The 142,238-nt window shown below is 48.9% G+C and overlaps 2 protein-coding genes and 1 long non-coding RNA gene across 6 annotated transcripts; 1 reads left to right on the forward strand and 2 right to left on the reverse strand.

The window, feature by feature from the left end:
* Positions 1-3,549: 3,549 nt before the first annotated feature.
* On the forward strand, positions 3,550-28,796 carry TSPAN3 (tetraspanin 3). The gene is made up of 7 exons (XM_019718525.2): positions 3,550-3,790; positions 16,575-16,766; positions 17,021-17,095; positions 18,600-18,701; positions 19,398-19,550; positions 20,566-20,649; positions 27,935-28,796. Exons 1-7 carry the CDS (start codon positions 3,728-3,730, stop codon positions 28,025-28,027), a joined length of 762 nt encoding a protein of 253 aa, XP_019574084.2. The 5' UTR covers positions 3,550-3,727; the 3' UTR covers positions 28,028-28,796.
* A 7,765-nt stretch (positions 28,797-36,561) lies between these two features.
* On the reverse strand, positions 36,562-84,189 carry PSTPIP1 (proline-serine-threonine phosphatase interacting protein 1). 2 transcript variants are annotated; one of them, XM_019718524.2, is made up of 16 exons: positions 81,245-81,502; positions 81,014-81,082; positions 59,701-59,801; positions 59,262-59,336; positions 50,314-50,348; positions 49,982-50,088; positions 47,795-47,857; positions 47,081-47,179; positions 46,093-46,138; positions 44,951-45,030; positions 44,256-44,354; positions 43,077-43,173; positions 42,474-42,564; positions 38,219-38,274; positions 37,908-38,032; positions 36,562-36,862 (listed from the first exon to the last, which is right to left on the reverse strand). In XM_019718524.2, the coding sequence occupies exons 2-16, from the start codon at positions 81,047-81,049 to the stop codon at positions 36,731-36,733; spliced, it is 1,242 nt and encodes a 413-aa protein (XP_019574083.1). In that variant the 5' UTR covers positions 81,050-81,082; positions 81,245-81,502; the 3' UTR covers positions 36,562-36,730. The 2 variants fall into 2 exon arrangements, with proteins under 2 accessions (XP_019574083.1, XP_074184427.1); XM_074328326.1 differs by lacking the exons at positions 81,014-81,082; positions 81,245-81,502 and adding an exon at positions 83,684-84,189.
* Positions 84,190-92,465: 8,276 nt separating this feature from the next.
* Positions 92,466-111,472, reverse strand: LOC109438576 (uncharacterized). 3 transcript variants are annotated; one of them, XR_012494886.1, is made up of 5 exons: positions 111,329-111,472; positions 101,581-101,662; positions 98,031-98,137; positions 97,395-97,476; positions 92,466-95,488 (listed from the first exon to the last, which is right to left on the reverse strand). It is a non-coding gene; the product is annotated as an uncharacterized LOC109438576 (long non-coding RNA). The 3 variants fall into 3 exon arrangements; XR_012494887.1 differs by lacking the exon at positions 111,329-111,472 and adding an exon at positions 107,735-109,084; XR_012494888.1 differs by lacking the exons at positions 92,466-95,488; positions 97,395-97,476 and adding an exon at positions 97,638-97,961.
* Between the last annotated feature and the right edge of the window lie 30,766 nt (positions 111,473-142,238).

Genomic DNA, 142,238 nt, shown 5'->3' on the forward strand with positions numbered 1-142,238 from the left:
TTGGTTGGCTGGCAGGCAGAAAAGCAGATGGCAGGTTGCGGATCATGTGGCTCCTGCTTTCTGTGTCTCCAACCCAGCCGCCAGTGAGAATATAGTGGTATGACTCCCCCATCTATGGCTCTGTGGTTGTTCCTTTTTGGCCTCACCATGTCCTGCATTCTTATGTGGGGAGTGGGAGCTGAGAACCTGCATGACACATGGCGCAGCGAGCAGGGTACGGCACCAGCCAGAATGTCCAGAGGGGTAATGGAGCAGTTTATACGTGTGAAAGCTCAGCTTCGAGAGGCCCATGAGCAGTGGCGCTGGGAACGGGAGGTGAGGTTTGCCTGGGAGACTCGAGCCTCCAGATGGCACACCACCCTCTTGGCCATAGAAGGCGTCACCTTCCTTTTGGTAAACTGCTGCTGCTATAGGCTCCGAGGATTGTGGACATCTTGCACTAAGGCCACCACCCACTCAGACAACTGGAGCGGCTAGCAACATTCCGGCCAGGTAGGAATGGAGTCTGACTGTGGGCAGGAGGACAGATGGCCCCCACCAGTGTGTGGTGCCACTGTTCTCAGGAGTTGGACCCCCGAGGAGGGAGCACATGGATGGCTCTCTGGCCAGTGTGGAGAGGGCCCTGCAGGCTCTGGCTGAGCGGTTGCCGGAGATAGGCGAAGGCTATAGCCAGCCGCATGGGCTGGATGTTCCTCACGGCCTTTAGTCTCAACATGGAAAATGCGCCTAATGAAATAGCCCAGGTGCTGGACCGGGTGTCCCGGTTGGAAGCGCTGGAAGCTGGGGTCCACCTGTTAGAAGAGGGGCCCCACAGTGGACACTCTGAGGAGAGGCGGAGGAAGCCAGTGGAGACAATGTAGCTCCCAACCCCCAAGCCCGGCCAATCTTGAAGCAAAGGGTAAAATGTGAGCAACCTTTGGGCCCCGGGGGGCGTTGCTGCAGACAACCCAGCTGTGACTGAGTTCACGACCTATACCCCATACATTCCCACTGAGTTGCAGGAGCTGGGGAGGCAGTATAGACAGCGCCCTGGAGAGCCCGTCTCGGCTTGGCTATTACGTTTATGGGATGAGGGAGCACGCAACATTCTCTGCTCCCCAGGCGAGATGGAAAAGCTAGCCTTCGTGACAGTGCATCCGTCCCTGTGACAAAGGTTACAGAACTGCCATAGGTTGGCCCAAGACCAGGGCAACCAAACTCTAATGGAATGGCTCACTGCTGCAGTACGCACAGTATGGGGAGAGGCTGGCGAGCTGCCAGACACTGTGAGTCAGTGGCAGTCATATACAGAACTTACGCAAATAATCCGTGAAATGGGTATGAGACATGCTATTTTCAACCCTTATATGTAGGGGGCCAGATGACGAGATTTTTACAGCCAGCATGAGAGAGCTGGTTTTGGATACTGCCCCTGCAAGTGCTTTTGGATCCTTGGTTGCCATTCTTACACCCTATGTGGGGCGGCAGATCCATGAAGTTACCATTGCCATGGCCACCCTAGGGGATGTTGAAAGCTGGTGGCAAAGGAAGTTAAGACAGGAGGTCCGCACAGTTGAGACCTGGAAGCCCAAGCCAAAAGTAAAGGGGCGAGGTCGCGGGCCTCAGAGAGTAACACGCGCACAGATGTGGCGTGATCTAGTGGCAGCAGGGGTGGATAGGAAGAAAATAGACCGACAACCCAATGCACTCCTGCTGGAACTTTGGAAACAGTTGCGTCCGGAACAGCAATTCCAGAGAAGCCTAAAAGAGAAGTCTGGGAAAGCGCGACCCGTGTCCCTCCAGGACTTCATGTGGATGCTTGAGGCTGACTCCTTTCAGCGCAATTAGGGGTGGGGCCAAGGTTCCTGGTCAGAGGGGATGATCGGGGATCAGAGGCCCCACATGGAACTGTCCATACGTTGGTCCCCTTCTAATGTGCAGAAGGTTTTGGCTCTAGTTGACACTGGCGCAGACTGCAGTCTTGCTTATGGGAACCCAGAACTGTTCCCCGGACCAGCAATCTGCATTGATGGCTATGAGAGAAAGACTGGTATACCCTAAGAAGCCCAGGAAGTCTGGATCTGTCCAGAAGGACTGGTGGTGCCCTGAGAAACGCTGGCTGTGCCCAGAGAGGCTGGCTGTGTCCAGGATATTGCATTCACCTCCAGGCTCCTTGCACAGGGCCCCTCGTGGAAGACGCTTGTCCGCATAGATTGTGAGGTGAGACCCTGTACGGGTGGAGTGTGGGGACAGAGCCAGGAGTGCAGTTTCCAGGTTCTCGACTTCACGTGGAAAGGTGCTCACTCGAGTAGTAAATGGTCATCAACTGTGAGTGGATGGCCATCAGCTGTGGCTAGTTGGCCGTCAGCTATAACCAGTGAGCCATTGGCCACTAATATAACTGCCGTGGCTACGCCAGCAGCAAATTGGGGCTAGTAAGAAGATGGTGGCTGGCAAGCGTGGATTGCAGTTAGCATGGCGGATTGCAGCTAACAAGTGAGGTTGGTTGGCAGAGAGAAGTGGACGGCAGGTTGTGGATATTTTGGTTCCTGCTTCCTGTGTCTCCAACCTAGCCCCCAGTGAGAATATAGTGGTATGACTCCCCTATCCATGGCTCCATTGGTGTTCCTTTTTGGCCTCACCATATCCTGCATTCTTAAATGGGGAGTGGGAGCTGAGACCCCACATGCCACCTTGCATGACACTGACCTGCCTGCACTGTTTCTGTCATCTGAACCAGCCCGTATAAAGGAGGTCCTGGAATTGTATTTCAACCAATAGGACTGAGACTGTCCCCATTCAATTGGAGCAGTGTAGCTGTTTCCTTATTAGCATCTTCACTTACCCATCAGAGCAGCTCCATTCTGACCAAAGGACAATGCTTTTTGGACCAATCAAGCTGCGAGGATTTGGAGTCCTCATTTGCATGAGAATAGACCAATCAGAGATCAGGAACCGGACTTCTCTCTATATAAGGTCCCACTGGTTAGGAGAGTGTACTTTCCCTTTCCACTGAAGATCAAAGATTGAGGCTAAACCACCAAAGTCCTCTTTCCAGAGCAGGGGAGAGCTAAGCGGATTGAAGCATCCTGGAGCAGAGCAGACCTGTCTAGTCAGAGAGCGGCCTTGCCCCATGACTATTAGCCCCAGGACCACCTCACAGCTGTGCTGTTCTCAGCTGTGCTGTATCAAGATTGAGCTTTTTGCACTGAATAAAGTTTCTTTCTTCACCGTCCTCCATACTGGGGATTTCTATTGCCCTTGAATTGGCACCAGTGACCATCAGTTGACGGGGCAATGGGTTAGGTAGAAAGACAACATTCTTGGGGCTCTGAATCATGTATAAGGCTGGCATAGTAATCGTGGTTCAATAGGAGGGGAATGGGTTTCCTCCTCTGGAATTTCCTTAATGTGTTATCTCCATCCAACGGTGGACAGAGGCCAAGAAAAGTTTGAACCTTTCGTTTCTTTAAGAGGCGTGGCCTCGCTGAGGGACTGATTGGCTGAAGCTGCCTGTCCAGGGGCGGGACTCGGTTGCTAGGGAGCGGCGTGGCGGTCTTCGGGGGACTGCAGCGGCTGCGCAGAGGAGCGAGGTGCCTGCTGGGGCCAGGGCTGCGCAGCGACGCCGGGGGCTGGGGGAGCGGCACGCAGAGCTTGCAGTTCCCGGCCGGGAGGCGTCGTCGCCATTGCGGCCTCGCTGGGTAGCCTCGTCTGCTCTCGGAGCAGGGCCCCAGCGACCGCCGGCACCATGGGCCAGTGCGGCATCACCTCCTCCAAGACCGTGCTGGTGTTTCTTAACCTCATCTTCTGGGTGAGCGGGCGCCGGCGGGCGGGGAAGGGCGGGAGGGGCGGGCGGCGCAGCCCGGGGAGGCCTCGCCGAAGGTGCCCGCGGGGCCTGGCGGGGGCCGCGGCGGCCAACCGGGGTCGGGGCGACGGAGTCCTGCGGAAGGAGGGTAGGGAGGTCCCTCCCAGGCCGGGACGGGGGCTGGGGCGTGGAGGGTGGTGAGGGGAAGTCCTCGGGGGTTTCAGGCGGCCTCAGCGCTCCGGCTGCCGCTCCAGCCGGCTCGTTCCGAGCCGGGGGCTCCGCGCGGGAGGCTGGGCCGAGTCCCCTGTCTCCTCCCCCAGGAGCAGCCTCCTAGACCGGGAGCTCTCACTGCAGATTTGCTCGGGACATCAGGCTCGAAACAGGATATTCCCCAAAGGGTCAGGCTCCGCTTTCTTTGTCGGGGCCCGGAGCCCCCGCAGCTCCAGGCCAGTCCTGAGGCTTGTGAGCTGTTCGGGGACGCCGCCGGCTCCGGCTAGGACTTTGACTGAGAGCTCTTTGTGTATGGAGCACTGGTCGGCTGGTTACCAGCCCAGAAAACTGAAAGGTTTCAACTTGATAAGCCAAATAATCCTTCGACCAAGAAAATCAAACTGTTTGGTCACGGGGGTAGGGAGCCTGCATTTATAAACTTTGGTTAAATATGATTCGGATGTCACAAGATTTTAAAACCGATGAGTTCACTTTCAGTAAAAGATGGCTCATGAATTTTTTGGACACGCCCCCAAAGAAGGGGGTGTTTATAACCACTTCATCTTAGTTCAGATTCTCATCTCACTAGGGACTTTTGGAGTAAACTGTGTTGCTCCTACCGTGTTTCTCCGAAAATAAGACCGGGTCTTATATTAATTTTTGCTCCAAAAGACGCATTAGAGCTTATATCATCCTTAAAAATCACGCTAGATCTTATTTTCCAGCTAGGTCTTATTTTCGGGGAAGCATGGTATGAGTCTATCCTCTAGTCCAGCTGGACTTTGCACCCAGATAAATCCTTATTAAGCTTTGTTTTATTAAAAAACACCCCCCCCCAAGAAAAGAAAAACAAAACTTACTTTACTTTCAGCAGTAAAGTAGGGTTCAGCTTCCTTCTCCTGATACTGCAGCTGAAGTCCTCAGTCACCTTTCCTTCCTCATGACTGGCTATGTTCTTAAGCACTGGCTGCCCTGGATAGCCTTCTCTTTCCACAGTCAGTACACTCTTTGAACATTCCCATTTCCCATACTTTTGTATGTCTCCATTCAACTTCTTCCCCCACACATACCTAATTTGGAAAGAATCCTTTTCTTCTTACAACTCGCGTCTCCCCCTCTCCCCCCCAAAAAAGGGTGACACTTTTTATATCTCCACTGCTGTAGCATAAAAGGGTAATTACATATAATAAGGCACCTGTACACACATGCCTAGAGTCTTTTAGGGTATTTATGGAAAGAGTCCTGACTGGTAATACCTATTCAAAATCTCCCACGGGACATTGGGGTTTCCATGATTTTTTCTTTTCCAATTAGAGTAGTACTTCTCATACTTTATTTTGAGTTAAAAGCCTTTTTAAAAGGTAAAAGATTTTCCAGGGATCCCCAAATGAGAAACACAGAGACCTGGTTTTGTACCCTTTATAGTGATTTTTATGGGCATAACTACTTGATTTTGAAGAATAATCAGGTGAATTCTAGGCTATTGAAGCTCAGGGGCTCGTATTGTTAATGTAATAAAATATTGGAAATACAGGAACCGTTTTCTTTAAATTTTAAAAATAATTAAATTTTCATTTACTTTAAAATATCAGTTAATGTTAAGTGATTGTGAATCTTTAGAAATTGTGTAAGTATATGTACCATTGGTACTTTCTTCAGTGAAAAGGTTATGTTGAACACGTGTGCTTTTCATAGTGGGTTATTGCCAGACCTAGAGTCAAACTGTAGTAAAAACATATTTTATCTGGGTTAGTAGGATGGTAAAGCTTTTATGAGCTGTGATACGGAAGTTAAGCAAATATGCAGGGAAAAAAAACTGTGACATAGAGCAGATCAGTGCAATATAACTAATGAGGAAACAGTATTGTTAGATGTGTCTCCCACCAAACGATTAGTTTAGGGACAAAGTACTGGAATCTGATGAGGATGGGTAACTAACATTCGAGTCCTTAGCACACCTAGGCACTGTGCTGACCACTTGACATGGAATGTCCTCACATCAACTCCATCTGGCAGGGAATGTTGTTCTGCTGATTTTGTAGCTGAAGACATTGAAGTTTGCTGAGTTGAAAGGACAACACCCAAGGTGTGGCAGACCCTGTGTGCAAACTCCAGTTGTCCTCTACTTTAGAGCCTGTGGTGTTAGAGCAAAGTGTGATATCAAAAGATTTGGAAAGGGAAAGGAGCTCATTAGGCTATGTTGGAGTCACTTCCTGTAAAACATAATGATATTAGCCTTGTTTAGAACCTGTACCAGCATTTAAACTGCACTATTTAACTTGTCAGTTTAAAACATAAGGCTTTATGAGGAAGTACATAAATCAGATGTTAACTGGTTCTCCCTGGGAATTTGTAATACGTTCTACAGTTCTGTGTATTCTTACATGGGGGCCCCTCCCTCCTTTCAGTGCCACAGTATGACACGTTCCTTGCATAAAGCATAGTAAAAGTTTAAGTTCCCTTGGGCAATTTGTTAAGTCTATGGCAGTGCACTGGCTCTTCACTATCAGATGGTAATGGCTGCTCGTGGATAAGTGTTAGTTATAAAGCTTAATTGCTTTGGCAAGATCTTGTAACTACATCTTTGAATGTCATGAGATCCTGGTTCAGTTAGCAGTTTGTTCAGTGAGCTGTGATATGGAAATAGACATGTATATGACATACTTAAGTTGGTCACTAAATGATCTGTCAACCAAAATTGTTAACGTTGACTTGGCCTGGATCATTGTGGACAGTGCAGTACGAAAGTAACTGGAAAGACTCACTGAAAGGGGGACAGTTGTTTCTAGAACCTGAAGGTGGTCTTAATGAAAATGGAGTTTCTCCCCATATTCCAGAATATTAAGGCTCGTGGCTTGAAAGATAAACTTGGATGTCTTTTTTTGTTTTTTTTTTTTAGATTTTTTTTTTATTGGGGAAGGGGAACAGGACTTTATTGGGGAACAGTGAGTACTTCGAGGATTTTTTTCCAAGTCAAGTTGTTGTCCTTTCAGTCTTAGTTGTGGAGGGCACAGCTCAGCTCCAGGTCCAGTTACCATTGTTAGTTGCAGGGAACGCAGCCCACCATCCCTTGCGGGACTCAAACCGGCAACCTTGTGGTTGACAGCCCACTGGCCCATGTGGGAATCGAACCGGCAACCTTGAGGTTGGGAGCCTACTGGCCCATGTGGGAATCGAACTGGCAGCCTTCGGAGTTAGGAGCATGGAGCTCCAACCGCTTGAGCCATCGGGCCGGCCCAGATATCTCTGTTTTTATGGAGTGGCATAGCTTTAAACATAAGTGTATTACTGCTAGACCCGTCATAATTTATGGAAGATGGCTAGGAGTGTTTGAGGTACATGACTAAATTTGAAGGCTGTTGGGACAGTCACTAGCCTCTTCTATAAACTGCACCTTTGTACCAACGTTAGACAGGACTCTTTATTTGGGTGAGCCATTTATGACCCAGAAAGCTCCATCTAAAACAAGGTTAAATCAGTACTTTTAAATTTTCAGGTTTTTATTCTGGTAAGTTATTTGAGTACTTAATCAAGTTCCATGTTACACAAATTACCTGTTTTTCCCTATGAGAAAAACCAGTTGGCTGGTATTTATTTTGCTCATAAGTGTCTAGGCATTATAGGGACTGTAAGAGAAAGCTTTGTCCATGCTTGTAGAGTTTATACTCTGGCACATCTATGTAAGGCTGTTGTTTTTCATCTGTATGAGAGGTGATAGTAACACTAACGTAGGAACTACCACAAGCAGGTCAGACACCTTTAAATGCCTGTAGAAACAGCTGCACAATGTGACACCTCACTAGTCATCATTCACTCATGTGAAATACCCTATGTGTACAAATAGTATTTGGAAGCCATATTAAGATTTATCTCATTTTAAAAAAGCTTTTCACATCACACTTCCCTCTGAATACATATAATTAAGGAGAATTGCTTTGTTAAATATGATACAAATATTTGAGCTCCTAGTTTGTGCTTGTGTTATTGATAAAATGGTGAAACAGACATTGAAGATTTTGGATTTATGGAACTTTCTGGTGGAGCGAGACAATAAAAAATAAGCCAGACGTGTTGTGCAGAGGATTAAAACAGGATGCTGTGATAGAGTGATTGGGTGGCTGCCAAAGAGATGAAATTTAATCTGGACTTTAAGAAGGGGCTGGTTTCAGGGTGATTTGGAGGACGGGTTGGGCATTCAAGACAGGGAACAACCTAGCGTTCCTAAGGCAAGAATATACTTGGTATGTTCACATTACCAAAATATGGTTTAAGTGTACCGTCATGCTTTTTTTTTTTTTTTTTTTTTTTAAAAAGAATTTTTAATGAAATGTTTCACAAATCTCCTTAGATATATTTCATGTTTCCAGCACGTCCGACACATTTGAATTGGAACTATGATACTTTAAACCAGAACCTTCATCTGACATCCTGGGATTTGTTTCTCTACCTCCTGTATTTCTGTCATCATGAATGACTGCTGACAAAGACCAAGTTATTGAAACACATCTTCAGCTAACAGATTTCTTTTCGTCGTTGTATTTCAGTTCACTAGAAGAAAAGCTAACTGTCACTAAGCAAGTCATGGTACACAGTAGAAGACCTGTTTCTCAACTTGTCCTTGACAGTTAAGAAAATGAATGTTTCCAGTCTTAACTACATTCTCAGTTACTTGTCCACTGACCAGGCGCCTGTGGTTCTGGATATTTGTTAACTGGAAGAACTCATAGCATTGGGAACATGGAATCAGCCAGCTGCCCATATGCAGAAAAGCTCTCTAGTTGCAATTTAAGGAATACGTTGTTTATTAGCTTTAGGATATTTATCATGCTTTGAAATATTTCAGTGACTTTTATTCCATAAGATCCAATTCAGGTTAGGATTTTTGCAGAAAATTTATTGCAGAAAATTTATACTTGCTTGAAATCTATGTAACTTTACTAACCATTGTCACCCCAATAAACTTAAAAAAAATTATATTTTCACCAAACAAGTATACCCTAAGAATCATTCAGTCAATTACTGCTTGTTGAGTATGCTTTACCTCTTTCTGAGAGATACAAAGAGCAAAAAAGGCAGTCCTGCTGTCTTACAGCTCATGTGGAGAGGGGCGGACAGGCAAAATCATTTCATACTTCATCAAATTTGATCTCTAGGTGCACCTTCCACCCCCCACCCCCCGAGATCATACTCATGGACAGTCTCAAAGTTTCCTTTAAAAATATTTTCTCCTCTTCCCCACCCCACCTACCCTTAATAGTTGGTAGAGTCAGTAGATCAGAAAAATGATTTGTGTTTATATATTTGTTTTTGATTTACTAAATGGGGTCTATAATAAATGATGACAGATTGTATTTTTGTTGCTTTTACTGATTGAACACTAAACCCATGCATGGACACACTCTAATATTATGAAGCTTAAGTACCCCAGGTTCTTGTAGTAATAACTGACTGTTTTTACAGTTAGAGTAGGGTATAGGGACAGAGGGTCTTAAAAAAACCAACAAAAGCCCCCAAAGCTGGATGTATGAATTCCATCCTTCTCAGATGACCCCTGGAGCCCTGCAATCTGAAAATAGACAATTCCCATGCTGCTACCATCATTTGGCTGTGGCAGTTGGTTGGTCCCCAACTTCATTGGCACCTGAACTTTTGGGTCTTTCACTTGGTAGGTATAAACTGGACTAAATAGAACAACTTCGTTAATCTGGATGAACAATGACTATAAAAAAACCAAATACAGAAAAAGTGAAAATAGGGCAGAATTAAAGAACATGACCTATGGGATATCATCGGAATAACAGTGGTGTAAAAGGATTAATATATTTCTTTAAGAATAATGGCAATAATGACAGTGTCATTGATAATGATGGCAGAAGTAGCTGTTGTCAAAACTTGATGCCCAAGTAGATTTTTTTTTTAACTTGTCTCCATGAAAGGTGATATTTCTGGGGGAAAAATGGAATAATGTATACTGAAAGAATCAGAATTGTGTTAGATAATAAGAAAACATCTAAAGTGTGTCAACGCCAGATAGACACAAGAAAAGTGATGAGGTTGGCAGAGGTACCTAAAATATTTGGGATTGAGGAGATGCCCATTTTATGTTGGTGTTTAAAGACAGACCTGGGAATTCATTTATGAGAGAACAACAAAATCTCAATTTCAGATACAATTTTAAATATTTGCTTTGCTGATTATGCAGGTAATATATTTGCTTGTCAAAGAAGACACTAAAAAGTTAACCAAAAACTTAACATCACTATAATTCCAATATCCAGAGATAAACAGTTTTGACGTGGTGTGTTTTTAAAATGTATGTGATGTGTGTGTGTTTTTCTTCTAACACACCACAAACATTATCAAATTTTTCTTTAACAAAATATTTAAGAGCTATAATGTAACATACCTTGGATGCCAGGGTTTTTTCTTTTGTTTTTATTATAATTTTGTTATAAATAATTTTGATGAACATACCTTCAATACAAATCTTTGTTTGCATCTGACTTATTTTCTTAAGGATAGGCTCCCAGAAGTGCAGTTAGTAGATACAAAAGCCTCGTCTGTGTTACAGATTGCTTTCCAAAGATTAAGCTGTGTTCATCTGGATTCTGTCCTGAGGGCCCTTCCTTCTGTGCTCACACCTCTGAGTGCTGCTTGGCTGTATCACTGACCAGTTTGGTAGATACTAGAAAATGATGTAATGATTTTAATAGCTTCAGAAATTCTTGGTAAGAGTAGCTTTAATTTCTGAAAGAGAATTTGAAATCTTTGGATTGTAGTCTTTTTTTCCCTTTGCAAGTTGATAAGAAAGTAAATGAAATATTCAGGCATTGGCATTGGACTTTGTAAAGGAGTAATTGTGTTTAATGATATGATGTATTATATCAGAGTAAGAGTTGAAACAGAGCATGTTTGGACGAGAATATTAGGGTAAGAAGAATGCTAAAAGAAGAATGCTAAAAGATGTGAGGTGATTTTTAGACACTTGTAATGGCACGAGAGTGGAGTTTAGGGGAGCTTTCAGAATGCACTCTACAGAATTACCAATGGATTCCTTGCAGGAGAGAAGTGAGGTACTTAAAAAAACTAATGTGGCTGTACAGGAAACTGAATTAAATGTTAAAAGATAGCATGTAAGATGGATTTCCATTGGTATTTTCCCCTTTCTGCTTCCTTTTTGAAATCTGCTTTCTTACAAAGTCTAGAGTACAGTGGTTTTTGCCCAGTCTTTTCTTGACTATTTTTTGTCCCACATTCCAATCACTTCTACTTCACCAGTTATTCTTTGAGGTAAAAATTACGCCAAAGGAGCAGTCTACAAAGAACTTGGCAGACACTGCTTTTGGTCTCGTCTTCGTGCTGTCCTGATTCTTGCCAGTTATAGACATGAATCCATGACTGCTATATACTACTATATACCAAGAAAAAGTGGTAAATACTTTATCTTCACCCAAACATTCTGTGGGATGCTTCTACCTTCACATTTCTAAAATTCCATATAGATACACTGTCACAACAGCTATTTTATTTCCTAGCTCATACCAAATCTGGTTTTAATGCCACACCCTAGTGGCAAGTTTCACTGTGGTTAATGTTCCCCCTTTCACGTCATATTCCTTCTTCCTTAGAAAATTAAATAATTTAGTAGTTTTGTGAATTTTAGCATTTCATCAGCTGTTTCTTTCACAGGATTTGAAAAGTACAAAAAAAATTAGCACCAAAACACTAGTTTGTAAACTATAGAAAAAGCAATCTTATGTAACAATGCAATTTGTTATTTTAAAAGTGACTTCACCTTTCTGTGTATGTCGTAGTAGGGTAAGGATAAGATGAAGCATCAGACTTGTGAAATTTTATAACAGGATAGCTTATTTTTCAGAGGAACAGCCTTCTGGTGTGGTGTGGTGTGGAAAAGCACTGTCCCTCCTGTTTTCAAATTTTGTGACTTAATTTAGAGCATGAGTGTATTAAAAGATAAGGAAGAATGCGTTTTAAGAAACGATTCTTTCTCTCGTTTCAGCTCTCAGCCTTTCCCCTAAGTTTCCCTTCACTTTGTAAAAAGGCTGACTATTTTTAGTATACTGTCCTGGCATACATTCTCCTTACAAGCAAGCTCACGTTTTTTTCAGCGGTGACTAAAGCAGTTCAGCTGCTCCTGAGTTCTACATTTCATCTCCTCTCCTGTTGCACCTTTCCCCACACTGCAGCTGCTTTGTTGGCAAAGCCCAGATCCTTTGATAGATCCCAGTCCCATCGTGACCTTCCAAAGAAGGATGGAACCTGGCTCACCGTGCAGCCTTTCTAATTAGCCACAACTCCTGTGCTAGGACCTGTGAAAGCAGAGTCCGCATGCGTTCCAGTCCGAATCACTTAGAACCTCCCCTCCCTGGGCCGCAGAGCCCTGTTCTCAGACTGATGGTTGGATGTCGGTAAAGCAGTTGTGTATTGCTGTTTTTAGGTCTTCTGTTGTTAGCACACCTCTGCGTTTTTCAAAGAAACTGATGTCATTTGCATAAGTTTATTATATAACTGAAGATATAAGCACTACATATAGAGGTCATTAAAAGAAGAGCATTTTGAAGTTGTCTTCAATTTAGAAAATACAGCCTCTATTTTCTAGTAATTTGGTTTATAAAGTCTCATATCAACAGTCACTGCAGTTTATGCTTTGCTGTGTGCACCTAATAAGTTGCTTCCCACTGTCTGTTGTCAGACGAGAGCTCTGTTTTGGTCTCAGCTCTGCTGTGTGAAGTGGATTTTGACTGTTTTGCAGCCTGGGAAGAGAAACTGCTCTGGAATCTATTAGAAAAAATCAGCAGCTTTACAAATGGCATCTCCTACTAGCCTCCCATTACCTGGTTACCTGCTGGTGTGTGTTTCTGCCTTCTCACAGTCTCAGCTTCACATGAGAGCTTCAGTCTGGCTGGCGGGTGGCGGCCCTGGGAACACTTCACTCGACCCATTCCCAGTCTCAGTGGGCTCTGTAGGTTGAAAATTCATTGTTTTATATTTAAAACACAAGTAGTTCTTCAGTGTCCTATGTCAGATTAATTGTTGAGTGCATATACCTTCCAGTTTTATCTTGTTTTCACTCAGATTTGTGTATGCTAAAATTTTTAGACGCTCAAAAATGGAATTCATTTTAATTCAAGCCTTTTAAGAAATATTTTATTTTAAAATAAGAAAAGCCAAGATTCCAAAGGATAGACAGAAGACTAGTGAAGACAAACTGAACAAATATGATTGATTCATATTTAGGATTTCTTCTATTTCAGTTTGAGGACTGAAAGTGTTTAGCAAAATGTGTGTGTGTCTGTATGTGTGTATATATCACTGGCACATAGTCAATAAAAAGTAGTATTTGGTAACAGTGTTAATTAGTCCACACACTTCTGTAATTAATGTCCTCAAACTATTAAGCTGTTTTTCCTCTGCCCTCTCCTGTGGCTGCCTTCATCCATGATAACATGCCCCAAAGTTCAGTGACCTTGGAGACCCTTGCAGGGTGTGGCTGCTGTGAGTACAGCATTGTAAACTAGTGTCTTCCAGACGTGCTGCCCATCAGGAACTCAGTAAGCTGGGTTAAGTTGCCACATCAGGTTTGACTAGTGAACCAAAACTATAAACTGTGGACTGAAACAAAGCAAATACGAATCAAAGGTTATGGTGGAGCTGGGAGGGTGTTTCAGTGGAAGGGGGTGTGAGGGAGTGTGCTCAGTACGTTGGTCCCTGCTGTGTGCTGAGCGGTCTGACAGGTAGGCACCCTGTATGCCCTGTAGGCGTGCTGGTACAGGGATAGTTATGATTGCAGCAATTAATAAATGCTCTTTTGGAGCTTTGGAGGGGGTGATTGCTGAGTGCACAAGGGCACCTAATTTGTCCCGAAATGGTCAAGAGTGTTTTCCAAAAGGAAGAGGTGATAATTAACCTGCATCTTAATGGATGACAGGGAGTTTCCAGGCAGAGGAAGAGAGCACATTTCAAGGAGTAGCATAGGTAAAGAAGTGAGAGGATGTGGGTCATTTGGAAGTCACAATTTTCTGTTGTTCAGGGTGTATGAGGGGTAATGGAGTCGGAGGCTGAAAAGCCAGAAGCAACAGCTTAGTTTATCCTGGTTTGATTTATTTATTCATTTGAGAATTTTTATAAGAATTCATTTGAGCTGAACTGAAGACATGCACTAGGGAGCAAGATCTCAAATGCTCCCTAGTTCATCCTGATTTTAAACAAGCTAATGGCTTGATCTGGTTTGTATTTTTAACAAAAATAACTGATTAGGTAAAGAACCTATCAAGGGACGGGCGGTCAGCAAGTGAGGATAAGGGTGAGGCCCAAATTAAGACAAGCACTGCAGTGGGAGTAAAGAAAAGTTCAGATAGTCGAGCAATCTTTTGGAAGTACTAAAGGTGACGGAGTTGGTGTTTGATGGGATGTAGAGGTAGGGCAAGGAAAGATTATAGAGTAACTCAGATATTTGACTAGAAAAATTCCATGCCTGGTGCCTGTTGCTATGATAGGAATGTAAGGAAAGATTAGATGGGGTGGGCAGGAAGGCAGACAGGGTTTGGGGTACGTTGAGGGTAAGGGGTCTTGTGGGACTTCCAGCTGAAATCAAACTTGGCCTTGGTAGTGAGCTGGGGAAGTCAGGGGTAGGGGAGCCTGAGGTTAGCCTACAAATGGAAAACGAACAGGGCCGACTGATCGAAGCCTGGGAGAGAATGACAGTGAGCAGTGAGAGAAATAGAAGAAAACCAGAGGAGGAGGCGGCTTAAACATAATGTACTTTTAAAAATTGCCTCCATTATTCTTTTTTAAAAATCCATGTTTAAAAAAAAAAAAAGTGACTTTCTCAACTTTACGTAAATGTAGTCTTTCTTCCAGCTCTGATGACTCTAGTAGCTGTAAGAGATTTACTGATAATGGCCAAGCCTACTGGGGCACATAGACTTAAGAAATAAACGGAAGTTTCAGGTTGAAAGGGGTTAATAGTATTTCCAATGTCGTGGAGGCTGTTTTTTAGTTTGAAGATTAATTGTTTATGTGTTAAGTTTTAAAGGTTGGTGAGAGACTTTTCCTGTGAAAGTCTCAAGGTGCTTTACAAATGATAACTCATTAAACCTAATGTTTAGCACGTGGCCTCACACTGTCTTTGCTCGCTCACATATGAGTGGCTTGGGCTGTCAGCATTGAGCTGGTACACAGTGACAGCAAAACTGACAGTGCCAGAGGAGATTACCATGTTTCCCCAAAAATAAGACAACTGGAAAACAAGCCCTAGCATGATTTTTCAGGATGATATCCAACCCCTGAACATAAGCCTTAATGCGTCTTTTGGAGCAAAACTTAGTATAAGACCCGCTCTTTTTTTCCGGGAAACACGGTGTATGTACAACTGCAGTGGAGACTGGAGTCTGGGGCCACAGCTGAAATAAGGCATGGCATTCTGCATTCGTTTTCCCTGGATTGCTCTGTAACCTGGTCAGTCAGAGTGTAGCCTAAGAACCAGTAGCACCAGCATCACCTGGGAACTTTTACCTGAGAACTTGTTGGAAATACAGAGTCTCAGCCCCAGCCCTAGACCTATGAAATCATAGTAAGATCTTCAGGCGATTCCTGTTCATATTAGTTTGAGAGGCTCCATTCTAAAGACTAATTGTTAGGCATGAAGGAACAAGGAGGAACAAGTCTATTAGAATTTATTTGTTGTGTTTGAGCTATGGAAGGTCACGCTAGAAAAGACCATAACCTCCCCGAACAAAGGGGTATGGAGTTTTACAGGAGGGGGTAAATGAGGCTGTTCCCCTTTCAATGACAAAGGGTTTCAGGGCTTGACCGAGCCCTGCAGCTCCACACCCTGGCCCCAGGTCGCAGTTCAGATGCCCCCCAGGCCCCTAGGAGATAAAGCAAGATGGGATCAAGACAAGATGGCTTTTAAGATAAGGTTTCTGCTCCTGGCCTACATGTGGCTTGACACTAAGTAGACTTAAGGGTTTGCAGAGTTCTGTATAAGTGAGCCCTCTGGCTTTACCATTTCACAGTCTCAGGCAGAGGGTTAGTTTTTTGGAAATGGGTATCATGGTTACTAGTTACAGTATTTCTTTCCCCAAGGGGTGGAGAGAGGTTATAAATGCAGATTCTGGAGTCTGTTGCCTGGGTTCACATCCTGCCTCTGCCAGTTGTACCTAATTTCCCTGTTTTTTGAGGGCAGCTACGATGGGCAGAGGTGTGCGCCCCCACCACTCCGCTGCTCTGTACTGGACTGAAACTGAGCTACAGAGAAGCATTCTGGAGTGTGTGTTGGGGGTTCATTTTTGTCATCAGTATTGCTTGCTAGATTCATGGTTTCTTGGTCCTAGCTGAACCAGCAATTATTGAAAAGGAGATGGAATTTGGAAAACTTTTCAACCTCAGTAAAGAAATGTTCTTACTAATGAAAAATTAGGAGACTTTTCAGTGTCACTGAAAAAAGTGTACAAATAGATTTAAAAGTGATGGGAAATCTCACTGAGTTATAACACACTAAGCAGTAGTAGGAGCATTTTCCCAGCAGACTTAGCACCTCTCACCTTGTCTCCTCCAGGGGGCGGCTGGCATTTTGTGCTACGTGGGTGCCTACGTCTTCATTATCTATGACGACTATGACCACTTCTTTGAAGACATATACACTCTCATCCCAGCTGTAGTGATCATAGCGGTTGGAGCACTGCTTTTCATTATTGGGCTAATCGGCTGCTGTGCCACAATCCGGGAGAGCCGCTGTGGGCTGGCCACGGTAAGTTCGCGCCCCACAGAGCGCGTGTGTCATCGTACTCTGTGGGAATAGTTCACTTGTGTTACCTGCTTTGAATGGAGCCTGAAACTGTATAGACTCTTTGGCTTTTATAATTGGAGCACAATTAACACACGTCTTAAACTTGTAGCAGTTATCTCATTAATTGTTTTTAATCAAGAGAGAATTTAGTGCTGCTTTTTCATTTGTACTTAGTTTTTCATTTGTATTTAATTTTTGACAATGTTTCCTTACAGTTTGTCATCATCCTACTCCTGGTTTTTGTCACAGAAGTTATTGTAGTGGTTTTGGGATACGTTTACAGAGCAAAGGTATGTTATTTACTATGATTTATGTGTTTTAAAAGGTGTTTTAAGTGTTTCAAGTGAAATAGAACAAATTCATTTTATCAAAGGAAACATTTTCTTTTGGCTTACTTCAATTTTGCCACTGCTTTAAAAATCTAAAGTTAATCAAATTACAGATCAAGACTTCTAGCCTCATTTTACATAGCAAAGTGTTAACTCTACTGTTCTAGTTTATAGGTATTTAGTTTTCTTTAAATAACCTCAGAATGAGCTACAGATGAATAATTGGTCAGCTGAGACGTTTCTTCAAATTTCCTCAGCCTATAGATTCCCTATGTGAGAGGAGAAATAGAAGTTTTCTTATTTCTGTTTCAGAAGAACTAAATTGAGGATTTATTTTCCATTGCATCTTTAAAAAATGCCTTGTCCTGGACATAGGACAAGACAACTGTGAGTTGTGACCCCACCTCCCCCCATCCTGGGTGTCCTGCCAACTGCAGCGCCCAGGCAGCTCTTGCCAGCCTCTCCCTTCTTGCCCCTTTCCTCTTTCCTGGTCATTTCCTCGTCTTTTGTTTTCCCCTTTCTATTTTGCCAGCTTTTGCTTTCCGCCTACAGTACCATTTAAGGCTAAATAGACTGCTTTACATTAATTAATTTGGGCATAACTTTAGAGCCGTGGTAAAGGCATATAGAGTCATTCTCATGGTAAGTTACGGTTTTAGATCAAGGCATGATATGCCAATTTAATATTCAAATCATTCATACATAAGGTACCAGGCAACTGTGCCAAAAAAAGAATGCAATGGATTATGCCCATATCTCTGATCTGGTTACCAATGTTATAGTCTCCTCACATCACTGATATAAGTACCAGGTCAGTCTGATCTTCCTGGAAGGATAAGGTAAATCGGGTACAAGCAAACTTGATTAAATGAAACTTTCTTGCCACTTTAGTAGTTGGCAGCAATAAGTTATGAAGAGTTTTATTTCCTGTCTCCTCATTCACATTGAACTGCAGCTTTTTGTAAAGTGTCAATTCTAAGGACTGTTATTTTTTTTTTTTTACCTGCTGAATCCTTTTGCATATTTAAGCAAATCTAATAACTTGTCCCAAAAGTATCTTCTGGGGGTTCTTAAAGTTATTTATTTTTACCTCCTTTAGGAAAGGAAAATGAGTAGGTCTTCTGAGAATACACTGAAAACTTATTTTAAAAAGAAGACAATCCATTTATAATTTAGGACATCTGTCTCAAGGCTCAGCTGCTTTCTCCAAACTCCTGAGTGGAGTGTTAGCCTGTCCTGTGCACACAGGGTCCTCTGAAAGCTTTTACCCTATGTGATATAAAATGTCTGACTATTTACCTGAACCTGTATAGAGGCAGGAAGGGAGAAGACCTTTTTCCTTACAGGAAATTTACAGACGTATCTGGCAACTTGGCAAGCACGCCATTAGGTATTTTAGCTAGAGCCGTGACTACTACTACCCCACCAGTCTTGTAGAGGGACTGAATGTTTTGTTTTGATTCAGGTGGAGGATGAGGTTGACCGCAGCATTCAGAAGGTATATAAGACCTACAATGGAACCAACCCCGACGCTGCGAGCCGGGCTATTGATTCTGTACAGAGACAGGTGAGCTCTCTCTGGCCAGTTAGGGCTTGAGGGTCAACATGAAACTTACTGTGCTGAAAATCATGCACAATTTTGAAATAGATATGGAGATAGCAGATCTCTGTGCCCACAAAACACCCTCAAAAATTGTCAGCTTTTTGTCAATCTTGTTTTTTCCATGACCCCCACATATCTTTTGCTAGATTATCCTGAAGCAAAACGTTTTAGACAAAATATTTTAAATACTCTGTCATTGGAAATAATACAAAGGGTGCCAAAAAAAAATGTCTACACATTTTAAGAAAGGAAAAAACTGTATTAAAATTGTAGTACTCAATAGATACCTGTAACAAAAGATGAATACAAGTTGTGTATACAATGTTTTGTCACCCTCAGTATTTAAGAACCAGATATTTCACGTATAAGATAGCCCATCTTTCTTAGCTGTAGACCGCCTTCTGAGGGCAGTGTGCTTTTCTCATGGAGGGGCCAGGGCCAGGTGCCTGTGTGGCGGTCAGATTAAACCATTCTGTCCCGTGGTCCCACCGGCGGCCATGGTGTAAGTGCTCCGCGGCCTTATGTGGACATGCAGACAGAGCGTTTCTGTTACTGCAGAAAGTTCTAGAGTAGCTAAAAGCTCTGCAGTGCACACAGCTCTAAAGTCCAACATAGGTGTAAGTATTTGGTGAGTAGTAATCTCTGCTCTCTGCTCCATAGCTGCATTGTTGTGGAATTCACAATTACTCAGACTGGGAAAATACAGACTGGTTCAAAGAAACCAAAAACCAGAGCGTCCCTCTCAGCTGCTGCCGAGAGACAGCCAGCAGCTGTAACGGCAGCCTGGCCCACCCCTCCAACCTCTATGCTGAGGTAAGTGGAGTTCCTTAGTCAAAATCTGAATCTCTCCTGGTAAACTGTTTTTCTCTGTGATTCATCTCTACCTAGAACTTGTCTTCTACCCTCTTTTGCTTGTCTTTTTTTTTTTTTTTTTTAACCGTCTTCACCATTTTTAAGGGTACAGCTCACTAGTATTGAGTATATTCACATTTTGTGCATTCATCAGCACGATCCATCTCCAGAACTGTTTCCCAGTGGGTACACTGGAACTCTGTACCCACTGAATAACAGGTCTCCATTCTCCCCTCTCCTAGCCCCTGGCCACCACCATTCTACTTCCTGTCTCTATGAATTTGACTATTTTAGGTACCTCAGATAAAGAATCATACAATACTTGTCTTTTTGTGTCTGGCTTATTTTACTCAGCATAACATCTTCAAGAGTCATCCATGTTGTAGCATGAGTCAGAATTTCATTCCTTTTTAAGGCTGAGTAAGATATTGTACGGATAGACCAGTTTTGCTTCTCCACTCATCCGTGGATGGACAGATGGGTGGCTCCCCCTGCTGGCTGTTGTCAGTAGTGCTACTGTGAACGTGGGTGTGCACATATCCTTTGGAAGTCCCTGCTTTCAAAGCTTTTTTTAAGGATTTAAATTTTATTACATATGTTTTATGCCCTTTTTATTTAAAATTTTTATTTTTTAATTACAGTTGACATTCAATATTATATTAGCTGCAGGTGTACTGCGTAGTGGTTAGACATTTATATACCTTGTGAAGCGATCCCCCTGATAAGTGTAGTGCCCACCTACACCATACATAGTTATTACAGTATTATTGACTATATTCCCTGTGCTGTACTTCACATCCTTGTGTCTTTTGCTTGTCTTTAATGCTGTTTTATTTTACTGTAAGTTATTTTTTAATTATCTTTTTCCCTCTTTTAGTATCTGTCATTTCCATTTCTGCCAATGAGTAGTCATATGTGACCTGCAGCTTTCACTTTTACAAAAGATATCTACTGAGGCTGACTTTGTGTGTTTCAGGGATGTGAGGCTCTGGTTGTGAAGAAGCTACAAGAAATCATGATGCATGTTATCTGGGCGGCGTTGGCATTTGCAGCTATTCAGGTAAACACAGCCAGCCGTGCAGTTATCAGAGTGTACTGATTCTCTGATGTCAGCCCGGAATGGTTTCAGTCACTAAGTGCAGTTACTCTTTGTGTACGTGAAGTGACTGAGGGACCGGTTTCCATCATCTTCCGCTTCCTGTCTCTAGACCTAGACCTAGAATGGTTTCAGAACCCCATCTAGCGATCTGGATGGGGGAACCATGTATGAGGGGAGTCTGCCTGATTCTCTTAACTTGATTAGTGAGTGCCCTGTGCAACGATGTATTCTTAGGAGATAGAATAGAATGGGACAGAATTTTTAAAAATTGTATTGCTTTATTTCAGTCTTTTAAAGTATTGTTTCTCCTTTCAGTTCTTGTTTCTGTATCCTCAAGGGTTTTGTATGTTTATATGTGTAAATCAAGGAATGGTACTACAACACCAGCTTCTTACGTGATAGGAGCGAGGTTACTGCTCTACAGAGAAGACCTGCAAGTGAAAACTGAGGTTCTAACCTCTTCTGTATTTCAGGACTTAGCTTTTAGACTGATAGCCATTAAGGACTCCGTGCCATCAGTTGGCACATCTGGAAGTATGCCATGTCATTGTTGGTAGCTGAGGGGACTTGTTTTCCCAACTCCTACCAGTGAAAATTTAATTTCCCACTAACTTATCAACTCCCAGCACTCCCCTCCCATCAAAACCCCAAAGTGCGCCGCACACACACACACACACACACCACCCCTTATCCCTCATCCCCATCTGAAAACAAAAAAGAAAACTGTTTTTCTGCCTGGTACAGCTACTTACATTCCTAGTTTCTCAGATATCTACAGTATATCTTAGAGATTGAATGTTTTAGAAGAGTCTTTAAACTGAGAATTGCCAACTATTTGAAAATGATTGAAAACCCTTTGCATTTGATCTGGTTCTGAGTGTTCTTTTAGTTCTTGAAATGTGCTTCAGGCCTAGAGAATTTATTTTAAGAAAGTGTAGGTATCTTCATTGTTAGATAAAACCAATGTAATTGCTGGTTTAAATGTGAGTTGCTTGGATTTCTTCTCCATATGTTTGAACAGAAGCTAGTGTATTTAGTGGGCAGTGCCTTTTAAAATGGCAAAATGGTGATTGTTTACTTTGCTGGAATTCAAACAGCCCTGAAATGATTCCTTTAAAAGCCTAGCTCTGTTTGCCGTGGTCTTTGCCCTTCTAAGCAGTTATTGTGTGGCACAGCATAGCAGTAATCTGTTGAATAGCAGGGATGTAGTTCATATTTAGATTGTGCTCACACATTCATTTAGCTGAAAATAATGAAACATGAGGGAGTCACATTTCCCAAGTGAAATCCCAATCTGCATACCTAGTGATTTTATGTGGTAATAAAGCTGCACGCTAGCACGCAGCAAAGACAGCCTTGGAATTAACTGCGTGGTGGTTTCGATCTTGGAATATGTACCATATGTATGTAAGACTGATGAAAACTATCCCTTTAGCTGTGTTCCTCATTTAGTTAAGCTTCTTAACCAGCCAGATATTTCTTCATTAATTTTTTAGTGTGAGCTAATAAATATTCTGACTATGAGATGACTTAAGCATCTCATATGTGTTTTAGACTTAAGTCACCCTGACTGAGTCAGGGATTCAGAACTTACAGAGACTCAAAACTTCTAGTGGCTTTGAAAATTAAAAACCTTTGGTTTTAAGGAAAAAAACATCCATTTGAAATAATAAAAGAAGCTTCCCTAATGTTTCCTCCTTTTTAAAGAGTACCTATAAATGTTCTAAACTTTTGATATTCAAAATCTGATGTGCCTGGGTACCCTGGGTATGGAAACCCTGAGCAAAGGCAGAAACAGTTCAAAGTCAGTGAGCTCTTAGACTTGCACACCCATCCTGGTAGAGAAAGCTAGAGCTAGAAGGACACTTGGAGGTTCTCCAGTTCCTGTCCCCGTGAAAATGAGTGGGAACAAGCATAATATTACTTAGGACCACCAGTAAAGCTTGAACCATGGCTCCATTGTACTCTGCCTCTAATTACAAATTGAAGAATTAAGATTTTCAGAAGATTAAATTCCTAAATTCTGGTATGAGACCTGACAGTTAATTGATACTTCAGCTGGATAAAATATACAATGTAATAGCATTGAAATATCATTAGCATTTTCCTTCGGATTGTAAAGTGGGGAAGCTCTAAGTTATCATATAAATACAGTTTTAAATCATGTTAAAGATTGAAAAATGATTTTTGGTAATGTATCAAAACTGTTTTCAGCATTGTCTCCTTTGATTTTGAGTGTTATTTGTGATGTTAACTGTTAAGCTACATTTCATTGAAGTTCTAAGGCATAAAGATGAATTTAAGAAGACATTTTCTCGTTAGCTTAATTTACCAATAAAAGTTTGGGTGTTGACCATCTGTAGGCCAGATGTAGCTCACCACCTCTTTTCATGTGAGCTGCACTCGTTCTTGTACGACGTCTGACCAAAAAATATGGTGACTATTTAAATTTAAAAAAAAGTGTGACAGTAAAAGACACATTCTGTGGGGGATTACCCCACAGAATACTTCCCCTCTCATCAAACACACTTACCACATCATTCTTGCCATTTTCTGAAGCAGTTCTGGACGTCCTCTTTTGTGAGTGTCTTTAGTTGCACTGTGGTAGCTGCCTCCATGTCCTGAATCATTTTGACTTTGGGGAAGAGCCAGAAGTCACATGGTACCAAATCTGGTGAATAAGGTAGAGGAGGACACACTGTAATGTTTTTATTTGACAGAAATTGCTGTACCGGAAGCAATAGGTGACATGAGACTTTCTGTTGTGATCACAAAATACGGTGAATGCTGCTGCTGCCGAGTGCCATCCAAAGGAAAGGCAGGGATCTTCACTACGGGAAGCAGCACGTCGAACCTTAGTAACAGTGTGTGACAAGTTTCAACTTGTTCGGTGCAGTCAGTCAGGTGTGAGCTATGGTTGAGAGAAGGTGTGTTTCAAAGTGTGCCGTAAATCATCCTCCATCATGACAGCGCTCTGTGTCACACATCGTTTCTGGTACACGGCAATTTCTGTCAGATACAAACATTACAATGTGTCCTCATCCACCTTATTTGTCGGATCTGGACTGTGCAACTTCTGGCTCTTCCCCAAAGTCAAACTGATTCAGGACCATGGAGGCAGCCACGACAGCGCAACTGAAGACACTCACGAACAAGGACTTCCAGAACTACTTCAGAAAGTGGCAAGATAATGGGATGAGTGTGTTCAAAGTGAGGGGGAGTATTTTGAGGGGGATTAATGGCAGTGTATCTTTTACTGTGATAAATTTCTTTTATTTAAACATTCACCATATTGTTTGAGTGTTTTGAGGGGGATTAATGGCAGTGTGTCTTTTACTGTAATACATTTTTTAAATTTAAACATTCACCGTATTGTTTGATCACGCCTCTTATTGTCTGTAACTGCATCTGTGGTACACCGGCAAAGTTGAGTCATGAAAGAGACCAATTTTGTCTCTTATTTACTATGTTGCCCTTTAAGAAACATTTGCTGACCCTTCCTCTAGTCTAGTTAAATGATCTAGGTTTGTGCAGGGCCAACATGACCAAGAAAGAAAAACCTGAAAAAAACACTAGTTAATTATTATAACAGGGTTTTTGAATATAAGAGAAGGAGATTAAAAAATTTTTGCTATACCCCTAATCTTGTTAGCTTATTAATCAGCAAGGTGTTTCACTTCTTTGAGAGTATCCAGCCTCTTAAATTAACAGATGATTAATTCTAAATTTCATTTCATGTTTGAAAGGTCTGGTTGTAAGGGAGACAAATCTAGGTTTTGATTTGTCAAGTTCCTGAGTACCTGCTTGGGTGAGGCTCTGCACAGGCATCTGGGGAGTGGGGTTTGTTAGTTTTTGGAGCCACACGAAGTTGGCCTGTCCTCGGGATGAAGAGGCCAGGAGCAAAGCTTCCAAGAGCTATTTCCAAGGCCAGGCGGCTGTTTTCTGTCCTGTATGCCAAGTGTGAAGCAGGTTGAGACTGCTATTTCATCTCCTTCCTGCTGCTTGACTGCTGGTTATTCCTTAAAATAAGTTAAAATACACTTCAGATTGGGCCCTCAGATAGTTAGAACTGAGTGGCTTCTTTTAAAAAAATATTCTAAGTAATTCTTCCTTAAAAACTTAACCCAAAGCTTGAGAAGCTAATTTTTGAGTGGCTGCGGTTTTGTTTTATTTTTGTTTCTTTGTTTGTTTTTAGGGAAAATTAATATTGTTAACTTTTTGAAAATTTTTTAAATTGAAAATACCCATTTGATAAAGTATTTTTCAAATAATACAAATTTAGTAAAGGTAAGCCTCCCTGTCAGTCTTGACCCCAGTTCTCAAGTCCCCCTGCAAAGGCAAGCACTATTACCAGTTTCCTGTGTTCCCTTCCAGAAGCATTTTGTGGTCAGACAAGCACATGAGTATTTTTTACTCAAATAGAAGCTTACAGGAAGCAGTTTTGTCCCTTGCCTTTATAAAAAGACTGAGACAATTATATAATCACATGCACTTTTAAGGAACAATACAGACAGAGCCTGTGTGAGCTTCGGCCAGTTTCCTCTGATGGTAACATTTTGCATGACTACAGTGTATCACAACCAGGGTATCGGCATTGATGCCACCCACTAATTGTATTCAGATTCCTTGTGTGCATGTGTGTGTATTCAGTTCTGTACAGTTTTCTGACTTGTGTAGGCTCCTCTGTCCACCACCACCAGTCAGAATGCTGAACAGTTCCAACGCCCCAAAGGCCCCAGCTGGGACCCTCTGGTAACTGCACCCACTTCCCTGCTGTGCCTCCACCTCCACCCTGGCAACCACTGATCTGTCCTCCATTTCTAACGTTTGATCATTTCAAAATGTTACATAAATGGAAATGGGACGCATGGAATGTAACTTTTGCACCTGCCTCTTAAAAAACAAATTAATATCTTGTTACAGCTGTATAGTATTCCATTTGGGAGGGATACTTTATAATTTATCTAATCTACATTAATGTGCACTTACATAAGTCTTGCTATTACAGAAATGCAAGTAGTGAATATCCTCTGTGTGTGTGTGCAAAATCTGGAGCAAAAATTGCAGCCAGATGCAATTAAGGAGCTAGAATGTGAGTGACTTTTTGATAGGTATTTACAAATTTCTCTCAGAAAAGAGTGTTCTCAGTGTACAGTTCCAATAACCTTGTATAACAATCCCTGTTTCCCCATAATGCCACCTACATAGTGTATCACAGAACATTTTAATTCTTCCCAGTTTGTAATCACCAGTTGTATTTAGTAACCAACCGTATTCTGCAGTTGCTGGGGGTTGTATTTTGGCTAAGTGTAGATTAGTTCTCATGACTTGAATATTGCAAGGGGAAATTTCATTGCAAGAAACAACACTGGAGCTGAAATATTTGTATAATATTTCCAAGTCTATTGGAAAATTTCTATAATCAGTGAAATTTCAGTATAGCCAAAACTTTGGAAATGGACCTGTAATACTTAGTGATGAGGTTTGGACTATAACAAGTTACCGTGTAGGGCTTAATGTTCTTAAATAGACTCATTTCCAAGCATGAATAGGGTTATCAAGCTTATTTAACTGTTTTCAAATCAATACAAGTTGACTTAATGGAAACAAAAATCAGGAAAGAAATGATACTTCAAATGCCATTTTGAGAATGCTGACTCCTTTAGTAGACATTAACAACTGAAAGGAATGTGAGGGAAGTGAGATGGGAAGAGAGATTTTCCCCCCAGAAATTCAGTAATTTCTGAGCTTAGTGGGGTTTTTTGCTCAATTTAACATTGCCTGGGAACATAAATGTGTTTGATTTTCTAGCAGTTCTAAGAATGTTTCGATGTACAATGAACGGAAATATATTACTTTAGGAATTAGATGTTAAACATGTCTAGAATTGGCTTAAGATAGTAAACTTTCAACAGTGTCCACTGTTACAGTGTCTCCAAGGTGCTTCATACTAGTGAGCCCTCAGCAAATACTGACATGACGAAACGAAACGGATGGATTCCAGCAATAGGCAGAGCCTGGGGAGGACACAGCACAGGCCGATGGTGGCTGGTGTGGCTTCCAGCTTGCGGACACCCTTGTTCTCCGTGTGTGTGTGTCTCATTAGTGGTCTCCACTTCAAGCTTCATGGGAGTCTGTTAGGGGTTGGTACATTGTGTTGACATAAGATGGACCCTGTGTGCGCAGAGGGCCCTGCCTTTTAAAGTCAAATAACAAAGACCTTTCACTCTCAAAGAAAAGTCAGAACAGCAAGTTAACTTATTCCTATTTAGCTGTTTCGTTACTGTTTATATTTTGCAAGGAGCCAGGTCAAAAATTCTAGAATCATTTCCCCTTTAACCCAGCTTAATCCTCTTGCTTATCCAAAATAATGTGGCATGACTTTATTCCAATTTGCTACCACAGAAGGATTAGGTTTTATTAAAATAAAATGATGGAGGAATGACCTTTACTAAATAACATGTATGTAATACCACAGAGCCAAACCTGGATTTCAAAAATAGTACATAGTTGTGAAAGAAACAAAAACCTTCAAACTACATTTTTTTGGCACAGGATTGATTTTCCACCATAGGCCTTTTCGGCTATTCATGTACTGAATTTTGGGGTTGTGATGAAGCCTATTTCCCCCAAATCCATATGCCTAGAAAGACCACCATCAAATTTCCTCAAGTCTCGATCATTCCACTTCCTAGACCTTTGCTGTCTAGTGTGGTAACCAGTAGCCACATAACATCTTAAGTTTTTTTTTTTGAAGTAAAGTGCCGCTCATAGTGGCCCATGCGGGGATCGAACCGGCAACCTTGGTGTTATTAGTGCCTCGCTCTAACCAACTGAGCTAACCAGCCACCCAAGTTTAAATTAATTTAAATAAAATAACAAACACAACTCCTTAGCTGCAGTGGCTTGTGGCTCCCATATCTGACAGCTCAGATAGAAAATGTTTCTATCGTTGCAAAACATTCTTTTGTGCAGCACTGCGCCAGATGCAGTCAGAGAGCCTTAAGTCTTTGCTGGCTTCACAGATTGTTCTTAGGTGTAAGCGAGGGAAGCTAAATCTTGGTACTTACTTCCTAGAAAGGTAATGTATTCGTTAGATGTTGCTTCTCTCATTATTGTTATTTATTGCTTTTTTGATGGTCAAGGTCACTGAACTTTGAAATTGCTCTGTTGCCAACAAAGAGACGTACACTTGCTGCATGCAGGTTTTCAGCCTTCCTTTCCTACTGTTGTTTTCCTCCCGCAGCTGCTGGGTGTGCTGTGTGCCTGCGTCGTGTTGTGCAGAAGGACTAGAGATCCTGCGTATGAGCTCCTCATCACCGGCGGGACGTATGCGTAGTGGGAGACTCAAGCATCAGCGTTTCGGTCGTGTTCTGAGGTGGAAGGTGGATTGAGCGGGCCTCCTGAGTTCCTTTAGTTAAAGCACACGTACACAGGTGTTGGACAGAGCCGTTTGGCTCTCCACGAGCCCACCTACTTCCCTACCCACCTATGACTTTCGTTCCCTCTTCTAGCTGACTCCATGTCCCTGCCTTTTTCAGTACAGTGTTCTAATTTCAGAACCATTTGCGAGTTGCGTAGTGTGGTAGAATTAGAGGGTGTGGCCTGCTTCTCTTACCTCCGGGCGGTGATGGGACTGTTGCCCAAGGACACTGGGCCCCATCAGGCTTCACAGTGGACAACTCTTGGCCAAAGGTTTTTGCAGGGAGGGGGAGCTAACACCAAAGGGTGCCCCTTGTCAGTGTCCTTTTAAAAACTATATACTGTAGTCCAATAAGATAGCAACTGTCAAAACGGCTAAAATACATTTTAGGATCATACAATGTGTATTTGGGTTCATATTCAGAATCAGACTGATCTTGAAACTAGCGGTTTTTAATCAAAGCTGGCTTTATAGGAGGAGTATAATGTATGCACTGTTGTTTTAAAACAATGAGTGTGAGTGTGTGTGTGTGTGTGTGTGTGTATCCAGTAGGTGAGATTGAGTTCATTCATTGTAAGCCTAAACTCCTTAGAAATAATGTACGTAGACTCGCAAAACGGTATGTACATGTGATCTCAGTTGTAAATAGGAAAATCTAATTCAATAAACTCCGTATCACCCCTCAGCATATAGTTTGTAATTATTTGGGGTCTTTCAGTCCCAGAGCAGCAGTGTAGTGTTTTCAGTGTTGGTGCCACCCACAGTTCATTGTGATTTGCATGCTTACCTGTTGCCAAATCCAAAGAGGCTTTAGGATGCAGAAACCGCAGACGCTTTTAAGTTCAGCCTGCCCTGTCCACAGGGAGCGCCTACTGTGCACGGCCTCTGCTGGCCTGCCTTCCAGGCCTGCGGGGCCCTCGGTTCGCAGAGAGACACAACAGCAGGTACTGTCAAGCAGTGCAGTCACTGTAGTGACAGATGGAGAGGCCAGGAGGACTTCCTGGAGGAGAAGCCCACGCCCAACGCTGGGTAGGCTTTGTTGTTGAGGGCACTGGGAGTGGGAGGGGCAGGGGGTGTCCAGGCAGCTACCAGTTGCTTGTCGTGCTGGGGCCTTAGCACACAAGGCTGGGAAAGAAGCAGGGCCCTACACGACGTCAGACTTGGCTGACAGGTGGAGGCAGCCATGTGTGATGTGAGTGGACCTGCCGCAGGTGTCCCTGTGGCTGTGGTAGCGTGTGACCAGATTCAGTGAGGCTGACGCAGTTCTTGGAGGTGGCAGGACAGTGGGGGGATTTATCATTGATTGGATGTGGGACAGAGAGAGAGGAGAACAGAGGAGTCTGCATGAGTCCCAGGTTTCTGGCTCAGTCAACCGAGGAAACATAATTAGTCACAAAGACAGGAAAGCTAGTAAGGACCACATGTAGGGTCATGAGTTCACATTCTGTTTTGGGCCTGTCAGGTTTGAAATCCTGGAATGTCATGCAAGTCTGTCCTGCCTGAAAATGGACAAGATGGGAGAAAGAGAGCAGTAAGCACTGTTCACAGTGGAGGGTAATTAAAACATTCATGAACGCAGAGAACTACAGGAGGCTTGGTATGTTCCACTGATGCAGCCCACCTCTTGTCCCTGCGTGTGGCATGGTGGGCGAGAATGTTCTGCTTGTCCGCGACCTTTCACAACGACCTTCCCACTCCAGCCCTGTCTCCCCTCCCCCTCCAGTTTTTGATATGTACCATTCTGTGGCCACCTGGCCGCCGACGAGCTGGCTGAGCAATGTCTGGACTGTGACGCTGGTCGCCCTCAGTGAGTTCTGCATGACAGAACCGAGCCTCGAGTACGAAAGTGTTCTGGGAAAATGTGCCAACTGCTAGCCCACTCTTTGAACTTGTCCAAGATACAAGCTGCACACAGCCCTCCTTCACTCATTCCTCTCTGTGTGCCTGGCGAAAAGGCAGCTTGCTTCCCTCTGCTCTGAAAACTGGACCCAACTCGACTGTGTTCACAGTGAAGCCAGAAAGCTGGGGGATGGTTGCCCTGGGGCCTGTTAAACTTTCTAGTTCCTGCCGGCTTAAATTGTGTGTAATTCGTGGCACCGTCCTAGAAATACCTTTTTCCTTTGCCTGGGAACCTCTGGAAGGGACGTCTGTCCATGTTGGCCATACAAATCCAACTTCTACCTGCTTAACGTCTCCAGAGTCTCTGCCATACCCCCAGAGCTGGAAGCAGATAGGCCACTTGTCCCCAATGCACACAGCCGCCAGTGTCGGAATCTAATGCTGGAACTCTGAGCGCTGTGCTGAGGATTCCTGTCCTTGTCTGCATGTTGGAGCCACCTGGTGGACCTCTGAGAACCGTAGAGGTGTGGGTTCCAGAGCCTCCAGAGCACCATGAAGGCTGAGCAGCACCTCTGTCTCCTGTTCTTTTTAAAAAGTTAATTTTCTTTAGAAATAATTTCATTCGCAGAAAAGTTGCAAGAATAAGAATTTTACATAGAAGGCCCAAGTGCCTTTTCCTGAGACTCACCTATAACATGTTGCCCCGTTTGACTGTCACGTGTGATCTACATGCTCTCTGTCTCTGCACGTGCCTCACAGCCCGAACGTTTCTTAGGTGTTTCCTCCAATCAGCCTCTGGCAGCCACAGCACAGTTATCAAGTGCAGTGCACTTAGGACTAACCTGTCATTCGTGTTCCTGTTGGTCTCCTAATGTCCTCTATAGGTTTTTCCTCCTCCGGTTCTGGGTCTAGTCAGGTGTTACAGTTGTCATGTCTCTGTTCTGCAAGCTGGAGCATTTCCGTAGTTTTGTCACTTAGGACATAGACATTTTGGGAGAACAGTCCCCTTTTAAATGACGCTCAGTTGGGGTTTATCTGCGGTTCCTCTAACTGAATTGGATTAGGGTTTGCCTTCCAGGGGCTGGGATGCTGCCCGTGTCTTGTGTCCTCGGGGGCATCACATCAGGAGGTACAGTGTCACTTGCCCTCATGCTCATGTTGATTTGGATCAACTGCTGTATCATTCAGGGCCCGGTGAGGGGAAAGTGGAAAGAGGAAAAGTTTAAACAGTTGTTAATTGTGTAGAAGATTGGTTAGCTACTACTAAATGGGGGTGAAAAACCAAACAAAACTCTAAAGCCACTTAGTAGAAAACAGCTGCCACCCGGAGGGTTAAGGGGAGAGGGCTAGGAAGGAGCTAGAAACTCAGAAAAGGGCTGCAGAGCTTGTCAGACCATCGCCAGAGGTGCCGCCTGCCAGCCTCCGTGGTGGGGAAAGCCGCGGGGGCGCACGCCAGGCGAAGGCAGATGGTCCCCTCCAGAGACCCTCGCTGGCCAACAGGCAAAGGAGGGATGGAGTTTGCAGAGCCCCGGCTTCAGTGTGGCAAGGAAGCGTGGGTTTGGAGCTAGGAGGCCACAGTAACACCTGGCATACCCGATCACGGCCGATCATGGTTTCTTCCACTGCCTCCATGGGGCAGTTACTATTCCCCCCCCCGCCCCCAGCTCATACGCAATCTCTACACACATACTGTAAGACCTATAAACACTAGGTTCCTCACCAAACTGTCCACACGTTTAGCAAACACTGCTCATTCTGGCCTGATTCAGTCTTTGCGATGATGATTGTAAAACACTGGTTTTCCTCATGTACCAGTGTGTCCTCCCTTCTCCCCTCCCCCAGTGGTTTATGTATTATATTCATTATGGACTCGGGTTTCCATTGTTTTCAGTAGTTACAACTCATTATCGCCCTGTTTTGATTTTGTTTTGGTTCTCAGATAGTTTCAGATTTGGTCAATGGGATTATTCCCTTTGCGTTGCCTCCCGTGACCCACCCGTTTTGTTTAACATTTCAGTTATTTTTGAGGGAGGATGTTCCAGGGTCATCCTGTTCCCCGCCGTGCCCCAGCCCTGGGTCAAGTACCCGGGACTAGTTGTGCTTATTGCTACCGTGGTATCTTTGCTTCTCATCCTATTGGAGCTCGTCTTACTGCCTTTCAAAAATTGTTCCTAATTTTTTTAAACAAAAGTTAATAGTGCTTTTAAAAATGTGAACTACAGCTATCTCTAAAGAAAAAAGTACCCACAGGTAAGCAAGTTTTGAAGTAGTACATGTCCCTCCAGACTGCCGTTGACGCTTGAACAGCACTGGTTGGAACTGTGTGAGTCCACTTCTATGCAGATTTTTTTCAGTATGTATACAGTAGGCCTTCTGTGTGGGTTTTGCATCCACAGATTCCACCAACCACAGACAGTATTTTTGATCCGTGATTGTCGTTTGGATGTGGGGGGCCAACTGTATGCATTGTTCTACACCATCTTCCAGAAGGGTTTGAGCATCTGCGGATTGATCTGAGGGGGTCCTGGAACCCATCCCCAGAGATGCTGAGGGACTGTAGTTAAGTTTTGGGGGAGTCAGAAGTGATTTGTGGATTTTCGACCGGTGGGTGGGTGGGTGGGGGGAAGACGCCTGTAACATGCATTGTTCAAGGGTCAACTGTATTTTCTCTACATACATAAAAACAGACTTGCGGTGGTTTCTAGTTTTGCTTTTTAGTATTTTAATTCTGTCCTACAAGGTTCATTTTTCCTTTTCACAACATAGTATGGTACTGTCTCTGTGTCCAGCGGCAGGCTTTGCGCTTCCTGTTTGTTAGCTGCATGATCTGTTAATACCATGACTAACCAAGGTACATGGACATTCAGGTTGATTCCAGCCTCGCTGCAGTGAACACTTCCATACACATATTATCAGGCTTTTTTTTTTAAAGTAAAGTTTATTGGGGCGACAATTGTTAGTAAAGTTACGTAGATTTCAGGTGTACAATTCTGTAATACATCATCTATATCTCACATTGTGTGTTCACGACCCAGAGTCAGTTCTCTTTCCATCACCATATATTAGACCCCAGTTACCCTTTTTTAGAGCCCCGCTCCCTATTATCAGGCATTTAAAATTGTTTTTGATTTTAATAATTTTTATTGAGGTGAAATTCACATAGTATAAAACTCACCGTTTAAAGTGAATAGTTCAGTGGCATTTAGTACATTCACAAGGTGTGACCGCCTCCTCTGTCTCGTTTCAGTTTGCACAAGGCCTAAGGCCATCATTTTACTGATGGCGAAACTGAGGTCCAGAGAAACCGACTTTACTAAGACCACACAGTGAGTGTGGATTCAGACCCTGACATTCTGGCTTCAGAGGCAGTGCTTTCCCCCTGCTCTACCCTGTCTTTGAGCAGATCTCTCTGTCAGGAAGGGGCCTGCAGTTATTTATAGACACCCAGTTACACAGGCCAGCTCCCCCTTTATATGCTACCCTGTCCTCTGCGGGGAAGGCTGTCCAGCTGATGTTCCCAACAGCTGAGGTACACAGAGAAGGGAGAAGCCGCAGAGGCAGTGACTCTGACTTAGATTCATTCGTGGGTTTTTATTGATTGATTTTTTTTTTTCCCCTCCCTGGTGTAAATTGCTATCCAAGAGTTCCTTTCAGTTGTGTTCTTTGGCTGCCTGAAGGGAGCGTAGGCTGTGTTATCTAACACTATTACCCATCATACTCTGGGGCCCATCGACAATGCAGCCCCTGTCAGAGACGATAAATATCTAGGCCAAAGGTTTCTAAAAATATCTTTGCAGTCATATAGAATGCTCACTCAAGATAACAATGTATGTTCAAGAAATAAAGGTGAAAGGTTTGTACGATCTTATTGAGAAATAAAACATTTAAAGAAAAGTGAAAAGGTGTAAAAAATTAAAATAAAAACTTTAAGACAAAGAAAGGTATAAAACACTGATACCTAACTTTTGCTCTTGGCTGCACATACATGAGCTGACCCCGGTGGTCAGTCTCCTCGGCTGCCCAGCCTCTTCTGGGCCCTTGGCCAGGCTTTGTGCCGGCTGCCCCCATACCCACCTCCTACTCCACTTGGGGTACTGGCCAGTCCTCAAGGCTCGGCTCAGCAAGCACTTCTCACCTCTAGTCCCACCCCCACTTCTGTCTCACGTCCCGTAAAGTACCAGGTCCCATCAATCCATCTCCCTCGTTCTTCCAGAATTGCCCTCCAGCCCAGTTGCCACTTCCCTGACAAGCCACCATCGTCCCATGATGGACAGCCTGCACCTGGCCTCCTGTCCCACTCTTGCCCTGTTCACTACCTGTCTTGTGTCAGGGGTTATAGCGCCTTTGTACCCCTCCTGGGGTCACAGCTCTTTGAGGCCACCCCGGTTTCTTAGCGTCCCTCCATTATCAGTGCAGTACCTGTCACACAGACATCAAAGTACCTTGATTGAATTACTTCTGGGCTGCCTGACGAGCCTTGTACCTAGCTGTCCCGGGCAGGCATTTTCATGGCAGGCCTTTAGTCATTGCCTTCCGTCTCCTTCAGAGAAGTGTAAGACCAGGCATCAGATTCCATTTTTCTCTCCAAACATCCCTGTGTATGACCCTCAGATGTGTCAGGGACAGATGTGGGAGTTTGGTCAGTTCTCTTGTGCTTTACAAGGGGAAATGACATTTCCAGTAGGTTTAAGCCTTTCTGATTTTTTCCAGAGGCCCAAAAGCTTTTGCCAGCCTGCCTCCCACATTCCTTCTGGGGGAAGCGGTGGTGGGTGACAGCAGCAGAACACTGGCTGCTGCACAGCTCCCGAGCTTTGTTTCCAGGGTCCTGCCGTGGGGTCTCCTCGGACCTCTGCCAGCCCTCCCTGAATGCTCTGTAGACTTGGGAACTGCCCACACACCTGAGACTCAGGTGAGGCCACGATTCGAAGGCACCTTCCCTCCTGAAAGAAGAAAGCCTATCCCCCTCTCACACCAGGTGTCATGTTTGCTTAATCACTCAGGTGATGAAGATGAGGGCACAAGGATTGACATCTGCTGGAAACACAGCAGCAGCCCCCTCCGGCCTTCTGCCCAGGGCAGAGCTTGGGCAAAGGTCTCATTTCTGCCCCTGTGCCATCTGACATTTGCCTGGGCACGTGCGATGGTCCTCCATGCGCTGTCAGGTGCATGGCCGGCCAGGCAGAGCCAGGAACAGCAGGAAGCCCCAGGTCCCCTGTAGGCTTCCCTCAGTGTCATGAGTCCCCCGTCACCAGAGCTGTTGAAGCTGACAGGGTGACCAGTGCCCAGTCCCTAGGAGTGACAGAGGGCATCCGGCAGGAGGTCAGATTAGTTCTCCTAGCGTCTCTTCTAATTCTAAGTCCTGGGGACTTGCAGTAGTGACCCTCTGTCACACACATGAACCCTCTCCTTGCCCTTTGTGGGGCTACCAGAGGCAGGCTGGAGTGGAAAGAAACCTACCTTTCCTTTCTCGGAACAGCTTCCCTGTCTCTTGTCTTACCTCAGGTCATCTGTTCCAGAAGCCTCACGACTGCTCTGTACACCCGGCATTCCTGTACCGTCATTAACTTCCTGGGCTGTGTGGTCCCCTCTACCCCATCAGGACCGCCTTAAATAAAGCAAGGGACTGAGTGAGAGTTTACTTATCTGCTGCTGTAGGGGGCGGGCCACAAAGGTTTAGGAATGAGGAAGCAAAGTAACAGTCACAGAGAAAGACAGTCTATGGGCACAGTAACACCCTCAACAATATCTCAAGCTGCACCCGTGTCTCCCACCCCACCTCCTACAGGCTGCCGGATTTGACGGGTGGGGGCTCCTGGCCTGTTGTGCTGGCAGTGTTGGGGCTCCCACAGGCGAGCGTGGGGGAGGCCAGGGCTGAGGAGCTCCCAGCTCCCACGCGCTGTCTCCCCTACACCCACTCCCTCCCCTACACGCACTCCCAAAGCTGGCATGGGTGGAGACTACCATGATGAGCAGGGCTTTGGCCGGCCTTGGCCCGTAGTAGAAGTTATGTTTTGGGGGCCTGGGTCCAAAGAGAAAGTCCTGAGAGCATCAAGGACAGAAGAGGAGTTGGCCAGCTGTGCCCAGGGTCAGCCTGTACAAGCTCTGAGCTCTGCCTGGGCAGGAGTCACCACGTTTGAGGGAGCAGCATAGGCACCTGTGGGTCTGGGAGACAGAATTACTTCCTCCATATGCTCTAAACCTGCCCACCTCCAGTGGGCCCATCTCCTGTTTCCTGCCCCAGACTGAGTTTGGCTTCACCCCAGGCTGTTCCAGGTGGTCCCACCTTGTGCTCACACAGCTGCCTGCTCCTGGTGCTCTGCTCTTCCTTGTGTCCTGTCTGCTACTGCCCATCTGAGGCCCCGCCCAGGGCCGCTGCCCCCAGGAAGCCTGGACCCCACCCCAGCTCCTCTCTGACCCTGTGGTCCTTCTTCCATTTGCCCACATGTGAATGGGAGTTCCCAGGGACCGGGGCCAGGCTCTCCATCCCCAGCCAACCTTGGGACAGACACTGAGTGGGCAACTGTCCTCCTAGACTTTCCCCCACTCCTTTGCCTCTGAATTGAGCATTTGGACAGGGGCAGGAGAAAAAGAGAAAGGAACCCCCACAGACGAAGGAGAAAGAATGCACTCCTTTATTCCCCGTAGGAGAGACTGCTCAGGGAGCAGGCAGCACCTGTGGGGTTGGGTCTATTGTGGTCTTGGGGACCCAGCCTTTCAGTGACGGAGGCACTGCTGGCCCCACGGACAGGGCAGGTCCAGGTCGGGGCCGCTGCCCCTTCCTCAGAGCTTCTCCAGGTAGGAACCAGGGACAAAGCCACGCTGCCCATTCTGTTCCACTGTCCACCAGCCATCCTCCCCTTCTAGGATGACCTCCAGGATGTCCCCCGCAGAGATGTCCAGCTCGTCAGAATTCTTGGCAACAGAATGAAAGTTCATCAGGCTGGAGGGGCCAGCTGGGAGGGTCTGGCCGGACATCCTCCCACCCCAAGCCGTAAATTCAAGCTGGTCTCCCAGGTGGGCCGAGTCAGCCGAGATCTGCCCGCCTCCTGGCGCTGTAGGACAGGCCTCTGGGATAGGGCAGCCCTCAGAGACATACAGGGTGTGGGTGCCCCACGGGACTCAGCCTCCTGTTCTCCCTGCACCATTTGTCATCACAGGCCTCCCACAAACCTGGGCAGCTGCTCTGCTTCACATCCCTGCTGTCCCTTCCCCCATTCCCTGCTCCAGACACAACAGTAACTTGCGAGTCAGGCCGGTGCTTGCCATGCCCAAGCCCAAGGGGTGTTCTCATTCCAGGCCCACCACACACAGCCCTCTGCCAGGGAGTCCCCTGAGCTCCCTCAGCCCTGCTAGGCCCTGTCACAGGCACATCGTCCTTCTCCTGGCCTGCCTCCCCTGCCGGGCACTGGGCTCTGGGGGTCAGTGCAGTCTGCCACAGCATCACCCAGCCCTGAGTGGGTGCATGGCTTCAGTCAGCTGGATATGGGGTCTGGCTCTGCACCCCTCACCTCAAAGCAGGGAGCAGACTGGACTCCCAAGGATCTTGGCATAGCTGCCCTGTGGCTCCTTGACTCACCCTTTCCCCATGGACCTCAGAAAACCAAACCCGGCACAGCTGAGGGACCCGTTCTGGCCGTAAGTTGTTCTCGGCAGCCATGGCCGTGGAGAACAGGCCTCTAACCTGAGGGTGCAGAGCCTGACCCCTGGAGCAAGCTGTCAGCTTGCCTGCACATGCGCGCGCGCGCGCGCACACACACACACACACACACCACAGGTGTACACAATGCCCATGTCTGCCTGGACACCACGTGTGTGTGTGTGAACAGATTCAGGGAGACACAGGTCCTGGCCCCCACTCACCAGCAGATGCGCACAGACCCCCCTGAGTGCTGGGTACTGTTCTAAGGGCACACGCCCCAAGCACACTCTGCACGCGTGCCGTCCGAGGATGCCTCACCTGGGCCCTGTAGTCGTAGAGCGCCCTGTAGCCCTGGGCTGGCAGCGTCGGGGGTCCCGGCACCTCCTGCACTGCAACTGCGGCATAGACACCCTCATTCCGACTGGGGCTGGGCGGCGGGGCATCTGTGGGGGCCGGGAGCACAGTGAGGCCCATAAGACTTGAGTCCTGGAGGCCTTCCCCTTTGCAGAGTGTCCCCAGTCTTGCCCTAGCCTCTCCCCCAGCTGTGGGAGGGCCCGTCTGTGCGTGCAGAAGTCCTCTCCTTCATCCCAGAGTCACAGTTTGGAGGCCCCCACATTACACCCACTTACCTGCAGAAGCTGCCAGCACTGAAGTCTTGGGACTTCCATGCAGCAGCCCAGAGAACCTGGGGATGGAGGAAAGCAGGTAGGTCCTTCAGGAAGGGGATGAGGCAGGGGGCCCTCAGAGCTCCAGAGCTACAGTCGCCCCTATGCTCCAGTTATAGATGTGACTCATGGGGTGCCCCTCAAGCAAGAGAGCTCCCCAAAGGGTTGTCCCAGCACCACCCTCCTAGTTCCCCACACTGTAGCCCTCCTCTCAGCACCTGCCCCCTCCAGAGCCCTGCCCCCTGCCCCCAAGGTCCCTGCTCCAGCTCCTAAAACCTTCCCTCAGAGGCCAGCCACTCACACCCACTGGGATGGTCACCTGCATGGGCCCAGCCAGCCTTCCTCCCTGCGACCCCAATCAGCCTCTCCCTGGCTACGCAAAGCAGGGTCCCCACTGTACATGTGACTTCCGGGGGGCAGTGCTGGCCTAATTCAGTCCTTCCCTGGCTCAGGCCTGGACTGAGCAGGAGTCATGAAGGTTCGAAGGTTCGTTGAATCAAAGAAAAGAATGGAACAAATGAGAGGCAGACATGGGGCAGCCCGTGAAGCCGACAACGCTAAGGGCTCCATGAGTGGGGGCTGATGCTACTTACCTGCCTGAGGAAAGGCTGCCCCAGGGGGTCAAGCCTTGAAAGACAGCTTTAACAGGCAGACTGGGGTGTAAGGCACTGCTAGTGAACAAGAGAGGGGAGCAAGGTACAGAGGAGGGCAGGATGGGTGGAGCAGTTTGGGGAGTGGAGTGGACCAGGTTGAGGTGTGTGGGAGACAGAAGTGGAGTAGGACTGAGCCTCCGAAGGGGCCTAAGTGCCCCTTGAGGGGCGGGACCTGTGGGAAACAGGGTAGTGAGGCAGGGCACACACCTCCCAGGCACTGCCCTGCTGGCTGGAACCCTGGCCCCCTACCCAAGGTGTGGGAGCAGCCGTAGATGGTGTGCCTGCTCTGCCTGTGTTAGCAAAAGGACTCCTGTGTGCCATTTTGTTCTTTGATTGTGTTTCTGAGTTCATTAAATGGCCTGTTTTTTTTCTTGCATCTCGTTGAGATTTTGAAGAATTGCAATCTTGAATTCTCTGTTATTTCAGTCACATATTTCCATGTCTTTAAGTTGATTTTCTGGAGACTTTTCGTCCTGTCTGAGCTGCCTTGTTACCTTGGTTATTCATGGCAATTAATGAATGTATTTCTCTTCCTAGACTTTTACAGGAGTGGGTTCTGCAACAGGTTGATACAAAGAGGTCTTTCTTTTGTTTCCCAGTAGGTGTTGGTAGAACGCTTTATTTTCTGTCTGACCGCAGCCTTTATTTCTCTCTGCATTGTTCTGGCTTCTCACTCAATGGGGGGATTCCCTGTAAGGCAGGCTTCTCCTCTGTGAGCAGGTCACCTGGGTCTCAGGGCACCACCTCCGTGGGGGGATGTGGAGAGCTTCTGAAGTTACAAAGCTCTTCCTGCACCAGATTCAGGGCCTGTGTGTTTCAGGGGCTCTGTTTACCCCTGCAGGGATTCACCCAGATAGGTGGGGTAGGGGCAGGGTGGGTTCTGAGAGATGACTCTGAACAATGGTGGTGACCACCACCACAGCCAGTCCTTCACCCAAGGCTCTCTCCCCTTCACCGGAACTAGTTGAGCCGCGAGTCCGTGGCTGCAGGCCACAGTTCTCAGAACTGCAAATATGCAGTTCTCAGAACTGCAAATATACACTGCTACTGTTCCACTTGTAGCACTGGGAAGGTGGAGGTGGGGCGAGCTCTGGGAGGGTGCAAAGGGGCAGCTAGGCTCTGTTTAAGCCTTCCGTTCTCTGCTCAGCAGTAAGGGCTGAAATCGGCATTTTCTCCCTTCTTCCCTCAGTCTCTGCTCCAAGGTCTCTGCCGTGAGTGTTGGGTTCAGCTGAGTTATATGCTGACCCCTCAGGCGGGACTATGGGCCATAAGCAGAGCCCTAGCAATTCGAGTTCTTCCCTCTCCCTCAGCTGTGGTAGTTCTGGAATGCAGCGAGCTTGGAGCTCATCCTGCTGCCCACACAGCCGGCGTCTTCTCACTTTCCACTTTCCTCCTCCCTCACTCACACAATTTGCCCACCTTTCGATGATTTCAGTTGCATGTCTCTTAGTCTTGCCTGTCTGCTGTGCAGGGAGTTCTTTGTGGAATTATAGCTGTTCAATTTGTTGTAAATTCCAGGGCAGATTTCAAGAGGCTCACCTCACGCCACCATTTCTATGACTTAATCCTGGTTTCAGGTCTAATATTGAAGTCTTTAATCCATTTTGAGTTTATTCTTGTAAATGGTGTAAGAAAGTGGTCTAGTTTATTTTTTCTTTTCTTTTTTCTTTTTTCATTTATCTGTCCATTATTCCCACCACCATCTATTGAAGAGATTGTCTTTACCTCATTGTATATTCTTATCTCCTTTGTCATAGGTTAATTGACCACATAGGTATGGGTTTATTTCTGGGCTCTCTATTCTATTCCATTGATCTATGTACCTGTTTTTATGCCAGTACCATGCTGTTTTGATTACCATGGCCTTGTAATATAGTTTGAAATCAAGGAGCATGATATCACCAACTTTGTTCTTCTTTCTCAAAATTGCTTTCGCTATTCGGGATCTTTTTGTGGTTCCATATAAATTTTAAGATTCTTTGTTCTAGTTCTGTGAAAAATGCCACTGGTATTTTGATAGGGATGGCACTAAATCTGTAGATTGCTTTGGGTAGTATGGACATTTTAATAGTAGTAATTCTTCTTATCCATGAGGATGGTATACTTTTTCACTTATTTGTGTCTTCTTTAATTTGTTTCTTCATTGTCTTATTGTTTTCTGAATACAGGTCTTTTACTTCCTCGTTCATACAATTGTGTATGGGATTATTTCCTTAATTTCTCTTTCGATAGTTCATTATTGGTGTACAAAAATTCAACCAATTTCTGAATATTAATTTTGTATTCCTGCTACTTTATTGAATTTATTAGTTCGAATAGTTTTTTTTGTGTGTGGAACCTTTAGGGTTCTCTCTATATAGTATCATGTCATCTGCAAATAATGACGGTTTTACTTCCTCCTTTCAGATTTGGATGGCTTTTATTTCTTTTTCTTGTGTGATTGCTGTGGCTAGAACTTCCAGTTCTATGTTTAGTAATAGCTGTGAGAGTGGGCATCCTTGCCTTGTTACCTGTCTGTACTTTCTTGACACTGCCCCAGGTGAGCTCTTTCATCCAGTTGTTTAAATGACCACCTGTGCTGGGATCCAGGTCCTCACTGGAGGAGCAGGGAGGCCTGAGTCCCCCAAGATTTTGGTAGCATTGTGAGAGTGCGAAGGTCCTCCTCCTGGGGTCATCACTTTCTCCAGGTTCTCAGAGGGTTGTGCTATGCTCCTTGTTCTGAGTGTCTGTGGTTCTCATAAGCCTCTGCTTCCTGGAGGTGTCCTGCAGGGAGGTTCTAGGGGCTCCTGAGGTCTTGGAAATTATCTGTCCTCAGAGGGCTGGGGGCACCATTGACCGCTTCCCCCACCCCTGCCCTACATTGCCCACCTCCCAAAGGCAGGGCCTTCTCTGTACAAGGTTGGATGGCAAGAGGAGTTCATGGGGGCCTCAGGGTGTGGGTATGGCACAGACACCCACAGATGTTCCTAGATGCCCACAGACAGGGCATATGATCCCTTCCAGAACCTGTCTACTAGGGCAGAGGAGGCATCCAAACAGGAGGGTCCTTTAAGTCTGAGTCTGACTCCAACACTCATGTGCCCTGGACCTAGAGAAGGTGAGTGACTTGTGCAGGTGACACAGTGAGGCATGGCACTAGGACCCAACCACTGCTAGGCCAGGGGAGGGCTCCTACAAAGCCTGGATAATTCTCCAAGAATATTGGCTGTAGGGCCTGCTCCTGTACTCTGATACTGCACTAGTGGGGAGTGTTGCCTCTGCTGCCTGACAGTCCAGGGCACAAACCTGGGCTAGTAACAGAGCCCAAGAGACAAGTAAGCCAGCCTGGGGCCTCCCAGGAACTCTGAGCATTCACCAGTGAGTAAGTGGGGTGTGATTATTTGTTTAATGCCGGGGTCCCCTTGGGCTGCGGGTGTCTTGTTCTCAGTGCTCAACACCTGAGCACAGCACCCACCACACAGTAGGCGCTTCATTAACAACACGGGGAATAGCCAGTTGCAGGAGAGGCTGGACCTGCTTGCTGCCCCACCCCCCACCCTGCCTCTGCATCCCAGCAAGTGTCTCACCTTTTTATCATGCCACAGGATGGATGTACACCAGGGCTGCTGGATGATAGGGTGACCTCTCGATCATAGTAGTTCTGATAGAGCATCGGAGCTGTGGGCAGCAGCCTGTGAGGCAGGCCCTCGGTGGCCGAGGGCAGGGCAGGCAGGACCTGCCCCAACCTGTCCCCATCCAGAGACCCAGACGGGGCCCCACTTTATCATTCTGGCCCTGGCCCACCCTGGTGCTTGGGGAGGGGGCCTCTCTCATTCCCATGAGAGACCCCACTGTGGGCACCACTGAGACTGAATATTCTGGACTCATAATTTAGTGGGACCAAACAGGCTGGGATGGGGTCCCACCTTCATTCCGCCTTCTGAGTGTTACAGTGTTAGTAAGCTCTGCTGATCTTCTGCCTCAGAGGAGGCAGCAGGCCAGGAACCCAGCCACGGGACCACACTGTCCTTGACTCTTTCCTAAGGTCTGGCCACATCTCTGCCCAGAAGGGATCTGTGAGCCACCCCAGCCCTGTGCTGGCAGTTGAGGACCAGAGAACCAGGGCCAGGCCTCCTAGGGACGGACAGGCCTGGACCCAGAGGCCACGCTACCTGTGGGCCAGGCCTCACCTGGGGGCTCAGTGCCTGTGCTTTTGGCCTGGATGAAGCTCTCGATGTCGGCCTCAATGCTGCAGCCTTCCAGTGTCACCCGCACCTCCTCATAGAACTGGGGGCAGCAAAAAGCAGAGGCTGAGGAGCCAGGCCTCATCTCAACATCCACCTTCGTCAAAGCCCTGCCCCTCTATGGGTCTGCACTCTGGCCAGGGTCTCCCACCCCACCAGCTTCCTCACAGGCCTTGTGTGCACAGCTTGGTGCCTGAATTTGGGGATCTTGAGGTGTGACTTCCCCAGGCCTTGCTGAGGCATCAGAGCTCTGGCTGATGGTGTCTCCTGGTTCCAAACACCTGTGCACAAGGTCCTATGCAAGGGACTTAGCTTACTCCTGTCCTCTGTGGTAGACACTGTTTCCCCCATTTTATAGACAAGGAAACTCAGAGAAGGAAAGTGACTTGCCCAATGTCACAGAGCAAGAATTCAGTGCAGCCAGGCTCTGGTTCCAGTATGAAAGGATCCACAGCCCACCTTCCTTCTTCTGCCACAAGGAGGCCACCAGGTGGGCTCAAGTTGTTTGGCGGGGGTAAGGGGAGGAAACACAGCGAACATCAGGGAGTAAGGGATGCCTTGAGAGAGCACTAATGGCTCTGGGATTGTGTTAACAGAGGTCAGAGACCCTGGTGGGGAGGTGGTGGCTCCTCTCCGCTGGGTAAGACCCACCCCAACCACCCAGCATGCAGAACTCAGTGAGGAAACCAGGACACCCCAGAGATGTCTGGGGGCCAGAGGAGGGACTGGACCTCAGCTCTTGGCAAATATCCAGCTTGGAACAGAGCAGCCCTGAGTTCTCCAGCCCCTCTGCTGACCTCAGAGGGGCTGTGTCCGCTACTTTCCTGACCCCGGTAGAGGGAACACATACATACTCTAAGAACAGAACCCAGACCCTGGAATAGGGGTGAGCAAAGCAGGCAGATGTCAGGGTAGCCACAAAACCAGGCTTCCAGGCAGAGAGGCCATGGTCCTGCGTGGCACTGAGCCCGCATGTCCGTGGGACCTTGGAGGCAGAGGCTGAGGCCTGCTGTGTTTGTTGACAGACTCAGATGGACTTGGACATGCTATTGGCCTGAAGCTGCCCTCTCTTCATGGCCCCACCCCCCAGCTCACTCCCTACCCACCCCCACCCTGGGCCCCAACCTCGTCATCCTTGACACACTGCATGGAGAGCTGGTTGCAGTGCACCCACAGGGCGTTGCGGAGGATGGTCAGCCGGTCGAATTCTTGCAGCTGGAAGGCCTGGGTGTGTGTGGGGAGAGGTTGAGAAGTGAGGAAGCAGCTGCAGGGCCAGGCCAGGCTGGGCTCCACTCACAGCTCATCTGCAGCTGACAAGTCAGACCCCCTCTGCTGAAAGCCAAGTCTAAAAGGACCCTTCCTGCGGGTCCCCACCCCCACCTCTGCGCCATCACCTGAGGCTTCTGGGAGGGAGGCTGAGCTGCCTGTGGGTTCCTGCCCCCACCCTCCCTCCAGGCCCCACCACACGCTGCAAAGGCCCCGGGAGGGTGTCGTGAGAGGAGCATGGGCCCTGGAGTCCTGCTCATCAGCAAGGCCCAGGGAAGCCCGGGGTCTTGTCTGAGCCTCAGTTTTGGCTTCAGCTAAAAGGGGTGCAGGTGTCTGCCTGAAACAAAGGGATCCAGGGCACACAGCCCGACTGTGAGCTTCCTGGCGGCAGGGACCCAGCACAGGGCCTGGGGGACGAGTGCATGAGTAATGAATAAAGGAATGGGGTCTTACCCCCACCCCACTGTTTCATGTTCCCCCATGAAGCAACTGGAGCTAGGATGGGCATCTTTCACATTTTGTAGCTGGGGAAACTGAGGCCCAGGGTCACTCACCTCACAGGTGGTCCGGTGCTCCTGCTCCCACTCAGCCCGCACCTTCTCCAGCTGCTCGATGTGCTGCCTGTATACCCGCTCTGGAAGCACAGCTGGCCCTCAGGGAGGCCAGCAGCCCCTGCCCCCATCACCCACCGCTTTGCTCCTACAGTGCCCCTGCACAGAGGGACCTGCCGTGGCTGCTGGTACCGCTTCTGGATACTTGTCAGGACCACCCACTCAGGTACTGCTAATTTGGGGGTGACCCTTAGCTCCCTGGTGTGCTCTGAGCTGCCCAAGGCTGGAGCAGAACCCACATAACCCAAGAGTCCAGGCCCCTTGCCATCCCCAGTTCCCACCCTTTCATTTTCCAGAGGGGAAACTGAGGCTTGCAGAGGTGGATGGGGAGAGTATGGTAGTTTTTGGGCTGGGAATCCAGAAGGTGTGGCCACGACCTCCGTCCCCAGAACTCTAGGGGTTCACCTGTCCTCCAGCCATGGGAGCAGCTGGGTCCTGGGAGAGGCAGAGCAGAAGGGAGTGCCTTCCCAGGAGAAGGAATCAGGGTGAGCTTTCTGTCCTAGGAGGTATGCCGGCAGAGACAAGGGGTGTTGGGTGTTCCAGCATCAGGTGAAGGAGAGAGGAGACAGACCCAGAGAAGGCTCTGTGTGTGTGTGTGTGTGTGTGTGTGTGTGTGTGTGTGTGTGTGTGAGAGAGAGAGAGAGAGAGAGAGAGAGAGAGAGAGAGAGATGAGTGGATCTCTCTGCCATGATGGTGGCTGTGAAAGTACTGGGCTGTAGAGCCAGATGACCTAAGTTGGAATGCAGTCACTACCTCTTACTGGCTGTGTGACCTTGGGCAAGTTATTTAACCTCTCTGTGCCTCCATTTCCTCATCTGTTAAAAAGGGGGATAATAATAGTAGCCACCTCATAGGATTTTTGTGCAGATTAGTTAAAACATGCAAAGCACCAAGAATGGTCTTGGCAAATGAAAGAACATGAGTGTTTTTATTTTACTTACATGAGTACAGAAGTGAGAGTGATGAGCTTGTGATTCTGTGTCATCAGGTGTGAGTGTGTGTGTCCCCAGATAAGAAAGTGTGTGGTGGGGGCAAGGCCTGTCCCCACCACCACCCAGGTCTGAGGAGGCAGGAGGGCCACGTACCTGCCTCTAGGGCCGAGTCCTTGCACTGCTTGGCTTTGTTCTGGCTCTGAGATGTGGAGGGAAAGCAGTGCTGAGCCCCTGCCCCAGAGACCACCCGGCCCAATGTGGGGCTCCCAGCCTCCGGCTGACTCTGAAGTGCCTCTGTCACACCCCTCCCCAGCCACCCAGGGAGATGTTTGGAGCCAACTGTGAGCAAGTTCCATCATTTACTGCAGCCTCACTCCACAAAGGACTACAATGAAAAAAATCCCAACAAAAAAGGAATAAAAACAGAAACCTGCAGACACACATGAAAACTAGATGTCAGGACTGAGAGGGAAAGATGGAGCCCACAGGCCCTGAGGCTCCATGTGGCCAGTGCTGAACCCACTGGCTGGGACTTGGGCTCTGGCCCCCAACTTGCTATCTCGAATTCACCCTCAGGCCGCTGCCCTCTGTGGGCCTCAGATTTCCTGTGTGTGCAATGGGCAAACTATGTTCTTGGAGCCTGTGGCTCTGACATCCCTATCTGGCCCAGAGTCCAGAGCAGTCAAGAGTTTGAGCTCTGGACGACCTGAGTTTGGATCCTTTCTCTGTTGCTTCCTGGCTCTGAGACCTTGGACAAGTCACTCACCATCATTGGGCCTCAGTTTCCTCTCTGTGACATGGGCTTACTGGGCCCCTCTCCAAAGGTTGTGTGAGGGTTAGTATCTGCTCTCATTGCTCTGTAAGCTCTGGGCCTGGGCTATAGTGGGCCTACTCTGGGGAATGGGTCCTTGGGTGCAGCCTGGAGACTGCAAAGGGGATGAAGCTGACCCTGTCTGTCCAGGCCCAGAGATTCTAGGAAACCCATTTCACAGATGGGGAGATGGAGGTTCAGAGATGGGTGAATAGCTAGCGTGTCCCAGATGCAGACTTTGCCTGGGGGTGTCTGCAGCACCCCTTGCTTGCCTCCCCCACCCTGCCCCAGCCCTGGATGATAGCATATGGCCTCAGCGGCCCCACGTACCTTCTCCACCTGCTTCTGTTGGCCATTGGCACTGATGCGCTCGAAGGCCTGCTCGGCATCGTCTGCATCCCGACACTTCTGCTCATATGCCTTCTTGGACTGGGGGTGTGGAAAGGCATGATTTGGGGGCCCAGAGTGAGACTCCCTGAGCCCAGTGTCCCTTCGCCCTGTTGGGGCTGTGGGTGGAGGGGGCACCTCTTCACCAGGGACAGGGATCTGGAGGTCGGGAATGGAGAGGGAGAAGGCAGTCCTGTTCCCAGCCCCCTTCCCCCTGGGGACGTGTAGCCCTGCCTCTTCAGATGTGTGGTCACCTCAAACCACCAGTAAGTCTCTGAAAATGCTGTGTATCTTCATGACACTAGCTCCTACACTCGCTGTTCCCTCTTGTGGGACCTTTTCTCCTTCTCACCCAGTGTCCCAGGGGACACAGCTCAGGGAGCCCTCCTTCCTCCATCCTTGGAGTCCCCAGCTGACAGCATGGATGACCCTGTGGGCCACTGCCTGGGACTGACCACCTGCCTATCAGTCAGGAGCCCCCGGGGCAGGGCCTGGCCTGGTCTTGTGGGGCCTTGGCACCAAGTGCACCCTTGAGCACTGCGCATGTCCCTGGGTGAGGGTCTGAGGCAAGCCCTGTGCCCGGTGCCCACCCCAGGTCTCCTGGGGGACACACCCTGGGCCCTGCCACCCCAGAATGTCCAGCAGCCTTGCACCAACCTCCATGGCCTTCTTGTAGAGTGACAGCTTGCTCTTCTGGACACGGTCCATAACAGCTTCATACTGCAGGGGACACGAGGCTCTTAATCAGGGGCTGTGGCCTCTGGGTGCTCCCCTAGGCCAAGAGGATGGGGTTTCCCTGGGATGAGCGCAGCATCCTCTTCTGGATCTGAAGGGGGCAGTGACAAGACGCCCTCCCTCTCCCATACCTGCTCTTTCACAGTTACCACTCGGAACAGAAAGCTGGAGGGCCCAGGGCACGGGTATGCCCATCGTGTCTTCCTGGCCAGGACTTGGCCTCCAGCTGCACACAGTCCTTCCCTCACCGCCGCTGTGCCTGCTCACAGCTGGCACACAAAGTTCCACACGATACCTCAGAAGTGCACACACACAGTCCCCATACTCCCACTGCTCCCCCTTGCACACTCAGGCCTTCAGAACGCCCACCGACTAGCACAAGTGTACACAAACACACTCCCCTGCCCCCTGTGCACAGCCACGGGCCTATTCACACAGGTGAACACACATACACTAAATTTAGTCATGGCCGCATGCAGGCACACACGCCACTGGACTCCCACCTCACCTCCCAGGCTCCTTGTTCAGACAGAGAGGATGAAACAGGGAGTGGGTATAAGCTTTGGGAAGAATCGGAAATGAAATGCCCTTCCTGTTAGGGCTGCAGCCAGTTTGTGCCTGGGGTCACAGTCGGGCCCGTGCCAGTGGGGAGGCCTCAGGCAAGCCACCTGGCCACACACAAGCTCTCTGAGACACATGCACATGCTACAGGCATGCACATAGGTGCACCCACGTTCTCCACAAGTGCACATGCACACCGAGGCAGGCTTCCCTGCACACTACGTCATAGCTCTCTGCTTGCAGGGGCCTGGCCAATCTGGTGTTGCTCTGCCCACACAGCTTTTGCAGACATCACAGCCCCGGGCCTCCCTGGCACAGCAGGTGCTCTGCAGTCAAGGCCCCGCTCAGTGAGGTCCTTGCTCCAGCATCTTCAGGCTGGGCAGGCCTCTGGGGCTGGCTTTGGGAACCAGCTGTCTGCTCAGGAACCTAAATTTAGAGTCCCAAAAGCCGGAGACCCCAGCTGGCCACATGAGCAGACAGGGAGTGCAGCGCTGCTGAATTTCTGTGCTCAGAGCCATTGATCGGAGCCACTGCCCTGTTTGTGAAGACTGAGGTAGCCTGGTTCTGGCCTGGGTCCCCAAAGCTTGGGAAGTGGACATGTGTCCCATCCTGCAAGAGGGAAACTAAGGCACAGAGAGGAGAAGCGGCTAGGCCAGAGCACCCAGGCCCAGCCTGGCCCCAGCCATGAGCTGGCACCTTCTTCCCCTTCACAGATCCATTTTCAACTCTTTGGATCGTTTACAATAATCCTTCCTCTCCAAGCAAGAAGTGTTTGTGTGTACTGGCCTCCCCCTCCCTGTCTGGGGCACTCCTCTCATCACTAAGACTCTGAGAGCCTGAGCATGTACCCATCTGTTCTCCCATCAGGACACATGCTCAGCCAATTAAGAGTCTCAGGCTAGGGAGTGGGACCTGGGTTACAGAGGTCCCCAAGCCCACCTTCCACCCCACCACTGCAGCTTCCCTGACACGTAGCCTCTATCCTCTGCTTGCATCCGTCCCATACTGGTAATCTCACTTCCTCCCCATGGAGTCCCTCCATGCAGGGACAGCCATGCCCTACACACAGGTGAGAAGTCCCTTAGGATGGGAGGCACTCCCTGCAGTCTCAGTCTGCCCCTCAACCTCGGGCAGCCCCACAGAATGGTCACAGTGAATGGCTCCAGGTCTGCCTTTCTCCCAAACAGCCCAGATCCATGGGCTCAGGACAAGCTTCCGCTGACTCCCCAACTGAGGCTGCTTCCTTTGGATACCCCAGGCTGTCACTGCCCCTCTACAGTCTGCTGTGGCAGGATAGTCAATAAGACACATGTCTTCGCCTATTCCCGGTATGAAACAGCTTGGGGGAAGGACCGCCGGGGGGCTGCCAGGCCTGCGAGCTGGGCCCTTCCCCTCCTCCTTCAAATCAGCCTCGCCCCCAAGCCTGGGTGCTGACCCCACTCTCCATCAGCTCCCTCAGGAGTGTGCAGCTCCCACCACATCCACAGCATCGATGGCCACCTCCCACTTGGGGTCCTGGTGATGGGGAAGCACCCGGCGCTGCCTCACCTTCTTCCTCTGCTCCTTCTGCCTCTCTCGGAAGTCCTCCAGGCTGCGCAGCTCGTCACGCAGGGCCAGGGCCAGCTGGATGTGCGAGCTGCCCACATCCTCCATTTCTGGGGGCACAGTATGGGTATCGGCACCCCACATCAGACCTGATGGGCCTCAGCCACCCACTCACCCCACCTAGGCCAGCCTCTGTCACCCCCAACCCGCCGCCAGTCTCGCAGGCCTGTGTGAAGCCTCAGCTCCCCTCTTGGTGAGAATTCATCCACCTCTGTGTATGTTCCCAGAAGGTCCTATCACCCTGCAGCCTGGGGTGGGGGACAGTCACGACTTACGCTGCTTCAGGGAGTCAAAGGAGGCCCTCAGGGAGCTGCAAAACAGAGAGGCCAGGGTCAGCATAAGGAGGGCACAGCAATCCTCTAGTCCCAGCTGGCCCCAGGGGCTTTTATTTTGGCTGGAGGGCCCTAGGTCACTCCCTCACATAGACTGGCCTAGACCCAAGGGAGCCGGCATCCCTAGAAGGCAAGGCTCTCTCTTTGAAAATTGTAAAGCAGTCAAACCTCCCCATGGTGGCAGAATACTCCTGGCTTCAGCATGTCTTCAGGGTCCTCTCCCTCCCTCCTCTGAGCCCCTCCCCTGGCTGAGGCAGGAGAGGGCCGAGTTCAGACCTGGATTTAGGCGGGTGGCCTGGAGGATATTTTGGGGGATGCTGGATGGGAGGGGGCAAACAGGGTAGGGGTGTAGGAGGGGAGAAATGTGGGAGCGTAGGACAGGAAGAACAGGATAGGACGTGCAGGTGAGGACAGCAAGAAGCTGTCCCTGGCCCCTGGCTGGGGTGGCTGGGTGGACAGTGGACACACGTCTGAGAGGGGCCCAGGAGGGAAGATGAGCCATCCACTTTAGGGTGTGCTGAGAGAACTCGGCGGGAGGAGTCGGGAGGCCACTCCTGGGTGGGCACCAGGGGCAGCAGGGAGGGAAGAGGCTGGCACATGGCATGGGAGGTGGGGGGGTGACGCCCCATGTTAGGGGTGCAGGGGTGCCAGTTGGAGGAAATAAAAACACAGGACGCACAGTTAGATTGGAATTTTAAATGTAAATGTGCCCCATGTAACATTTGAAACATGCTTACATTTAAAAACTATTTGTCATTCATCGGAAATTCAGATTTAACTGAGCATTTTGTATTTTATCTGGCAGCCCTGCTGAGGGGACTTTTCCCCAGAGCCATGGACACACGTGGCCTGAGCACAGGCGTCAGAGCCCAGCCAAGACCCAGCTCTGCCTGCTGATATGGTCATGGAGCCCATGAGACAGAGTCAGAAACAGGGTCAGAGTGCAGGACCTTGGGTCAGAAACAGGACCGACGGGGCAGAGTGCCTTTCTCCGGCCCATCAGCTCTCGGGGACATGGCCGCTCAGAGTGGTGAGCTCCCTATCCTGTAGAGGAGGGAAGTGGCTTGGCACCAGCCTCAGAAACCAGGACCTGGGCAGGAGCTTCCTGCTTGGGACTCCCACATGCATGAGAAGCAGACCCTGGAGCCAGATGGTCTGGGTTCAATACAGTCAGTGCCACTCAGTCTCCGTGTGACCTTGGGCAAGTTACTTACTTTCTCTGTGTCTCAGTTTCCCCTTCTGTAAATGGGATGATAATAATAGCACAAACAGGAAGGTGGTGAGTATTAAATGAATTTATACATATAAATCATCTCTATTGGGACCAGGTTGTTGTGCAACCCTCCCCTGAACCCTCATCTGCACATCTCACCAGGCCTGGGGGCTCCCCAGGCCCCTGAACCAGACCTGAGCTATGCCTCCAAAGTGTCCCACCTAAGAGCTTACCCACTCTCGGGGTAAAATTATCTCTGCCTGTGTTTTTAGCCTCTTAATGAAGAAGGCAAAATCCGCTGTGGTTCCCCCTCAGCAGGATGCCAGAGGAGCCACAGTTAATCGAGGCAGATAGGGAAAATGAGGCCAGAGCATGGCCAGGCTTGCTGGGTTACACAGGGGCGGCAGCAACACGTCCCATCTCTGGATGCTTCCTGCTGCTGCCTTTGCTGCCTCTCTGTAGTTGTCTGGTTGTCTGTACCCCTGGCAGCCTCTCTGCCAAGCAGCATGCCCACCCCGTGGTGGCCACATGGCTGCATGGTGCCTGGCTGGGACAGCCCTGGGCTCCTGCCCTCAGCCGTCGCAAGGCAGGCCCCCAGGGACTCCCTGCGCCCATTGGACATTTAGGGAAGCTGAGGCCAAGGAAGAACAGCAACACCCTGGGACCCAGGCCTGGAGGAGAACTCGGGGGTCTTGTCAGTGCCAGTGCCCTTGCCCGAAACTAAGTGAATCTCAAAGTGTGGTCCACAAGCCAGCAGTTGCAGCATTACCTGGGAGCCTGTAGGAAATGCAGATCCTCAGGTTCCACCCCAGTCCTGAAGTAGAAACTCAAGGTGGGGCCCAGACACTGCTAACCAGCCTCGGGGGTTGCTGGTGTCCATCAGGTGTGACTTATTTAATCCTCACAACTCTGCCAGGGAGGGCACCATAATTCTCCCCATTTTATAGCTGAGAAAGACCAGGGTCAGAGAGGTGAGGAAAGTCCCCTGCAGCCACAGTGCTGGGAGAGGTGAGAGGTGGCCCCAGCTAGACCCGTCAGTGGTCAGTGCTGCGCTCTGCTTTGCCAGAGGAAAGATGGGGTGATCGCTGTGCTGGCCACACCTGCCCTGGTTGGGGTGGCGGTTTCTTCTCTGACAACAGCTCGTCTCCTTTCACATGCACACACTGCCTCAGTCTCCCCATTCGTGGTTACAGCTTCTCTAGGCAGAGTGTAGCCTCTCCTCCCCATGCCCAGCTCCATGCACACTGCCCTACCCTTCCCAGAGCTCGGGGCCTCGTGCTTCAACGGCCTGCTCCCCACCTCCTTTTGGATCTAACACCTCGCAGACACCTCAGATTAAATGTACAAACTGGACTCAGCACCCCACAAACCTGCCCCTCTTGCCGGGCTCCCCTCTTAGCAAAGGCCCCTGGTTGTACACACCAGAATGCAGAGCTGAGCCTGGTTCCACTCTGTCCCCTCTCCTGCACTACCTTCTTTTATACCTTCCAGAATCCTTTCAGCCTGCCTCTTACACCCCTGCCCATCACCTCCCTCTCTGCAGCTTCCCGCACATCAGCCATTTTTCTGCCCCACCCCCAATTCCTTCTATAGGCCCTGTTCCTTTTTGCCTCAGGGTCTTTGTACATGCTAACTCCCTGTGTGCAGTACCTTTGCCTAGCTTCTCCTTCTGTCCCTTCTGAGCACTTGCCTCTGTTGTCACTGTGGGCTGGTGCACCGAGTCTGTCACCTCACTGCACTGTGAGCCCAGTGAACAGGGGCAATGCCTGGTTCTCCTCCAGTTGTCCCCAGGCTGATACTCCAGAGCAACAAACTCAACACATGAATACCAAGGCTTTTCTTAACTCCAAACCCGCCTGTGCCCCCTTTCCTTGGTCCATGGACTTCGGCCCTCCCTCCCAGACTGGGTGGCTGGAAGGAATCACAGCCTCCGGGAGCAGCTGGCCCTTGTCTCCAGCCCCTAGATGCTAGAAGCCCCTGCCTGCGCTCACAGAACTGCCAGGTACACATTCAGTCTCTGTACCCACTCTGGGACAGTCCAGATGGTGACAAAGTCCATGCTCACCTCAGGCTCCCATTTGCCCCACGAGCTTGCTGGGCCGTGAGGGCTGCATAGATGAGGGTGCTTGCTCTGCCTGGGACAGCCAGGCAGGATTGCAGGCTCTGACCATTGCAGGTCCCCCACCTGCCCACCTCTGGGCTGCACACCTTCCTGCTTCAGCCCTGCCTGTTCCCAGTGCTGGCGCCGTCAGGCCATCACAATTCCACTCACACAACAGGCCCAGGATTCCACCTCTCTTTTTCTTGGCCCTAAACTTTCAAGGAGGTAGCCTCAGTTCTGTGGGTGACAGGAAGACCTCAGCTTTTCCTGCAACTAGAGGCAGCCCATTGCGGGTTGGCAAAGACTCTCCCCAGGGCAATGGCTTTAAACTCTGATCTTGTGGAAGATCTGGGGACCATTTGAAGTCTTTCTCTGCTCCATGAGACCCAGCAAAGACGGTTTATCTTAGCTATGCTCCCATTCCCGGGGATTTCCCCCTTGCCATTCAGAGAAACTATCACCAAGATCTCTCTGAGCTCTCCTCTATTGTGCCTCCATTGGCTGTCAAGGACAGGGACCCCTGCAGGCTCTACCCTCTGCTATCAGTCACTGGTCTCTTCATCCAGTTGCCCTTTAGGACTTGGTTCTCAGGACGCTCAGCCTGAACCTCTGTGCTCAAGCACAGTGTATTTAATGCATTTCCTGTGTAAATGTTGCCTTCTGTACTGTCCTCACCATGTGCCATGTACCACCTTAGGCCCCTGCTGTGGCCTCCCTGCCCCCTGCCCACCTGCTGGTAAGGAGGTGCTGCCTCCTAGCTGACAGGCGTGGCTCTCTCACCTCCCTGTACTAGAGGCTGGGCCTGAAGTGAGCTGCTGTCAGAAGACCCCTGATGGGAACAGGTCCCACCTATCCCGCTGACATCCTCAGTGATGTTTTCATTCTCTGAGCTCAGAGAAAAGGAAATTATTGGAAAACATAAAGAACAAAAAACTCTCGGGCCGGCCTGGTGGCTCAGGCGGTTAGAGCTCCATGCTCTTGACTCCAAAGGCTGCCGGTTCGATTCCCGCATGGGCCAGTGGGCTCTCAACCACAGGGTTGCCAGTTCAATTCCTCAAGTCCCGCAAGGGATGGTGGGCTCCGCCCCCTGCAACTAAGATTGACCACGGCACCTTGAGCTGAGCTGCCTCCCGGATGGCTCAGTTGGTTGGAGCACGTCCTATCAACCACAAGGTTGCCGGTTCGACTCCCGCAAGGGATGGTGGGCTGTGCCCCCTGCAACTAACAACGGCAACTGGACCTGGAGCTGAGCTGCGCCCTCCACAACTAAGATTGAAAGGACAACAACTTGACTTGGAAAAAAAAGTCCTGGAAGTACACACTGTTCCCCAATAAAGTCCTGTTCCCCTTCCCCAATAAAATCTTAAAAAACAAACAAACAAACAAAAAACTCTCCTGATAGAAAAACCACAGCATTTTAGGCTGTAACAAGTGGGGGTGAGGCGGGACATGAGGGTGTAAGGATTCAAACCCATGCCCCTTGGGGAGGCTGTTCTTGCTTGCGGGAATCACAGAGGGGCTCACAGGAAGCTGGCCCCAGCCCCGCCCCCCTCAATTCCCTTCGTTTCCTGAACCTATGTCCTGTGTAGCTTCTGCAGTGTGTAGCTCCCCAGCAGCCTACTTGTGGCAGATGAGCAAGAGAGGGAGGAGGTGACAGCATTCTGGGGAAGGTGGTACTTCAGCCAGACCTTAAAGGATGGCAGCACTGAGCAGGGAAGAAATGGGGCAGCAGCCAGAGCAAAGGCATGGGGGATAGAAGGGAGACTCAAGGTGTGCTCTCTGCGGGGTGGGATGTGTGTCGTAAGCATATCGCTCCGCCCCTCCACTACCTAATGCACTGAAAGGGCTTGTTGGGGTCTCTCAAGTGGGGGACTGGGGCTTATTTGTGCATCTTCCATTGCCACTGCCCAGCAGATGTTCGCTGAGTCAATCTGTGAAGGAGCTGAATGAGAAAAATTGTTTGAAGATGGGATAACCTCCTTTTAATGTATGTGGCTGAGACTCCAAGTCCGAGTGAGGTTTCTGGCCAGTCTGAGGTCAGGTGTGACGCAGAATTGCTATATCCTCAGGCAACAGAGGCACGGGAGGTCAGGCTGCTCTGCTCTTTTGGCTCTCACTGGGCTATCTTGAGGGTCAATTAACCCCCTCGTTCGTCTTTTCCCTGTTTACCACCCCCCCAGCCTGTGCACCCCAGTCCTCTGCCTGCCCTCCAAAGGACTGAGAAGCAGCACCCCATGGGACCTGGGAAGCTTGACCATGGGAAAGGCCAGGGGCTCCGGCCACTGGGGGATGGACCCTGAAGGAAGAAGTGCCAGCCCCCACACTGAGCAGCCAGGCTGCCTTTCCCAGAGGTGCCAACCCCAAACACACCCCCAAGAGTGTCCACAACACGGACGCGACCCGGGACACTATTCACTCTTCCCACAAACAACCCTCCAGGTGGGTGTGGGAATCGGGCGACCTGGTCTAAGCCAAGACCCTGACAGTCAGGCAAGCCTGACTGCTGGAGGTGAGCATGAGAGGGCTAAAAAGGGAGGTTCGGATGCAAAGGCCTGGGAGAGAGAATAAAGTCACCCTCAGTGTGCTGGACTGGCTTCAGGATGGTGGGGCCCTGTATTTTATCTATTTTTCCTTTTTTTTTTAGTTACAATTTATTGGGGTGACAATTGTTAGTAAAATTACATAGATTTCAGGTGTACAATTCTGTAATACATCATCTATAAATCCCATTGTGTGCTCACCACCCAGAGTCAGTTCTCTTTCCATCACCATATATTTGACCCCCTTTACCCTCAACTACAGCCCCCTCCCCCCTTACCCTCTGGTAACCACTAAACTATTGTCTGTGTCTATGAGTTTTTGTTCCTTCATTTGTTTGTCTTGTTCTTTTGTTGTTTTCAGTTTTATATACCACATATCAGTGAAATCATACGGTTCTCTGCTTTTTCTGTCTGACTTATTTCACTTAGCATTATACTCTCAATATCCATCTATGTTGTCACAAATAGTCCTATTTCAACTTTTCTTACCACTGAATAGTATTCCATGGTGTATATATACCACAACTTCTTTATCCATTCCTCTATGGAAGGACACTTTCATTGTTTCCATGTCCTGACCACCATAAATAAAGCTGCAGTGAACATTGGAGCACACATGTCTTCAGGGATAAATGTTTTCAGATTTTTTGGGTAGATACCCAGGAGAGTATGCTGGATCATACGGTAATTCTATTCTAAATTTTTTGAGGAACCTCCACACTGCCTTCCATAATGGCTGCACCAATCTGCATTCCCACCAACAGTGTATGGAGGGTTCCTTTTTCTCCACAGCCTCTCCAACACTTGTTACTATTTGTCTTGTTGATGATAGCCATTCTGACTGGGGTGAGGTGATATCTCATTGTGGTTTTATTTGCATTTCTCTGATGATTAGTGATGTTGAGCATTTTTTCGTATGTCTGTTGGCCATTTGTATGTCCTTTTTGGAGAAATATCTCTTCAGGACCTCTGCCCATTTTTTAATTGGATTGTTTGTTTTGTTGTTGTTGAGTTGTATGAGTTTCTTATAAATTTTGGATATTAGCCCCTTATTGGAGGCATTGTTTGCAAAAATCTTCTCCCATTCGGTTGGTTGCCTCTTTATTTTGTTGACGGTTTCTTTTGCTGTGCAGAAGCTTTTAAGTTTCATATAGTCCCATTCGTTTATTTTAGCTTTTACTTCCATTGCCTTTGGAGTCACATTCATAAAATGCTCTTTCAAACCAAGGTCCATAAGTTTAGTAACTATGTTTTCTTCTACGCAGTTTATTTTTTCAGGTCTGATGTTTAGGTCTTTGATCCATTTTGAATTAATTTTGGTACATGGTGACAGATAGAAATCCAGTTTCATTCTTTTGCACTTGGCTTTCCAATTCTCCCAGCACCGGTTTCACTAACCCCAGAACATGCCACTTGGGTCAACCCCAGCATTTGTTAAGCACCTACTGTGAGCAGTCAGCTGAGCTGGGAGCTGCATGGGGCATGGCCCTAAGGGAAGCAGCAGGTGAGCTGAGATGGTCCCACTACTGCTTGTCATTCACTCTCTCTGAATGTGCCCTGCACTTTCCCACCTCCAGCGTTTGTCCATGCCGGTCCTCTGGCAGGAAGGTGCCTCCCTTCCCTCTCTGCCTATCCCAGGAGATGCCGTCCCCAGTTCACCCCTCTCTGCCCTGTTCCTCTGACTGCGCCATGTTGATGCAGGTGGCAGGCAGGGACTCCTTCCTGATCACGTTCCCTCAACTGCCCTCTCCCCCAGGGGAAGACAAGGAGGGGCCACAACAGACTTCCATTAATTCCTCACCACGTCCCCTGCCCATTGGAGTGGGCAGGTGAGAACCAAACTCAGAGAGGTTAAGCGACTTGATCACAGTCACACAGCACACAAAGGTCAAGCGGGGACTAGAGTTCATGCCTTCTTACTCTTAGGGCTGTGTTCATGCTTTCTGATCTAATGAATGGACCCTTGGGCACTGAGCATTCATCGCCCCTGGCACATAGCACTATTAAACGTTCCTCTAACTCTTCCATGTTTCCTCTGGCTCAAGGTTGGAAGCCGGAACCAGGGTCCTCTGTGTCTTTAGAAGACCTAGAAAGTGTTCAGGGCACTCAAATGAGGGGATCTGGTTCCAGACATTGATGCTGACAGGATTCAGGGCCACTTTCCTTGGGCAGAGCCAGACACTCACGGGTTTGACCTCCAGCAGAGCAGGGGCAGGAGTCAGGGGTTGCTACAGCAGTCACAGGCTGAGGTCAGGTCCTGGGCTCCCAGGTAGGAGGAGGACTCAACAGAGCCTTTCAGACCTTGGAGCCCAATGCCCTGTATGCCCCTCAGGCTGGCTTGGTCCTTACCCACGGGAGAGTCCACACCTTCCCAAGGCAGCCCCTCCACTCCACTGTCCTTCAGCCATCCTCAAAGCATCACTATCTCCCTGTGCCCTCCCTGCCTGGCAGTCTGCATGCAGAGACCCAGGCTTGGGGCCAGAGAAGCCTGGCTGCGTCACAGCAGACCTGCCTCTATTACCTCTCCTACTAGCCAGGCCTCAACTGAGTCCCGGGAGTCTCTTTATCCTTCAAGGAACGTTGTATTATCATTGTGCCTCGCTGAGGAGGAAATGGAGACACAGAGTGTCAGCGACCAGCCAAAGGTCACACTGCTGGTGGTAAGGAGCTGGCACGGGAATCCATGCGTGCCCCAACTTGCAGCCCAGGCCATGCCAATGCTACAGGGAGTTCGGGAAGTCAGTGGAGGGCCTGCCAATGGACTTTGGGGAAGCTGCCCAGGTTGTATGAGCTGTGCTGCAAGCACCAAGGACAGATGGCCCCTGCTGCCCTGTTCAGGGCCTTACCACTGCTCAGACCATTGGATTTTCTCCCATACACAGAACCTCACCTCCCAGTACCCAGGAGGGTTGTCCTCCAGTCACCCCAGCTCTGGGAGCCATCCACACTCTCCCTGGCCCTCGCCAATCCATCCTAAACCCTGTCTAAATGCCAAGAAAGTGCCTGGCAAAGGAGCAGGGAGCCTGAGACCTCTTACTTGATCTCCGTCTGGCCACCTGCTTTCCGGGCGATCTGCACCAGCTCCTTCCCGTACCGCTCCTCTGCTTGGGCCCTGCAAGAACAAGGCATGGTCACTGCCTGTGACCTTGACTTCTGCTGGCCATGGGTCCCTCAGACGTCTGGCAGGACCGGGGGAAGCCACCCTCTCAGCCTCCGTGGCAGGCTGTCCGTCCAGGCTCCTCCTTGAGAAAGTTAATCCCCCCAACTCTTCCTCTAAATAAATGTTGGTCAAATACAGGTACATTTGAAGGGACATCAGATTATTTGCCCACAGTGGGGAGACCCACGTCTGGGGAAACACAGGAGAGCCGCACTTACAGGGATGCGCTGACAACAGTGTGGCTGGGATGGGGGCCCCGGCCGTTTCCCAGGCCTTCCTGCCTCCCCTGACTTCGCCTACCCTGTCTGCTGCTCACCTCTGCCTCAGCAGCTCCTCCACGTCCTTGCACATCTTCCTGCCATCCAGCAGCCGCTGCTGCAGCACTTCGTAGCCTGTGTGGGCGGTGAAGTCCCTGCACTGCAGCACAGGACAGAAGGACGCATGAGGGTCACACCAGGCAGTGGGGGTCACAGCCTGGTGGGGACCCCTCTGACCACCTCTCCATCTGCCTCCATCTCCCTCATTCAGGCACAAGCTCTTAAGATTCAGGACGTGCCTTCACACAGGCACACAGTAGGTCCTCGCAACACATCTGTGGAGGTACCAGGTATATAAGTGAAGACCCACCTGGAATCAGAGCTCACAGTCCAGGACACATCAACTCCAATACAAGACGGCCGCGGGGAGGGCCACCACCAAGACCCCTTGAAGACAGACAGCCTGGCAGGGTGCCCAGCAGGGCTTGCTCCTGTCACCATCTCAGTAGCCCTAATATCTCAGCTGTCTCCGTAAGAAAACGGAGGCCTAGACCGGCGACATGTAACCTGAGTGACACGGCTCAAAAGCTGTCTGGCTCAAGTCCAAGCTCTTTACCTACACACTATATGGTCTCTCTGTGGGCTCAGGTAATCATCTTGCAGCCACCTAGCAAGGTGGCAATGAGGCTGACCTCAGTCAGGATGGGGCGCACCCAGGCACATCTATAGAGCATGTGTAGGACACCTCACACACCTAAGACACCGAGGACATCTGGCAAACCCCGGGTCCACCTCTTAAACAGGGCAGTGAGGGAGGGGCCTCATAGGGAATCCAGGACGAGATGCCTCTCTGCCACCTGCCTGGCTTTTACTCAGCTTCTCCTGGGGTTCCTGGCCCATCTGAGTTTCCTTTCTCACCCTTTGGAGTGGTCTTTGAGATGCTGGTGTGGGAAGGGAGGTCCTACTCAAGGATTATGAGGGGACATAGGGTCTCCTAAGACATTTCCAGGCCTAGGGAGTGGGTCCTAGGGTCAGGCAGCCCCCTTCCAGCTCTCTGGGCATCTAACTGCCAGGGGAGGGAGTTGCATCCCTGTGGGGACAGAGCCAGGAGTGCAGCTTCCAGGCTCTCGGCCTCACGTGGAAAGGTGCTGGCTCAGGTAGTAAGTGACCATCAACTATGAGTGAATGGCCATCAGCTGTGGCTAGTTGGCCATCAGCTGTAACCAGTGAGCCATTGACCACTAATATAACTGCCGTGGCTACGCTAGCAAAAAATGGGGGCTAGCAAGAAGATGGTGGCTGAGCCTGCAAGCGTGGATTGCAGTTAGCAAGGGGTTGGTTGTTTGGCAGAGACAAATGGACGGCAGGCTGCGGATTGTGTGGCTCCTGCTTCCTGTGTCTCCAACCCAGCCACCAGTGAGAATATAGTAGTATGACTCCCCCATCTATGGCTCCGTGGGTGTTCCTTTTTGGCCTCACCATGTCCTGCATTCTTATGCGGGGAGCGGGACCAGAGACCCCACATGACACCCTGCATGACAATCCCACAAGGAGGTGGTGACACATACTGAGAGAAGGGGCTTTCACATCACTGGCTCCCACATTCATTCTTGAGGAAAGATCCCCAAACCCTTGAGGTCACTCAGCCAGGCAACTGCAAATCAGGGCAGGCCCTGAGATTTGGCACCTAGTGTCTTCTTTTCCTTCCCCACAAACCCCCAAATCCTCAGAGACTGGGGAAATGAGCCCGCATTCCCAGATATCAAACACCACAGCCCTGTCTCAGAGTTCAGAGACTAAGGGAAACTTTCACAAGGCCACACGCAGGGATGGCAAGTCTAACCATCTCAGAGTCAAAAGTTGGGGGTGCTCCTATCCCTGCCCCATGCCTCCCCTCAAATACTGTTACGGGGAGAGGCAGGGGAGGAGTCAAAATCAGGAATAGGCACTGTGAGCTAGGTTTAGGAAGGGAAGGTGTTCTCCAAGGCCTACGGAGAGTCGGATGTGGTAGGAAGGGCAGAGATGCCACTAATGACAGACAGCCCCATGTCAGGCCTGACCCATCCTCATCAAACTCAGAATAGTTCTCCAGGCCTGTAGTACGCTTAGGACCCCAAGCTCATTCTTTCCTCCGTAAGCATCCCTAGAAATTCCTAAGGCCCAGGCTCAGCTGCCCACAGGGTGACAAGCACGGTGTGTGGGCCCTGGTTGGCCACCCAAAGCCCCGTCAGGGAGAAGTTGTCCCCCCAGATCCTCTGCAGTCCTGTCCTGGAGCCCAGGCCAGCTCCAATGTCCAAGCCAGTGTTGCTGGGCCAGTGTTTGTTTGGCTTTTGTGGGTAGCCACTTGCTCACTAACAAGCCAGCAGACCATGGCTTCCTGCCCTCAGCCTCTGCCCTCCCTCTGGACCCACAGGCCAGAAGCCTGTGACAGACAAGAAGGAAAATGAATCTGGAGCCCCAGCCTCCTGCACTCTCCCAATGAGGGGGTCACTCTAAGCTGGACACAAGCACTCAAGTCTGAATTCCCCAGATCACTAGAAGGGACATATCTTGTCCAGCGCCCCTCAATCCTCAGGGAAACTAAAACCCAGAGAAGGGAAGAGCCTGGCTGAGGTCACACAGACAGAGGCAGGACAAGGAGATCTGTTTTATTGTACGATGTCTGTGGGAGAGATGGCAGGGAGTGACCAGAGGACATTGATGGGTCCAGCCCTGGGGCAGGACACCCTCCTCTTCCCTGCCAGCCCCATGCCCAGCCCGACTTTCCAGGTGAACCCCTCTGTCCTTATTCAGACCTTCAGAGTATAAAGAGAAGCAAAACCAACCTCGCTGGCCATTCTGGAGGAGGCAGAAGGTGGTGAAGGGCCCTGCAGGTTGGGTCCCCAGGAGCTCATCTCCCCAAAGTACTAGAGCTTGAGAATCTTGTCCAGACTTTGCTCACAGCCACGGTGGTGCTGGCAGGCCGATGGCTGAGTGAGCTACCGTTACAAGTGACTAGCCTGTTCCGAGGAAGTGCCTGCCTCCACAGGGCTACAGCCTCCCCCAGCCTGCACCCTCATCCTTCACCCCCACTCCAACCAAGTCCTCAACGGGATGAGCTGTGACTCACTACTCACAGCCGGGTAGTCAGGCTCAATATGCTGTTGAGGATATGAGTTAACCAATTATTCAGTCAGTCAGTCAGTTGGTCCTGCAGGCTCACAGTCCCAGGCCCTGCACCAGCTCACACCCTTCAGGGCTCACCAGGCCTTTCCTTTCCCACACCCACCCAGCTCCTTGCTGGTCCCCCATTTTACGGGCTCACGCTGACATTTCCACAGCCAAAGCTCCCAGAAGCCAGGGCCTTCACTTCCTTCTGTCTATCCATGGCCTCTGTCACATGAAATGTTCACGTGGCTTTGTGAAGTCGCCATGTGTGGAGTCTACCTGCGTCACACTGCACCCAGAACAGCACAGCAGTTATCTCACTGGGAGCACACACCCAGGGGGGTGAGGGTAAGTGGTGAGGAGGCTCCAAGAGAGGAGAGAACTCTGCCTGGTCACTCAGCGGGTACAGGTCAGAAGCAGGGATACGAACTCAGGTAGGCCTGTCCCCAAAGCTGTGTACCTACATCGGTCATTCAATAGACATCAAAAAAAAATATTCAAAAAATAACTTGAAAATGATTCCTCAAATTCTCTCCACCTCAAATCACAGCTGTATTTTGGACGATCATTCAGTGACCATGGAGTCACAGAGGCCAGCTCTGTGTCCAGGTTGGGCCAGAGCAACGCCGCCTTGGAGAAGGGCTGTGCTGCTTGGAGGACGAGGTACTGACAGCCAGCAAGCATCCAGAAGCCCCACAGTGTGGCATCGAGGGCACTCCACCATGGGGGAAATGCCAGTCTCCTCCTTTGGGAGCCTTGCTTAAGCAAGATATGGGACCACAAGCCCTACACACAGGCTGTGTGAACATGCTGGGCTCCACTTTCCCCATGGAGGGGCCAGGTTGGGGCAGCAGGTTGGGGCACCCAGGAGGAGGTGCTCAGGAAAGTTCTGGGCAGGAGGAAGCCCATTCCTGCCTCAGTGGTGAGACACTGTGGGCAAAGCCTGGGAGCCCTGTTCTGCTCAGGGATTGCTTCCCGCTCTGGGTGGATGTGCATATGAGCCATTGTCCAGGCCTGAGAGCTGGCCCTGCCATGCCCCACTGGATGGGTAGAGAAGCAGCTTCTGTACCCACCATCACTTCCTCCTTTTCCTGCCGGTGTCACTCTTGGTGGCTGCAGGGACCAGGGCCCTGAGCAAACCACTTCCCTTCTTGAAACCTGGTTTCCTCATTGAGGAAGTGGGGGCAGAGGCCAACCTACCTCTCTCCTGGCCCTGATGGCCACCCCTCTTGGGCTGACTGCCAAGTCAGGGAGGGAACAGAAGCCTGGACAGAGTTTTTCGGACTAGATATGAGTTGACACCTCATCCTATGAGCCTGATTGTCCCAGCCTCTACTTCCCTCCCTGTAAAAATGGACTAATACTTTCTACACCTCGGGGTGATCTGAGAAGCCAATGAAATCATGTGTGGAGGTAAAAATAGTGACCAGAGCTTGCCCTGAGGCAGATACTGGGCAACGGATGATTACCGTCACGTGACAGCAGAGGATAATGGAACCCAGAGAAGTTACCTAATTTGTCCAGGGACCTGCAGAGCACAACTGGAATTTGAACCAAGCTCTCGCAGGCCAAGGTTTTGGCTCTTAACCTCCCATTCTCTCACCTCTCTGCAAAGCCCCAAGCTCAGTGGCTGTTTAGCAAGCAGTGGGTTCCCATGTCCTGCCCCATCCCTGCCTGCTGCCACCACCCGCACCAGATAGAGCCTTTCCACAGCTGTGGCCAGGCTGGAAAAAAGGCGTTATCTCCCCACCACAGCCCTCACACAACCTCCCCCACCAGAGGGGCCATTTAAAAGGCTGTGGAACCTTTTTCAAATGCTCCATTACATGGAATTCCAGAATACAAAGTACATCAGAGGACAGCTAAACCTTTAACCTTGTAGGGAGATACCTGGGTTTTGGTCCCAGTTTCCATCTGCTAGGAATAAGCTGGATAACCTTGGTAAAGCCCCTTGCCCTCTCTGGGCCTTCCTGGCTGCACAGTGGGTATAAGGGTGGGAAGAGACATTCAGTTGGCCTTCCAGCAGGGAAGACAACATGTGTCTGCTGGCTTCTGGAAGCCATGGCAACTAATGGCGTGTCTTACCTAGAGAAGTCTGAAGTTGGGAGATGGGCTAGTGCTGCCTGGGGGCTGAGGGAAGAGAGTGAGGCGGGGTGGGGGGTGCTCGGCCTGTCCAGGAACTGGCACTGATATTTTACCTGGGGACGAAGTGGGAGCTGCGGAAGCAGAACTCTCCACCCTAGAGAACTGACAGGGAGCGAGGAGGCACCAGAATAAGCTGTGTGGGGTGGACTGCTGGCTGCAACTGGGAAGGCTCAGAGGCAGACACCAGCAGGAAAGGAGGGATTCTGGGGGTGGGAGTGGGGGTGGGGAGGGTCAGCTAAGAACCTGCCGAGGTGGCCAGGAGAGGAAAAGCTGACCTGGGGTGTCATGCAGGGTGTCATATGCTGTCTAGTCCTACTTCCCGCATAAGAACACAGGACATAGTGAGGCCAAAAAGGAACATCCACGGAACCATAGATAGGGGAGTCATACTACTATATTCTCGCTGGCAGCTGGGTTGGAGACACAGGAAGCAGGAGCCACACGATCCGCAACCCGCTGTCCACTTGTCTCTGCCAACCAACTTCACTTGCTAGCTGCAATCCGCCTCTCCGCAATCCGCAATCCACACTCTGCCCCCAGCTAGCTTAGCCACGGCAGTTATATCAGTGGCCAATTGGCTAACGGGTAACAGCTGATGGCCATCTACTACCTGAGTCAGCACCTTTCCATGTGAGTCCGAGAGCCTGGAAACTGCTCTCTGGGGCTCTGTCCCCACCTGGGGGCATCTGCCATCTGCTGCACTGTCACGAGCTACAGGGAAATAAGACCTTTCCCCCTTTAGAGTCCTGACCCAGGCCCGCCCTGTCCATGGAGACACTGGATGCAGCTGGCAGTGAGTGTGGACAGAAAATGGCAAGTGAAGACACAGAGGCTGTTCTCTGTCCCCATCACAGGCTCCCAATGCACAGCTGGGGAACTGAGGCGCCTTACACTGAGTGAGAGTGAAATTTTGCTTTTAGTTTGTTGAACTGGAGTGAGTTTTACCTGAACAAGACTGGAAAAGCTCTGACACATGCCCGGAGGTGGGGAAGAGAGATCCAATAGCAGCTTTGGAAGGTAGAAGAAGGGAAAATTGCTTCCTACTTGCATGCTACCAAGTTCAAAAACCAGTTTGTAAAATGCTAACCATTCTTCTCAAAAACTTTTCTTGTGTCTGACATGCTCTTCATTTGATAGGCTCTTCATTTTTTAAAATCTTTCTTTTTTAAATCATCTTTTCCTGGTGGGAGTGCAGACAGAACAGGGAGACTAGGCTCTCTGCCTCTCATCTCAGAAGCCTCAGAAGACAAGGACAATTTTGGACAAGTGTGAGGGGCAGCGCAGAGCTGGGTGTCTCTGCCCTCTCGCCTCTCACACCACTTTAACAGTAGGGACTTTGGCAGCCAGCAACTAGCTTACTGCTGCTTGTCTTCTAGGGACTGAGTGAAAAAACCATCAGGATTGTTAGGAAACCTGAAGCAGTGAGCACTGAGCTCTCGAGAAGGCAGCTCCATGAAAGCAGATGGGCCTATCTGGATCTCTGCTGGGTCCCAGTGCCTGGCGTCTGCACAGCAAACACACTGGACAGAGAGCTGAATAAAGTGCCTCAGAGAGACCCTGGACAGGACATGGCTTTATGACTGCTGGCTCCTGAGGTGCCCATGCAGGGGACCAGACCACTCGCTTGCAGATTCAATGACTCATTACCCAGCCCCTTTAAATAAACCAGACAGACCCATCCTGTCTACTTCTTACAATAGTATTATTATCCCTGATGTACAGACATAGAAACTGAGGCTCAGAGGGGACAAGTCGGTGAATAGCAGCCAGGCTCCTTCCGCTGCCCCTCAGCTATTACTCCACAGTGGGGCTCCTCTCCACTATCACTGTTCAGCAGACTGAGGAAGGCAGAGGACCAAACAGTCAGGTATGGCTTGGAAGGATGGATGACCAGAGACTTCAGTAGGCACACCGATTGCTTACCCAGAGCGTCGCAGGAGGAAGGATGGTGAAAGAGAGGGTCCCAAGCTCAGGCCCTTGAGGAAAGTGTGTCACCTGCATGCAGACTTTTGTGGGGCCACCAGAAACACAGAAAATGTCTCTGGTTGGTATCCTCAGAACCCTAGTCAGGACTCACAGGGGTAAAGACAGGGAGGCCAACTCTAGGTCAATACAAGGATGGGCTTTCCAGGAGCCCAAGTGGCCCCGGATATGGAATGCAGGGGAGCTGCTTGCATAGGTGGAGAGCACCCCATCACTAGCGGTCTGCAAGCAGGTTGGGGGTTCCACAGAGAGGCTGTGTCCTTGCACTGGGTGTTTTGAGGGTGTTCGTCCCCTGACCCAAGGATTGGAGGGAGTCTATGCAAAAGCAGATAAATGTGAAGTGATTTGCAGCTTTTCTGAGGTGGCCCAGGTTAGGCGTCACAGGGAGAGAGCCATAAGCTAAAGAGAGACGTTTGTGTTTAAAGAACAAAAGCACATAAAATGTGGTTAGATGAGCTACTCTCGGTTCGGGCTGATAGGAGCTTGAGATTAGAAATGTGTTTCCACTGACCCCCAGTGGGACAGTCGGCCCGCAGGGCCTCCCAGGGCTCCTCACCAGGGCAGCAGAGCAGCCTACAACTGGGGAGCCTGCAGGCCTGTACCTGACAGTCACCCTGCAGTCCTCCGGAAGCCCTCTGTGAACAGTCAGGGGCTCCCAGAAATCGCACATATCTGGGTGAGGTTTGGTGGGTGGGCAACACAAGCTCCAGAAGAGGACCTACTGTATGTGGGGGGCCTCGTATGTCAGTAATACTGACTGCAGGGGGCTATGGTTTGAGGACAGTGAGGATGAGAGAAGTTATATAATTTGTCCAGACTCAAACAGCAATTGTGTGGGTGTGCTGGCTTTCAACCCAGGTCTGTCTGGCATAAACGCTTTGTTCTTGCAAACAGGCCTCTTCCATGATCAGAAAGGAAAGGTCTCCACTACCACTCCCCTCCCCCAGTCTGTGAAGTACCGCCTACTTCCCCTCTGCTCTCTCAAGTCTTAAAGGCCCAGCTCAATCCCCCACTTCTTCCTCCTGCTTTATGAAATCAAAGTGTGTAGAAAAGTCAGAACAAGAGGCAGGCGCGTAGGTGTTGGGCGTTAACACAAGTCCGGGGAGAGTCCTGGTGGTGGGAATGAGCCCCTCGGGTTTATGAACCTGGAAGTCTGATACGCAGACACTGAGAGATGTGAGGGAGCTGGGTGGGGCAGGTGTCTGCAGAGGCAGCCTGAGGCTAGCTGGAGGAGAGCCCTGGGTCCAGCAGAGTAGGAGCTGACAGGAGCCAGGGCCAGGTTCCAAGGAAGGAAACTGGGTGGCAAGTGCACAAATACAGGCCAGTGCCCTTGATGCCTTATCACCTCTAAGCCTAAGAGAACCCAGTAATGTCAGGACTGTGCTGTCATCGCCCCATTTCACAGATGAGCAACTGAGGCTCAGCAAGGTGAGTGGCTTGCGCAGGTCTCACAGCTCCTCTGTGCTGCCCCTGCCAAGCTGATTCAGCAGTGGGGGCTGACTATGATCTAGCAGTAGGCAGGGCAGGAGGCAGATGCCAGTGGCCAAGAGCGAGGGCAGGTGGGGAAGGGATGCAGTGGGACCCAGGAGTTCATTGGTGGAGGGAAGGAAGGAACTGAGCTTCCCAGACCCTGAGCCTGGAAGAGATTCTGACCCCTTCACTGAGGACAGGCACTGTTCATCCCCTGCCCATGGCTGGCCACACCGGGCTCCTTGCTGCATAGGCTCCAGTTTGGGGGGGGGGGGCAGCCAGGGAGGGGGGACCAGCCCCAGTGGAACAGGGACTCTTCCTGCACAGCCCGCTCCCCACCCCCCACCCCGCCTGCACCTGCCAGGGGACGCCCCCAGGGGAACACTGCCCATGGAAAAGGTCCAGACACCGGGTGTGGGAAGAGCTCAGCACTGGTTTCTGGTCCCGGCAGTTCCATGCACAATTTGCCCTTAACTTCCTGAGCACGGACTCCTTCCTCTCCTCTCTGTAAAATGAGTGTGAACATAGTGCCCACCTCCCAGGGACTCTGAAGACTAAATGAAATAATACGCATAGGAGTCCACAAAGGGCGTCCTGACGCTTAATGAGTGGGAAATGGTGGCCATGGTGATTAGTACTTAGTAGCTAAAAGTAAACCAAGAAAGGACATAAAAAAGGAAAGCTGGGTTTGGATCCTAGCTGTGACACTTAGCGGGCCTTGTTGTTCCCAATCTCTCAGCCTCAGTTTTTTCATCTGCAGAGTGGGATGAACACTTGGACCCTGTGCCCTCACAGGGGCCAACGTGGGATGTCTTGCTTGTGGCTGTGAACTGCTGCAGGTGTGAGGACTGGCAGCTTCCTGTGGGCTTGAGACTTGCTCAACAGACAGAGCTGGGCCTCTGGAGCTGCAGGGGAACCCCACTCCTATCCCCAAGCCTTTCCCTGAAGGCAAGGACAGACACTTGCAGCCTCTGGAGAAGGCCCCTTGGCCTCCTCTGCTGATCTTGGCTGATCAGGGAGCTCAAGCTGACCCTGAGCTCTGGCCGCAATGCCCTCCAAGCCCAGGGGCTAGCTGGGCTCCCATACCTGTGGGGCTCCTTGCTCTTACTAGGTCATTAATATGCACATTGCCACATAACCATCTTCTAACCACAGAAATTGATTTAATACAGATGGGGGACCAGAAGCTCAGCGAGTGGAGGGACTCAGCAGGGCCAAACGGTGAATGTAGTGGAATGGAAGTGGGGTGCTGGATTCCAAAGGTGGTGTGAGAGACAAAGATGGCACCCTTCAGGTAAAGCTTCTGTGTTGGAGACGGGAACTTGTTCCATCTTGCCTAACACAGCCAGTGTGCATCTGTCGTAGAGCCATGCAGTGGGAAAATGCATCTCTAACCAGAGCAAGGTGCTGCCCCTGGGGTTGTGGGTGCTGGCGCTGCCTGAGGGAATGTTGTGCTGTCTGGGACCATTCATTGTTAAACTTTCCCTCTCAGCCTGTCACTTGCACCCACACATTGGTAGGACTCAAACCAAGACTGTTGGCCCCTGCAGTACAAATTCCTTCCCTCATTGAATCTGCAGTCCCTCTAAGGTTGGGGGTGATCCGAGGATTGGGATGACAGCCAGTAGCTCATGGCAGCCCCTGCCCTGACCTGAAGCCTAGTCTCAGCTGCTGGTATTCGCCTTGCCCTGGCATCAGGCTCACGGCAGACACCACCAACATGGCACCTACCACTCTGCTGCCCTCTGCCGTGCAGAACCCCATGCCCTGTGCTTTGTTTAATATTCATGACAGCTCCAGGGACACTGATCTGTATATCTGTGCTGATCCCCCTCCCCACTGCCCCAGCCCTGTTTGCATGGACTGTCCCCAGCTAACCTCCTAGACCTTACCACTTGCAGTCTGGCGTCCCTCTGCCTGGGAGAATGGACTCAGAGCTGGTTTAGGAGGAAGTGAAAACATTCAGGAGGCGACTAAGAAGGGGACTCCTACTTCAGTGGCCGCCAGCTGATAAATTAGGAGCTAGAAGTCCTGACTTTTCAAAGGCCCCTCAGGTTTAGGCAGGCCAAGGCCAGGGCAGACATCAATTTCCTGCAAGGCCTTCCCATGATGCACTGAGGAAGAAGTCCGTGACCCCGGCCTGTGGGCCAAATCTCCTTGAAGAATGAGAGCTGGTGGGGCCTCAAGGAAGTTCAGAATTCACGGGCCTTCCCAGATGGCGGACGATAAGGCAACTACAGGGAAGAGCCCACATCCCCAAGGGGACCTCTCTAAGGAGGGTGTCTCTCCAAGTGTGCCCAGACTGGGAGAGTACTGGGAGATTTGTCACCGACTGGTAGCCAAGCCAGGATGAATTAGAAAGGCTCAAACCTTAATTTCCTCACCTATAAAACGGGAACAATAAAAACACCTCCACTTAGGACCCCAACTAGCCAACAAATCTTAAAAAGGAAGAACAAAGTGGGAAGAGTCACGCTTTCTGATTTCAAAACTTACTACAAAGCCACAGTAAAATAGTGTTGTACTGTCATAAGGACAGACATATAGACCTTGGAATAGAATAGAGAGCCCAGAAATAAACACTCACATACACGATCAATGATTTTCAGCAAGGATTGTCATGGCCATTCAATGGGAAAAAGACAGTCTTTTCAACAAATGGTTCTGGGAAACTGGGTATCCACATGCCAAAGAATGAAGCTGGACACTTATCTAACACCATATACAAAAATTAACTCAAAATGAATCAATGACCTAAATGTAAGCACTAAGACTGCAAAACTCTGAAAAGAAATCACAGGGAAATCTTCAAGACATTGACTATGGTGATGATTTCTTGAATATAACACCAAAAGCACAGTCAACAAGAAAAAACATAAATAAATTGGACAAAATGAAAATATTTTGTGCATCAAAAGACAATATTAAGAGAGTGAAAAGAATCCACAGACTGGGTAAAATATTTTCAAATCACATATATGATGAGGATTAATATGCAGAATACATAAAGAACACTTACAACTGAGCAACAAAATGACAAACATACCAATTCAAAAGTAGGCCAAGGACTTGAACAGACATTTCTCTAAGAAGGTATCAAACAGCCAAGAGCACATGAAAAGGGGCTCAGCATCATTAGTTATTAGGGAAACGCAAGTCAAAACCACAGTAAAACACTACTTCACGCCTATGAGGGTGATTATGATTAAAGCAACAACAACACAGAAAATAGCAAATGTTGGTGGAGATGTGCAGAAAATGGGTCCCTTGTGCACTGTTGATGGGAATGTAAAATTGAGCAGCTGCTGGGGAGAACAGTTCAGCAGTTACTCAATCCATTCTTGGGTCTTTACCCAAAAGAACTGAAAGCAGGGACTCAAACAGATATTTGTACACACAGGTTCACAGCAGCATTATTCACAATATTTAAAAGGAGGAAACAACCCAAGTGCCCAGCAACAGATGAATGGATAAAAAAAATGAGGTATATATGTAGAATGGAATATTGTTCAGCCACAAAAAGGAATGAAATTCTGATACATGCCAAAACGTGAATGAACCTTAAAGACATCATGCTAAGTGAAATAAACCAGAGACAAAAGAACAAGTATTGTATAATTCTATTTAAATGAGTTTCCTTCTTAGGCAAATTTATAGACTCAGAAAGTAGAAGTAAGAGATGAGGGACGGGAGATGGGGAATTATTGTTTAATGGGCGCAGAGCTTCTGTTTGGGATGATGAAAAGTTCTGGAAATAGATAGTGGTGATTCTTGCACAATATTGCTGAAGTACTTCATGCCACTAAATTGCACACTTAAAAATGGTTACAATGGTAAACTTTATGTTATGTATATTTACGGTAATAAAAAAGTAATCATATAAGGTTAGAAAAAAAGCAAAACAAACCTCTACCCTCTATTTACTCACAACTGAGTCAAATGAGGTCACGTAACTGGCGAAAGCCAGGTTCACGCTCACGACCAGCAATGGCGATGCATCCATAATCACCTCCGGTATCTAAACCAATGGTTCTCAACTCTGGCTGCACTTGGGAAACACTGGAGGACTTTGAAAAACACTGATGCCCAAACACTAACCCCAAATTCAAAAGTCAATGGCCCAGGGTGTGGTCTGGGCATTGGGATTTTTGAAGAACTACTGTCCTACAAGATCTGGCTCCCTGTTACATTTCTGATCTTATCTCCAACTACTTTCCACCTCGTCACACTGCCCCAGTCACACAAGCCTCCCTGTCGTCTCTTGAACATGTCAAGCACTCTCCTGCACCAGCCTATCACCTCCTCTCTCCCCCTGTCCCCTCCCAGTATGGCTTAGCTTCTCTTTTCCCATTTCCACAGCTGAGAGGCCCTGAGTCCCAGCTGGTCATCCCATCCCCACCCTGGCTGCTCCTGGAGCTCTAGCTAGCACTTCCTGTTACCCAATGCTGGGTGGCCTGTCAACACCAGCGGAAGGGGCAGTCACTCGCATGCCTGTACAGTCATCCACTGCTTAGGGTTCCTGGTCTTAGCAAACCACCACACCCTCCCACCTAATCCCAGAGGGTTCTTTGTCCTAGGCCTGGCCCAGTGGCCCCAAAGTCTGTCTGGGTGGCAGCCCCAGGCACATATCGCCTTTATGAGCCTTGGTTTTAAGAATGTCAGCTTCACAGGGTTATTGTTGCAATTAAATGCATCTTGTCCCTTGAAGCCACGGAATACTCTCTAATGGTGGAATTTAGTATGCAATGGTGAACAGAGTTTGGGAGGCATTCTGGGAGTAGGAGGATCCATATACGAGGCTCACCCTGTAGGTGCACATCTAATGATAAGTCTGGGTCCCTTGGGATCGATCCTATGGTAAGCAGGGGAAGGTGGTCCCTTTAGCTCTGCCCTGGGCCTCCCCATCTTCAAAGCCTTTATCTTAGGTGAGCATCACTCTGACATCCTACAGATAGGACACTGAGGTTCAGAGAAGGGAAATGATTCTCCAAGGCCCTCCAGCAAGAGAGGGTGAGTCAGGGGAGGCTTCAAAAACACCTGGTCCCTTCTGAGCCTGGAGGATGGGGAATGACTGAGCCTGTGAGGGAAGGACCTTCTGGAGCTGACCCAGAGGGTGGTCCACAGGGCACAGGGCACCACCTCTCTTGCTGGAAGCCAAGGCAGTGTCGGTTTCCACACCAAGTTCCTTCCGTCATGTGATTTGCAGTGTTAGCCAGGCTCTGGGTGGAAGGAAGGGCCTCCCGCCCACAGCCTGTAGCCTCCCGGCCCCTCTGCAGGAGATGAAACGCCCACCCTGGAAATGAGCCAAGAGGCAGAGACATATCTCTGCCACCACCTATGGCTCGTCAAGACCTTTCACAACTCAACTGGCATCTTTCCTTCCTACTAGTCACCCTGAACAATCCTCTGGGCCAGAAAACGGTCTTCCAAACCCACTGAGCCCACTATCCCTCCACACCTTTGCCAATGCCAATCCTTCCTTCCACCTGGAGTGCCACTTGTCCTCCTGCCACCTTCCAAATCTTCATCCACCCTTTCAAAGCCCAAGCTAGAACCTGTCTCTCCATTTCAGGGGCTACCCCAGCTGTGTGTAGGTGTCAGGAGCAGCCAGGAAAAGTCTGCGAGTCCTTGGGAATTGGAGGGCAATGAGCGCCATTGAGAGGTAGATCTTGTTTTCCACCAAGGGTAAAATCAAAGGTCTGGGTTACATTTTTGACCCAGGACACTGCAGCCAGTAAATCCTTTGGGTGACCATTGGCAGGCATTGCAAGTGCAGAGCAAGCATGACCACAAACCTCTGCAATCTGTGTGACCATCAGACAGCTGGCCACGTCCTGTGGGATGAGGAGAGATGAGCTAGGTTCTCGGGTCCCGGGGGCCCACATAGCACACAGTATGCGCAGAGTATGTGCAAGAGGAATGCTATCGAACCACAGATTTTGCCTAAAATGATTGGTCAGCCTGGAAAACAGGAATTGCTTAGTTTTGTTTTTAAATATTTTCCTTTTAATGACATATGTAATTTATGATCGCTTGCAGAAAATTACGGGGGGAATGGAGAGAAAAATCACCCTACTTCCAAGACCATAGAACCCAATGCCATCTTTTTATCCTACAGGAATTATAATTGAACTAAGAACAAATTAGCCAATTGCCTTGAATTCAGGGGCAGAGCATGATGGCATCCGACATACCTGAGGGGCAGTCCCTGCTCTGCCCTGCACGTGTGACCATGGTCTAAGCCTGCCCATGCCTCCGTGCCAGAGATGGGAGGACACTGACAGCCGTCCACGCTGTCAGTAAGGGCCTGTAGAGGGTGGGCTAGGGGATCATGCAGAGTGACTCCCAAAGGGCCTGGCGTGTATTAGTCACTCAGCAACCAGGCATCGTTCATACTCCTCTGGGGGGATTTAAGGAGCTGGGACTCAGAGAAAAAAAGTTGTCATGGAACTTGAAATAAATGCTTCCTTTTTTATTTTTAATTTAATTGAATTTTAAAGTAAGTAATACATTTAATGATCCAAAAATCAAACAGTATAAAAAGTGCGTAGTGAAAGCACTCACTGCCACCCAGCCCTGTCACCCATTAATCTCTAGTCTCACTGCTCCAAAAGGTCATCACTTTAACTCGTGCTCCGTGTGTCATTCCAGAGACTCTCGTTGCCAAAAGAAGCCTATGCCAACATAAATGCTTATTCCCCCACTTTTCACAACAGGTCGAATACCAGACACACACAATTGGGCTCTGTGCTTTTCACACGTAACGCCATGCCTTGCAGAGCTTTCCCAACCAGTACGGAGAGTGCGACCTTCCCCATTCCTCTGACAGCCATGGCCAGGGAGGCACTGGGAAGGCAGCTGGTGGAGGCAAAGGCGACACAGCCAGGCCCTTCCTCTCTAGCTACCTGCACAGTCCCTGATGCTCAGGGGGACCTGTCTCTCGTCATTGGCCTCCTCGGCCTTCAAGGCCACAGGGCCTGCCCTACTGTCAGTCCTCCCACGGCGTCTGAGCAGACTGGTCCCCGGCAAAGCCCCTCTGGACTCGCCCCTCCCAGCCCCTTTCAGGCCATTCTTGCCCCTCCTCCCTACATGAAAAGATCCATATCCAGCCAGGGGTCTATGAGGGGTCCCAAAGTATCTGCTAGTGTTAATCCCCCACTTTTTCACCCAGGAATGTCTCCTCTTCTGGAAATCTACCCAAAGAAATAACTCTCAACTGAACAACCTTGATACACAAAGATCTACCCATTGCTTTACTGTTCAGAATAATAAATAATTGGCAATATCCTAAATGTGCATCAACAGGGGATTGGATAAATAAATGATAGCATGTCTCCCAGATCTACAAGCTGGAGGACTTATTAACAGTGGTATTTTGAAGATGAGGAAATCACACCCACAACCATACATGTTCATAATGGAATTACATTGCAAAGGGGGGTGGTGCCACACAACAATGTGAATATATTTAACACATCTAGACTGTATACTTAAAATGGTTAAGATGGGAAATTTTGTTAGGCATGTTTTACCACAATTAAAAATAAATTTTAAAATGCAAGAAATAAAATGTGGGGAAGAATACAAAATTGTGCCAACAACCTGCTTGCACCTATGTAAAATAATCTTAGAAAAACACAGCAAAATATTACCAGTTGTCTCTGTGTCACCTGAGGGTGTTCTAGTCTTACTTTTCTCTATTTTCCCACTTTCCTCTTAGGACCTTATATGCATTACTTTTGTTTCTTCAAAAGGTGTATACACATCCGTAAGTGCCCAGAACAGAACAGGTGCCCAGTGAACACCAGTCTCTCCTGATTTTCTGTAAGGCCCTGGGACCACTGTCGACAGGTCCTGAGGTGGGGGACAGGCAGCTTTAGCACAGACCGAAAGTGGAGCCCCTCTTTGTAGCCTCCTCAGTGGGGACCTCAGAATCTAGAACTGGGAAGGGGAAGAGGCGGCAGCAGCTGAGTGGACACATGGGGGAGGGGAGGCCCAGCCTCGACCCCTGTGCCTCCCTGTGATTCGTCCCCCAACCCAGGGAACAGGACCTTCCTCTGCCCTCTGTCTGTTGCAGACCTCAGCTCCTCCCAGCTTGGCACAGAGCTTTCCAGATAAAGCTGGAGCCCATCTTCAAAGGAGAGAGATGTGACCCTAAGTCAGACGGAAAACTTCTGGCTGGTCCTCTCTGTTTCTCTTGGCTCCTGCCCTAAGCTGAGGAGTGGCGTGAGAGGCCGCTGTAGTTTCTGTGGCCCAGCCCCCACAGGCCCTTAGGGTTTCTTTTAATGACCCCAAAAGGGGTAGGATGTGGATCGCAATAAAGCCTGGTCCAGGGCTAGATTCTCCCTCTTAAAACAACATCCATTGACTTCTTTGCAAAGGCCGCTGGGTATGTAGGTCTGGGTGGGAGGGAGACAGTGGGCGTGGAAGGTGTGTCTCAGAGCCCTGCTCCTCTTGAGACACACTGCCTGGCCCAGTTGTCAGGGAGCCTCTGTTCCCAGCACTGGACACTGACTTCCTTGAGGACAAGATGGTCTTATTCATCTGATTGGATGTAGGCGTGAGGCTCAGGGGCCCAGCTTAAACCACCTAGGTGAGAACCCTGCTTAACAAATACTTGTAGACTAACACTAAAGTGAAATGAAGGAGACAATGGGTTTAGAAAGGCAGGTGGGATGATGGAGACAGCCATTGTTCACTCATTTGTGTTACGAACATTGACTGAGTACACACCCCACCTGTCCACCCTGTGCTGAGTGTGCAGACAGGTGTTTCTTGCGATACAGTTTGGTTGTCTGCTGGGAGCAGAGCCACTGGTGAGGACAGCAGTGTGTATGGGAGGAATGGGAGGCAGGACCCTGCCTTCTCAGGCTTCTTGCCCCCCTGACTTGGCACTGAGGCAGGTAATAGGAGGCCGAAGGCCCTGTGGGCTTGGGCATCTGGGTTCTCAGCCTCAAGCTTGTCTCACTGACAGGCCCTGCTTTGAGGCTCAACTACAAACTTCCTGAGAAGCCATGGTGCTCTTTATGACTGTGTGTGTAACAGAAATCAAATTCTCCTTTCCTTCCCTCTGTGGCTAGCCCACCCCTGACTCATCTCCACAGCAGTCTGCCTCTGAATGCTCTGCCACAGAGAAAAGTAGCCTATAAACAAATACTGTTTACCCACACTGACCGCATTGCAAATGCAGGCCTACCAACCGATAGGACTGGTCTGCTCCCACGCAGAATGTTTCTACCATTTCTGAGACATTATGTTTGCTTCTTATAATTTTCCTGTTTCCTCTCTTGTTATCAGGCCACGAGCTATCTCTGAAACTGTCTCTAACAGCTTAGGTCCACCAATATTTATCAATCACCAACTGTATATCAGGTTCCATAGAGACCCCTACTAATTGCTGTATCTACAGATTAAAAGATCACATGATCAATCTCATTAAGATTGTGGGTAACTACACAGGAAAGAAGGTGCCTGCCTGCCTGCTGGCTGCACAGGAGAAGGGCTCCACCCAGGGAAAAGGGTGACTGTCCCTTCGGCCCTCACCTCGCAGCCACACAACTCAGTCTGTCCCCATGTGTCTCTGACACCTTCTGAGTCACTGGCCCTCTGCTGGAGCCCAGGGAAACTCTCTTCATTGCTGGCTTTGAAGAAACAAGCTGCCATGTTGTGAGTTGCCATATGGAGAGGGCCCTGTGGCAAAGAACTCAAAAGTGGCTGACAGCCAACAAGAAATTGAGGCCCTCAGTCCAGTGTCCTGCAAAGAACTGGTGTTGCCAGCAACCACGTGACCTGAGAAGCTGATCGTCCCCCTGCTGAGCCTCAGGTGGGAGCCCAGTCCTGCTCCACACCTTGACTGCAGAGGACTGAGCCCAGCCACACCCAGGCTCCTGGCTCACAAAACTGGGAGAAAATACATGTGTGTCACTTCAGGCTGCTAGGTTTGTGGTAATATTGTTATACAACAAGAGATAACTAATACAGATAGTATCTGCCTGTGACATGAGAATAAATATGTATTTGGTCTCTGCCCCTGTTTCATGGCACACAGCTCCTAAAACTCTTGGAATCTCAATAATAATAATAATAATAATAATAATAATAATAGGTATAATCAGAGTTCATAGGCCCTAACTAAAAGCCACAAGCCATGTCCTATGGGTAAACTATATGAGCTTTAACACAAGCTCTTAGCTCTTCAGAAACCACTTCTATTTTTCTCCTTACTGTGAGCTACTGCAGGAAACAGGGCTGGCAACTTGCGTTCTGGATAGTTGAGGCTACGCGATAACTGAAGTGTGGTGGAATTAGACAGCATTCTTCTAGTTCAGTGGTTTCCTTCCACTATTAAAGACTAGTCATTTTTATATAGTGTGCTGCCAAGCCACAGGGTTTAATGGCATTGCCTTGGGCTGCGGTAGGGGGTGAAAATCAGGGAAGGGGCAGGCTGGGCTCTGTCCCTAACACTCCCGCAACAGTAGATCAGTATGTCTTTTGTGTTTGACAGATTTGTCTGTAAATTTAGCTTCAAGGTAGTTCTATCAACCTTGTTTGATCTTACTTCTCTGGGATGTGGGAAGGACAGAATTTTTTTTATCCATTTTGCCAACGTGGCCCAAAGATTTAGTGACTTGCCATGTTGATAGAGGGGAATGAAGCACCGTAGATGAGAACCCAGGCACTGGAGCCAGGGTTTAATCCCAGCTGTGTGTGCTTGGGCAAGTAACTTAAACTTTCTGTGCCTTCATTTTTTCCCTCTGAATAATATGGACAACAATAGCATCTACTTCATTGGTTTAAATGAGTAAGTTGACACCTGGTCCTGGCACAGTGCCTGGCACATCTTTAGCGCTCTGTGAGTGTTAGTTGTCTTCATGGGCTGGGCTGGGCTGGGGATCAGGGGATCCTCAGTGCTGACAGTGACCTTTAGGGTCACCTGCTGAGGATCAGTGTTAGAGGCTCCCACTGGCCACTTCTTTCTCTCCCAGCTCTGGCCTTCCCCAGGGAAGCTATACCCTCGCCCCAGGCCCGGGGAGCCAGCAGTGCAGGAGAGGGGGCACCCGGAGGCCATGGAGCCCTGAGCAGCTCAGAGGTGGGGCACATGCAGAGTGTGATTGGCGGCCAGCTCAGGACGCTGACACAGGTGAACTGCTTTCTTGCTGCTGCTACTGCTGCTGCCATAACCTGTGCCCTCATACACCATCCCCCACTGCCCAGGTTCTGTCATGGGGTTGTTCCTTGCCTCAGCTCTGCCCTAGAGAAGGTGCACCCAGGCACCCGGCCTGGGATGTCCTGGAGGTAACACAGTCAGGGTCTCCTGGCCTGCCCCGGGCTACACAGCAACCTGCCCTTCCAGGCCCTGCCCCTTTCCCCAGCCGTGCACTCTGAGTCAGAGCGGGGACGTGACTCACCACTCCCTGCCTCCCCCACTGCAGCCACTCCACCCCAATTGAGACTTAGCTGCCCTCCTGGTGCTTGGGATGGGTTGAGCCACCTCAGCCTTCACCGGCTTCTCTGGGCTGGTCCTGGTTCTTTGTAGAGATGGGGGAATGAAGATCCAGAGAGGCATGGGGTGCTCTCCCCAGGTGGCCCTCTGCCCACTGTGTGGTCAATGTAGGCGTGAAGCAGGTCACTCATATACTGGCCACAGGTCCCAGAAAAGGGCCCAGGCAAGGGAGGCTGTTGACTAAGCCAAAGGGCCAGGGAGTCTTCCATGGGGCGGAACAGCCTCATTCATCAGCTCCAACCAGAGAAGTCTGAGCTTTTCTCCATGAGCCACAGGGGCAGCCAGAGTCTGAAGAGCAGCTGGGAAGGTTGAAGGACAGCTAGGAAACAGCTGAGGGGTCTGGGGTCCAAACTGTGCTTGCAGGCTGTGTGGCCTGAGCCAAGCCATTTCACCTCAATGAGGCAGGTGGGTGCTATTATTTCATGGAAAGAATTTTATTTACAGCTGCACTGAATTTAAGAAAGTGATCAAGGCATTGCTCAGCCCTGCTGCCTCCTCAAAGGGCCCCTAAGGGCTGCACTAAGAGGGGCTGGGTGAGGGAAGAGAGTTACCATTTGGGTGCCAGCAAGGAGCAGGGACCTGATTACATTTGATCACCTTGTTTAACCCTCCCATTCAGTTGGTATGTATATTAATATTAATCTCCACTATACAGATGGGGAAAATGAGACTCAGAGAAATAAAATGACTTGTCCAACCTTTAAATAGCAGAGCCAAGATTCAAATTTGAGTTTGTTTGGTCCCCAAACCTGTGACCCATTCCCTCCTTTGTCTTGCATGGCCTCCTCAAACTCCCACCCACATATTAGACTCTCCTAAGAAGATCCTGCCATGGGGAGAGGGTTGCCTGGAGGAGAAAGAGTCCTGGGAGCATAGGGGATACTCCTTGCCCACTGTGTTGAAGTGTACAGAGAAATCAATACCCTAGGCCGAGGACTCACTTCATCTTCCAACTTAGAAGGAACAGTGGCCCAGGTCACTTCCACAATTAAGACCAAAAACCAACCAGCATTTTTATGAGAATACCCCCATCTTCTCTTGGAACCACACCCCCATCATCTGCCCTGGGGAAATTTCAGCCAAGCTGCACTCGGCTGTTAAATTCCCAGGCCGTCTTTACTCACCCAAAAGGAATCTCTGAACTGAAGCTGGGGCATCATCTTCAGGAAAATGCCGCGGCAAAGCTTGTTTTCCTGCCACAGACAGGGCTGAATGAGGCCAGGAGCCAGGAGTACTGTCCCAGTCCTGCCTGGTAGGCTGGCCCAGTCTCCCCCAACTCAGCCGGTGCTGTTTGCAGCACCTCAAGAGGCACTCAAGCCAGAGCTGAGCTGCCAGAAGGAGGAAAAGCACACAACCTGTTTTGCTTGGGGTTAGAATCAGCAGCAGAATGAGGAAGGAGCAGTGCCCAGTGATGGGAGGGCGGGTCCTGGTGTGCTGCCCAGCCCCTCACCAGCTGCACAGTGATGGTGGCGGAGAACCCAATCCAGGCTGCGGGACTAAGTAGGGATGCCAGCCCCAGCTAGGAGGCAGTGGCCAGAGGGAGAGACAGTTTTGTACACAGGCAAGGCAGGCAGGCAGTCCAAGGCTGCACAGGAAGGTCTGTGCAACCTCTCCTTGGGGGCGGGTACCAGGGCTCTCGCCCACAGGAAGTAGAGCCAGTGTGCTCCCCTGTGCAGCTCCGCCTGCCACCTGTCACCCTGCTGCTTGCCTCCACTTGCCCTCTACTGGGCCGTTCTCAGCGGCTATACATTTAGGGAGCCTGAAGCCCACTGAAGGTGTGGGCATGGACAGGGCCCCAGCCCCACTCCCGATCTGGTGCAGAGATGCTAGACTCTACAGCCCTCACCAGCAAACTGTTTGGGAGAGGCTTCCCAAGCCCTAGGACTTCATCATTCATCAAACCCTGATTTCTCGGTGCCCCAATTCACATCTGCCCTCAAGGAGCTCACGATCTAGGGGCAGACACAGCTGGGCTCTGGGTACTGTGGGAGCACAGAGGTGTGGTGAGTGTGTAACTGGCCAAGAGAGAACCATCTGAGGCTTCACGGGCACTCTCCCTACCGCTGCCCCAAGTCTTCAGATGAGACACTCTGGGGCAGGATGCCCCCTCTGAAGGTGGAGTCTTCAGGCTGGAAGAATGTGGTTGGACGAAGAGAGACAGCAGTATACAGGTACAGATGGAGGAGTTTGAAAATCCAGGTTGAGGGCCAGTTTTTGTTTTGTTTGGGCCCCACCCTTCACTGGTTGAGGGATATTAATTGACTCTCCAACTCTGTGAGCCTCAGTTTCCCCGTCTGCCACCCTCAGTCTTTGGAAAGGAGAAAGTCTTGAGACCATTACTGGAATTTCTGGTTTGGCTGGGCAGGTGCTGGAGGCATTGTCAGGTACCACCTTGAGAGGAGCCCTGGGCTGGAGCCCCAGACACAGCCCTGAGGGGCCAGGGCCTGCCACGCAACAGAAGATGCCAGCAGGGGCTCCTGAGCCCAAAGTCAGTTGGAAGAAAGGGTGAATCAGCTTGTCCACAAATCAGCATCCCCATGAGCACCCCTACTGACGAGAAAAATGAAAGCTGCTGTACAAGAGCTAAGCTCCCAAGTGCCAGAGATGTGTGCCCAGGATTAGAGATGGGGCACACTCATACTTCTGAAATAGCTCCAAGAGAGAACATATCAGGGAGAACTGCAGAGGAGTGTGGTTGCCCCTGTAGCCCCCTATCTCCCAAACCCCTGGGTTTGAACTAATAAACATCTTCAGCATTGAAGGTGCCCTAGTTAGGTTTTCTGTTGCTTGCCGCGGAAGACCTCTAATGGTATGAATATCACCTTGAACCTCAAAGGCCAAATGCTGAGAGACTGAACCTCATCCCAGTGGCATCCCATCTCCGATAGCTCTGACTCAGCCTCCCTGGCCTTCGTTTTTCCACCTGTCAAATGGTATAATGCCTGTATTTCTACAGGCAGACGAGAAATCCTTTGTTAATAGAAGTCTCAGACCTTCTTATCGGCAGATCACCTCATAGCCAGTCTCTCTCCCCTGCCTCTCCAGGAGTTCCTCCCATCAGCCCCCCACAAATTTCTGCTCCCAACAGGCCTTTTCCCCTCTCCCCAAAGGCACTCTGCACACTCCTTCTCCACACCTCACTCCGTTGTGCCCCAGCCCCCTGCTGGCACGCCTTCCTTGAAGTTCCTGACTTGGGCAGGCCCTCCCAGCCCTTAAGGCTCATCTCACAGGAGGCCTTCCTTTCCTAACTGCTGTTTCAGCCGGGGCAGCCCCGGAGGGATGGCCGCACTGGTTGTGGGCTAAAACAATTGAGGAAGGAAGTAATGGGAGGCATCTAAAGAGACCATAAAGTTCTCTGCTACAGAGAGGTCTTCCTCCTCCTCTCCTCAGCGCCCCACCTTTTGCACCTTCCAAGGCTGGGCCAGAACAGCCCATGCAGCTTTGCAGCACTTGCTGAGTGCCAGCGGCACATTAAGCCTCTTACAGACCCCTCACGTTGTCCTCACCCCACCCTGTGGGGTACACAGTCACCATCCCTGCTTCACAGATGAGCAAACAGGTGATTAGAGAATGTATGTGTTGTACATCTGAAACTAATATAATATTGTATGTCAACTGTAACTGAAAAACAACAACAATTATTTAAAAAAAAAAAAAAAGTACACCAAGCAGTGTTGCTCTCACATCACTACATCACTACATGTCAGTGTGGTTGTTTTTCATTTAAAGTTCAAAAAATAAAGTGTAATTTAGTACTGAAAACAAACCAAAAAAAAAGAGTTTATGCGACTCACCCGAGACCTCGTGGCCAGTAAGTGGAGCCCTGGGCTTTGGGCCAGGTCTGTGTGACGTCAAAGCTCATGTTCCTGACCTCCATAGGTCTCTAACCGACAGCCCTCTCTCCACAGCAGGTGTCTTCCTTCCTTCCTCAACTAACACCTTCAGAACCTCTCGCCTTTTTTTTTTTGATAGCTGTTAAAACTAAGCCAAGGGAGCGTGAGCGTGGTGGGGCCTGCGATGCTACTGGGCGAGAGTCCAAGCCTGGCACAAGGTCTTCTGGCTCGCTGTGTGACGTGCACCCTCTGAGGGTGCCTTGACTGCAGGAACACAAAACCAGAGGGTCTGACACAGAGGAAGGGTGTCATGTCCCAACGAGGGGTCTGGAGGGAAGGCGACCTCCGTGGGGTCCATTCGGGCGCCGATTCCGTTTCTCTGTGATTCTCCTCCTTCACTATCTCCTTCTGGGGCTGCAGACCTCTACTTTAATGCTCCTGACACAGACACACCTACAGGAGAAGAAAGGATGCTTCTGTGTCCCCTTCTTGCAGAGCCTCTCTTCTCCTCCTCCTCCTTCCCAACCACCCAGCAGGACTCCCCTGGTGTCTCATTGGCCAGAAATGAATCACATGCTCACATGTCACCATCACTGGCCTCAGGATTCCCTGACTGGGATGCTGTGCATGTTGGGAGCCAATCACCGTGACCACCACAGCCTCCTCCCAGCCAGTTGCATAAGCACTGTGGGCACCAACTCCTGCCAGACCCTGATGGAACAGGGGCCCAGAGAGAAGGCAGACCTGGTCTCTGACTTGAGGATCCTACAGACAGGTTCTAGAAAGATCTCTCCAGATGGGAAATGGCTCAGAGAGGATGAGACCAGCAGAGGTTGTTGTAATATCCCTGAGAGACGGATGGAGCCTGGATGGGGCAGCCGGGGTGGGGGATGGGTTGGTGGGACATCAGGGAGGTGAGACATCAGAACAGAGACATACGAATGCCTCTCAGAAAAGGGAACTGTTCTTGGGCCTCCCTCTGTCACCAGCCCCCTGGGGAGGAGACTCCAGTCCTGAAAATCACAGCTTTTTAATGACTGTTCTAGCTGCTGCAAAACAGTTTGCCTTGAGGACTGGGCAGCTGTGACTCCAGCCAGGCTGTGGCTCCTTTTTATAGGGGAGCCCCCTGTGCAGGCAGCGCCCCATCCTGTTTTGCACGGTATTTGAACACATCTGCCTGAAGAATTCAAGAAGTCGTAGGTTGAAGGACTGAGTATAAAATGGCAAATCCGTTGTCACAATACCAGTTGTCGTAGCCAGCCGCATAGCAGGGCTCAGCTCCTGAGCCACCTCATCCATCCTTGTGAGCCCAATAAACAGCACAAGTAACACTGGCTACCATTCAGGTGGTGTTAATAGCTGCGGAACCTGCACGGATTTTACACACTTCATCTCACTGACTGTTCTCTACCACAACCAGCCACGTAATTTCCAGGGTCAATGCAAAATAAGAATGTGGACCTCTTACTTAAAAAGCAGGGGAAAATTACTGTTAAATGTACTGAAATAGAAATGTTTTCCTTTCCCATGTTACCTTAGCCTGGCATAGTACTTTATTTGCTGTTTAATGTTATACTCCGTTGGGCATGGGAATACGTGTAGGACAAGGGCCCTCCCCTCGTTTACTTGCTTTTGTGCAAAACCCACTAGCCTGGGTTTCCCTATCAGCCACCAGACTCCATTCCCCAGCTGGGGGCAGGGAAGTCAAGCCAGTCGTCTCCCTTTCCCAAGGTGGACTGCAATCCCCAAGGGTATTTGCAAACTCATGCAAGGGTGCACTAGGTACTGGGTCAGGAGTGGAAGTCACCTGCCGAATGTGGCATAGTGCTGTCAGCCACTGCTGTGCCCCATTCTGAGATGCCACCAGGCAGCCCTGAGCTTCCCACACATGCACCCATGTCCCTGATGGGGACAGAGGGTGGCAGGGTTGTTCCACAGGAGCTGGGAGGGGAAAGCTGAGAACCCATCCAGGGGAGGTGGCAGGAGGCAGCTCCAAGGCTCTAAGTCCTTGATGCGTGCTTCATTGGTCTCCCATTAGTCTTCACTTACAACACACAAATTTCAAGCTAATATTATGAAGAACTTCAAGATGACAACTGCAGACCCTGAAGCCCCAAATGCAGCGTCCTCCTGAGCAGCAGGTCTTGTAGTTGCACATCCTGAAGTCAACTCTGCTCATTACTGTCTGTTCTCCACACAGTGGAGTGGCACCTTCAGACCCAGATTCGATCATGTACCTTCCCATTGTCACCTTGTTATGAGTTCCCACTGTTCTCAGGACAATGGTCATTGTCCTTACATAGTCTATATAGGCCCTATATGATCTGTCTCCCCCTGCCCCCCATACGCACACCTTAACCTCATCTCACACAGCAAGACTCTGAAGCAGTAGCTTGGGGCTTTCTAGAGACGGGAAGAGGTTACAGAAAAGAAGTGTCTCAAAGCTCCTTAGTGACATTGGGAAGCCAGAGGCTCTTATCATGAATTCAACTTGGAAAAAGCATTCCACTGGTTCAAGGGGCATTTGTTTTGTCCCTTTCATTGCTAGCATGCTGTCTTAATAATGTCTGCCCTTCTCTGTGCAGGCCACGTGACACATGTATATCCTTCCTGAAGGAGCTGAGTGCACTGCCATGATGCTGGCCATGGCTGCCAGGAAAGTTCCTCTACTTGACCACTGTGGTACACTGTTCCTGGGGGAAATGCATATGGGGTCCCACCAGGTGGCCAGAGGCTCATGTCCCACTCTCGACCCCACCGACCCTGCCCCAGAATGGAACAAGGCCCCTGTAGTGTATTCACCAGCATTTCCTGAGCCTTCCTCTCTGGGGACATGGAAATGAACAAGGCACAACTCCTGCCAATCTGCTGGGGGTGCCACCCAGAAGGGGTGATATGCCGAGTGGCAGGACAGCAGTGTGTGCAAGGAGAGAGGAGCAGCGCTGAGGAAACAGGCCTGGGAAGGCCTCCCACAGAAGGGGAGCTGGGGCCTGATTGATGAGAAGGAACTTACCAGTGAGACCAGGCAGGAAAGGAGTTCCAGAATAACTGTAATAATTATAATTGCCTGTTGGGTCTCGCTGCATCAGGCCATGTGCTAAACACTTCATGTGTCTTAGGTCTCACTTAATCCAGCAGATAAGGAAACAGAGGCTCAGAGAGGTCAGTTAATTGTCAGAATCCCATCCTAAGTGGGATTTTTCCTTCCTAGATTTTTTTCCTTCCTAGGATTTTTCGTAGAGTGTGGGGCTGGAGGTGAGGGTCCAGGCCAGGGTCTGGGGCAGGAGCATGATGAGTAAGGAGGGGAAAGAAAGGAAGTCCCCAGCTAAGGAGGAAGTGTGGACACCAAGGGCTATGCAGGGTGGGGGAGGGGCTGCCATATGGTATATCTGACACCAGGAGACATCCCAACACAAGTTCCTTAGTGGGGGCCTAGGGTGCGGCTCTCAGCCCTCAGGGTATGATATAGATTCTGTTTTTCAGTTTGCCCCGGAAAAGAAGTTGCAAAAAATAAGACTCTTTCGCACTCACACAGCTCTTCTGAGTAGACAAGGAGCTTTCAGATTTACTAATCTGCAGCCACAAGAGTGTGACTCTGAGTTTCCAAGCCCTGTCAGTCTTCAGAAGCTTGGGTACTAGTTAGGATCTTTGAAAGACGTCTAGGAGGTGCAATGTGGTCAGTGGGCAGCCAGCAGAGTAACCGGCACAGGTGCCCAGCGGGTGTGGGGAAAGGGTGTCTTCTGTGAGGGCCAAGAATCACCCTACCACTGCTCACTGGTCACAGGGAGGAGGCCAGCAGTGATGGAAGGACGTGCACAGACCAAACAGCAGAAAGGGAGTCTATCAGAGCCCTGTGGGACTTTGTAGAAAAACATAAGGCCAGGCCCTGACTTAGACCTACTGACTGGGTTGGGGCCAGGCAATCTGCCTAAGTTTTAGGTTTCATAAGTGAGTCAGATGTACACCCTTGGATCAGAACTCCTGCTGTTGCCTTACTGCTTCAATCTACAGATGGGGAAACTGATTCCCAGTGGGGCCAGAGCAACTGACCTGACTAACAGGGAAGGCAAGTGTACCCACCTCCACTCCACAACAGCTGAGCTCTCTTGTCTCCATCCTTTCTAGCTTGGTTTGGTTTTCAATTTTGGCAGCTGTGTCTCAGAAGAGCTTCAAAACAATTTTTTAGCATATGATCTCCAGTAAGATTGGTTTTAATTTAGTAAAAAAATGACTTATTCATAGTTAGGCAAAGTGTGATTTTGGCCCAGTTGGTGTTTAATTATCACAGCGAACCTGGGATTCAGAGGCAGTGTTGCAGAAAAACGGCAAGGACCGAGAAACTCAAGTGGCACACAGAGATCAGGGAGAACACAGCTTTATTATGCCAGTAGGCTCTAGTGGGATCCTTCCCAAAAGACTGAGCCCCCAGCAAGGTTTTGAGCAGGTTTTTATGGGTTGGGGACTTCTTTGAGTCAGGGAAGGGGTAGGTGTCGTCTGGTGATTGGCTCAAAGTGTGGCTTGGAGGGGGTTATGCGGAAGTGGGCTGGAGCTTAGGCTGGAGACTTCTCTCTCCACTGGGGCCACCATTTTAGTTCAGTTCCATGTGGCAGGGAACCATTTTAAGGTCAGTTTCCCCATCATGTCCCCCCCGTTGATGATCGTAAGTGGTAACAACTTGGAGATCATCATATTGGCTAAGAGGATGATAACCCCGCAGGGCAAGGATCTGGGCTGGAGCCCGATGGGTGATGGAGGTCTCTATGAAACATCAGTACGAGAAGGTTGGTTGGCCAGTGAATTTTTCCCGGCAGACTGAGGGACAGGAAAGGGAGGTCATGACTCCTTCCCGGGGAAGAGATAGGATTAGAAAAAGCCAAATCATGGTTGCTGCCTAAGACAGGTAAAGAGAGGAGGCAAGCAGCCCAGAACAGAAAGTAGAACCTAACAGTCTCTTTTCCAGTGGTGACCAGCTCGGTGGGGAGGATGCAATGAGACCAGCAAAGGCTAGAAACAATAGGAGTTTTATAACAGCAAAGATGGAGGCTGGGCAGACAACGGCAAGGCTCATCTGGGCTGTTTCTTGAGGGTCAGATGGAGTGGACGGGCTGGGTCAGGCTGGGTGGTCCAGGCATCGGCCTCTGACTGGGATCCTTTAACCCGGGTGTGATGGATCCACGGGACAATGCCTGAAACTTTAAGAGCGGTGGGAGTAACAAGTACAACAGTGTGAGGGCCTGTCCACCGGGGTCGGAGGGGCTCGCGCTTCCAAACTTTGACCCAGACTTGGTCTCCTGGGGTAAAGGAGTGTACCGGGGCCCCGAAAGAAATGGAGGCCCTTTCCAGAATGTAAGCACGTACATCTGTGAGGACCTTGCCTAGCGTGGCCATCTGGTTTTGGAGGCTGGAGAACCCCAGCTGGCAAATGTCACCAGGGAGACTGGTTAGCAGGGGAGAGGGCCTCCCGAACATAATTTCGAAGGGAGAGAATACAGGTTTGCCAGGGGTGCAGCGCACCCAAAGGACGGCTAGTTGTAGGAGGTCCACCCACCCTAGGGAGGTCTCCTGGTGGAGTTTAGCCAATGTCTCCTTGAGGGTACGGTTCATGAGTTCAACTTTCCCTGAACTTTGTGGTCTGTAACTGTATGGAGCCTCCAGTTGATGCACATAGCTCTGGCTACTGTATGGAGAAGCTCTGCTATGGAGGCTGGCCCATTGTCACCGTGTATGGAAAGTGGAATCCTATAACGGGGGATAATTTCCCTGAGGAGGACCTTGGCTACTTCGCGATTTTTTCAGTCCGAGTGGGTAAGGCTTCGACCCACCCGGAGTAGGTACAGACCAGCACCAGTAAATACTTAATGCCGCGGCATCTTGTCATGTCAGTGAAGTCGACTTTGAGGTCCTCAAAAGGTGCGGCACTGCTTCTCTGAATCCCAGGGATGGGGCTAGGGCCGGACTTTGGATTGTTCTTTGCACAAGTGAGGTGTCTACTTGAGGACCTAGCAGGGCTGTGATGAAAGTCTTCCATCGGGCAGTTGCCACCACCCTTGTGTCAATCTGGTGGCCTCTTCTGACTTTGCCCATCTGAGTACTTCTTTTGTGTACCGTGGGAGGGATGTGGTGGTAGTGTCAGTGACCAAGAGTAGCTCACTAAGACTTCCCATCGCCACTGATTTGGCCGTGGTGTCGGCGAGCCTGTTCCTGACTGCTGAGGGCTTGTTGCCCCTCTGGTGGCCCCGACAATGGATAACCGCAACCTGCTGGGGAAGCCAAATGGCCTGTAGGAGCTTAAGGAGTTCTTGTTTATTTATAATAGTTTTTCCCTCCACAATCAGAAGGCCTCTTTCTTTGTATATAGCCCCAGGATATGGACGGTAGCAAAGGCATACCGAGAGTCGGTGTAGATGTTGACTTTTTGGCCCTTGGATGGAGTAAGGGCTCTTATTAGTGCCCATAGTTCTACCCGTTGGGGTGACCATCCCAATGGAAGTGCCCCTGCCTCGAGCACCTCATCTGTGGTGCTTATTGTGTATCCCGTGTTACGTTTTCTGTCCCTCAGGAAGTTGCTGCCATCAGTATACAGAGTGAGGTCTGGGTTAGGGTGTGGGCTGTCCCGGAGGTCAGGTCTGGTGGTGTAGACCTCGTTGATAATTTCTATACAGTCATGTTCTGGATCCCCTTCCTCGGTTGGCAAGAAAGTGGCTGGGTTCAGGGCGTGCACAGTTTCTAACGAGATCCAAGGGTTTTCCTGAGACTGAGTCAGCTGTGCATTTGATAGCCATTGGGGTCCTTGACTGTTCATTAAGGTGGTGACCGAGTGGGGTACTTTAACTATGAATCTTTGGCCTAAGGTGTCTCTGCAGAGCTGGGCTTTCTTCCAGGAGACTCTATACCCGGTCTCGGCTAAGTGGGATAGGAGTGCCCGTGTCGCAGTTTGGCACTTGGTCTCAGTGGCACAGGCTAGGAGCAGATCATTCATATATTGCAATAGAGTGCAGCGGTATTGTTCTCGAGGGAAGGTGGCTAAATCTGAGGCTAGCGCTTCCCCAAAGAGGGTTGGGGAGTTTTTGAAGCCCTGTGGGAGCCGAGTCCATGTCAGCTGGAGCTGCCGGCAGGTATCAGGTTCAGTCCATTCAAAGGTGAGCAGTGAGTGGCTCTGGGGCGCCAACCGAATGCAGAAGAATGCATCTTTCAGGTCCAGGCAGGTGAACCATCCGGACTCCGGGGGCAGCTAACTGAGGAGAGTATATGGGTTTGGGACTACGGGGTGTAGGGAGACTGTGGCTTGGTTCACAGCTCTTAAATCTTGTACTGGCCAGTATTCTCCATTAGGCCTCCTTTCCAACAGGAGAGGCGTATTTCATGGTGACTGGCACTCTACGAGTATCCCTGCTGCTCTGAGATGGGCGAGGTTTTTTTGAATCTCTGCCCGAGCTTCCCTGGAGATGGGGTATTGGCCTAGCTGTTGGAGTTGGGCTCCGGGTCTCAGTTCCTCTAAAACTGGGGCCTTATGTTTTGCAAGCCCTGGTGGGTTATCTTCAGCCCAAACCTCCGGGAAATTGGCCCTGTAGGCTTCCGGGTTCTGTTTTATATTGCCATGAAGCCTCCATTCTTTATCCCTCGGTGTGATAATAGAAAGAATAAATCCTTCCACCTGAGGCTGCAGAGACAAGGTGGCTTGGCCTGATAGTTTGAAGGAGATTTGGGCCCCTAATTTGGTAAGGAGGTCACGCCCCAGGAGGGGAACTGGACATTCCGGTAAGTAGAGGAACTCATGTGACACGGTGTGTCCTCCCAATTTACAAGTCCGAGCCTGGCAGAATGGTCGGCTCTTAGCTTGATCCCCGGTGTCTCCCATTATGGTGACTCTGAGGTCCCCGAGTGGTGCCACCGGTGTGGTGACTACTGAGTGTTCCGCTCCAGTATCTACCATAAAATTAACTGTTTGGCCCCCTACATCTAAGTCAACCGTGGGCTCGTGGGGGCCGAGTTTGAATGAGCCTGGTCCTCTTTAGTCCGACTCGATTCCCGCTAATCCTATGAAGTCGGGCTCTGGGCTGGTTGGGTTGGGACCACAGGGAGGCCGAGGCTGGAAGCAGAGTGTCTGGAAGCAGCGGGGCCACATCAGCCATTGGCCGTGGTATGTAGGGAGGTGGTAGCAGCTCTTCATCGGGGTCCCCCTGGTAAATGGCCTTAGCCATGTCTTTCTGGGCACGGCCTCATGGGTTCCATGCAACGTAGACCCTGGACTGTCCCTTACTATTGGAGCAGAACCGTACCCAAGGAGGAAAGGATCGGGCTATTTCCAACCACGAGTCAACTTAAGGAACTGGTCTGGATATCCTGGGGTCCCGGTGACAACTACATAGACTTGGTGAATCATGGGGAGGTCAAGAGTACCTTCTGGGGGCCATCCCACATCAAAACCTGGCCACTCCAGTTCACATAAAACGTGGAGATACATGGGGGTTATTTTGACCCCATAGTCGCCTCCGAAACCTTTCCTGAAATTCTTTAACATGCAATCTAGAATGTGGACTTCCCGTGTTTCCCTCCCATGATGTTCGGTGTCACGTGGACAAGGGAAGGGTTTCAATCAGGCACCTCCCTGGCCGTTTCCCTTGTGGGAACTTAGGGTGCATCTTGGCTAAGGTGTGCCCATATAAACCCCAGGCCAGGTCGCACCCCGAGAGTGCAAATCACCGTTATTCTTTACAACGCTACCACGGAAACGCAGGTTGGGGCTCATTCAGGTTCCGTAGCCGACAGGCCATGGATCCACACAGAATCCCGTTCGGGACCAAGCACACACACACTCATTCAGGGAAGAAAGACACACTCCCCCGGAATGGCCCTAACTGGAGTCCAAAGTGGGACTCAACGGGAGGTGATCAGGCTACCCTTCTGTCATGTGGGACAGGACTGACTTGGACAGTGGTCCCGGGGCTTACCTGGTCTGACAGGAGGATCTGGCTGGTTGTCCCTGGTCCCTCTCAGCGGGTCCAGCTTGGGAGGCGCGGGCCGCGGTCACCAGGGAAGGTCTGGTTCAGGGTCCGCCGAAATCGGCAGGATGGGCCACCTTTATACCTTTCTTAGGTTCCCTGTTGCTCTGTGGCTCCCTGTTGCACACCAGTGGTGCAAGAGGCCAGTGCAGTTGGGTTTCCCGGTCAGGGAACCAAATGTTGCAGAAAAACAGCAAGGACTGAGAATCTCAAGCGGCACGTAGAGATCAGGGAGAACACAGCTTTATTACATCGGCAGGCTCAGCGAGATCCTTCCCAAAAGACTGAGCCCCTAGCAAAGTTTTGAGCAGGTTTTTATGAGTTGGGGACTTCCTTGAGTCGGGGAAGGGGTAGGTGTCATCTGGTGATTGGCTCAAGGTGTGGCTTGGAGGGGGTTATGCGGAAGTGGGCTGAGGCTGAGGCTGGGGACTTCTTTCTCCACTGGGGCCACCATTTTAGCTCAGTTCCACGTGGCAGGGAACCATTTTAAGGTCAGTTTCCCCATCAGCGGGAGACCTTGACTTCAGTCTTTGCTGGGACAGAATATTTCTAGGTTAAGATACAAGGAGAGGACCATGGATGAGGCAAAGGGAGCGATGTCTGCCAAAGCGTGGAAGCAGGAGGGGCGAGGGTGGGGGCCGGGAGCACTAGACTTAGAGCCTGAAGAGCAAGGTTAGAATCCTGGCCGCAGCCTTACCTGTGTGGGACTCAGCTTCCTCACCCAGAAAATGGGGGTGAAGAGCCTATGTATTGAACAGGGTTGCTCTAAAGCATAACGAAGATTTTTCCAATGTGCCTAGCCCAGTGTTTGAGAACAGGAAAAGACACCTAGCCCAGACCCTGAACACAGCAGGTTCTCAGCCCATGGTGGTGACGCACACCTGGCCTGTGCTTTCTCAGGATCGGCTGGAAAAGCCTCACTCTCAGGACTTCTCAGCAGAACCAAGGAGCCTGACAACAGACTCTCCTCAGACCATGAGAGGACACATTCTCGGGGTACAGGTGCCCATTTCCTTAGTTTCCTCCCAAGCCCAGTCCTTAGCTGTACCCTCTTGGACTTATCTGTAAGAGGCATATTTTCTCATGGTTCTTTTTTTTTTTTTATGATTTTAAATAATAGTTTTTTAAAAAAGAGTACACAATCCTTCTTGTCCCCTTTACCCAGATTATTAAATTGTTTAAATTCTATCCCAATTGCTTTACTGTTGTTTTCTCTCTATTTTTATATTTGCATATTAATTTCTTATATTGTTTGACTAAGTTGGAGATATGGTATCTCCTCACCCCAAAATTCATCATTGTATTTTCCTAACAACAAGGACATTCTCTTACATAACCACAGCACAATCTTCAAAACTAACAAATTTAATTGATATAGGGCTATTGTCTAGTTGGCACTCCACATTTAAATGAAACTCTGTCAATTGTAATGTCCTTTAAGTCTGTTATTTTTCTTCTGGTCTCCTTTAATCTGTTACAGTTCTTCTGTCTTTCCTTGACTTTTATGACCTTGACACATTGGAAAATTGCAGGCCCATCATTTGTAGAATGATTCTCCCTTTGGGTTTGTTGTCTAGTCCTTTCCTCATGATTAGATTTAGATCGTACATTTTTGGCAGGAATATCATATAAGTAATTTTGTGTCCTTTCCAGTGCATCACACCAGGAGGCATGTGATGTCAGCTTGTCCCATTATTGGTGATGCTAACTTTGATCACTGGATTGAGGTAGTGTCCACCAGTTTTCTTCACCATAAAATTACTGTTTTCCCCTTTGTTATTGATAAATATCTCATAGGAAAATTCCTTGAGACTTTGTAAATATGCGTATCCTGTTCCTCATCCCAACTTCACCACTAGCTTTGTCATCCATTGGTGATTTTCCATCTGCACCATCGCATCCACACTTATCAGTAGGCGCCCTACTGAAGAAGAGAGTGTTCCCTTCTCCCCATGAGGAGGACTCAGGAATTTCTACTTCATTCAATGGGTTATAATCTGTTACTGTTATTATATCATTTGATACTCAAATGTCCCAGATTTGGCCATTGTGAGGCCAGTCGGAGCCACCTGGGTGGGGGCAGAGCATCCCGGAGGCATTCTGAGCACAGGGCCCAGCTGTGCCCTGCTTCATTACCAGCCTGAGGAGTTAGCACAGGGTGGGAGACAAGCGAGCGGTAAGACAGGGCAGAGCAGGCCTTTCGAAACCGCCAGGCCAGATCATCAGGAAGCAGCTCACAGAGTCTGACTCTCCTGACCAGCCTGGGTACAAATGCAACTATCTGCTATTGCATTTTCTTTTCCCTACCCACCTTTTTCAAAGCACTTGGATGAGGAACAGATTTGTATCCTCTAAAATTTCTCTCCCACAGGGCTGTCATGTACAGTTGAGCAGGTGGTTCACTGAACATGGTATGAGAAATGTTAAAATGTGTTGCCCAGATCCCTCTTCAAGGAAGGCCCAGCTGTCCAGCTGCAGGGAGAGTGGTCAGCAGTCAGTCTCCAGCTGTCAGCTCCTTCAGAGCCTGCCTCTGCTGCAGGAGGCGGCCTTACCTGAGGTCACACCCTTCCTGGGGCAGCCCAAATCTGGTGACTGATGAAGCAGGAGTATACAGACCCGTTCATTTGGATCTGAGGCTGCACAACTCTGATGAGCACTACGTGCTCTGGTGCTGGGTTAGCTGAGACTTGTTCAAGCCTGAAACACAGGCTGACTTCCCCTGCCCAGTGCTGCTTCCTTTCTCTTCCTTTCACCAGTGGGATCTCTGATATGGATGGAAAAGGGGCCACATGTTAAACGTGACAAGCTTGGGAGACTAAAAATAACCACGTAGGATGGCATGAACATAAAAATTCACAGCTAAGGTGGGCCATGGCAGGAAGTCACATTCTTGGCCTGTAGCTTCCTTCACAAAATTCAATCTTTACTTTAAGTGAGTCTGTCTGTTGTCTTTTTGCATCTAAGATAATATATCCTTGGAATGTCAGAGTCAACCTTCTTCCAGACCCCTCAGGGCACAACCCACCACACCAGGGCAGGAAACTACAAAGTCCCTCATTGTTATCTTGTTCCCCAAATACCACCTCTCTGTGCTATAAAATGCTATTAACTATCCTGTACCCACCAATGTAAAAGAAGTGTGTGTCTCTCCATTTTGCTTTTTATCCAATCCCAGAGAGTTCCCCACTTTGCTTTCTCTACAACCAATGGATTTCATGACCCTCCTCCTTTGATTCTAATGTATAAAATAAGTTGCAAAACGGCCATTTTCCGGAGCATTTTCTCAATCTGTTGAGACTTTGCTTCCAGACAATTGTCGTTAGTTTGGCTCAAATAAACTCTTATACATTTTCTGTTAGGCTGGATGTTTTTTCTTTGATACTAATAAACATCATGCATTGCAAATTCTGTCTGTTCTTGCAAAACCCAACCCGAAATACAACGGTACCCAGTCAAAGTGATAGGTGAAGGCTGAAAATCAAGCCGTGTTCCTCCAGACAAGCAGCACGAACGTGGGGTTTGATCGGCCAAAGCAGGCACCACTTCCCAGTTTCCTTCGCGTCTGCCTAGGATCTGCCTGCTGCACTCTGCTCTGGCTGTTCTCTCTCTTTCTCTCAGCCCCTTCCTTCTGACTTCTGCCCTTCCCCTTTCTAATAATCCTCCAGAAAGGTCTTCCCACTCTTCCAAAAGACCCATGGCAGTTTTTGCCTCCTGTCTGCAGCAGAGAAACTGTTTGGTAGGTGTTTAAAATTACTTAGAGGGCTAGATGGGGAGCAATTCACCTCTTCAGAGAGTTAGCAGAGTCGAAGGTGGAAGGACACCCAGCAACTTCTGCAGATGGGTGAGAAGGTGCAGATGGGTGAGAAGGTGCCCAGCGAGGGTGAGGATCTTGTCCAGCGTCACACAGTGAACTAGCTGTAGAACCAGCTGCCGGGCAGCCTGTCAGAGCCCCTGCTGCCCGCTGCTGCCCTTGGCCAACCTCTGGTAACCTGGTACCTGCATTTACCTTACATCCTGATATTGAACCATCCTTCCCTTTGGATCTCATCCCCTTTGTCTTGATTTTTCCTGTGGGCTATACCCCACCTCTTCCCTCTCCTTCCCTGCTCCCCTTCTCAGACAGCTCTCTTCCTCCCTCTGTTCTGCCCCCAGAGTCTTTTGTTTACTGTCTCTGGCCCCTGGCCTTAGCCTCTGCCTTCTGCTGTACTCTCTGTAAGGCTCCTGAGGCTCCCAACTTGGCCAATGTAGGGGCACATGTGCCTGGGTTGGTGGAGGCTGGAGCTGAGGCCTCACTGTGCAGCTGCAGCTTCCAGAAGATATGAATTCACACCAGTCCTGACTGGGAAGTGACCGTACTGTAGCAGTTACCACTTACTGTGCTCTTACTATGCGCCTGGCATTGAGCTGAGCTTTACAGTCACTGTCTCCAGTCCTCACAGAACTGCTCGAGGACAGCACTGCCACCCCTGTCATACCACCCCGAGGTGGGAGAACCGACGTGGCCAGAGTGTCGTGATTAGTAAGTGAAAGAGCTGGGACTGGGACCTCAGGTCTGCGTGATTCAAATCCTCCACCCCACTCCATCTTTCTCATAACCCTGTACGGACTCAGGCACTGACAATGCCACAAATACTATAGGGTACACCAAGAAAATCGTTTCAGAAACTTACTTGGCGGCAGGTATCAAGGATTATTGAGGAATTTTTAAATGTTGATAGTCTGTGTCCAGTAATTCATTCCATCAGTAGAAATCTACCCCAAGAAAATAACAAGAAACATGAGAAACAGTCTATGTACAAAGATGTTTGTAACAGTATCATTCATCATAGAAAGAAACCCCCAAACAACCTAAATATCCAAGCACAATTAAATTATGGCATTGATCTACTGAAAATGGCTGCAGCCACAGAAAATATTTACAATGAGTTTAATAATGATATGGGGAAAATGTTTATGACTTTATGCTGAACAAAACAGCAGATTATAAAATTACTATACATACAACTTGATTTCAGCTATGAAAACATGCTCTGCAATTAAAACAAGAAAAAGAGGAAGTTGGAGCCTTCAGCAGCTCCACTCCGTCAGCGTCCCCTGCTTCTTGGCATGACTCCAATCACAGTCCCACTCTGATGGTGTCTCTTTGCTCTGTGTCTCCACTAAACTATGAGCACGTCAGGGGGAGCAACTGGTCTTAGTCCTGTCTGACTGTTCCTGAGTGGACGCTCTATCCAGACCTGTGGAACGAATGAGCAAATGAAGGAAAGGAAGGGCTGGAAGGTCGGCCCCGGCCCCAAGCCACTCACCTGCGTGGAATCAGGGTCCTGACGCGCAGGATCTTCCATTTGTCACGTCCTGCTCCAGGCCCAAGTCTGACGCGATTCTCTCCCAAAGCCTTTGGCAGCTTTGTCACCTGAGAAACAGGACTGTATTTCCCCTGAACAGCTCAAGGTATTGACGGCCTGTGCATCACGCTGGGCCGGGGCACAGATGCCTGAGCTGCCCCTCAGCAATCGGCACCTTTCGCACACCAGCCTCTCTAACCTCACAGCTGTAAAGTGTTAGAATTGTAACTCCTCATTAGCATTTATAGAAAATAAGACTTGGGTTGTGATTTGCTCCAGTTCTCATAGCTAGTAAGTGGCAGAACTGAAATTCCACCTTCTCTGTCTCCCAAACCCACAGGACTACAAGTGACCTTGGGCAAGTCCCTCCTCCTGTGTGAGCCCTGGCTTCCTGTCTGGACAGTGAGGCTGCGGGCTCAGAGGGCTCAGCTGCTGCTCCTTCCCACCATCACAGGGAGCCCTTGATGATAAAATGCCCCGACTCCAACCCCTTCCCTCGCCTTTCCCTCCCCATCCCTGGAGGCAGCCTGGACACTGTTGGACTGCAAATCAGCCAAGTGAGCCCATGACCACAGAGCCCTTATAGGCAGCCTCGGGCTAAAGAGCTCCCGTTTGTCCTTGGACACTGGCAGAAAGCCAGGAACATAGGAGCATCTCACCCACACCCCAGACAGACGTGTGTGCAGCTTGTTGCTGGTTACTGCCCCCACCTTACCACCCTGGGCTGGCAGGGAGGGTCGGGGGAGGGGGCTCATATCGCCTTTGCTCAACTCAGCTCTCATGGCCAAGGGGCTTCAAGAAACCCAGTCATCTCCCCCTACCCCCCAACACACATCCCTGCCCCCCAGCATACATCTTGCCTGAACAGGAAACTATGTTAATAGCAGTCCACACCTGCACAGAGTCTCCCACCCACCTTAGCCCACTAAGGCAGCCAGGACAAAGACGGCAGTCCCATGATACAGGTGGGGGTCCTGAGGCCCAGAGATAAGCAGTGGCTCTACACAGGTCACACAGCTAGTAAGTGGCAGAGCTGGGTCTAAGCTCTAGCCTCTCAAGCCAGTGTGTAGTGCTATCTTACCAGAGTCTGTGTTTATCCCATTTATGTGACACACATCTATTAACTCCTGCCACAAGCAGGGCACCATGGAGCTATGCAATGGGCAAGATACAGCCTCTGCCCTTGAAGGGTTTATAGTTAAGTGGAGCAGGGGAAAAGGATAAGGTCTCATCCAGGAGGTTAGTAAGTGAGGGTTACAGTCACAGTGTAAGGGGTGAGGTCGTTGAAGCTGCCCAGGAATGGCCAGCACAGGCCAAGGGCCTGAGACACCTGACGAGTGAAAGGGTGACTGACTGAGTGAGCGAGTTATCTTATTAACCAGATGGAGAGGGGAGGGCAGGTCTGGCAGAGACACAGCCTGAACCAAGGTGTGGCATCAGGAAGGAGAAATCTGACACACATATGGGATACACGTCTGAAAGAAAGGAGAAATAAAGCTGAAAATGTTTACTAGGGCCACTTTTGAACCACTTTAAATGCCAGGTCAAGAAATTTCAAAGATCCTCTGTAGAAAAAAGCTGCCATTGTAAAACATGTTTTTGGAACATTAATTTGGCAGCAACACAGTAAATAATCAAGAAAACAATGGCAGCTGTGGTGGATCGGGGTGAGGTGTAAGGTGGAGGCCAAGAAGCCGGTGAGGATTCTGGAGAGGCATGAGGTGGCCGGGCCAGGGCCAGGCTGGGATGGATGTGGGAGAGCATTCCTGGGCCTGGCTCCTGACAATGCCTTCCTCTGCCCTAACAGCTGGGGCTCCCTGCTGGCCAGCCTCAGCCTCACACCCTCATGGCTGGCAGTCCTGACCCAAAAAAGCAGGATAAGAAGGTATCGAGCAGTTGGTCTCATCAGCTCTGGCTGGTGGTCATTTTCCTAAATGGATGATAAACAGTGACATATTGAAGTGCCTGGCTTGGTACACAGTGGGTACACATTTCGTGATGGGAACCTGAGACCCTGAGCTACACCTTCCAGACCTCATTTTTTGGGCTCAGTCTGAGTTGTTCTAAGGTTTGTGCCTGAGAAGCCGCAAGCCCAAGGCACACACCAGGTGGCTGAGTTAGGACATGGATTTACTGAGACTTACTGACCCGGGAGAGTCTCTGGTGGCTCCACACTCAGGCGGAGAAGAAGCCAGGTTATGCGGGTCCAGCAAAGCAAAGAGCATCCTGCAGGAGAGCTCAGCTGGCAGGTCCTGCAGGCCCGCTCTCATGCACACAGCGTCTCAAGATGCAGGGAGACCTTGACAGCTGGCCAGCTCATCTGCCTATGGGCCAGGTCCCTGCATCCATGGATGTCACTTCCTCTGGATATGGGACTGCCCTGTCCCCAGCCTGCTGCAGCTGGTTAAGACCCTGAATTCCAAGCTGCTTGCGGCTTCAATGCTAGGAGCTACCTGGCTCCCTGTAGGCCTGTGTCTGCCCCCACCTTGTTGGCCCTGCCTGCTGGACCACAGTACCCCCCAGGCTGACATAACAGAAAGGGGGGGGGGAGATTTGAAACTGGATAAACCTGGTTGTGAATTCTGCTCTGTCCTTGACCAGCTGTCTGTTCTTGGCAAGTTAACCTCGCTCTAAGCATCATTTTCCTCTTTTTTAGAAAAATACAACATTCACATAACAGGATGTTAAATGGGACTTTTCTGTTATCTCAGAGTTTGGGCTCATGCCCAAAGGTGAAGATGCAAAAACACATTAGGAGACTCCCTGTGCTCGCAGGACCTGCCAAGATGAGGTTCCAAATAGGCCCTGCACTGTGGTCCCGCACCCACCTCCAGCTTTATACAGAGTGGATAGCAGAGAGGAGACTATGAAAGAGGATGATTTTGAAGAGAGCTTTGGGGAATGCTGATGTTTCTCTTCCTCTCCCCTGGTGCAGATTCAGAGAATCAAAAATGGCATTAGGGCTTGATCAACAGATTTCTCTCCCTTTCTCATTTTCTTTCTCTCCCTCTCCACTTGTCAGCTCTGCTTTCCTTGGGGTTGGCTCTATTCTCAGCAGGCTCTATCTATGTGACTGCCCCTGGCTGTTCAAGGTTTACATCCTCATTTAGCCCCCTCAGACAAAAAGGGATATGCTTCTTGTCCAATGGCCCAGCCAGCGTTTTCAGCCTGACTCTTTTCCCTGATTTGTGCCCATCTCTGAACCATGGCTAGAGTAGGAAAAGGTGTCCTAATTGGCCAGATCTGGGTCACATGTTGACTCCAGGAGCCCCTGTGGATCAAGAGCAGAGAAGGGAACCGAGAATGCTGTATGAAAAAAAGGGAAAGGGACTCTGGCCAGGGGAAACCTCCCGTAATTCACTGCTTCAGCCTCACGAAAAATACCTTCTCAGTGCCTCCTTTCCTGGCCCACCATATCTAAACCTGCTTCTTCCTCCCCAATATTCACTGTCTCGGCACCCTCCCAATTTCCATTTCCTTATTGCAACTTATAATTATGCATTTTGCTTACTGTTCGTTTGTGTCCTCTGCCTTCCGATGTCAGCTCCATGACAGCAAGAGCCACATATCTCTTGTTCAGTTGTATCCTGTAACTAAGCAGAGTGCCTGACACATGAGAGATGATTCAAGAGTGAGTGAACGTCACCCACATAGCGAAGTGCTTTCTTCAGGCAGGGACCATGCTTATTTCTTAAGGGTCTTCTACCTGCCACTGCCCGAGGCTGCTCCACAGCACTCACATCCCAGGGCTCCTGCTTATTTCCCACTCTCCTAGCCCCTTAATCTCACTGGCCTTGCCCCAAGCTGTCCTTAACTGACAAAGTCATGACCTTGGGACAAGGGGCCAGAGGGAAAAGTAAAGTCCTCCCCTATGCCACCATTCCACTGTTTACTATTTAGTGGTATCTGTTACACACAGAAGTTTTGGTTGTGTGTTTCTGAGATAAGGCCATCTTGGGGGCTGACCAGGGAAGTTCCCTGCTCTCCTGCTGGGAAGGCAGGAAACGGAACTGTAGGACTAGGCAGGGGTGGGGCAGGAGGGCTCAGCCTCTCTTGGCCTGTATTTGAAGTATCTGGACAAATAGGAAGAGCTTCTGGAGCAAGGGGAGAAAGTGCTATTGGAACAAGACAGCAGAGAGCCAAGCTGTACCCCCAAGGAATTGTCAGGTTTGGATTCTGCCTGGGTCAATTTCCCAAGCCTTTATCTCAGTGGTCTTTACCATCCCTATGAGACCCACTGTACTCTGGTCTGAGAGCTGCCCTTGGTTCTGGCTCAGGCCCTCAGATGTTGGAGGAACAGTGCTCCCTGAAGACCAGCAGGGTAGGACAGCAGAAATCAGCAAGAGCTCCCTAGCTCTAATCCCAGCGTCTAAAGAGCTTCATGCCACAGTCTGCCTGGGTATTTCTGAATTTTATTTAGTGCAAGAAGCCTGAGGTTCTTGGACTGTGGCTTCAGTTCAGTAGTAAGTGCAACTGCTCTCCACAGGCTCGGCTGGGATGTGGGGGCAGGTGCACAGCTGTCCCTTTGCAAGTCCTCTGACTGCCTCTCCCTGCCCCCAGTCATTTCCTAGTCTTGGGATGAGTCACTTCCCCCTACTCTGAGCTGTGTGGGAGTGGCAAGCTCAGTGTTCAGAATTTACAAGCCACTTGAAGGCAAATTGTTTGAAGATGTTGGGCCTCTCAACTTGACCCTGGGGTTTTGGCATCTGCTGTGCTAGCAGGTTTCCAGACTTGATGGCTGGAGATTTCCGGACCAAATCAGGCAGAAAGACAAAATAAAAACTGACTGGCACCACTTTAAAGCTTTTGCCTCACAAAGATTTTTGAGAGACTAAGGGGTTTCCCCCATCCTGGGGGCTAGGAAGGAGACTTGGAATTGCCCATCTGAGCCCCCCATGCATAAAGGGCCCTGACTGCCAAAGGCTGGGTGACAGGGCACTTCCTGGGCATGCTTGGATTGGGCCAGGTCACTGTAACCTGGGACTAGGAAAAAAGGAAAGTATCAGGAAAGGTCAGCCCCTGGTGCTGGCAATAGTTCTTGGGTGTACAAGGCATATGACTAAATAAAAGCCCTCACTTATATGTATGCTCATTTCCCCACTAAGGCCTGAGCTGGGAAAATCTGGACTTTCTTGTCAGTGTTAGGTTGTGTGGGTAGGTCATGGTTTCTGCCAGTGAGAGACACCTGGAAGGTCTTGATGGCTAGAGAAGTCCAGGACTCCAATTGGCCACAAGTCCAAATGGGAACTGACTGTGTTGCTGCTTTAAAGCTGCCTCCCAATGATTTTTGGAGGACTGGGACTCCTTGCATGATGGGGTTTATGCAGAGTATTGGGAACTGCTTCTCTGACCCTTCTATGATTGGAGGGTCCTGGCTGCTCAAGACCTGCATACAGGAAGCCTGCTGATCAGGCAGCAGCAGATCGTGCACCTGAGGACCAGGAAGAAAAAGACAGGTATATGAAAGGCCAGGCCCAGGCACTAGCTCTAGCTCTTGGATGTATAAGGTATATACCTAATTAAAATCCCTCACCTACACATATCCTTATTTCCCCATTAAGGGGTGAGCTTGAGAAATCTGGATTTTCTTCCCAGGGCTAGATTGGGTGGGCAAGCCACGTTTTTGTTTTGTTTTGTTTTTTTCCAACTGAGAGACACCTGGACAGTCTCGATGACTGAAGAAGCTCAGGGTTTTTATACCGTGTTTCCTGAAAATAAGACCTGGCCGGACAATCAGGTCGAATGTGTCTTTTGGAGCAAAACTTAATATAAGACCTGGTCTTATTTTACTGTGATATAAGACCAGGTCTATAATATAATATAATATAATATAATATAATATAATATAATATAATATAATATAATATAATATAAATAATATAATATGATATAATATAATACTGGGGCTTATATTAATTTTTGCTCCAAAAGACGCATTAGGCTGATTGTCAGGCTAGATCTTATATTTGGGGGAAACAGGGTAAGCAGCAAGTTCAAATGAAAACTGACTGACACCTCACAATTTTTAAGAAGCGTTGGGACTCCAATTATGATGGAGATTATGCAGAGTGTTAAGAATTGGTAATCTGGGAGGAGGTCCAAGATTGCAGATTACATTGGTAAATGCTATGCCCACTGCATCCCAGGATCACACCAAAATTACAAACAAGTTCTAGAACAATCAAGTTCAAGAATCAGCTGAAGAGCAGCTGAACAGAACCCCTATAACTAAGGATATAAAGAAGAGGCCACATTGAGACTGGTAGGAGGGGTGGAGATGTGAAATGGGCTGACCCCAAACCCACAGATAATGGTTGAACACCAGGAGGGAAAGCTCGGTGGCAACATTCCCCCCTGGAGAGCGAAAGGTCTCAGCCCTATGCCGAACTCCCCAGCCCAGGAGTCCTGTGCTGGGAAGAGGAGTCTCCACATCTGGCAGTGAAAATCAGCAAGGTCTCTGTCTGCTCCTCCCGGTGAGACACAGGTGGCTGGAAATCCAGATGCCCTCTTAAAGGGCCCGCTCACAGACTCACTTGTGAACACTCACCCGGTCTCTGGTAGAGGGATGGCAACTCAAGAGACACCAGAGACATATGGGACATATGGGAAAGACTGAGTTGCGTGGCTGCAAGGCGAGGGCTGGAGGGACAACAGCCATTATCTTTGTGTGGAGCCTGGCTCACGTATAGCCTACAGGAGGGTGTCATCTTTTCTGTTGAACCCTCCCCCAAAAGGCCAAACCTGAGATCACATTGGTCTGATGGAATCCATGCATGAGCACCACCGTGGTGATGCCCTGGGTCCCTGCCCCACACAGTTAGTGCTGCGTCACCTGGGGCACTCTCGGCTACTGAGCAGTAGCCCACAAGCTGCGGAAGACTTTTGCAGCAACAGATGGCCCATGGCTGCCCAAGGACATTTTAGTGGTGGAAAGTGAACCACAACTTTCACTGCAGCCTCTCTTGGGCATCTCTAAGGCATCTGTGAGCCTGAGGTGAGTAATGGCTGGCTGCAGTGTTCTCAGGGCATTTTGTGAAGCTGTGACAGGCCAGTCACTGGCACTAGAACTGAACCTGCATTAACCTTGTAAAAACCACTGGCCATGCCTCCTGACTCCCTGGGACCCTGCCCCTCGCAGCCAGTGCTGCACTGCCAGAGCCACAGTCAACAAGCCTGGCTCATGCACTTAAGGAGGCTCTTTCAGTTGCTGAACCGTAGGGGCAGCTGGAAGGTGGCACAGGACTAAGGGGCCTCAGGCCTATTGCTAAGCTGTCCCAATACTGGTGGCAGACAGCCTCAATTCACAGTGAGGCCACCTCCACATGCCTCCAGGTCCAGCACCTACATATAGCTTTGTAGCGCCTTCCAGGTAGCCCTGGGCTGGTCACAGGCAAGATTGAAATTGGCCTGCACAGGAGCCCTTCCCAAGAAACACCAGAAACAACACACCCAGAGGCCAGCTTCAGAGCACACCAGAGCACTACTTGGTTAGCCTCACAAGAGGCAAACCCAAAGGGTGGTCTCAACAGGCACAAGAGCCCACAAGGATGAAACCCCTTGTAAGAGGTCAGCCCCCACAAAGCATCTCATACACTGTGGACATAGCCAATCCTCACGGTCAACCTGGGAGTAAACCTGTCACTTGTTTTTCTAGAAATGACAGTTTCACTTGGTTGATTTTTGATGAAAAGATTGCTATCTCTCAATTTATTTATTTCTTACAGAGGGGAAAGGGTCTCTCAGTATATTTAATATGAATCCTAGATAGATAAAATGCTAAATGTGGGTGGGGGGAAGCTCTAAAAGTTTCAGACTGAAATGTAGAGTTAATATCCCTTGTCCATCAATATGTTAAAGAATCTATTACATCCTAAATACCCATGCAGTGTTTGTTTTGTATGCTGCTGTAACAAATTACACACACTTAATGGCTTAAGGCAACACAAATTTTTTACCTTACATTTTTGTAGCTTAAAGCACAAATTATAATTTTATAAAAATTGGTTTCCCTAGAAAATTAGTGAGGAGTAGCATTTTACAGTATTTGTGGGTTTCAGGGGAAACTTTTAAATATATGGCTTTATAGAAAATAGGTGGATTCTCTTATTTTCCTCTGCATTCAATCTGCAGGTGTTATTTTTGTGGACGTATATAAAAGAAATGGCTACACAAAGGTATGTATTTGTGAAGGTATTTTTATATACTGATCAGATAATGGTGGATATTTTTGTTATTGTGTACAAGCTGAACAAGAAACAACTGACTGATGTAGATTTTTTTCTCCCATGTGAGTGCGGGGATCGTGTCTTGTGAAACCGAAAAATGAAAGCACGGACCAAGGAGAGACAAAGAGTTGTAAAAGCAAAGGAATGCAACTCCAGGAGTGGATTCCTAAATGGGGGTGCCCCCTGACTGAGGCAAAAGCTCTTACTTTTATACCTTCCCTTGCATGTTTGCGGAAGGGGAGCTGGTGCCTTCTAATGGAATTCATCTATCAGGTTTGTTCTGTTTGCCCACCCTGAAAGATTAATGAAATAACCCATTCCTATCTATCAGTCTGCTCCATTTGTCTGGCAAAAGGAATTTTACAAGATAATTTATCAACCTTAAGGCGCTGTTACATTTTGTCCTGGTATGAATGAGTGACTTCAGAACCTGGAGTTTTAGGATATGGCTGTCTTTGTTTATTTTACCAGGAACCTTCCTGTCTGCCTAACGACATGCTAACTAACCTGTCTCAAGTTGCCGTGTACAATCTGAAATAATATAGGTATTTACCTCAAACAAGAAGTTTGCTAGATTTTCCTCCAAGAAAAAAATTCGGGGGGAAAAACTAATTTGCAATGCAGAACCTCAAGTCACACAAAGGGACAGCCATGCTGAAAGTCCCTAGCAGAAAGCAGAGGAGGTTCTTTAATAGATATGAGTTTGAAGTGCTTTTATCACCAAGGACTTCATCCTGTAAGGCTTTGTCATTATGTAGCAATGAGAGCTCCACTTACCATCCCTTTCCATTCCAATCTTGGTTGAGGTCTTTAATTTACTAATTTGTTAATTTATTTATTTTTACACAGCTAAATTTTTTTAGACTATTACATTAAAATACATCGGTCTATCTTCCATGTTAAATTCTGTTATAATGCATGATTTTGTAACATCATTCATTGGTTATTGGAAAGTAACAGGTTCACTGACTTAATGCACACCTTACGAATATTGATACATTTCATAATGTAATGTTCATTCATATTACCATTAATCTTAAGTATTGGGAAGCTGTGAAGTTCACAGCCACTGATACATGTTTTCCAAAATTCTATTTTTCTTGTTTGAATGTTCACTCTTATATGGCAAAAACAAACAAACAAACAAAAACAACTGTCATTTGTTTTTCTGGAAGTGACAGTCTCACTTGGTCGATTTTTGAGGAAAAGATTGCTATCTCACAAAATATATAAAATGAATTCTAGATAGTTGAAATGTTAAATGTGTAAAGGAAATCTCTAAAAGCTTCATACTGAAATGTACAGTTAGTATATTTTATCCACCAATCTGTTAAACAATCTGTTACATTTTAAGTTTTCATACAGTATTCATTCACTATGATGCTGCAATAAATTACCAGGCATTAAATACATTAAGTAACACAAATGTTTTCATCTTACATTTCTGTAGGTCAAAGTGGCGGAGGATGGTGCTAATTTATACAGCACGTTTTCACAGAACAGATCCAGACTCAGGCCCAAAAGGGACCACAGTGTGGCGCTCGTGACCCAGAGGCAAAGCAAGTATGTGCCCAGAGAAGAGTCTGTCACACTACCCTAACTGGCGGCAGCTGGAGGTAGCTGCTCCCGCTGAGCTGCTTTAGAGCAAGTTCAATTACAATAGTCCTGACTCCACCCATATCCCCACCATGGTGGCTGAATGGGCTATAGCTTTGAAGCAAATTATGTAGGAACAAAAGCCACCTCAGGCCCCTAGAAGACAAGTGTGGTAGTAGTCGCTGCTGCCAGAATCAAGCTCTCTTAGTATTGAAATGGTCTAAACCCCAAAATACCAGTGGTCATGCTGAGAACCTCGACATTTGCCTTTCCGCCCTCTGAGACTTCTTCCCTCAGGAGGCCACTGGGTTTATTTTGTGTGTGTGTTTTTTAACATCCGCGCTCACCAACACACAGTCTGGCTGGGAGGAAGTGAGGCCAGAACGTTTTGTTCTGTCCTGCCACCTTGAAAATGGAAGGGTTCAGCTCCTCCCCCTCCTTCAATCCCTGAATGGGCAGTGGGGGTTGGGGGAGATTGGCAGCTTGCATTTCACCTTCTCATTTGGCAGCCAGATGGGCTTTGTGCTTGCTCTTGATTTGGAGATTCCCACCTCCGGAATTTGGACAACAGCCCTTGGGTAAGATAAGAACAGACCACTCCAAAATAAGGGCACCATGACTAATAAAGGATAATGGCTGTGGAACCAGGCTGGCACTCTGGGGTTCAGCTGAGCTAACGGTGACAGGTGGGGATAAACAGGACTTTTGTCATTGCCACTAGAAAGCAGAAAGAAGCACAACTCCCAGAATCCTCTGTGGGAGTTCCTGCCTCATAAAGTGGGTTTGGAGCAGAGGGTTGCAGGCAGTATGAGGGGCGTGCTGAAACCAGGACACTCAGCCTCTCCTGGCCCAGTCCTGGCTCAGGACCTGGAGTTTCAGGATATGGCTGCTTTTTTTGTTTATTTCACCAGCCCCCACCCCCTACCTAGCAACCATACTAAGTAACCTGTCTCACCAGCAGAAAGCAGAGGAACTTCTTTTATAAAATAAATTTGGAGGGCTGTGATAACCAAGGAGTTCTTTTTGTAGTGCTTTACTAGCGATGTAGCAGTGAAAGCTCCCTTGACACGCCCTCCCCATTACAATCTTGCTTGAGGTTGTTATTTAATTAATTAATTAATTTACTGGCTTATTTATTTATTTACTTATTTTTACAGAGACATACTTTTTTGTTTGTTTGTTTTTTAAAGATTTTATTGGGGAAGGGGAACAGGACTTTATTGGGGGAACAGTGTGTACTTCCAGGCCTTTTTTCCAAGTCAAGTTGTTGTCCTTTCGATCTTAGTTGTGGAGGGTGCCATTCAGCTTCAAGTAGTTGTCCTTTCGGTCTTAGTTGTGGAGGGCGCAGCTCAGCTCCAGGTCCAGTTGCTGTTTCTAGTTGCAGGGGGCACAGCAACTCCCTTGAGGGAGTCGAACTGGCAACCTTGTGGTTGAGAGGACGCGCTCCAACCAACTGAGCCATCGGGAGCTCAGCGGCAGCTCAGCTCAAGGTGCTGTGTTCAATCTTAGTTGCAGGGGGCGCTGCCCACCATCCCTTGCGGGACTCGAGGAGTTGAACCAGTAACCTTGTGGCTGAGAGCCCACTGGCCCATGTGGGAATTGAACCGGCAGCCTTTGGAGTTAGGAGCATGGAGCTCTAACCGCCTGAGCCACCGGCCCCAGAAACATACTTTTTTACTCTATTACATTAAGATCTATTGGTCTATTTTGCACTGTCAATCATTTTATCATAATAAATAATGTATAATTTTGTAACATCACACATTACTTATTTGTAAATTATGGGTTCACTGACTTATGCCGATCTTCCAAATGTTGATACATTTCATTATGAAGAATCATGTACATTAATATTGTTACCAAGAATGATATTTTCCTAGTTGCTTGTTTTCTTGAAGTAAAGAATTCAGTCAAGAGACAGAATTTGTGTAGCATAGGACAGCAAGTAGTTCATTAGTAAAAATGAGTACACTCCCAGGCATGCAGTGGGCTGACCCAACAGAGGGAAGCAGGCTCTCCTTACATCGTGTGAATATTTTATCACTCTGGGTAGGATTGTCTCCCCCTCTTCTCTCTGCTGACATGTGGTATTCTCCCTTTTTGTTCCCAAGGTTGTTTTTCATGGTGTAAGAGTGAACCTGTCTCCAAACAAAGTGGGTGGGTGGAGGAGGGCATGTTCCTCACTCTCTTTGAGGGCTTTATATAGAGGCTGCACTCTGAGCCCACATCCAATTAGCCAGAGTCTACCAGTAATCTGAGAGTGCAAGGAATGTTCTGGGCTGCCTTGTTATTGTAGGACAGCTGAGTCATTGCCCTGGCCCTGTCAGGGGACAACTTTGGTTCTCCCGGGGTAAGGATTAGTCCTTGACATTGGACCTGTTGACTGACTGGCTGCACCTTTGCTTCAGAGACCTTAGAGCCTAGTGAGCCTTACAGCCTAGGTTAGCTAGCATGTCCCTAGGCAGACAGGGAGGTCCCTGGTGGAATAAACAAAGACAGTCATATCCTAAAATACCAGGTTTTGAAATCACTCCTTCACTCCAGGACAAAATGTAACAAGGCCTTGAAGTTAATCTTAAAATTCCTTTTGGCCTGACAAACGGAGCAGATCTGATAGATAAGAGTGGATTGTTTTGCTAATTCCTTCTGGATGGGCAAGCAGAACAAACCTGGTAGACGAATTTCATTTAAAGGAGCAAGCTCCCCTTCCCCAAACAAGCAAGGAAAGGTATAAAAGTAAGAGCTTTTGCCTCAGTCACTGGGAACCCCCATTCGGGATCCCCGTCCCACTCGGCTTTCAATAAAATATCCTCTTTAAAACTCTTTGCCTCTCCTGGGTCCGTGTTTCCATTTTTCGGTCTCACAAGACAGGATCCCGGCACTCACTCAAAAGTCCCCTCCATCGTCTGGGGAGGCACAGAGAAATATTCCTCCTTCAGTAGTTCATCTATGAAGTTTAAGGTCTGCATGTGTGCAGTTGTGCTAGTTCTTGGTTGGGGGAGCAAATGAGTGAATCATCTACGTATCAAATAAGTGTTCCTTGCTCCAGGGACAGGCAGGCTAGGTCCCTAGCTAAAACCTGACCAAAGAGGGGTGAGCTGTCCTGAAACCCTTGTGGGAGGACAGACGGAGGGAGCTGCTGCTGATGTCCACCCCGGCCCCATTCAACGACAAATAGAAGTTGAGAGGAAGGGTCAAGGGGTATAACAAAAGAAGGCATCCATTAAATCTAGGACTGAAACCATTTTGTCTCTGGAGGTATGTCATGCGGGAGACCCTGCTCGCTGCGCCATTTGTCGTGCGGGGAGGCCTTCTCGCCGCGCCATCTTTCAGGCTGGGCGGCCTGCGGGGTCTCTGCTCCCGCTCCCCACACAAGCATGCAGGATATGGTGAGGCCGAAAAGGAACACCCACGGAGCCATAGGTAGGGGAGTCATACCACTATGGTCTCACTGGAGGCTGGGCCCACCGGACGCGTGACCTGCCGTCCGCCTTTCCGCCAACTGACCGACCGACGACTCTCCTCCACTCTCTCAACTCTGTTCCTCTCCTCTCTGCTCTCCTCTTCCCCTCTCTTCGGCTCTGCTCGGCTCTGCTCGGCTCTGCTCGGCAATCCTTGGCAATCCTTTGTAGCCGCAGCAGTTATACCAGCGGCCAATTGGCTAACCGGCCACAGCCGAAGGCCAATCACCACCCGAGCCAGCACCCCCTCACGTGAGGCCGAGAGCCTGTAAACTACTCTCCAGGGCTCTGTCCCCACAGGGTATCTACTTGAGGACCGTATATCGATTTGGAAGTGCAGGGTGGAGGGAATTACTGCCTCATTAAAGATCTTTAGATCTTGGACTAATCTATATTTCCCCCAACTTTATATATATATATGATTGGTGTTTTTTTTTATATATATAATGAGAATGGTTTTCACAGACTGTACTTGAGAAATCTGTTAATAAGGGTCCACAGGCCCTCTTTTGCTTTGGGTTTCAGTGAATATTGTCTCTGGTGGGGGTAATGGCAGGGACCTTTCTGTAGAATTTTAACTGGAATAGCATTTTTGACTCATCCCAGGATTTCTGTTGCTCAAACTTCTGGGTTTCCTAGGTCTAACCATTTGGTGTTTTTAGGGATAGAGGTTTCCTTTTCAGAGAGTAATATAAGTATACGAGGGAGAGGACTCCAAACATTAGATGTGCTCTCACTTTGCGGAGAGCATCCCTGCCCAGAAGGGGGCTGGAGCATTCTGGCATAACTAAGAATGAGTGAGAAAATAGAGCCTCTTGCCATGAACAGCATAGAGGAGTGGTGAACCCCCAGGTCGTGGGCTGTCCCTCTACCCTGACTATTTGGTAGGATTTGAGAGAGAGAGAGCACCGGAGAAAGTTCAGAATGGAATAGGCAGCTCCAGTATCAAGTAGGAGATTTATGGTCCTACCAGTCATGTTCAAGGTCTCCCTAGGCTCTGTCCTCTCAGTGGCAATTCTGTGAGCCGGGGGAGCTTTGGGCCTTTTCAGTTCAAGGCCTTGATTCTTTGGTGATCTGACTAGGGGGCCTTTCAGCCCTCCGGGCAGTCTTTTCCCCAGTGGCTGAACTTCTTGCAGTTGGGTCATGGTGTCCGTGTCTTTCTCTCCTCTGGGCATTTGTGTTGCCAGTGTCCAGTCTTTCCACAGTTGTAGCCCTCTCCTGGGGTTTCCTTCCTTCGACAACCCCGAGTTGGCTGTCGGACTTGTAAAGCAGCCACTAGCTGAGCCTGTTTCTTATTCCTCAGCTTTTCTTTCTCCTGTTCTCTCTCCCTGACCTTTTCCTCCTCCTCTTGGTCCTGGCCATAAAAGACCCAGGAAGCTAACGGAGTTCTCCCAGCTGAGCGCTGGGTCCTGGTGCTGGTTTCTGTACCTTCCTCCCGATGTCTGGGGCAGACTGAGTAATGAGCCGGTCTTTGAGCATTAAATCCCCTTCAGGAGAATCAGGATCTGTATTTGTATATTTAGTGAGAGCTTCCCTGAGTCACTTAGGAAAAACCGTGGGGTTTTCAGAGAGGCTCTGGTCAATAGTAGCTAGCTTGTAGTAATTAGTTGGCTTAATCTTACCTGTCTCATGCCCTCAGTTAAACAAAGAACTGGATGGTTTTGTTGTTAAGTGCCTTCTGGGGTGTTATAGACCCAGTGGGAGTCAGCGTTAAGTATAGCCATGGCCTTTATTGGAAAATTAGGGTCAGTCAGATAGAGACCATCCGCATAGCAGGTGGCAGCCTCTATAAATGTCTCCCTTTTTGTTTTAGAGAGTGTTTCCCTATGATGACATGAACGTCTCTCCAGGTGAGGTCCAAAGTAAGAGAGAGCCTCTGAAACCTGTTGAAATATTTTTTATGGTTGTTGGAGTCGCTCCGTAGGTCTGTCTTTATTTGGAGGAGGACCTGCATGGAGAAGGAGACCTGCACTCTCCTAGATCTGCCTATTAGGCCTCTGCTTATCTCCTGGACGGGGAAGATCTTTGGGGCACAAGGGGACCCTGGGCATGGAGGTGAATGCCCCTGTGGGTCTGAGGAGCTGCCATCTCCTCTGGTCCCTTAGGGAGAGGGGGTTGGAGGACATCTGCTGGGCTGTCCCCAAGACCAGACCCTCTGTGTGGATCAGTTAATAGGGTAGAACTGAAGGGTCTATCTTACAGGAGTGACAGAGGACTGAGTCATCTCTGAGGGACATAAGGGCCTGGAAATAAGGCACTTTTGTCATTTTTCTAGTTTTCGACAGAAGAGGTCCAATTGTAAGATGGTGTTATAGTTTAGACTGCTACTTTCAGGCCAGCTTTCTATCCCCTAATTTATATTGAGGCTAAGCCATATTGAGGAGGAAGATGAGCCTCTTCTTCTTTAGCATCTCAGGGTCAAACTTGTTCCAATTTAGTAGAATACAGCCGAGTGGGGATTTCTGAGGGATGGAGCTCTGGTTACCCGTCTATAAGAAAAGACCGAGCAGGAGGCGGGGGAGAAGGGCATCCCCTCTTCATCCCCTGGGTCCAAAATACCTTCCGAGGCAGAGTGTCACCCATCTCAGACCGTGGGACGGGCCTGTTCCCCTCCCTGAGCTACAGAATTATACACATCCTTACTGCGTGCTTCACCTCACGTTCCCCAAGCTACGGACTTAATGTGCACCTCATCTCGTGCTTGCTGGGGAGCGAGCCCACTGTCTTTCCTCTCCCCTTTGTAGTCGGGAGGGGCGAGACCATGGTCTTTGTCCCTTTATCCATAAGCATTCCCTGCAGGTTGCCTGTTGCCTGACGCAGCCAGCCTTCAAAGTGGCTGTGACTCTGAACTCTTAGATGTAGCCATACATCTAAGCCTTTGGTTATCTGTCCAGATCTCAGAGAGGATCCTACCCATAATGGCCCTAAGAGCCTGTCCCTGAAGGGACTGTTCAAATAGGTCAGCCCGATCTCTTAGGAGGTAATAGAGAGATCTCTCTTTGCAATCAATGTCAGTCTTTGTCCAGTTCCAAGACCACACCAGTCCGGAGTCTAAGGAGTCAGACTGAGTCCGGGGAGAAGGACAAGACAGGCAGTGGCACAGGAAGCAGAAACCCAGACCAAGTGGGCTGGACCCTGGGCAGAGGTGTTTCTGCCAGTACCAAAGGGGGACGGGCTCCAAACGGTGGGGGTTGTATAAACACAACAGGAGAAATGGCAGGTGGGGCAGAAAGAGTGGGCTATGGGCTAGTTGGAGACATAGGTCTAAGTTCCCTGGCTCCTGGAGGTGCCAGAAGAGTTTGCGGAAGTCAAAAATGCTGTTTTGTGAGGACAGAAGAAGATAGGTTCATCCCGGGGGGCTGGAAATGAGCTTAAGGGAGGCTAAGCAAGCACAAATTTCCTCGCAGCTGTTCCTGTCACTCATTTTGAGCCATTCCAGGGCAGAGTTCAAGGGAGAGAGAAAAAGAGAGAGAGAGAGAGACAGATAGACAGAGCTTTGATTTCTGTGGCAGAAGTAAGGCGGGAAGTAAAAAGGGGCACCTAAAATGGGCCAGGGATAAAGTGGAAGGTGCCAACTCCTGGGAGGCTGTACTATTCCTATCGTAGAGAATTGCTGAGGGAAGGGCCGAGTGTATGCTTGTGGGACGGTGCGCCTCGGTGCACGGATGTTGTGTTCAGTCTGGCGGGGCGCCTATGGCCTCTCTTCCCCCATCCGTGACCAATTCATCCTGTCATGATAGTCTTCCAGCTGTGGGAGCTCCAGCAGCTTTTAGGTGCCCGACCCTCGCCCCCAGTGTGGCTAAGGCCTTCTTGGAGTGGTTCAGTCGTGGAAATGGTAGAAGTTGGAGATAGCCCTGAAGGGAGCAGTCTCCATAAGAAAGCAGACAGTGAAAGCAGCTTGTGGCTGTCCTAAGGGAGGAAGGAAAGCCCAGAGCCCAGAGAGCAGAGCCACCTAGTGGCTGCACTCGGGAATTGCTGCGGGGAGGGACTAGCGTATGCTTGTGAACCATGTTCCTGCAAGGAGCAGGATCTTTGTCCTGCGCTCAGTGGCACTTCAGCCTATTGTCCCAGACCCTGACTGAGTCATCCTCCCACGGGAGACTTCTTTAAGGTAGCAGATATCCTAAAGATTTTAAAGGTCCATCCCATGCCCACCAAATTGTGCGGCAGACAGTGGGTTGGCCATTGAAAAGAGTTAGGGACATAAGTAAGAAAGAAAAAGCATCTTGAATCCAGTGGATCCGAGTCATGGCACCAGAAAGATGTTACCAGGAATGATGTTGTACCTCGGCTCTTTGTCTTCTTGAAAAAAGAATTCAGTTAAGAGACAGAGTTTGTGTAGCATAGAACGGCAAGAAATTTATTACTAAAAGCAAGTACACTCCGAGACATAGAGTGACTGACACAAGAGAGGGAATCAGCCTCTCCTTACATTGTGCGAGGGTTTTTATCTCTATGGGTAGAATTGTCTCCACCCCTCCCTCTCTAGTACCTCTCATTCTTCCAGCAGGCATGACTCATACTCCCTTCTCCCTCCCAAGGTTGTCTGAGCTCATTACCGTGGCCGTGAGAAGCAGGGTGCACATTCTGATAAGCAGGATGGTTTCTCTCTCTCTCTCTAGCTTCTGACAACACATCCCTTTGATTTAGGGGCAAGTGTGAGCCTGGGGTCCTGCTGGGCCAGTGAGGCATTGGTGCCCTAAGTGAGGGCAGCAGCCGGGGTCTGGACCCAAGTAGGAACTGCAGCAAGGGGCTTTCTATCCGGGCTAGGTCTCTCCCTCTCCTGCTCATTTCTGTCTACCTACCCACCCTATCAGTCCCAGCTTCAAAGTGGGCTGGATGCATCTTCAAAGAGCTGGGAACGTGAGGAGGCCAACTTGAACAGAGAGGCTGGCACACGCCTGCCCAGCCACCAGGGCTTCCTCATGGACAGCTGTGGGGACAGAGCCCCAGAGAGTAGTTTACAGGCTCTCGGCCTCACGTGGAGGGGTGCTGGCTCGGGTGGTGGATGGCCGTTGGCTGTGGCTGGTTAGCCGATTGGCCGCTGGTATAACTGCTGTGGCTACCGAGGAGAGTCGAGGATTGCCAAGGAGAGCTGATGATTGCCGAGGAGCCAAGGATTGCCGAGGAGAGCAGAAGAGAGTAGAGGAACAGAGTCAAGGAGAGTGGAGGAGAGTCGTCAGTCGGTTGGCGGAAAGGCGGACGGCAGGTCACGCGTCCGGTGGGCCCAGCCTCCAGTGAGACCATAGTGGTATGACTCCCCTACCTATGGCCCCGTGGGTGTTCCTTTTTGGCCTCACCATATCCTGCGTTCTTATGTGGGGAGTGGGACCAGAGACCCCGCAGGCCACCCCGCACGACAAATGGCGCAGCGAGCAGGGTACGGTGCTGGCCAAAACCTACTGAAGCATGGTGGAGTGGTTTGTGCATGTGAGAGCCCAGCTTCGGGAGGCCCATGAGGAGTGACACCGGGAACAGGAGGTGCGGTCTGCCTGGGAGACTCAAGCCTCCAGCTGGCACACCACCTTCTTGGCCATAGAAGGCGTTGTCCTCCTTTTGTTGATCTGCTGCGGCCTTAGGATCCGAGGGTGGTGGACATCTTACGAGGAGGCCTCCACCCACTCAGACACCTGGCACGGTGAGCAAGATTCCGACCAGGTAGGAATGGTGTCTGACTCTGGGCAGGAGGACGTGTGGCCCTCACACAGTGTATGGTGTCCGGTGGCCACTGTTCTCAGGAGTTGGACCCCCAAGGAAAGGTGGGAGGACATGGATGGCTCTCCAGCCAGTGTGGAGAAGGCCCTGTGGGCTCTGGCTGAGCGGTTGCCGGAGGAAAAGAAGGCTACAGCCGGCCGCATGGGCTGGATGTTCCTCACGGCCTTGAGTCTCAACTCGGAAAATGCGCTTAATGAAATGGCCCAGGTGCCGGACCAGGTGTCCCGGTTGGAAGCGCTGGAAGCCCGGGTCCGCCTGTTAGAACAGGGGCCCCAAGGTGGAGACTCTGAGGCAGAGGCGGAGGAAGCAAGTGGAGACAATGTAGCTCCCAACCCCCAAGCCCGGACAATCTTGAAGCAAAGGGTAAAATGTGAGCAACCTTTGGGCCCCGGGGGCATTGCTGCCGGCAACCCAGCTGTGACTGAGTTCACGACCTACACCCCTTACACTCCCACTGAGTTGCAGGAGCTGGGGAGGCAGTGCCGACAGCGCCCTAGAGAGCCCGTCTCGGCTTGGCTATTACGTTTATGGGATGAGGGAGCAGACAGCATTCTCTGCTCCCCAGGCGAGATGGAAAAACTAGCCTTCATGACAGTGCATCCGTCCCTGCGACAAAGGTTACAAAACTGCCATAGGTTGGCCAACAACCAGGGCAACCACTCTCTAATGGAGTGGCTCACTGCTGCGGTATGCACAGTATGGGGACAGGCTGGCAAACTGCCAGACACTGTGAGTCAATGGCAGTCATATACAGAACTTACGCAAATAATCCGTGAAATGGGTATGAGACATGCTATTTTTAACCTCAACATGCAGGGCCCAGATGACGAGCTTTTTACTGCCAGCATGAGAGATCTGGTTTTGGACACTGCACCTGCTAGTGCTTTTGGATCCTTGGTTGCTATTCTTACACCGTATGTAGGGCGACGGATCCATGAAGTTACAACTGCCATGGCCACCCTAGGGGATGTTGAAAGCCGGAGGCGAAGGAAGTTAAGACAGGAGGTCTGCACAGTTGAAACCTGGAAGCCCAAACCAAAGGTAAAGTGGCGAGGTCGCGGGCCTCAGAGAGTAACACGCGCACAGATGTGGCATGATCTCGTGGCAGCAGGGGTCGATAGGAAGAAAATAGACCGACAACCCAATGCACTCCTGCTGGAACTTTGGAAACAGTTGCGTCCGGAACAGCAATTCCGGAGAAGCCTAAAGGAGAAGTCTGGGAAAGCGCGACCCGTGTCCCTCCAGGACTTCATGCAGCCGCTTGAGGCCGACTCCTCTCAGCTTGATTAGGGGTGGGGCCAAGGTACCCGGTCAGAGGGGACGAGCAGGGACTGGAGGCCCCACGTGGAACTGTCCATACATTGGTCCCCTTCGAATGTACAGAGGGTTTTGGCCCTAGTTGACACTGGCGCCAACTGCAGTCTCGTTTATGGGAATCCAGAACTGTTCCCTGGACCAGCAGTCTGCATTGATGGCTACGGGGGAAAAACTGTGACTGTGAAAGCCGTTTCCTTACCACTGGGTATAGGAAGGCTCCCTCCTCGTACCTACAAGGTTTATGTCTCCCCCGTTCCAGAATATATTCTAGGGTGGACGTGCTACATGGCCTCAGCTTACAGATGTCAGTAGGAGAGTTCCGTCTCCGGATCCGGGTGGTGAAAGCGGTGACATGCGGGCATGCTCACCACCCTCCTCAAGTGTTGCCACAGCCCTGGCGTGTGGTTACAGTGCGACAGTACCGCCTGCCAGGAGGACAGGAGGAGATTGGTCGTACAATATTGGAATTGGAAAAGGCACATATAGTGAGGCCAATGCACAGTCCCTTTAACTCCCCAGTATGGCCTGTCAAGAAGCCAGATGGGACCTGGTGAATGACTGTGGACTATAGGGAGTTAAATAAGGTGACGCCACCCTTACACGCTGCAGTGCCTTCAATTCATGATTTAATGGATCGTCTGACTGTCCGCCTGGGGACATATCACTATGTAGTGGACTTGGCCAATGCTTTTTTCTCCATTGACATTGCACCCGAGTGTCAAGAGCAGTTTGCTTTTACGTGGGATGGGCGGCAGTGGACTTTTCAAGTCTTTCTGCAAGGATACTTGCACAGCCCCACTATCTGCCACGGGCTTGTGGCCCAGGATTTGGCACAGTGGGATCACCCATCCTCTGTGGCCTTGTTTCATTATGTTGATGACATTCTGTTAACCTCAGATTCTCTTTCTGATTTAGAGCAAGCAGCTCCCTCTCTTCTCCGCCACCTGAAGTCACACGGCTGGGCGGTGAATGAGGAAAAGGTCCAAGGCCCTGGCTTATCCATCAAGTTTTTGGGTGTTGTGTGGTCGGGTAAGACAAAGGTTATACCTGAGGCAATCATTGATAAGATACAAGCCTTTCCCCGGCCGACCAAGGTCTCCCAACTGCAGATGTATTTGGGTCTGCTAGGATATTGGCGGGTGTTTGTACCCCATTTAGCACAAATGGCAAGGCCCTTGTACAATATGATAAAAAAGGGGGCCTCATGGGATTGGACTGAGGCTATAGAGCAAGCCTTCGTTGCCACGAAACGGGCAGTGCAGCAGGCACAGGCTCTGCAAGTAGTGGACCCCGGCCGCCCATTTGAACTTGATGTTCACGTAACCCAAGAGGGGTACGGATGGGGCCTCTGGCAACGGCAGGAGCGTCTCCGGTTGCCAGTGGGATTTTGGTACCAATTATGGAAAGGAGCGGAGGTCCGCTACTCTCTAATAGAGAAACAGCTGGCTGCTGTGTATGTAGCCCTAGTGGCCACAGAAGCCATCACAGGAACAGCACGCGTGTTGGTTAGAACAACGTATCCTGTCCAGGGGTGGGTCCGTACATGAACCCAGGGACCCAAAACGGGGGTGGCACAGACCACCACCCTCACCAAGTGGGGTGCTTACTTAGAGCAACATAGCACTCTTAGTTCAAGCCTTTTGAGCACAGGGCTACAACTGGTCCTGGGGCTTGTGGAGCTTGTATCCCAGGCTGAGCCAAGCTTTTTGCCTATAGAGGAGGACTTGGAGCCCTCGCCCTACAAAGAACGACAGTCCCCAGTACCTGAGGATGCCTGGTTTACCGATGGTTCTAGCCGAGGGGCTGCAGCTGTTTGGACAGTTATTGGTGTGCAGCCCAAAACAGACACCATTTGGTTTGATACTGGAACTGGCCAGAGTAACCAGTTGGCTGAGCTACGAGCTGTGTGGATGGTAATCAGCCACGAGGCTGGGCCCCTAGTTATTTGCACTGACAGCTGGGCGGTGTTCCGGGGCCTAACGTTGTGGCTCCCTACATGGAAACACCAAAACTGGTTGGTGGGACACCGTCCACTGTGGGGTCAAGCCATGTGGCAGGACCTCTGGGACCTAGGGCAGAGGAAGGAGGTGACCTTAATGCATGTCACAGGTCACTCCCCCTTAGTGTCCCCAGGTAATGATGAAGCAGACGCCCTAGCACGGGTACGATGGTTAGAGCGGGCTCCTGCCACTGATGTGGCCCACTGGCTGCATAGGAAATTGCAGCACGCTGGAAGCCGAACCATGTGGCAGGTGAGCAGACGCTGGGGCCTGCCTTTGAAATGGCAGGAGATAGCAGATGCCTGCTATGACTGTGCCGTCTGTGCCCAGGACAGCCCCCAAAGGCGGAGGCTCCCCTGGGAGACACAGCAGATTATGCGAGGGAGAGTGCCCCTCACTCACTGGCAAGTGGATTACATTGGACACCTGCCTAAGGCCCGCAATGCGATATATGCATTTACAGCAGTGGACACTGCTACGGGGTTGATGTTTGCTTGGCCGTGTCCGGCTGCAGATCAGCGGCATACAGTGGTCGCCCTTACACGACTGTGCGCCCTCTATGGGCACCCCCAAGTCATTGAAAGTGACAGGGGTACCCATTTTACGGGGCAAGAAGTGCAGCGCTGGGCTGCCAGGATGGACGTGCAATGGTTGTTTCACACCCCGTACAATCCACAAGCAGCTGGCATGATTGAATGCTATAATGGCCTTTTGAAGCAAGGTCTCCGGGTGTCAAAACACCCTCCCACGATGCGTGACTGGGCCTCTTGTCTATGGGACATCCTGAGAGTCCTGAATGAGAGACCACGGAAGGGAGGGCCCGCACCAGTAGAAGCTCTGCTACATCGAACGGCCGCTCCCATTCAATTACAAGTTACCACCAGTGAGACTCTGTTAAAGCCAGGCTATGGCAGAAATGGGAACATTTTGCTGCCAGCACCCACATGCTTGAAAGCAGGGGAACGTCAGCAATGGACTTGGCCCTGGCAGGTCAAAAGCCCCCACTGTCGGTGGTTGGGTCTGATAGCCCCATGGGGGGCCGGTTTGACTCATGATTTGCAAGTGACGCCAGGGGTGGTGGCTGAGTGGCCACCGCAAGTGACTGTAGTATACAGAGGTCCCGATACCGGGATGATTTTGCGAGGAAACTATGTGCTCTCACTATGGCCTATTATGGGGTCCCCTGTTCTGTTACATGTTGAAACTATGCAAGGGACCCCAAGCACTGCCATAAAGGTCTGGTACCACAAACCGGGAAAGGTGCCAGTGGCAGCGACCCTCCTTTCCCAGGACAAAAAGCTAGCATGTATCCTCCCAGATGGGAGGGATTTGCCATTGTTGGTTCCTAAGCCTACCGTTTCTTTTCGTCCGTAGGTGTCAGTAGGCTAATACGGCACAGGGACCCTCGCGGAAGACGCTTGTCGCGTAGATTGTGAGGTGAGACCCTTTAGGGGTGGAGTGTGGGGACAGAGCCCCAGAGAGTAGTTTACAGGCTCTCGGCCTCACGTGGAAGGGTGCTGGCTCGGGTGGTGAATGGCCGTCGGCTGTGGCTGATTGGCCGTTGGCTGTGGCCAGTTAGCCAATTGGCCGCTAATATAACTGCTGCGACTATGGAGGACTGCCAAGGATTGCCGAGCAGAGCTGAAGACAGCGGAAGAGGAGGGCCAAGGAGAGCGGAAGAGGAGAGCCGAGAGAGAGGAACAGAGTCGAGAGAGTGGAGGAGAGTCGTCGGTCGGTCGGTTGGCGGAAAAGCGGACGGCAGGTCGGAGTCCGGTGGGCCCAACCTCCAGTGAGACCATAGTGGTATGACTCCCCTACCTATGGCTCCGTGGGTGTTCCTTGTTGGCCTCACCATATCCTGCGTTCTTATGTGGGGAGCGGGACCAGAGACCCCGCAGGCTGCCCCGCACGACAAATGGCGCAGCGAGCAGGGTCTCCCGCATGACAATTTGATTAAGAAACTGATCTGAAAAATGATAACAACCAGGGGCTCCGGAGCTAAGACACTAAGGAAAAGGAGACTTAAAATTTTTATAGTGAGGAAGCTCTCCGTATCAGGTGCAGATCGAGGTGGGGAGTAGAGCCACACCCCAAGTTCGGGGTCACAGGGGTGGGGTAAGTGCAGTGAGCACTGGGTGGGGCACCAATGTGGGGAAGCAGATTTGTGCTGGGCACCATACACCATGCACAGCTGGGCTGCCTTTCCCTGGGATAGGCAGCAGCTGCACCCCCACCTCGACCCCCACTCCAGCTTGAGGCCTTCCTTCTTCCTCGGGAAGGACGATGTGGGCATCCTCTGGTTACCTGTCGCGTCCAGCAAAACACGGGCAGTGAGGGTGTGAGAAGGGGTGGCTTGGGTTAAGTTTTTAAGAAAGAAACAAACAGAGACTTAATGCAGTTAAATCTCTCCGAAGGCCAGGGGTCTCTCAGTCTCAGAGGACTGGAGCCCAGAATAAGGCCGACTGGAGGTTTTTATTGATAAGTATACAAAAACAAGAAAGTAACATTGTTTCTTACACGGTCTCTGAAACTCACACATCATAGCAGAAAAATGTTTATTCCAATCAACCTTTGTCTGTCAACAGCCGAAGCACAAGGTCCCATGATGTCTTACCTAAAGTATGTACCTTCTCAGGGTCAAGTCTCTCATATTGTAACAGCTCCGTTGAGATAAGTGGAGAGAACTGATCTTTGTTGTCCTCATGATTTCTCTCACAAACAGGTGCCAGGGAAAAGGCACAGCCGGCAACAGCTTTTCCCAGGCAGGGGGAAGGGGAGGCAAGGCCCCTTCCCATATTTTTCTAAGGCAGCTCATTGGGGGTCCCCACTCGGTTCCGCCTGGCTTAGGTTGTATCTCCCGTGAGATATCTTACCCGTCTTTGGCTGCAAACCATCTTTTGGGGACCAGACAGAGAGACATAAGGTGTAAACACAAGGATGGAACAGAGTCCCAGAAAGGCACAGTCCCACAGACTCTTCTTTCCTTAAGGAAAGACACGGAGGGACAGCTGGCTAGGCTGTTGTGTGACTGCAGTTACCTGTGTGAGAAGCGCCGTCCTGTAAGCCTCCTCCAGTTTCTCCTCTTGCCCCTTCCCCACCAGGCTGGCTGTGTGGTGGGGAGGGGCTGTGTCAGCTTTCAGCAGAAGCTACTTGCTCAGCAGGAGGTGGAGGGGCAGGATGATGGGGAGGTACTGGCCTGAGTGCTGGGACTTTGCGTACAGGGGTCTCCCTCTGACCCTCCCTCCCCCCACTCCTCTCTCACCCCTTCCCAGGACCCTCAGAGGAAGAGCTGTCCTCAGGCTGTTGAGAGGCTCAGCCTCCTAGGGGAGGGTGATCTTGGGTCACTTCCAGCTTCACCACTGTGGTTCCCTTGAAGCTGGTCAGGGAACCACCACCCAGGGTCTGTCCTCACCATCCTGGCTGCAGATCGCCCACACACACCCCAACAGGTGCCCTGCTGGCAGCATGTCCCTTGAGACCCAAGTGCCTGTGGCAGGGGTCAGCATGTGAGAGCACAGTTTCAGGCTTCACCTCAGGTCCCAGCCAGGTCAGGGAGACTGGCAAAGGCAGCAAAGGAAGTTGGGGTGCGAAGCCAGAGAAGGGCCCATGGGTGTCAGCTGTCCACCAAGCCACCAGACCACGAGTGAGAGGAGGTTGTTTCCTGCACTCAGGCATCCAGGGAGAGGCAGGCAGAGGGCAGGCGGCTGGTGCTCAGCTCCCATCCCACCCCACCCCACAGTGGGCCTGGGATGTCTCCACCCCTCCAGTTTCCAGTGCTGCTCAAAACTGGCCCGAAAATGGCTTCTTATTCTAATGGCTCAGAAAAGTCCCGCACTCCAGAGCCAGGTGAGTCTGAAAAGATCTGGGAGAACGGGAAGCTCAGGTGTGTGTCCCAAGTCCCCGCTCTGCCGCCTCACGCTTCTGCTGTTTAGGTTGTAGCTAGGCTTCTCTGTGTCCACAGGGCCCTTAGCACTGCTGTGGCCAGGAACTGACTATCAACAATGCAAATGAAATAAAAGCATCACAGTTCTGTTCCCATCATCGTATTAGTCATGTGACTGTCTAGTCCACTTTTCAGAACCTGCACAAGCGCTGACATAAACGCGGTGATTTTGCCGATGGTAGAAGTGCAGTGGGAGGTGAGCACTAGGCTTCAGAAGCAGAAATGTTACAGGAACAGGGCCACCTGGGAGCAGGGGTGAAGTGTGGGGAGGAGGGTGCCTGGCAGGGCCCTGAGCCAGCAGGCTCAGCACACCGGCCCCAGGACAAGGGTAGTGCCTGGGCTGCCACCCAGCGTTTCAGACCTGGGGCTCCCTCTGCTTCTGGACTATCAGTGGCCTGAGCTGGGGTAGCTGTGTGTCCCCTTTGTGAAGACTCCTGGGGTCTGAGAGTGAGATTTTATTGTGAGTTCAAGGATGTGTTGTTTCGTAACAGAGTCAGTTCAGTCCACACTTAGAAAATCACCTAAAATGGTGGCACAGGGTCTTACCAGGCTGGGAAAGTCCCCTCACGATGGAACTGCGTGGTTTATCCTGGGGCGGCAGGCGGACTCGCCCTGCCTGCTGGACACTGCACCCTGGCTCTTGGTCCACTGCGACGTGGACGACCTCCCTCTACCCTCTGGTTGTTAGAATGGCTCACAGTTGGTGGGTATCTGTCCACACCTTGGCCACACAGAGGCTTTGCAGGTAAGCTGGAATCACCAGTGTTTGTAGGACACTTTCCTGGGGCCCAGGGAACAGAAGAACACATGCTGGCAGTTTAAACCACAGAAATCCTCGCACAGCTCTGGGGCCAGAAGTTCCAAGTCAAGGGGTCAGCCGGCTGCCCTCCCTCCAGAGGCTCTAGGGGTGACCTTCCTGCCTCCTCCAGCCCAGGAGCTCCAGGTGTCCCTGGGCTTGTGGCTTTGTCACTCCAACCTCTTCTTTCATCTTCATGTGCCCACCCTGGCCCCAACCCACCCCCATCTGTCTTCCTCTCTGTGTCTCTCACAACGACACTCTCACTGGATTTAGGGCCACCTGGATAATGCAGGATGATCTCATGTCCCGGTCCCTAATTATATCTGCGGAGACCCTTTTTCCACATGAAGTCACATTCTGACGTTCTGGAGCACTGTCACCCAGTACAGATGCTCTTTCTGGTCCTCCCAGTGGTCATCTCTGCCCAGCTGCCACTGCAGTTCACCGGGAGACGACCCTGGCTGCTCCCTCTGGCTTCTTGAGTAGATTGTGTGTCACACAGTTGGGAGCATGTGCCAGGTGGCTCAGGTGGGTTTGGCAGGAATGGGGTCCCACACCGGCTTCCTGCCAGCCCTCCACTGAATGGCCGCCTGAAAGCCAAAGGTTTAAAATTTACTAAGATTGATTTCAAGTTTATTGCCATTAAGATTAATTTTTATTGTTTTCTTCACTTCCTGAAGAATTTCCTTAAAAGTTACTTAAACTCATACACTTATCAACATTAGTAATCAGCAAAAGTAAAAACATGGACTTGAAATCTGCTGAAATAACCATGGCTACATTATTCTAGGAGGAAAGTGGATTTAAAGTGGACATTTTACTCAGTTTGGAAGCCATATTTTAAAGGGCATTCACAATTAGGAAACCAGCCCACGGTGGGGGTAAGGAGGTAGGGAGAGCATCTTGGGGGTCACAGGCCCACTCCCTCCAGAAGCTCTGAATCTTCAGGTGTGGGCCTCTGGGGACTCAGTGCAGTGCCTGCCTCGGGCTCATCAGAAACCCTGGAGGCAGAGCCGAACTCCATGCTGTGGATCGGAGACGTGTGGGTCCTGGTCCGTCCTGGTCTGCCTGGCTGGATGGCTCGGTCCAGCACTGATATACCTGCTTTGGCAGCTGGCTGGGCTCGCACACCTCGGGATGGCCTGTGCCTCCTCCAGCTCCTTTGGGGTGAAAAGGGGGTGGACGTCACACTCGAGGCCTTCTGGCTCTCTGTGAGGGCTTCCCTGGGCTGCTGTGATAGCCCATTCTAGCTGCAGCCATGCAGAGTTCAGGAGCAGAAGGTATCAGCAGCTGGGCCGGCGCAGGCCTCCCAGGCTTCTGCAGAACAAAGGAAAGTCACTGTGAGTGCCACGAGGGAGGGTGGAGGGGGAGTGTCAAGTTCTGGGCACATGGGAAGAGAGCCGTCTCTATTTGCAACTGAGACCAAGGCCAGGTTCTTGGCACACCTTGCCAGGAGACGGGGCCGCTCCTGGGAGAACACCTGGGTTTACCCACAGAGCCCACTCACAGCTGGGTTCCAGTAGCATTCCTACTGCATGCCCCCTGCCTGTTGGGATGGGTGGCCAGGAAGCTGAGAAATGATGTCTTCCACACAGGTGGTTTTCTGTTCTTATCGTGAAATAGGTCAAACATGCAAGAGGAGAGTGCGTGAAACATTTGTGTACATTAACACAAGAGCGTGACAGCCCATGTGAGCATGCAGGGTCTCCTGTGTGTCCTCTGGTCATCTCCCTCTCCTCTCCTCCCTTCCCCCATGGCTAGTCCAGGAACTGCCCCCATTTCCACAAACACCGAGAGTACCACTCTCATATGACACACCTCTCCAAAGCACATGCCTTGTCTCCTACCTGGCTAAAATGTGAGCACACACATTTCTAGCTTCTCCCACTCCATGTGACGTCCTCTCACTCCAAAGTGGTGCAGCATTTCATCTCATGAACATTCAGTTTGCTTGCCTGGCCTCCTCTGCTGGGCGTCTGACCTGCTCCCAGCTAGGGGCTCTCGTGAACAACTCTCAGGTCTCCTCGTGCAAGACTTTCTCTGAGACTCATGCCTGGATGGGAAACCATGGACTTTGAACAGCTGGTGCTCAGCTGCAGGACGGGCCGCTGCCAGGTCTGCAAAGAGGTGCCTCAGCCCCCATCCAGCAACGCAGTGCCATTCCTTCTCACCCCCTTGCCAGTGCTCAGGACCCTGAGACTCATTCTGCTCGTGTGGTGGGCGTATCATGGACCTAGTGTGCTTTTTGTGTGTTTCTTGGCCCTTCATGTGAGCTCCTCCATGAAGTCCCCATTCAGTCGTTTTTCATTAAGTCAATATTTTTTATGTATTCTGGGTGACAGTACTTTGTCAGTTATGTGTTACAAACATCTTTCCAACTTTTGGTGTGACTTTTCACTTTTTAATGACGTCTTTTGAAAACCACAAGTTCTTCGTTTTAGTGTAGTCTCATTTATGCATCTTCTTTTATGATTAGTGTCTTTAAAAGAAAATAAAATCCCACTTAACAAATCTTTATAGACCCAGAACACATGAAAATATTTTCCAATATTATCTTCTAAACACTTGTGAACATTTTTCTTATGTTTTTATCTTTATCGACTTGGAGTTGATTTCTGTGAAGAGTACTTGCAGGGTTTTAATCTCATTCATGTTTTTCCCACGTGGGTACCAGATTATTCCAGCAGCATTTATTATGAAATCTTTCCATCCCTACTCACCCACATGTCTGCCAAAAATTTAGTGTCCGTGGACTTTCTATTGGCATGTCTCGTTCCCCTCACTGGTCTCTACATTGCTTTCTGCACAGATTCTACTCTGTCTTCAATGAACCAAGCTCTGAGGGGGTGGTCAGCCAGGTCTCCCTGCATTGCCCTTTTTTTCCTGAGCGTCTTGGCTTAGCATTACATATGCATTTTAGAATCAGCTCTCCAAGTTACACGTGCATGCATTCGTGCACACGCATACCATGGGGTGGGGGGATTCATTGACGTTGCATTGACTGGGAAATGCGTTATCCTTCCAACATGACCTACACTGCATTGATGTTACACATCCTTCATTTGTTTCGGTCTCTCTACGTTTTATACAGTTTTCTTCAGGTCTTGCACATTTTTTGTTAGGTTGATTCCTAGGGATGTCATTTTTTTTTTTTTTTTTACTCTGCTGTTGTAAATGGTATGTTTTTTCATTTTCTAACATTTGTTATCCATATATGGAAATGTCTATTTCCTCCTCATTCTTAAAAGATACATCAAGTATAGAATGCTAGATTGACTTCCCCACCATATCGATAGTATAAGTCACCTCCATTCTGGCTTCCATTCGTGTGAATGAAGTGAATTAATCACTGACTCCTTGGAAGAGAATCTGTCTTTTATTACTGAATATTTAAAAATACATACTTTGGACGTCATAAAAATGGCGACATGAGGTGAGCCTCTGGAAAGCTCCCCTGGAATTTACAACAAATTGAACAACTATAATTCCACAAAGGACTCCCTGCACAGCAGACAGGCAAGACGAAGAGGCCCACTACTGAATTCACCTGAAAGTGGGCGAATCGCATAAGCGGGGGAGGAGGGAAGGGAGAAGTGCGGAGACTGGGCTGTGCAGGTGCAGGACGCAGACCTAGCTCAGTGCTCCGAGCTCGCTGCTTCCCGGAACTACCGCAGCTGCAGGAGAGGGAAGAACTCAGACTGCTAGGGCTCCGCTTATGGCCCACAGGGCTGAGGGGACAGCATGTAAACACGGCTGAACCCAACGCTCAGGGCAGAGACCTCGGAGCAAAGACTGAGGGAAGAAGGCTGAAAACGGTGGTTTAAGCCCACACTGCCGAGCAGAGAATGGAAGACTTAGGCACTGAGACTAGCCGCCCTCTTCCTACCCTCCCAGAGCCTGCCCTGCCCCCACCTGCCCGACGCTAGAAGCGGAACTGTAGCAGTGTCAGATCAAAATAACTGAATATTTGCAGTTCTGAGAACTGGTCCACAGACATGGACTCATAACCCAACTAGTTCTGGCAAAGAGGAGGGAGCTGTGGAAAAGCAAGACTGGCTGTGGTGGTGGTTGCCGCCATTATTCTGGGCCACCTCTCACAACCCACCCGGCCCCTATCCCCACCTATCTGGGTGGATCTCTGCAGGAGTAAACAGAGCTGCTGAAGCACACAGGCCCTAAATCTAGGGCAGGAAGAGCTTTGGAACCTCAGAAGCTCTCCACCCCCCATGGAGGTGGTACCGTATGACCAAGGCCGACTATTCACAGAGGAGAAGCCTGCCTTCCAGGGAATCCCCCATTGTGTGAGAAGCCGGAATAGTGCAGAGAAAACATAGCACTACAGTGTGAGAGAGAATAAAAGGCTGCATTCGGAGAGAAAACATTCTACCAACACCTACTGGAAAACAAAAGAAAAACCTCTTTCTATCAACCTGTTGCAGAACACACTCCTGTAGATGTCTAGGAAGGTAAATAATAAATCATTAATAGCCATGAATAATCAAGACAACAAGACAGCTCAGAAAGAAAATGAAAAGTCTCCAGAAGATGAACTTAAAGATATGGAAATATGTGACTTAAATAACAGAGAATTCGTGTTTGCAGGTCTTAAAAAACTCAACGAGATGCAAGAAAACACAGACAGGCAGTTTGATGAACTCAGAAACACAAAGATATGCCACCAAATTCAATAACCTAGAAGCAATGGACAAGTTCTTAGAAACACATAGCCTATCTAGGCTGAATCACGAAGAACTGAAAAATCTAAATAGACCGATCACCAGTAAGAAAATTGAATTAGTCATCCAAAACCTTCCCCAAAGCAAAAGTCCGTGACCAGATTGCTTCACTAGTGAATTGTTTGGTGAATATTTTACCAAAGAGATTGAAATTTTTAAAAAGAACCAAATACAATTTCTGGAGATTAAGAACTCAATAGAATAAATGAAAAATGAAATAGCCAGCTTAGGTAATAGAGTTGACCAGATGGAGGAAAGAATCAGTGACATTGAAGATAGATCTCTGGAAATGACATGGATGGAAGAAGAAAGACACTTGAGACTTAAAAGAAATGAAAGAATTCTACAAGAACTTTCTGACTCCATCAGAAAGAGCAATATAAGAATAATGGACACACCAGAAGGAGAAGAAAGAGAGAAGGGAACAGAGAGTATATTCAAACAAATAGTCGATGAGAACTTCCCAAACTTGTGGACAGAACTGGATCCTCGAATCCAAGAAGCAAATAGAACACCTAATTACCTCAACCCCAACATGCGTTCTCCAAGGCACATTGTATTGAAGCTGTCAAAAATCAATGACAAAGAAAGAATCCTTAAGGCAACCAGGGAAAAGAAGACGGTAATCTACAAAGGAAAGCCCATTAGAATACAATCAGATTTTTCAGCAGAAACTCTACAAGCCAGGAGAGAGTGGAACCAAATATTCAAACTATTGAAAGAGAGAAGTTATGAGCCAAGATAATATACTCAGCAAAGATATCCTCTAGATATGAAGGAGGAATAAAGACCTTTCCAGACATACAGAAGCTGAGGGAATTTTCTAATACACGACCTGCACTACAAGAAATACTAAAGGAGGCTATTTGACCACCATCAACAGGGACAGTTTGTGGCAACAAAAGCAAAAAAGGGGGGAGAATAAAAGCCTAAACCAGAATATGGGAATGGAGAAAGTAAGTGTGCTGAAGAAAATGAAATACTCTAAATATCAAACTTTCTTTTATATAAACTTAACAGTAACCACTTGAAAAATATCAAGAACTGAAATATATATAGTAATAAAAGAAGAAACAGAGGGAAAAATCATAGAATACCACCACACAGAAATAATAGACAACAAAAAGGCAAAGAAACAATGGAGACACAGTCTTACCAGAATACTAAAGATACAATGATAGGAAATCCTCAGATATTAGTAAATGGACTGAACTGACCAATAAAAAGGCACAGAGTAGCAGATTGAATAAAAAAAAAAAACTAAACCCAACCCTATGCTGTCTCCAAGAGACACATCTCAGCTATAAGGACAAACATAGACTCAAAGTGAAAGGGTGGAAATTGACACTCCAAGCAAATGGTACCCAGAGAAAATCAGGTGTAGTCATACTGATATCAGATGAAACAGACTTCATGGTAAAAAAGGTAACAAGAGACAAAGAATGACATTTGATAATCGTAAAGGGAACTATCCAACAAGAAGACATAACAGTCATCAATATTTATGCCCCCAATCAGGGAGCACTGAAATATACCAAGCTACTACTAACAGAAGTAAAGGGAGAATTGACCAAAACACAATTATACTAGGGGACTTAAATACATCAATGACAGCTATGGATAGATGATCCAAACAGAAAATAAATAACGAAATAACCTCCCTAAATGACACATTAGATGAAATGGACATAATTGACATTTATAGAGCACTTCATCCTAAAACATCAGACTATACATTCTTTTCTAGTGTACATGGAACATTCTCAAGGATAGACCACATATTGGGACATAAAATCAGCCTCAGCAAATTTAAGAAGATTGAAATCATACCAAGCATATTCTCTGATCACAAGTCTTTGAAATTGGATATCAACTGCAAAAAGAAAGCAGGAAAAACCACAAACACGTGGAAATTAAACAACATCCTTTTAAAGAATGACTGGGTCAAAGAAGAAATAATAGGAAAGATAAAAAAGAGATAGAAAAAAGTTGGGATAAAAATACATACTACCAAAATTTTGGGGATGCAGCGAAAACCGTTTTAAGAGAGAAATTTATATCATTACAGGCCTATCGCAAGAAACAAGAAAAATCCCAAATAAATAATCTCACGTTACAAATTAAAGAACTAGAAAAAGAAGAACAAATGAAACCCTGGGTCCGCAGAAGAAAGGACATAGTGAAAATCAGAGCAGAGCTAAATGAAATAGAGAACAAAAAGACAATAGAAAAAATAATGTGACAAAGAACTGGTTCTTTGAAAAGATTAACAAAATTGACAAACCCTTGGCTAGACTCGCTAAGATAAAAGGAGAAAAGACACTAATAAACAAAATCAGAAATGAAAAAGGGGAAGTTATCACAGATGCCACAGAAATACAAAGGATCATCCAAAAATACTACGAAGGACTATATGCCACCAAATTCAATAACCTGGAAGAAATGGACAAGTTCTTAGAAACATATAGCCTTCCTAGGCTGAACCATCAAGAAATGGAAAATCTAAACAGACCGAGCACCAGTAGTGAAAATGAATCAGTCATCCAAAACCTTCCCAAAAGCAAAAGTCCTGGACTAGATGGCTTCACTAGTGAATTCCACCAAACCTTCAAAGAGGATCTAATACCAATCCTGCTCAAAGTCTTCCAAAAAATTGAAGAAGAGACAGTACTCCCCAACTCATTTTATGAGGCCAACATTATATGCATCCACAACAACTTGAGAAATAAGCAGTGATTTGGGGGAAAGACGGCATGGAAATGAGTCAGCTTTTATTCATTTGTAAGAATGGTGAACATGATTCATAAGAAATAAGATCTTTGACATAGTTGCTTAAAATAAACAAACAAAAAAATCTAATATCTACATAATTTCTGCAGGTCAGGGATATGAGAGAGGCTTAGCTGGGGGGATCTGGCTCGGGTTTTTTAAGAAGTTGCAGGAAAAATGTTGGCCAGAGCTTCAGTCATTGTAAGGCCTGACTGGGGTTGGAGAATCCCATAATTATATTATAATTATGGAGAATCCCATAATTTTGAAGGATTATGCACACATCTTTTCATTAGAAGCCTCAGTTTCTAATTGGATGTTGACAGAAGGCCTTATTTCCTTAGTTTCTACCACATGGACCACTTCTAACAGTGGCACAGCTGGACTTCGCAAGAGATGAGGGAGAGAGAGAGAAGAATGGTATTGTCTTCAATAATGATAAATAAATGAGGATGACTTTATTCCAATAATACTTTATTTAAAAAAAAAAACACAAGAAAAAAAACCAACCCATTCACCTAGGTTTGGCCTGTGGGGCATAGTTTGTGACCTCTTCTCTGCTTGTATCCCAGTTCTTTGACTTGCTGATCTAGAGCTCTCTCAAAGAAGGAATTAAAGCAAAATGTACACAATTTGCAACAGGTGACCATAAGCTGGGTCCTGGTGACCTTGGTTTCTTTTCCTGAACATTTACACACCCCACCTCCAGCAATGCAGTCTAGCATTTTGCACATTGTTGATGCTGAGCTCACTGGTGGACAGAATCTATCTTTGCCCCTGTTTGGACAATGGACATATTCCCTTTTGGGGCATCTATAGCATTATAATTTCAATATCTTTCCATGTTGTCACAAATGGTACTATTTCATCTTTTCTTACTGCCAAAAATATTCCATTGTGCTTATATACCACAACTTCTTTATCCATTCATCTATCGAAGGACATTTTGGTTGATTTCATGTCTTGGCCACCGTAAATAAAGCTGCAGTGAGCATTGGAGCACACTTGTCTTTGTGGATAAATGTTTTCAGATATTTTGGGTAGATACCCAGGAGAGGGATTGCTGGGTCATATGGTAATTCTATTCGTAATTTTTTGAGGAACCTCCACACTGCCTTCCATAGCAGCTGCACCAGTCTGCATTCCCACCAACAGTGTATGAGGGTTCCTTTTTCTCCACAGCCTCTCCAACACTTGTTACTATTTGTCTTGTTGACGATAGCGATCAAACTAAGGTGAGGTGATATCTCATTGTGGTTTTTATTTGTATTTCTCTGATAATTAGTGATGCTGAACATTTTTTCATATGTCCATTTGCCATTGGAGAAATGCCCCTCAGATCCTCTGCCCATTTTTCAATTGGGTTGTTTGTTTTTTTATTGTTGAGTTGCATGAGTTCCTTGTATACTATGCATATTAGGCCCTTATCGGAGATGCTGTTTGCAAAAACTCTTCTCCCATTTAGCTGGTTGCCTCTTTATTTTGTCAATGGTTTCTTTTGCTATACAGAAGCTTTCAACTTTCATATATTCCCATTCATTTATTATAGCTTTTACTTCCCTTGCCTTTGGAGTCCAATTCATAAAATGCTCTTTGAACCCAAGGTCTATAAGTTTAGTACCTATGTTTTCATTATTGCAGTTTATTGTATCAGATCTTATGCTTAAGTCTTTGATCCATTTTGAATTAATTTTGGTACATAGTAATAGATAACAATCCAGTTTCATCCTTTTGCACATGGCCTTCCAATTCTGTCAGCATCATTTATTGAAGAGGCTTTCTTTTCTCCATTGTATGTTTTTGGCATATTTATCAAACATTATCTGTCCGTATTTATGTAGTTTTATTTTTGGGATCTCAATTCTATTCCTTTTGTTTATGTGCTTGTTTCTCTGTCAATACCATGCTGTTTTGATTATTGTTGCCCTGTAGTACAAGCTAAATTCAGGGACTGTGATACATCCAGCACTGTTCTTTTTTCTTAGGATGGCTTTGGCTATTTTGGGTCTTTTGTGGTTGCATACAAAGCTGATGATTTTTTGTTCTATTTCTTTAAAAAACGCCATTGGGATTTTGATGGGGATTGCATTAAATCTGTATATTGCTTTGGATAATATGGCCATTTTAACTATGTTGATTCTTCCAATCCATGAGCATGGAACGTCTTTCCATTTCTTTGTTATGTTCTTCAATTTCTTTAAAAAATGTGGGGAGCCATGGTTACAGGAAACTCTGAGCTTTGCAGAATGGCTCGGTTTATGCTACCTGTTTCCTCCCCCTGAGGCAATTGTCTCTGCCTGCACCTGGGGGGATCTTGAGCTTGAAGCTGCTGAGGAATTTGGTGGGAGCGGCCCATTCCCGGACACAGAAGGCTGATGCCTATCAGGGCAATTGATAAGATAATTACTTGTGAGAGTTTCGGTGAATGTTGTATCCTCTATGTGAAAGCTAAAGAATTTACATTTGTTATGTTAATACATACTTGCACGTGCTCAAACTGCTTATATGGGTGCAGTAAAATAAACTTAGTGTCTTCAGGATCACTGAAGTCCGCGATCGCCATCATATGTGAGTGTCTTTTATTCATTCCCACTCCCCCATTCGGGAACCCATCGACTTGTGGCGGCTGGCCCGTCACACTTGGCGCCCAACGTGGGGCATGAATACGGGGGTAACAGTGAGGAACACCGCGTGGAAGGGCCCGGCTCGTATAAGAGCTTATCAATGGATGCACGGTGAGTGAGACACGATCCCCTCGGTCGAATGAATGTGTGAATCATTGATAGTTCCACGACTTTTTGTCACGGAGCTTGATTGGGCCCCAATCCAGAAGGGCACCTGATTGTTTCTTTGTTTGAAAGAAGGACCGAGTTAGGGAAAAGAATGGGTCACGCCAGCAGCAGGACCTGTATGTTAGAGGACTTAAGAAATTGCTTGCCGCCCGTGGCTGTCGGGTGAGCAGAGAGAACAGTTAGATAAGTTTTTAGAATTTATAAAAGAAGTTTGTCCGTGGTTTCCAGAAGAAGGCACTGTCAGTCTGGGAACCTGGCAGAAAGTGGGAAAACAATTAAAGGATTTTTACACTGTCCACGGGCCTCAGCAGGTTCCGATTGAAACATTTGGACTGTGGACTTTGATCCGGGACTGTCTGAACCTTAAACATGAGGAATGCAAATTAGAGAAAGTGAAACAAGCCGGCGATGAGGAGGGAGGGGGCGCAAAGTTGTTAGAGGGAGTTCTTAAGGTTAATAAAGAGCCTGTTTATCAGGAAACTCCGGTCGAGCACCGGGAAGATTTAAAACCTCAGGATCAGGAAAAATTAGAAGATGAGGCAGCCAAATATGATAGGGACAAAAACCCTCCTTTAGTGGCTGTGGCTCGGGAGGACGAGCAACTTGCAGATACTACACTTTCTCTTGCAGATCAAGTAAAAAAGATTCAGGGACAGTTGATAGAACTTAAAGTTGCTGTAGACGGAGGAAATTGTCCTCGGGGTAAAGATCCCCCCATAGTTGATCCCTCTGCACCACCTCCTGAGGAGTCCTGTAGGTGGAGACCTCCGCCGCAGTCCCCGGTTTGGGACATGCCTGCAGAGCCTTCGCCAAGTTATGTTAAGCCAGGATTGGACTCTGTTGTACTATCCCCTCTTCAAATAGCTTGTGAAGAGGCTCACAAGCAAGGGGAATCTACAGAGCAGTTTGGCGTATATCCTATTTTTGAAAGATATGATCAGGCAGGACGTAGGGTTAGGGATTGGAGGCCTTTCCAGTGGAAGCAGATAAAAGAATTGAAAGAGGCTTGTGTGCAGTATGGACCTATTGCCCCTTTCACCATGGCAATTTTGGATGTTCTGTCTACTGAAGCCACCCCTCCAGAGGATTGGAAGCTTATTGCTCATGCTTGCCTTTCGGGAGGCGATCATCTCTTATGGAGATCTGAGTTTTATGAAAACTGCAAAAAGAAAGCTAATCAGAACAATTTGAGGCGAGTTCCCATCACTTTTGAGATGTTGGCCGGTGAAGGCATTTATGCTGAAATAAGAAACCAAATGGGCTTTGCGGCAGGAGCTTATGCTCAGACTTCTGCCGCTGCAAAGGAAGCCTGGCGTATGCTACCAGACACTTCCCACAAAGAGGAACATGTATCTCAGATAAGGCAGGGAGCGGATGAGCCTTTTCAAGAATTTGTGTCTTGTCTCAATACAGCCGCGGGGCGGATTTTTGGGCCATCGGCTGCTACTCAGTCTTTTATAATGCAGCTTGCTTATGAAAATGCTAATTCTACATGCCAAGCTGCTATTAGACCGTTTAAAAAAAAGGGAACATTGTCTGACTATATTCGTTTGTGTTCTGACGTAGGATCCTCTTTTACCCAAGGCATAGCCATAGCGGCAGCTATACAGGGAAAGCCTATGAAAAAAGTATTGTATCAACAGGCAAGACTCAATTCAGGGAGTCGCCCTGGAATTCACCCATTTTTGTAATTAAGAAAAAATCGGGGAAATGGAGATTGTTGCAGGATTTGAGAAAAGTAAATGAAACTATGGAAGTTATGGGTGCTCTCCAGCCAGGATTACCTCATCCTTCTGCTATTCCAAAGGATACTTATAAAATAGTGCTAGATCTAAAAGATTGCTTTTATAATATACCACTTCATCCCCAAGATTGTAAGAGATTTGCTTTTAGTATTCCTAGTCCAAATTTTCAGGAACCTATGAAAAGATATCAATGGCAAGTTCTCCCCCAAGGCATGGCAAACAGCCCCACTTTATGTCAGAAGTTTGTTAGTGAAGCAATTGATAACACCAGAAAACAGTTTCCTTCTGTGTATATCATTCATTATATGGATGACATCTTATTGGCTTGTAAGAAAGAAGGAATGTTGTTAGCTTGCTTTGCAGATATGAAAAAGAACCTTCTAGCCTCAGGTCTTATTATTGCACCTGAGAAAGTACAGAGAAGTGAGCCTTATTCTTACTTGGGATTTCAGTTGTTTGCTCAGTATTTCACTCCACAAAAAATAGAGCTTAGAAAAGATCATCTTAAATCTCTTAATGATTTTCAGAAACTGTTGGGAGATATTAATTGGCTGCGCCCTTCTTTGGGACTAACTACTGGAGATCTTAAACCACTGTTTGAAATTTTAAAAGGAGATTCTGATCCGACCTCGCCCAGGTCTCTTACTGAGCCTGCACGGAAGGCTCTTTCTAAGGTTGAGGAAGCCATTCAGCAACAGCATGTTTCTTTTTTAGATTATTCTAAACCTCTATATGTGTATGTTTTAGACACCAAGCATACACCCACAGCAGTGTTGTGGCAAGAAGGGCCACTTAGATGGATACACCTCCATGTGGCTGCACAAAAAAATCTTACACCTTATTATGAATTTGTGGCCAGTTTAATTCAGGAGAGCCGCTTGGAAGCTCGAAAATATTATGGAAAGGAGCCAGATTCTATTGTTATTCCTTTTACAAAAGCACAGATTCAAGGCCTGATGCAGTTTATTAGACATTGTCTTGCTGCATTTGCCATGATTGGAACTCCTAAAAAACTTAAAACAGATAATGGCTCAGGTTATACCAGCAAAATTTTGCTCTATTTTGCCAGCAATTTTTGATCAATCATGTTACTGGCATTCCTTACAATCCCCAAGGACAAGGGATTGTTGAGCGTACTCATGGTACATTAAAAGTTAATTTACAAAAAATAAAAAAGGGGGAGTTATATCCCCTGACGCCTCATAATTATTTGTCTCATTCTCTCTTTATTCAAAATTTTTTGACCTTGGATGCCCATGGCAAGAGTGCTGCAGAGCGCTTTTGGCATCCTTCCACTGCCCCTCAGGCTTTGGTCAAATGGAAAGACCCACTTATGGGCTCTTGGCAAGGCCCAGATCCAGTCCTCATATGGGGACGAGGACATGTATGTGTTTTTCCACAGGATGCAGAAGGCCCTCGGTGGCTGCCAGAAAGATTGGAAGATTGGTGCGACATGTGGACCCTCAGCCCATTGATGATGCTACTGATGCTTTGCCAAGCGGAACCTGACCAGACGTATTGGGCCTATGTACCTGATCCACCAATCCTCCACCCCGCTGTGTGGGACGGTCCTGAGAGTCCAGTCTATGTTAATGACACCCATGCCTTAGGATTGCCCTCTGATGGACACATAAAACAACAACTAGAGAAGAATTTCACTTATAATGGTATAGGAACAGGTTTGCCTATTTGTATTGCAAATAATAGGTCAACATCTGGGTGCTTGTGTAGTTCTCCTGTCACTATGCACATTAATGACTCTTTAGTTGGATGGACTGTTCGTCTTAATATGCTAGGTGATTGGTCAGGAGGACGCAGAATAAATCTGCCTGTCACTCCATCACATCCATCTTGCAATAAAAGATTGAAATTAAATATTGAGACTGTCCCATGGAGAGACTGTCCTGGCAATGATCCTGTTCGTTATGACATTCCTGGAACAGGCAGATACATCATTAACTGGTCAAGAAGTAACCAGTCAGGATGGGCTCGAGAACTGATTTCTGGATTTTGGACTTCTGATACACAATATCAGCAAAATTCATTATGGAGACTTATGGGAGTAATAGGTGAAGTTGTTCAAATAGTTGAGTTCTGTAAATCAGGCACTCCCTGCAGTCATGTGAGTGTCTTGAAAGATGGGACTAGAGGTTGGACGACTGTTGCTAAGACTGTTAATATATCTGCTTGTGTTCCTTCTCCTTATGCGCTGTTGATTGGAAATGTTAATGTACACTTTATAGGAAATCAATTTAATGTATCCTGTAGTAATTGTTCTTTAGCAAATTGTATTCCTTGGGTACCATTAGGAACTCATGTTATGATGCTTAAACAACCATCTTTTGTTATGCTTCCTGTTAATATTTCTGGACCTTGGTATGCTGAAAGAAGTTTGCAGGTTTTTAAAGAAATTGAGTATGCTTTGAGTAGGCCAAAGCGGTTTATTGGGCTTCTGTGTGTGTTCGGTTCTGTGCCTACTCCCCATCCTCATTAGATGTTTCATCAGCAGGATGTTAGACTTACGAGCTGACATCCATCAGCTTGAGCTTAAGGCAAGTCTTAAGACTCTCACCCCTGTGCATTTATGAGGGGCGGGTTAGTCAACGACGGGCAAATACTTGGGAGCCGCTTCAACACCTAAGACAGGGCTTGTATGATAAAATATAAGTACCAAAGATGGGTAAGTTGAGGCAGGCGTCCTGGGATGCCTAAGACAGGCGCCGTCACCTCGCCATCCTGACTGGATGGATTTTGTTCATATAAAATAAAAAAGGGGGAGATGTGGGGAGCCATGGTTGCAGGAAACTCTGAGCTTTGCAGAATGGCTCGGTTTATGCTACCTGTTTCCTCCCCCTGAGGCAATTGTCTCTGCCTGCACCTGGGGGGATCTTGAGCTTGAAGCTGCTGAGGAATTTGGTGGGAGCGGCCCATTCCCGGACACAGAAGGCTGATGCCTATCAGGGCAATTGATAAGATAATTACTTGTGAGAGTTTCGGTGAATGTTGTATCCTCTATGTGAAAGCTAAAGAATTTACATTTGTTATGTTAATACATACTTGCACATGCTCAAACTGCTTATATGGGTGCAGTAAAATAAACTTAGTGTCTTCAGGATCACTGAAGTCCGCGATCGCCATCATATGTGAGTGTCTTTTATTCATTCCCACTCCCCCATTCGGGAACCCATCGACTTGTGGCGGCTGGCCCGTCACAAAAAAATGTCTTATAGTTTCCAGCATATAGGTCCTTCACATCCTTGGTTACATTTATTCCTAGGTATTTTATTCTTTGTGTTGCTGTCATGCGGGAGACCCTGCTCGCTGCGCCATTTGTCGTGCCGGGCGACCTGCGGGGTCTCTGCTCCCGCTCCCCACATAATGCAGGATATGGTGAGGCCAAAAAGGAACACCCACGGAGCCATAGGTAGGGGAGTCATACCACTATATTCTCTCTGGCGGCACTATACTCTCACTGGAGGCTGGATCCACACTGTCCGCAAACCGCCATCCACGCTTGCCAGCCCAGCCGCCATCTTCTTGCTAGCCCCCATTCTTTTCTCTCCTCTCTCCCTCCTAGCGTAGCCACAGCAGTTATATTGTGGCCTAATGGCTCACTGGTTACAGCTGACGGCCAACTAGCCACAGCTGATGGCCATGCAATCACAGTTGGCCATTTACTACCTGAGCCAGCACCTGTCTATGTGAGGCCGAGAGCCTGGAAACTACTTTCTGGGGCTCTGCCCCCACAGTTGCAATTGCAAAAGCAATTATTTTTTTGTCTGTTCGTTTCTTTTTTGGAGATTTCATTGTTAGTATATAGGAATGTAAAGGAGTTTTTTATGTTCATTTTGTAGCCGGCAACTTTACTGTATTTGGTTTTTGTTTCTAATATTTTTGGTGGCCTGCGCGAGGTTCTGCGAAAGGGTTTTACAGTGGTTTAAGGAGACTCATAGCCCTGCTCTTACTGTTGATGTCCCCACAGAGGTGTTTAGTAACACTGAGTTGAAAAAGGGAGACAGACATTTGTTTGCATATGAGAGTGTATTTGGGGCAGTAAAGATAGATTATATGTGGTGATCTGAATATGTGGAGAATACGTGAATTAGGTAAAGTGTCTGGAGGAGATAAGGGTTAATTCTAGGAAAAAGTTCATGAGAGGGAAGAGTAATACAATGAAGAAAACCATGAGGGCTTAAGCCTTCTCAGGGGTTGAGAATACAGGTGATAGAATCAAGAAAAGCTCTTAAATGAACCTGTGGAGTTTAAGAGGAAATGTAGAAATAACCGAGAGGAATTGTGGAGTGCGAAGGAGATGGGAGTGAGGGTGGAGTTGTTTGTTTCGTGAAGCGAGGACGGGCAGGGGTAGGGATCACCTTTCATGAGTCTCCCTTTCTTTCCACGCGGATCTTGTCAGTCGAAGCCAGGTGGGGCTCAGGACTGAGGTGTGATATCATTGAGCCTGGGCAGTCACGTGGAGTGGTAGGACAGGCAGTTCAGCTATTATTACTTCTGAGACAGGTGAATCCAGGAGGTGTGACTGAGCAGTCAGCTGCAGTGGTGTTGGTGAGAAGGTGCTGGCAGGGGCCTTTCCCTCTTTGTCGTTAAGTCTGAGAGGTTGAGATGGACCCAGTCTCCGGGGACTTAGGGAATGTGAGAGAAACAGAGGAAGTGTCCTGGGGTCGGGGAAGAATGTGGTCTGTATACTCCCTCTGGATCTGCTGAATGAGGCTGAGGGCTAGGAGGTAGCCTCTCATGGGTGAGCTACTAGGACAGAGGTCATCTGGAAGTAAGGGTCTGACATACGTGAGCTCAAAAAGACTGAGGAAGGTGGAAGCCCAAGGATGTGCTATTGAGATAATTTTGGAGATACCGATGGCCACGATGGCCTTGGCGGTGGAGGTAAGATGGACCTCCAGGTAGAAAACTGAGGAGGTAGAGAGTTGTGCCTTGTGTGGGGATAGCAGGTAGCCCTTGTTACTGTGGGACACAAGAAGGGTAGCGATATGGCAGAGAATGAGACAGATTGCACAGATGGAGATTATGCACGTTGAATAGTGGTGTATTGGGAGAA

The sequence above is a fragment of the Rhinolophus sinicus genome, linkage group LG03 (genome assembly GCF_036562045.2).
Source record: "Rhinolophus sinicus isolate RSC01 linkage group LG03, ASM3656204v1, whole genome shotgun sequence".
NCBI lineage: Eukaryota > Metazoa > Chordata > Mammalia > Chiroptera > Rhinolophidae > Rhinolophus > Rhinolophus sinicus.

Bases quoted from the DNA above. Each gene is read 5' to 3' on its own strand.
- TSPAN3 (XM_019718525.2), top strand. From the start codon at position 3,728: ATGGGCCAGTGCGGCATCACCTCCTCCAAGACCGTGCTGGTGTTTCTT. The intron at 16,767-17,020 runs GTAAGTTCGCGC...GTTTCCTTACAG, and splicing joins GCCGCTGTGGGCTGGCCACG to TTTGTCATCATCCTACTCCT. The intron at 19,551-20,565 runs GTAAGTGGAGTT...TGTGTGTTTCAG, and splicing joins CCTCCAACCTCTATGCTGAG to GGATGTGAGGCTCTGGTTGT.
- PSTPIP1 (XM_019718524.2), bottom strand. From the start codon at position 81,049: ATGATGCCCCAGCTTCAGTTCAGAGATTCCTTTTGG. The intron at 47,858-49,981 runs GTGAGGCAGCGC...TGTCCCCTGCAG, and splicing joins AGAAGGAGCAGAGGAAGAAG to TATGAAGCTGTTATGGACCG. The intron at 44,355-44,950 runs GTGAGTGACCCT...ACACACACCCAG, and splicing joins AGCACCGGACCACCTGTGAG to GCCTTCCAGCTGCAAGAATT.